The following is a 112,901-nucleotide window of genomic DNA, read 5'->3' as shown; positions in this document are numbered from 1 at the left end:
CGCGGTCTGCACGTCCAGCACGAACGCTGGTCCAACTGAGGCGCCAGGTGGAAATGGCATGGCAAGCCATTCCACAGGACTAAATCCAGCATCTCTACGATCGTCTCCATGGGAGAATAACAGACTGCATTGCTGCGAAAGGTGGATATACACTGTACTAGTGCCGACATTGTGCATGCTCTGTTGCCTGTGTCTATGTGCCTGTGGTTCTGTCAGTGTGATCATGTGATGTATCTGACCCCAGTAATGTGTCAATAAAGTTTCCCCTTCCTGGGACAATGAATTCACGGTGTTCTTATTTCAATTTCCAGGAGTGTATGAGAAACCTGTTTCATTGTAAATGTAAATGTTGCTCATGTGGTGTAAACTGACGACATCCATACAATATTTATTGTTTCACGGATGAATAAATAAATGAAGGCACAGACGATGCAGACTTACTTGCAAGTGCGAATTCAGACGTAAGCGATGTTGGAGAAATGCCACATGAGGAAGCAAGATCTCTACATTATTTAGCAGGCAGAACAATAAAGCAAGTGAAGCAAAAGTATTTACTTTGTGAAGCATGCCGAGAATCACTTTCAGCAAAGGAGAAGTCTGAATGTGAAGCAGTACGAAGACTCACTGAACTAAAAATTTACACAACTCAAGACAGCTTGGAAAACATTTCCCAAGAAATATTTCGCATTACTGAGATGACAGAAAAACTGTTCCTGGAATCTAAGTTGTCCCCCCAAGCACTGGAGGCAGTTGCACACAAATCAGTCGAGGAACTCATTCAGAATATTCCTTCTACGTCTGAATTCGCACTTGCAGGTAAGTCTGCATCGTCTGTGCCTTCATTTATTTATTCATCCGTGGAACAATAAATATTGTATGGATGTCGTCAGTTTACACCACATGAGCAACATTTACATTTACAATGAAACAGGTTTCTCATACACTCCTGGAAATTGAAATAAGAACACCATGAATTCATTGTCCCAGGAAGGGGAAACTTTATTGACACATTCCTGGGGTCAGATACATCACATGATCACACTGACAGAACCACAGGCACATAGATACAGGCAACAGAGCATGCACAATGTCGGCGCTAGTACAGTGTATATCCACCTTTCCCAGCAATGCAGGCTGCTATTCTCCCATGAAGACGATCGTAGAGATGCTGGATGTAGTCCTGTGGAACGGCTTGCCATGCCATTTCCACCTGGCGCCTCAGTTGGACCAGCGTTCGTGCTGGACGTGCAGACTGCGTGAGACAACGCTTCATCCAGTCCCAAACATGCTCAATGGGGGACAGATCCGGAGATCTTGCTGGCCAGGGTAGTTGACTTACACCTTCTGGAGCACGTTGGGTGGCACGGGATACATACGGATGTGCATTGTCCTGTTGGAACAGCAAGTTCCCTTGCCGGTCTAGGAATGGTAGAACGATGGGTTCGATGATGGTTTGGATGTACCGTGCACTATTCAGTGTCCCATCGACGATCACCAGAGGTGTACGGCCAGTGTAGGAGATCGCTCCCCACACCATGATGCCGGGTGTTGGCCCTGTGTGCCTCGGTCGTATGCAGTCCTGATTGTGGCGCTCACCTGCACGGCGCCAAACACGCATACGACCATTATTGGCACCAAGGCAGAAGCGACTCTCATCGCTGAAGACGACACGTCTCCATTCGTCCCTCCATTCACGCCTGTCGCGACACCACTGGAGACAGACTGCACGATGTTGGGGCGTGAGCGGAAGACGGCCTAACGGTGTGCGGGACCGTAGCCCAGCTGCATGGAGACAGTTGCGAATGGTCCTCGCCGATACCCCAGGAGCAACAGTGTCCCTAATTTGCTGGGAAGTGGCGGTGCGGTCCCCTACGGCACTGCGTACGATCCTACGGTCTTGGCGTGCATCCGTGCGTCGCTGCGGTCCGGTCCCAGGCCGACGGGCACGTGCACCTTCCGCCGACCACTGGCGACAACATCGATGTACTGTGGAGACCTCACGCCCCACGTGTTGAGCAATTCGGCGGTACGTCCACCCGGCCTCCTGCATGCCCACTATACGCCCTCGCTCAAAGTCCGTCAACTGCACATACGGTTCACGTCCACGCTGTCGCGGCATGCTACCTGTGTTAAAGACTGCGATGGAGCTCCGTATGCCACGGCAAACTGGCTGACACTGACGGTGGCGGTGCACAAATGCTGCGCAGCTAGCGCCATTCGACGGCCAACACCGCGGTTCCTGGTGTGTCCGCTGTGCAGTGCGTGTGATCATTGCTTGTACAGCCCTCTCGCAGTGTCCAGAGCAAGTATGGTGGGTCTGACACACCGGTGTCAATGTGTTCCTTTTTCCATTTCCAGGAGTGTATGTAACCAAAAAAGTGAGTCGTATAAACTTCGTAATTTTAAAGACCAAGTGTTTTGTAACTTATCAATTACCGGTATATGCAGGAGAGAGCTCTCAAGTGTGACGGGGCAGCTGTTCAACTAAAAACTAGTTATTCAAAATGCCTGTATCAACGAATACACTAAGATTCTAAAATCCTGGAAGCTGTTCAACTAAAAACTAGTTATTCAAAATGCCTGTATCAACGAATACACTAAGATTCTAAAATCCTGGAAGAGTGGCATGTCTGCACATGACATTTATATGTCAGATGTTAGTTTTCCACCACAGTCTAATATGTACAATCTTGACGCACTACTGTGCGAAAGTTATTACTGCTTTAGAGCGACACTAGGGCTTCAAGCGATGAGAAAGCAGACAGTTGCAAGCATCGTTAGGATAATATTTGTTTTTAGTTATTTTCTTCTTAATTAACGAAACAGTTATTTTTTGCGTTCCATGCGTTTGTTATGTTACAAAGAGACGTGAAAAAAGCTTAACCACACTGATTCAATGACATAAGCTGCAACTTATTCATGAAGAAATTCTTTCATGTATGTGTATTTGCAGCTTAGTCTGCTGAAAGCAGATTTCAAGCATGAGAAGCACATGTTTATGTTCTTATTATCACAAACTCTTTCCTTGACACTTAAATTTTTTTATGGATTGTAATGATTTATCCATTCTTATAATTTACTCTACTTTCTAATCACATTTGCCTCAAAAGCTAATATGTTGAAAATTTTTCCATTCGTGGCTCACATTTAGTAACAATTGTTGAATTGGTTTTTTCTCTGTTGGGAAACAGTTTTACTGTCTGACAATTATCACGTCTGTGTGGTTTCCGCCTAAGCTACAGGTCTAGTGGCTTATGTGATACGTTAAATAACATGGGTAGGCCTATCACATTTCCTACTTTCCAAATTCAAGGATTTGGCTGCAAGTGTATCATACAAAACTCCACTTTGCTGAATAGATTTACTGTGTCTTTCTGCAGAAGGCCAGATCTTCTGTAGTTTGCTAGATATTTCGTGCTATTAAACGAAAACGACATTACTCAGTAAATATCTGTATATTACAAGAGAATAGTAACTAAACTGCATTGTAATGTTCCGTTTCATACCTCCTAGGGTAGTTGGGGGAACTAAAGAAGACAAATATAGCGTCAGTTTCTAGTTATTGGAGATTTTTATATCACTCCCTATTGTAAAAATTATGTTACAAATAAATATGAACTTTAGTATTCGCACTCATCCGACATCGTATTCAGAAGTGTCGCTTGCTGGCAACTTCAATCGCCTCTATCGCTATGGGTGACAAATACGAGAATGAGTGTCGCGGCTGTTTTGTTAGACTGTGGTGCCATTGGAAATATCGTTTTCGTCCCTCAGTGTTATTTCTTTTATAAATGTGTTTGTGGTCCCTGATTTAACCCTGTGCGAAATCTATTTTGGGATCTAACATTTAACTGAGCACCATATTACTAATAAATGTACCTTGCCATCCACAATAAGTTATAGTTTAGTAACATACTACTGTAGGGAAAGTAAAGACAAAGGTGGAGTAGCAATTTATATTAAGAATAGTGTAGCATACAGAGCTATAGATATTATTAAATATTGAGTGGAACAACAATTTGAGGCATGTGCAACTGAAATAATGACTAATTTGTACACAATAATAGTGCTGGCTCTCTACAGGCAGCGTTCAGGTGACATAAAAACTTTTCTGCATAGAATGGAACCCCTGCTGTCATAGTTACATGCAAAAGCAAAGAATATTATAGTTTTGGTGATTTCAATATAAACTTTGACAGAAAATAAGATTAAAACTGACTTTGTGATGACTTTATATAATCTGAAATCGGTAATAAACTTTCCAAAAAGAAATAGATCCGAGTCGCAAACTATGATACATAGTATTTCTTTTTTTTAATGTAAGTAGACATCAGAATTATACGGACATGCAGGTTATAAGTGGGCTTTCAGCTCATGACAGACAAATTCTCACTCTTTATGATGTTACCCTGTTGCAGCAGACTCCTTATGGTACCTGGGCCCTGGGTACTGTGGCACTGGTTAACCCCTCCCCCTTTGGCCACCCAACACTGGCCCTACTTTACATACAAACAGAACCTCTTTAGAGTTTCTGCTAGATTTTGAGACAGGGTTACATACTGAAAACCATGATAAATTTTGAGCTTTGTAAAACACCTCTAATATTAAGGATTTTGCATTCTTTTATGTGCACTGTTTTCATTGTTTCTGAAGCAGTGTTCTGACCTGTTTTGTGTACCACGTGGATCAGTTCCACTTCTTATTTGTTGCTGTTATTGTCTTCATTCTGAAGACTGGTTTGATGGAGCTCTCTATGCTGCTTGTTGTTAAAGTGTTTTTCTCATTATCTATCTACATCTACAGCTACATCTGTACTGTGCAAACCACCGTGAACTGCACAGAAGAGGGTCCTATGTGAACCTCTTCACCTCCAAATAACTACTGCAACCTGCATTCATCTGAATCCGCTTACTGTATTCATCTCTTGATCTTCCATTATGACTTTTATGCCCAACACTTCCCTCCAATATTAACTGGTGATCCCTTGATGTCTGAGAATATGTCCTATCAACCGATCCCTTCCTTTGGTCAAGTTGTGCTACAAATTTCTTGTCTCCCCAATTTTATTGAGTACCTCATCATTAGTCACATGATCTATCCATCTAATCTTCAGCCCTTGCTCAGCATTCCTCTTCTCCAGTTCTGAATTGCCCATTTGAGTTTTTTCAGAGTCTCACAGTACCTGTCAGGATTAATTGTGGTCCCAGCGATTCAGCTCTGACGACGAGGTGAAAGAAGAGGTTCGTAACTTTCTGAACAGCATGATGGCGAGCTGGTTTGACATACGCATACAAAATCTGCCACAGCATCTACAAAAATGCATCGACAGAAATGGTGATTATGTCGAAATATAGCTAAATGTTTAAGCTGTTAACTGATGCAAACCATTGTAGAAATAAACATGTCTATACACTTATAAAAATAGGAAACCTTACTTTTGGGATTACCTCATATATATGCCTCAACTGCAACCTTACTTTCATACTACAGACCATTGTGCATTAAATCAAGTTACGAGATATTGGGAGAAAGATTACACCACAGCAAAGGTGAGCTGAGATCCATTGCTATGAAGCTGTAGTCAATTTTAGGTTCCCTTTGCCCATTAAACTTCACCTAGCTAATAACATTGAAGATAAAAGATAAAGAAATTATCATGTACCATATTAGACAGAAAAATAAGAAATGATAAGATTTGTCATAGTGGCAAAGAGCAGAACCACATGGTCGGAATATAGTAATACAGCACATAATTGAACACAGTAAAATTAATTAAATGAACAATGTCAGATGTAAAGCATGTATTTTTAAGAATATATCAGCAACGATGCCACCACTGCATGACAGTCTTGGGATGCCACAAATGCAAATTGTCTTGGCTTCCTGAGCGCTACATTTTTTGATTGTCATTTTGAATTATAATTCGTATATGCTCATATCTCTTACTGCACCAAATAAACACGTCCTTAAGATTGACTTGTGCACTATATTGTGCTCTTTGTGTACATTCCTGTTCTATAAATGTCAGCATTACCAGCCTTGGCAGTAGCTGTTGACTATTTCTTAATACCTTGTGTCCCTAGCTCTCAATCTGTAGAAGCTAGAAGACTTCAGCCACTAGTGTTTTACCTCTAGCTGATTACAATCTGTGATCAAACAAAACTGTAATGCCACAACAGTCATTGGCATATCATGTGTTTCATGATTGTTGACTGTATTCAAATTCTATCCCTATAATTAGCAAATTCAATATAGATGACCTATTGTATACATGAGCAGTGTGTTGGTTGCATTACAGAGCTTGCTCACTTTATATTACTTCACTCACTGTAGCAGTCTACTAGCAGGGCAGTAATAGTTTCCATCTCTATTAACCCCTCCTGTGAACATGAATGCGTTATGCAGGTCTTGGAGTTATTCGCGTCCATCTATAAAGTATTTACTGAAGTTAACGAAGGCTATGTTAGCCTAATGTACTCGATGAGGCCCCTTTAGCTACACTGTCTAAAGGATTGTCCTAAGAAATACCAAATTAAGATCAGCCTGAAGATGCCTAAATAAGGTGAAATGCGTAGTTGATAAATAAAAAAAAAGTAAAATTGCAACCAAGATTGTTTTCAACTAATACTAGGCTGGTGGAGTATTTACATGCATTGAATGCTGAGATGAGAATGATGATGTATTGCTGTAAAGAGTATGCATCTGAACAGATATGTTTGCCTTGGATGCCAAGGCGGTTTGGGAGGGAAGTTTGACATGGAAAGGATGGCAACTGCTGTTGTTTGTTGGTAGATTTAATGTGGATGGAATGTGTGTAGCGGGCCTTCGGAGAGGATGATATCACCATAAAGAAAAGTGGCATGGGATTCGGAATAGAACCATGTGAAATTTAATTGTGAGAAGGTATTCAGAGATTTCAGGAATTTTAACAGGTCAGTTTCACCATGATTCCATATGGTAAAAATGTCCGTACGGTAAAAATTTTCTCAGGGCTCCGCAAGTGAGCACTAGTACACCCACATGGCCTTAATTTACATTAATTTCTTCCATCTCAGCATTTCTTCACAGTAACTACTCTTTTCTTCACTCTGTTTTAGTTTTCTACATCTTTCATTGTCTTACCTGTCTATTTTTCACCACACCCCTCCCACCTCTGTTACGTATAATGCACTTAGCTTTTCATTTTTACTAACTCATACGTGATGTTTAAACAGTAATCTCTGTCCTGCATGTTACCCAGTCTTCCACCTTTAAGCTTGCAGTTTTTGAAATCTCATCTGATACAGTCCCCAACAATCAGTCTTTTCCTCTTGTGGCGCCGATGAAATTGATACCAACATCGATATGCATTCATCTTTGGACTCTAAGCATTATATTTGGCTGTTCCGCCATGTTCATGTCAGTTCTTTGTGATCCTTGTGTGTTAAGGTTAATAAATGAACTATTGCTAAATGGGTGTGTTATTGGTGCAACCAACCCGGTAATCCTCCTCACTGGTGACCCCGAGTTGTAACGCAAAGAATCAAAATCATCAGATGCAAGTTTTAAAATCTAAATGAAAGGCAAGAGCACTGGAGGCCCTCACTTAGCCTGCAGGATTGCTTCATTTTTGCATAGTTTGTATGTGGTCATTCATGTGGACAGACAGCTTGTTGGTTGTCATAGCCACGTGGAATGCAGCACAGAAACTTGTAGATCACATAACTCATGAAACAACTGTTGCCGAGCATGCTACCCAACACAATGTTCGTGATTTCAATGACTGCTTCACAACCCGTGCCATCTTGATTCTTCCCACCAACACCTGCTTTTCTGAATTGTGCAGTTGGAAACTATCCCTGCAGTAAATCCTACGTTCCCATTGCCCTGCTGACTTCAACCTTCCTTAGTCATTGTCCTTACCCATCTGGCCCTTTCCCTGTTCCCATTCCAGCACTACACAGCACTCTATTCCACCAATGCACCCAGTCTTTTTTACTTCTCTCCTTTTCCACTACCCCCCCCCCCCCACCCTCCCCCTCTCTGTTCCACCCTCTGTCTAATCTCCTGACTGCACCTAGCTGCTCTACCCTCTCTCTACCTCATCCCTGCACACTTCCACTAGTAACACTTTATGGTCCCCCACCCCTACCCTACCATCCTTCCCCCTCCCCACCCCAGCCGCCACCTAGTTGCCTCTCCCATAATGCGCTGCTTCTCGTAGTCTGGTGGCAGTGACCAAGGACAGTACTCAGGTTTGTGTATGTGTGTGTGTGTGTGTGTGTGTGTGTGCGTGTGCGCGTGTGTGTGTGTGTGTGTGTGTGTGTGTTGTCTATTTTCAACAAAGGCCTTGTTAGCCGAAAGCTCATTCTGTGACAAGTCTTTTTGTTGTGCCTCTCTGTGACCCAGCATCTCCTCTATATAGTGAGTATCAATTATTATTTTGATAATATGAACTTCCAATGCTCATTGGTAGCTGTAGAGCCAGTTCTCTAGTTGTGATGTGCTAGTCTGCATCAGTAATCAAATCCCATGTGATTCACCATGTTGCAAGCAGTACCTGTGAAAGGACGTCTCACAGATGGCCAGTCATGGAACACATTTCTACACTCTCTGTTCCTTCAACTCTCTTTACCCATCAACTAGCAGTAGTAACCCTATCATCTGCATCCTTACTGCACATAGCACAAAACATTTATGGATGTTCACGATGGTTTCTTTTTCCAGAACCAAGAATTCACCTGCAGCATGTTTCTGGTAACGTGTTTTGCATAGAAGTTACTTTGATGGTTCACTATAGTTCTGCCATCTATTGGAATTGTTCAAAGCTTCAGACATATACAGAATCAACAGCTGTGAAGAAAAACTGAGGCTATAGTTATTGAACAACCTAGTTCCAGTACTTTGTTATAGTACCCAAATGAATTGACATATATATATATATATATATATATATATATATATATATATATGAGTCAGTGCAACAATCCATTAAGTTTTTCACACATGAGTGCTAAGGTCAAGATCAGATATTAGGAAGCTAAATTTTACATGTATTATTTGTATTTCAGGCTGGAAGACCAAGTCCTTCAGAAATTAAAATTCAGGTTGAACATTTGCAAGAAACAATTGGTGAATCAGACATAATTTCCTGCAATGCTGAGGGCTCTACAAAAATTAACTTCAGTGTGGAGCTTAAGGTTTTTCCAACAAAACCAGCAGGAGTTGATGAGATAGTGTCAAATCCTGTACTACGTAAGTTTGGCATATATATATATATAGGATACTGTGAACATTGACTTATTTCAGGTTTGCAACTAAAATTTTGTTCAACATTTCAGTTACTGTTCTGGATTCTTCACAAAAACAAGTGGGCAAGGAATCACCGAAGAAGGGTGTGAAAGAAGTAAAAGTCTCGGTCTATGGTAGATCTAATTTAGATCTACTGCCTATTTTTTTAGGTACGTTCATGCACTTATCAGATGCACCTACTTCATTTTTATTTCATTTACATTTGTATCATGTTATACTTGAAAAGAATCTCACTTTTCTTCCTTCCCTTCAACTGGCCTTCACATTATGGAATAATTGCCAGCAAAAGGCAAGTGTTATGGTACAGTGACTTTCTGCAGTAATTTGGCAGTGGAAATCATAACATTATTTGGATGGAACGTTACAGAATGACAATAGCACAAAAAAAATTTTTGACACTAAGCTTTCCTTCTTCAGGAAAAAGGAAGGTGATGCAATGTTTTCTTATATAGGCATGGTTGGAGACTGTAGCTGTTATAAAAAATAAGTTGATGGTGCACAACAACCAGCCACAAACTGATTTTAATTTACTTTATTTCAAAAGTACTGATAAGGTTTCAATTTTTTTACAATTCATCATTAGACGTTTTTTTCATGCTTTCAACAATACAGATTACACATTGATTTCCTGTGATTTGCCCTAAAGACAAACATTAATTTACAAATTACAAACTGTAACCCGCCATGAACAATGGACCTTGCCGTTGGTGGGGAGGCTTGCGTGCCTCAACGATACAGATAGCCGTACCGTAGGTGCAACCACAACAGAGGGGTATCTGTTGAGAGGCCAGACAAACGTGTGGTTCCTGAAGAGGGGCAGCAGCCTTTTCAGTAGTTGCAGGGGCAACAGTCTGGATGATTGACTGATCTGGCCCTGTAACACTAACCAAAACGGCTTTGCTGTTGTGATACTGTGAACGGCTGAAAGCAAAGGGAAACTACGGCCGTAATTTTTCCTGAAGGCATGCAGCTTTACTGAATGATTAAATGATGATGGCATCCTCTTGGGTAAAATATTCCGGAGGTGAAATAGTCCCCCATTCAGATCTCTGGGCGGGGACTACTCAGGAGGACATCGTTATCAGGAGAAAGAAAAGAGGTGTTCTACAAATCGGAGCGTGGAATGTCAGATCCCTTAATCGGGCAGGTAGGTTAGAAAATTTAAAAATGGTAATGGATAGGTTAAAGTTAGATATAGTGGGAATTAGTGAAGGTCGGTGGCAGGAGGAACAATACTTCTGGTCAGGTGAATACAGGGTTATAAATACAAAATCAAATAGGGTTCTGGCGTTTGATGGATCGGAGCGTGGAATGTCAGATCCCTTAATCGGGCACGTAGGTTAGAAAATTTAAAAAGGGAAATGGATAGGTTAAAGTTAGATATAGTGGGAATTAGTGAAGTTTGGTTGCAGGAGGAACAATAATTTTGGTCAGGTGAATACAGGGTTATAAATACAAAATCAAATAGAGGGTAATGCAGGAGTAGGTTTAATAATGAATAAATAGGAGTGTGGGTAAACTACTACAAACAGCATAGTGAACACATTATTATGGCCAAGCTAGACACGAAGCCCACACCTACTACAGTAGTACAAGTTTATATGCCAACTAGCTCTGCAGATGATGAAGAAATTGATGAAATGTATGATGAGATAAAAGAAATTATTCAGGTACTGAAGGGAGACGAAAATTTAATAGTCATGGGTGACTAGAATTCAACAGTAGGAAAAGGAAGAGAAGGAAATGTAGTAGGTGAATATGGATTGGGGCTAAGAAATAAAATCGGAAGCCGCCTGGTAGGATTTTGCACAGAGCATAACTTAATCATAGCTAACACTTTGTTCAAGAATCATGAAAGAAGGCTGTATACATGGAAGAACCCTGGAGATACTAGAAGATTTCAGATAGATTATATAATGGTAAGACAGAGATTTAGGAACCATATTTTAAATTGTAAGACATATCCAGGGCCAAATGTGGACTCTGACCACAATCTATTGGTTATGAACTATAGATTAAAACTGAAGAAACTGCAAAAAGGTGGGAATTTAAGGAGATGCGACCTGGATAAACAGAAAGAACCAGAGGTTGTACAGAGTTTCAGGGAGAGCATAAGGGAACAATTGACAGGAATGGGGGAAAGAGATACAGCAGAAGAAGAATGGGTAGCTTTGAGGAATGAAATAATGAATGCAGCAGAGGATCAAGTAGGTAAAAAGAGGAGGGCTAGTAGATATGCTTGGGCAATGGAAGAGATACTGAATTTAATTGATGAAACGAGAAAATACAAAAATGCAGTAAGTGAAGCAGGCAAAAAGGAATACAAATGTCTCAAAAATGAGATCGACAGAAAGTGCAAAATGGCTAAGCAGGGATGGCTAGAGGACAAATGTTAGGTTGTAGAGAGTTATTTCACTAGGGGTAAGATAGATACAGCCTACAGAAAAATTAAAGAGACCTTTGGAGAAAAGAGAACCACTTGGATGAATATCAAGAGGTCAGATGGAAACCCAGTTCTAAGCAAAGAAGGGAAAGCAGAAAGATGGAAGGAGTATATAGAGGTTCTATATAGGGGTGATGTTATTGAGGACAATATTATGGAAATGGAAGAGGAGGTAGATGAAGATGAAATGGGAGATACAATACTGCGTGAAGAGTTTGACAGTGCACTGAAAGACCTAAGTTGAAACAAGGCCCCAGGAGTAGACAACATTCCATTAGAACTACTGATGGCCTTGGGAGAGCCAGTCCTGACAAAACTCTACCATCTGGCGAGCAAGATGCATGAGACAGGCAAAATTCCCTCAGACTTCAAGAAGAATATAATAATTCCAATCCCAAAGAAAGCAGGTGTTGGCAGATGTGAAAATTACCGAACTATCAGTTTAATAAGTCACAGCTGCAAAATACTAACACGAATTCTTTACAGATGAATGGAAAAACTGGTAGAAGCCAACCTCGGGGAAGATCAGTTGGGATTCTGTAGAAATATTGGAACACCTGAGGCAATACTGACCCTATGACTTACCGTAGGCAAACCTACGTTTCTAGCATTTGTAGACAGAGAAAGCTTTTGACAATGTTGACTCGAATACTCTCTTTCAAATTCTAAAGGTGCCAGGGGTAAAATACAGGGAGCAAATGGCTATTTACAATTTGTACAGAAACCAGATGGCAGTTATTAGAGTTGAGGGGCATGAAAGGGAGGCAGTGGTTGGGAAGGGAAGGAGACAGGGTTGTAGCCTCTCCCCAATGCTATTCAATCTGTATATTGGGCAAGCAGTAAAGGAAACAAAGGAAACGTTTGGAGTAGGTATTAAAATCCAGTGAGAAGAAATAAAAACTTTGAGGTTCGCCGATGACATTGTAATTCTGTCAGAGACAGCAAAGGACTTGGAAGAGCAGTTGAACGGAATAGACAGTGTCTTGAAAGGAGGGTATAAGATGAACATCAACAAAAGCAAAACGAGAATAATGGAATGTAGTCGAATTAAGTCAGGTGATGCTGAGGGAATTAGAGTAGGAAATAAGACACTTAAAGTAGTAAAGGAGTTTTGCTATTTGGGGAGCAAAATAACTGATGATGGTCAAAGTAGAGGGGATATAAAATGTAGACTGGCAATGGCAAGGAAAGCGTTTCTGAGGAAGAGAAATTTGTCAACATCGAGTATAGATTTAAGTGTCAGGATGTCGTTTCTGAAAGTATTTGTATGGAGTGTAGCCATGTATGGAAGTGAAACATGGCCAATAAATAGTTTAGACAAGAAGATAATAGAAGCTTTCAAAATGTGGTGCTCCAGAAGAATGCTGAAGATTAGATGGGTAGATCACATAACTAATTAGGAGGTACTGAACAGAATTGGGGAGAAGAGGAGTTTGTGGCACAACTTGACTAGAAGAAGGGATTGGTTGGTATGACATGTTCTGAGGCATCAAAGGATCACCAATTTAATACTGGAGGGCAGCGTGGAGGGTAAAAATCATAGAGGGAGACCAAGAGGTGAATACACTAAGCAGATTCAGAAGGATGTGGGCTGCAGTAGGTACTGGGAGATTAAGAAGCTTGCACAGGCTAGAGTAGCATGGAGAGCTGCATCAAACCAGTCTCAGGACTGAAGACCACAGCAACAACAACAACAACAACAACAACAACATTAGACTTTTTTTCATACTTTCAACAATACAGATTAGACATTGATTTCCTGTGATTTGCCGTAAGACAAACTTTAATTTACAAATTGCAAACTGTAACCAAATTGGTTGACCCACATATTTGTGTTGGAATGCAACTTACATTAAATATGCGTCTGGCACATTTGTATTAGCAGTTTTCTTGCAGTGCAATATATTCTCAAGGATGTTTCTATTTTCACAGTGACAAACGTTTCACTGTTTTGTGACTGAATAAAAGTGGTTTACAGTGCAGTGCAATGTTTGTGACTGAAAATACAAAAATCCTTGATAATGTACTTCATTGCAATAAAACTGCTAATACAAATGTGGCAGATGGACATTTCATGCAAGTTGCATTTATACACAAATATGTAATATTACCATTTTGGTTACACGTGTTTAATTTGTAAATTGTTGTTTATGCTAGGGCAACTCACAGCAAACCAATGTATAATCTGTACTGATGAAAAAAAATCTGATGATTAATTGTAAAAAATTCGAAACCTGTAACAATACGTTTTAAATAAAATAACCTAAAATCAGTTTGTGGCTGGTTGCTATACACCATTAACAATTTAAAGGAACTGTAGTAGTGGACTGACATTCAATGTTCAAATTTCAGGCTGTTGATAATGTCTGTTGGTAAATAATAAGCCAAATTTTACATCTAAACTTCCTAAAAATCACAAGGATCAAATGGAATCAAAAGATATCTTGAAACAAGGAAAAAAATACACAAACTTAAAAATGAAAAATAAAGTTCCACTATTACTCTGATGACTCCAACATTGATTATAAGCATAGATGTATTATTGTAGACAGATTCAAATATGTCATTGTTAAATAAAATGTATGAAAATTTGACAGTGACAGTTTAAATAAATGTTTAATTTCCTTACTGACAAATTTTTATAAAGTATTTAAGAAAGTAATAGAGTCAAGAGTAGCGTTGCATTGCACTTCAGAAACAACAGCAGTGTCAGTAACAGCAGAAGTAACTCCTCCAGCATTAGAACCAGCTCCTACAGCAGCAACACCATCTCCTTCACCAGCAGTAGCAGAACAAATTCCTTCGCCAGCAATAGCAGAAGAAACACCATCAGCAGCAGCAGAAGCAACTCCTCCAGCAGTAGAACCAGTTCCTAAAGCATCAGCACCATCTCCCACACCAGCAGTAGCAGAACCAACTCCTTTACCAGTAATAGCAGAAACTACTTCTCCACCAGCAGCAACTAAACCAACGTCTCCACCAGCAGAAACAGAACCAGCTCCTCCTCCATTATCTTCAGGGGTAGAAGAAAAGAACAGATCAGTCACAGTGAACAAAGTATCATCTTTGTCTCATGATGAAGTGGTACCAAATGATTTGGGAAAACATGTTATAAAACTTGTTGACAGTGAAGTGAAACAAACTTACAGCCATGTTTCAAGCAGACCCAACAAATTACCAAAGAGAAATGAATATTTTTTTGGATTATTCCAAGGAAGTCCAACCGCTACCTAACATAGATTCCAGGGCTGGAAAAACAATTAAATATTCTTCATTGCCCCATAAAACTGTACTCCTCCCTTCCTGTGACAAAAAGTCTATCTTATTTCTGCACATAAATATCAGGTCTCTAGAAAATAAAATTGATGAGCTTGGTATACTATAAAAAAGTGACAAAATGTATAAATGAACATTGGTTAAAGGAAGAAGATGTAAAAATGTATGTACCATCAGGTTTCAAATTAGCTACATACTACTGCAGACCCTGTGAATTATATGGGGGTTCATCCATATATGCTAGCAATGATCTAGACTTAATGTTTTCTCTTCTTGAAGTTAGTGACTTATGTATTAAAGGTGTTTTTGAAGCAGCTTCTTTGATTATACCTAGTATACAGCTCATAACTGTGTCTTTATGTCACACTCCTGAAAGTAATGTAGAACAATTTATAGAATGTTTAGAAAAACTTGCAATCAGTATACAAAAGTATACGAAATACAAAATATAAATTTTTAGGGATCTAAACATAGACATTAGGAAAATGGCAGCCAGAAATGTTAATTTAGTAAATATGTTAAGATCCTATAATCTCTTTTGTGCTAATGAAAGTCCTACAAGGCATTTCTCCTGTCTTGGCAATCTAATAACAAATTTATACAAATGTGGTTTTGAGCTTGGCTTATTTAATGTCGATTACCTGTCAGACCATAGAGGTATATGGTTGAAACTAATTACTAAAAAACCAAAGGAAGGCCAGGAACAACCTCAGTGTGTGAGACTGTTTACAGGTAGAAATATTAGCAAGTATAGAGAAGAATTTAAGTCTATAAATTGGAATACTATTATACATTCCTCCAGAAATGTTGATGAAGCCTTCAGCACAGTCCTCAAAATCATTTCTGAAATCTTCCATACATGCTATCCACTGGTTAAAAAACAAAAAAACAAAAAGTCAGGAAATCTAGCCACTCAACTTTACAGAAGTGGTTTTCACCTCAATTACAAAAACTGAGACTATTGGTAATTACTTGTCACAATAAGGTCGAAAAGGAATCAGTAGATAAAGAAACTTACGAAAGCATGAAAATAAAATACAGACCTGAAATTAAAATAGCCAAGTGTAAAGCACATGATGATTTCATTAAAAAATCACACAATAAATGCAAGGATGCATGGAAAGTAACAAACGCAGAGCTAGGTATTGATATAAACTATAAAGACAACACAAATGCTGGTAACATCACTGCTGATGATTTCAATCACTTTTTTATCAACTTCGCCAAACTTAGCCTCTCAAATCAGGGCAACCAGAATTCCAATTCTACACATACACCTATTTCTCATGCCACATCTGGCAGAAATTTTCAACATAACATTACAAACATACTGTCAGCTTGTAAATGACATAATTAAAGCAACCTCTAAATTAGCATCTCCAGATCTGAAGATGTTTATGGCCTGTCAAACTTTGTAATTAAAAAAATTGTAAAACGAAACTTCCTGGCAGATTAAAACTGTGTGCCTACCTTCTGGCAGAAGTAAAGCTGTGAGTACTGGGCGTGAGTCGTGCTTCGGTAGCTCAGTTGGTAGAGCACTTGCCCGCGAAAGGCAAAGGTCCCGAGTTCGAGTCTCGGTCGGGCACACAGTTTTAATCTGCCAGGAAGTTTCATATCTGCGCACACTCCGCTGCAGAGTGAAAATCTCATTCTGGAAAAAAATTGTAGAGCTCATATCATATCCTCTTTGCATACTGATAAACTGGATGCTCTCTAGTGGACGCTTTCCAGAATGTCTCAAAAAGACAGTTGTCATACCATTTTACAAAAAGGGTGACAAGTCCTGTATCAATAATTATAGACCAATTTCACTTGTGCCTATTCTCTCAAAAATAATAGAGTATTGCATGCACCTATCAGACAATAATATATTAAATGATTCTCAGTATGAATTCAGGTCAAACTTATCAACAGTCAAAGCAGTTGGAAACCTTATCTCTTTTGTACTAAGCTCATTTGAGTCTTAATTATCTGCTGAAGACATTTTAACTGACTTGTGTAAGGCTAATGTTTCAGTTAACCACAAATTATTATTAGATAAACTATGTTGCTATGGAATCAAACACCTGGAACTCTCACTAATTGAATCATACCTCAGCAATAGAAAACAAATTGTAAACCACAATGGCCAAAAGTCACTCTATGTATAAAACGAGGTGTTCCTCAGGGCTCAGTGCTTGGCCCTTTACTATTTATATTATTTGTGAATGACTTTCCAAGTAACTTACCCTGTACGAGGTGCATTCAAGTTCTAAGCCCTCCGATTTTTTTTCTAATTAACTACTCACCCGAAATCGATGAAACTGGCGTTACTTCTCAACGTAATCGCCCTGTAGACGTGCACATTTTTCACAACGCTGATGCCATGATTCCATGGCAGCAGCGAAGGCTTCTTTAGGACTCTGTTTTGACCACTGGAAAATCGCTGAGGCAATAGCAGCACGGCTGGTCAATGTGCGGCCAAGGAGAGTGTCTTTCATTGCTGGAAAAAGCCAAAAGTCACTAGGAGCCAGGTCAGGTGAGTAGGGAGCATGAGGAATCACTTCAAAGTTGTTATCATGAAGAAACTGTTAGCTCACTGTGCGGGTGCGTTGTCTTGGTGAAACAGCACACGCTGAGCACTTCCCGGATGTTTTTGTTGCAGTGCAGGAAGGAATTTGTTCTTCAAACCATTTTCATAGGATGCACCTGTTACCGTAGTGCCCTTTGGAACGCAATGGGTAAGGATTACGCCCTCGCTGTCCCAGAACATGGACACCATCATTTTTTCAGCTCTGGCGGTTACCCGAAATTTTTTTGGTGGCGGTGAATCTGTGTGCTTCTTTTGAGCTGACTGGCGCTTTGTTTCTGGGTTGAAAAATGGCATCCACGTCTCATCCATTGTCACAACCGACGAAAAGAAAGTCCCATTCATGCTGTCATTGCGCGTCAACATTGCTTGGCAACATGCCACACGGGCAGCCATGTGGTCGTCTGTCAGCATTCGTGGCACCCACCTGGATTACAATTTTCGCATTTTCAGGTCGTCATGCAGGATTATGTGCACAGAACCCACAGAAATGCCAACTCTGGAGGCGATCTGTTCAACAGTCATTCGGCGATCCCCCAAAACAATTCTCTCCACTTTCTTGATCATGTCGTCAGACCGGCTTGTGCGAGCCCGAGGTTCTTTCGGTTTGTTGTCACATGATGTTCTGCCTTCATTAAACTGTCGCACCCACGAACGCACTTTCGACACATCCATAACTCCAACACCACATGTCTCCTTCAACTGTCGATGAATTTCAATTGTTTTCACACAACGCAAATTCAGAGAACGGATGATTGCACACTGTTCAATTAAGGAAAACATCGCCATTATAAGTATTTAAAACAGTTCTCATTCTCGCTGCTGGCAATAAAATTCCATCTGCCGTATGGTGCTGCCATCTCTGGGACATATTGACAATGAACGCAGCCTCATTTTAAAACAATGCGCATGTTTCTATCTCCTTCCAGTCCGGAGAAATAAAATCGGAGGCCTTAGAACTTGAATACACCTCGTAAATTTATCCTCTATGCTGATGACACCACATTAGCTAATTCCAGATAGGATATAAACAAATTGAAGAAGGAAAGTGAAGAATGTCTCAAAATATCTAATATCTGGTTTAATGCTAATGAGTTAAGTAGGAACCATAAAAAGATTGTCAAGATAATCTTCAGTCTATGAAACAATAACACTGAGTTATCATCTGTTAAACTACTAGGAATACATGTTGACTCGAAATTTATGTGGGACACACACACACACAGATTATGTATGTCGAAAGTGTTCATGAGCTATCTACCTACTAGCCAAACTACACACAAGTGTTAAACAAGATTTATTACTTCATTCATACTATGCCTACTTTCACTGCCATCTACAATACAGCATTCTTTTATGGGGTAACTCCAAAAAACTTTTCACTTCACAGAAAAAAGCAATTAGAGGTATTTATGGAATCAGTGACAACAAGACCTCATGTGGACCTTATTTTAAAGACTTAAAAATTCTCACAGTCCAATCTCTTTACATATATTGTTGCCTATTAAACATAAAAGAAAACTTAAACCACTACACTATAAGGAAATCTGTTCATCAACACAATACTCAATAAACAAATATGATTGATATACCCACAACCAGGCTTAAGAAAACCCAATCTAGCTATGAATAGATAGGCATAAAATTAGTCAACACTTTACCTCTACAGGCTCAATTGGTTTCACTGGATATTTTCAAATCTAAAACTAGAGTGTGGATGAAGGGATATACCTTTTATAGTATAGAAGACTTTCAGAATAGTTGTAAAGGTGACCTAATTTATTGATAAACTAAGGCTTACAGTCATGTATAGATATGGGTTTAAGGGCAGCTATAAGCTAATAGGGTACAACACTGCTATATTTTTTACCATGTAATATTTTCTTATGTAAAACATAATGTTCAAACAGCTGTAATTCTTCTGACAACATCAATTGCATGTTAATGCTGAAAGATGGATTAAAAAAAAAATAGTTTACATAGTTGTCACAGTTTGGGTTCCACAAGTGCAACTCAACTGAGAATATCATATACACATTTACTCACCAAGTATTACAAGCTTTAAATAAGAAAATACATTTACTTGTACATGTTGTAACAATCTGTTAGTAAAGCTCAAGGTTTATCAAATTAATAACACCATAAACAACTTGCTTGAAGCATATTTAACAAAAAGGATGGAAAGAAATGATGAAATTTCAGTCACCAGTGAATCAGTAAGATACCTGTACATCACTACTCTGTATTGTCAGTCCCAGTAGTTGAAAAGATCACGGCATGTGTAGCAGCTGTGTATAACCTTCCATTCTGACAAGCCTATCCATTACATCACATGTCTCCTTGGATGTCACTTGCCCATACTTCCATCAGCAGCTCTCCTGACACCTTCAAGCAAACCCTTATCACTCAGCAAATGACAGAAAGTTTCTATATCATCTTCAGGGACAGTCAGAATGTAACCAATTTAGTGGCTACATTTAAATTAAGTTACTGCCTGTCAAAGATATAATTTAGATGTGTAACTCAGGTTTAATGCAGTTCCTCCACTTCAATTTTACATAGTGTAAGACTGTTTGTGACAAGTTCACACAAAAATAACATAGTCCAAACACACAATATACTTTTAAAAGATGTTAATAGAATTACAATGCATTTAAAACTGCTCAAAAACTGATGTAGGACTGACATTAAGACTGAGTAACCTGATTTAGCTTCTGCTGTTGCTTCTTAGATATGTTCCAACAATTACAAAGTCCCATGATGTATTGTTTAAATTGAACATAATTGAATTTACAATTAACATTTTTATGCTTTCATACTTCAGCTAACTGACAAAAGAAGGAAGTACAAAAATTTTCAGGAAAAAATAGGAAGTGCAGGGAAGCTAAGAGGAAATTCCTCTTGAAGTATGTGAAGAAATCAAAAAAGAAATGATTGTCAGAAGGACTGACTCAGCATATAGGAAAGTCATAACAGCCTTCAGTGAAATCAAAAGCAAGTGTGTTAACATTAAGAATACTATGGGAATTCGACTGTTAAAGACAGGGGAGAGAGAGGATGGATGGAAAGAGTACACTGAATGTCTCTATGAGAGGTGGAGTTGTCTGATGACATGGTAGAAGGAGAAACAATAGTCATTAGGGAAGAGATATGGGATCCAGAATTAGAGTCAGAATTTAAAAGAGCTTTGGAGGATTTAATATCAAATAAGGCAGAAGGGATAAAGAACATTCCCGCAGCATTTCTAAAATCATTTGGGGAAGTGGCAACAAAATGACTATTCACATTGCTGTGTAGAATGTATAAGACTGGCGATATACCATCAGACTTTTGGAAAAACATCATCCACACCATTCTGAAGGTTGCAAGAGCCAACTAGTTCAAGAACTGTGACATAAACTGCTTAACGCTCATGCATTTAACTTTCCGGCAAGAATATTATAAAGAAGAATGGAAAAGAATGGGAATCTTTTAGATAACTATCAGTTTAGCCTTAGGAAAGGTAAAGACACCATAGAGGCAGTTCTGATGTTGTAGCTGATAATGAAAGTAAGCCTTAAGAAAAATCAAGACAAATTTGTGGGATTTGTTGACTGGAGAATCGGTCAGCAATGTCAAATGGTGAAAAATGTTCAAACTTCTGAGAAAAATATGAATAAATTTTAGGGGAAGATAGATAATATACAATACATATAAGAAGTAACAGGGAGCAGTAAGAGTGGTAGACCAAGAATGACATGCTCAGATTAAAAAGGGGCTGTAGTCTATTGTACCAACTGTTGAATCTACACTTTGAAGAAACAATGGAAGTAAAAGAAAGATTGAAGTGCAGGTTAACATTCAGGGTGAAAGGATATCAGTGATAAACATTACTATCCCCAGTAGAAGTGAAGAAGAATTACAGGATCTGTTCAATGGAATGAATAGTCTAATGGTTACAGAATGTGAACTGAGAGTAAATCAAAGAAAGATGAAAGTAATGAGAAGTAGCAGAAATGAGAACAGTAAGAAACTTAACATCAGAATTTGTGATCACGAAGTAGATGAAGTCAGTGAATTGTGCTATATCAGCAGCAAAACAACCGATTATGAATGGAGGAAGGTGTGCATAAAATACAGACTAGCATGGGCAAAAAGGGTGTGGCGACTATCGACTCTACGAGTGATATATCTCTCTGACCCATGAGGACTTATTGTGCGCCGCCATATTGCTTTCCATTCTGTTGTGTGCTGCCGACTGTAAAAGACATTGTAAATATTCTCACATAATAAAGTTGTATTAATGCATGTTGGTGTGTTATTTAATGATTGCCACTGCACCGCATATCAGGAATAACCACAAGGGCATTCCAAGCAAAGAGAAGTCTACTAGTGCTAAACATAGGTCTTATAGGTCTTAATTTGAGGAAGAAATTTCTGAGAATGTATGTTTGGAGCACAGAATTCTATGGTAGTGAAACGTGGACTGTGGTAAACCTGGAGCAGAAGAGAATCAAGGAATTTGATATGTGGTGCTTATGATGAATCACATTATTATTTCTTTCTTCATTTTTTTCTTTTTATATTTGTAAACTATATATACACAAAGCCACAGATAAATTTATGAGTTGTTTCCTGACAGAGATAATGTTCTGATACGAAAAAGAGAAGAGATATGCTCCTCAGTCTATCAATTTCTGTATATTCACCTGTTTGGTTCTATAAGCGATAGTGATAGAACACATAATTAATTCTGAGATACCAGAATTTTTAAAAAATGTGTATTTCAAGCATGCATTAAAAGTATAAGAAAAAAGGTGTTAGGAAAGTAATGTTTTATTCATATATTCATATCAACCTCACCTGTCTGTTCATCATTTCACCCACACCGAGAATCCTGCATCGGGAGGTTCGGAGCAGTCACGAGGAATTTGCTCAAGCAGCAGAGGAGCAATCCTGCACTGGCATTGTTATAATCAGGACTATGCCCAGTGGAATTAATATGAAGCAGTATATAACTCAAAGTATGAATATTGAACTTAAATGTGTTGACATTGAAGGTCTTCTGCTATTAGTACCAGTTAGAGTTCACCCAGAATATGTGCAGAGATTTATAAATTACCTTCCAGTTTCTTTCAACTGTTCTTTCCATTCAATTTTTTTCAATTATTCAAGCACAAATTATTAATCAGTTTCCATTATTTGCCCACCCACTTATGCTACAGAAGAATGTTGGAAATAAGATGGACTTATACAGTAAAGAATGATCAGGTTCTCTGCAAAATCAGCAAGAAAAGGAATATGTGGAAAACACTGACAGGAAGAAAGGACAGGATAGTAGGACAGCAGTTATGACACCGGGGAATAACTTCCATGATACTAGAGGGAGCTGTACAGGGCAAAACTGTAGGGGAAGAGAGATATTGGAATACATCCAGCAAATAATTGAGCACATAGACTGTAAGTGTTACTTTTAGATGAAAAGGTTGGCAAAGGAGAGGAATTAGCTCAAAGCTGCATCAAACCAATCAGAAGACTGATGACTCAAAAAAAAGCAAAGCTTTCATAGAACTGGTTATGGAATTGAGCCTACAATATTCCTAAAACAACTAGTATGCCAAAATATCATTGTATTCATATTAAAATTTCATGAAATATGCATCAATAAAAATGTTATATCTGGTAATTACTTTATATCTGCATTGTTCCTAACATAAAGCTTATGTCTTTGCAGTGGACTCTATCATAATTGCTAGTACTCTTCTATGTATTAACTGTGGATGGGATAAGTTGTCCTTATGATGACAAATTGTTTGATGTATTTTTGATTTATAGTGCAGTATCTCCATAAAATTATCTGAGTTGAGTTGGTTTGATTTCATTGTAAGTCATCTAGTTTCCATTTATACAGTAGATAAGCAATGTTACTGTTTAAACTTGTGTATGCATATAGCTTTGTGTAAACAATGCATGATAGTATCATCTCTGGTATGTGTGTAACAATTTGCTTTATTTAATACTGTCCTATTGTGCTTCATCATACAGTGAACAATTCTTCTCTTATTCCATTGGATTTATTTTTTAATGTCCACTAATATTGGCCTTATGAATCTCTGAGTTCAGTACTTGGCTTTATTTTAGTATTTATCAAAGTATTGGTGGAGATTTCGAGTTAGATGTCAAAATGTTCAGGATTCATCAGTTCCTTTCACAATCTCTCTTGTATACCCTCCTACCATTATTTTCTGGGGAAAGCTATCTCAAAATCCTCATACTAGTTACATAGATGTGCTGCTTTGGCAGCCTACTTTGTGGCACCAACTTGCATAAATCCACCAATAAACATAATCCTTTGTTTGTTGTTATAATTATACAGTAGCACACCCTGAGTGACTTAAGAAAAAGAATCAGATGCTGATCTTTCCTCCATGCTACAAAAGTTTTGAATTGTCAGTGTGTGAATATACTGTCCTCTAACAAGAATAGGTCACTACATGTGGAACTGACTTTTTGAAACCATCTATGCGGTGATGTAGGATGGAGGGTGGGTTCCAGGCACCGCACCCTGTAGCCATTCACACTGGTGGGCCTTTGTTTATAATAGAAAAAAAGGAAGATAGAGAGGAAAAAATTAAAACATTTAAAACATAAATTCTTGTTGCACTATTGCCAAGTGATACACATGAAGACATAAACAAAAGAAGGTATTATAAATAAAATGAAATTCAAGCAACATGAGGAACAGAAATTAATGAATGTAATAATATGGATGAAAATATAATTCAGTCTTTCTAAGAGGACCAAATTCCAAAAAGAAGGGATTTCTTGTATCAAAAAATAAATTTTTGACAGCACTACATCACAAACACAAATAGATTATTTCATCTACTTTGTTTTTTAACCATTAGGTCAACTTTTCAAATGTTTTATATATTATGATAGATAAACAAAAATAATTAAAATCACATGCACAAAGATTCCAATAATTCGTTTTTTGAGACAGAATAAGAGCAAATGAAACAGTTAATGCCATCATTACAGTGATGTAGCAAAGAAAAAGAAATTTTAAAAAATACATTTAAACCAATTAACTGAATGAATGCAATGATGAACATTATTTCAATGAAGATCAATAATAAAAAATTCTATCATACCTGGTGAGATTTGAATCCTCAACCTTATGCACATGAAGAACATGCCTCAGCTGCCTTGCCACTATGTGTACTGCTATCTTATTTATGGCTCTATAGCATCATATGATATTCAGAATGTTTTCATTGATTATTTGTAAGTGAGGGTGCACTCAGGTGAATGGCTACTGGGTGTGATATGTGGGACCTTTACCTACATCACCATCAAAACTTTGAACACCACCCTTGGGGATCTCTCCTTTTAAGAAGTAAACTGAGAAACTGGGTTCTGTTGTAGGTCTGGTCAGTGCAGCAGACAGTGGAACCTCATCTCTGTTTCTGCAAACCAGCGTAATCTGTGACTGCTCTCAGCTGGGGTGAAGCTGTCTTCAGTGCCATAGAAAAAGTGCTCTCCAGAATATTTCACAAGCATCCCCTGCCATTCATGTGGACTTCCAACTGTTCTGACTCATTTTGAATGGTTTGCACAACACACTGAATATTCCCAGCTGTATTGTGCAGAGTACTCACTTTTGAGTTTACGTCTAAAGTAACACTATTAAATCTAATGCCTGCAGATTGTGCTACTTCCTGTACTTGCTCCTGAAGTGTGTTAATTTTGCTCACAGATTTAGTTTTAAAATCTTTCAACCTTTCTTGCCATTAATTCATCTAAATGCCTATCCCTTTTCTTTTTCTTCTTTTAAATAGTGTTTGAAAGCCTGTTTTATTGCCTTGTCCTATTCCTCATTTTGTGTTTCCTTTCAAGGTATAAGCTCTTCATCAAACATATGACTTAACTGCTGATCTTTAGCAGTGCTCCACTGTTCAAACTTGTCATTGATGTAAGTAGAGAAGTTGTGTGCTTTAGCTCCTATTTCTTTCAGAATCTCTTGAATATTTACTGATCCTGTGATGATGTTGCACTAATTTTATTGACTTCCTCAGAAATAGCATGGGAATTGCAGACTTTTCATGCATAACTGATTTGTCATCATGAGTAAAGCCACTTTTTGGGCAGATCTTTTAGCCATTTTCTTTAAATAATTCTACTGATCTCCAATGTAATTGCTAAACTTGTGGCTCATAAATATTTCACTCAAAACACTGCAAATCAAAATTAACATTCTGTTGAGTTGTTTAAAGCTTTGCTTGTGTAAGTGATGATGCTCTATTCTAGGCTGTAATATGGCTGATGGTCATTAGGAAAAAGCTTCTACTCAAAACTGACATTATCTAAAATGTCCAATATTAAATCTTCAGTATCTTACTGCTTGCATTAACCACTGCAACTTAAAAGTTTCAACTTGCCTGCCTTTCTCCAAAACTGTTTGGTTGCATAAAATTCAATTTTCCTCTTGAATTTGATCTGGTAATTTTAATATTTATATGAATCTCCACAGATTCTTCATGTTGTCATTTTCTACATTTGGTATTTTGATTGCATGAAAAAGAAAGTTTCATGGTATTAGAACAGTAATAAAATATTTTAATGATTGCAGTTGTTGCTTTCCCTTCTATTTTTTTCCCAACTTCAAGTCCACTAATTACTGCTAATTGGGCCCTGTAACAGTTACCTGCCAATCAGAAAAGAAAGGATGATTAGTGTTTAATGTCCTGTCAACATCAATGTCATTAGAGATAGAGCACAAGCTCGGACTGTGACAAGGAAGGGCAAGGAAACTGGCTGTTCCCTTTCAGGGGAATCACCCTGACATTTGCTTGCAACAGTTTAGGGAAGTTACTGAAAAACGAAATCTGGATGGCCGGAAGCAGATTTGAACTGTTGTCCTAGATTTGAACTGTCATCCTCCTGAAAGTGAGTCCAGTGTGCTAACCACTGAGCCACCTCACTCAGTACCTCCCAAGCAATCTGTTAATATTAAGTCGATAAAAAATTTTACATATTCAATTAGCTTTTTATGACTTCTTCCACAGTCGGAAAATGATGCTGCTGATCTCTGGAAATAGAAGCTGAAAATTCTTACAAATTTTAATCTTGACGTTTTAGCTTAATTAAATCACAATACCAATGACAGTTATGAGTCTGACTTACATTTTAATTTTTCATAGGGCAAAATGAGAGATTTACATGCCACAAGATGTAAAATTTCTAATTTTTCAAATTTGTGATCCCCTTTTTTTCAGTTTTGTATGGCAGACGAATTTAGGTGTCTTGCAGAGATACAAGTTTCCAACACAACTTATCTAATCCCTGTTGATGCCAGCATGTGTAGTCAAAACAGTACAGGCAAATACACCATCATAAATGAAAATCATATTTAAAATGACCCAAGGATGGTACAAGCTGCTATATATATCTTAAGATACTTCCTGCTGGTGGTCTGTAAACTATCATGGCCTCACTGTGCTGGTACCGCATAAGGCTGAAAGCGAGGTGGAATTGTACTCATTACTTTTCCTGTGGGCATGTAGCACTACTGTATGGTTAAATAATGGTGACATCCTCTTGGGTCAAATATTCTGTAGATAAAATAATCCTAATTTATTGCTCTGGGTGTGGACTACTCAGAAGGATGTCATCATCTGAAAAAAAACTACATTCTTTGGGTAGGAATGTGGATTGTTAGATCCCATAGTCTGTTAGATAGGTTAGAAAATTTAAAAAGGAAAACATACAGATTGAACTTAGATATAATGGGAATTGGTGAAGTTCAGTAACAGGATGAACAGGGCTTCTGGTCAAGTGAGTGCAAGACTGTAACTACAAATTCAAATAGGGGTAATGCATGAGTGAGTGTAGTAATGAATAACAAAAGAGGAATTCACACAAGCTACTGTGAACAGCACAGTGAATGCATTGCCATAGCCAAGATAGACATGAAACCAACACCCCCACAGTAGTAGAAGTTTATGTGTTCACTAGCTCCACAGATGATGGAGGAATTAAAAATGTGTATGATGATATGAAATAAATAATTCCGATGGTTAAGAGAGAGGAAATTTTAATTGTGAGCGGGAGAGGTGGGGGTTGAAATTAAACAGTAGGAAATGGAAAAGAAAGAGAAATGGTAGGAGAATATGTACTGGGGGAAGGAAATGAAAGTGGAAGTCTCCTGGCAACATTTTGCACAGAGTATAATTTAATCATCACTAACCATGAAAGAAGAGTGTATACATTGAAGAAACACAGGAAGGTTTCAGATTGATTATACAATGGGAAGACAGAGATTTCAGAACCATATTTTAAACTGCAAGAGTTTTCCAGAGGGAATGTGGACTCTGACCATAATTTATTGCATATGAATAGAAGAAATTGCAAAAAGGTAGGAAATTAAGGTGAAGGGACTTGGATAAGTTGAAAGAAACATAAATGTTGAGAGTATCAAAGGTAGCATTTGGCAATGATTGACTCAAACCTTGGAAACCAGTACAGTAGAAAACAAATGGGTAGCTTTGAGAGACTGTGACGTTGGTGTGCCTTCTTTTATTCCTTTGTTTGTTGTGTTTGGTGTCGACGTACCTCTTTGTGGTACTGGCTGAAAAAATGGGGTGGAAGTGCAGTACTGTCTACTGTAGATGATGTAGCTGACAGTTGAAAATTTGCGTTTCGCAGTGCTTTACTTTCATTGTTCACAAACCCCCAATAATACACAGTTATATGTGACCAGCACACTATTGTTTTAACTTTCCATAAGTGTCATTAATAGTTTGCTAGCAAACCTCCACATACTTCTACAGTAGTTTACTATAGAACACTTATGGGCAGTAAAAACCTAACCACACAGTTCACAGTTCTTGAAGAATAAAAAGGTACATATGGAGCAGACACTGTCATTGTTTTAACACATGGGCTAATTGTGTTACACTTGTGGCATCTCAGGCATGGAGCACCCTCTCTTTGACTCTGACCTCTTTGAACTGCTTTTGTTCTATGTCTCTCTCGGCATGCAACTTGTGTACTGCCATGTTTTGTTCCTCTTGCTTCATGTATAATAAATGCATTTATGATATTTAAAATGTGTTATTACCACTCAGTATTACATGATAACCACAGTGATGACCTCGACATTGTCATCATATGATTGCAAGTTATTTTGTACTTCTTTTCATCATTAACTGATTTTGTGTGCCAGACCACATTTTCTTCAGAACAATGCATCTACCAGTGTCTTTCGGTGTCAGTGCCAAGCATCCTATTAACTGTGCTTGTGAACATGAGTGGTTGAGTGTACCTAATGCGCATTTGGTTAAAACTGAACTAATATCTACCCACTGTGCTGGTACCTCACTACTTACGGGGATGCCACAATAAATTGTTGCACAACTTTACACAAGCTCTCCTTTGAACCTTGCAGAACTAGCTCTCCTGAAAGAAAGGATATTGTGGAGACATGGCTTAGCCACAGCCAAGGGGATGTTTCCAGAATGAGATTTTCACTCTGCAGCAGAGTGTGCGCTGATATGAAACTTCCTGGCAGATTAAAACTGTGTGCCGGACCGAAACTCAAACTCGGGACTGTTGCCTTTTGCGGCCAGTGCTCTATCATCTGAGATACCCAAGCATGATTCACACCCCGTCCTCACAGCTTTACTTCTGCCAGTATCTCGTCTTCTACCTTCCAAACTTTATAGAAGCTCTCCTGCGAAACTTGCAGAACTAGCACTCCTGAAAGAAAGGATATTGCAGAGATGTGGCTTATCCACAGCCTGGGGAATGTTTCCAGAATGAGTTTTTCTCTCTGCAGCAGAGTGTGTGCTAATATGAAACTTCCTGGAAGATGAAAACTGTGTGCTGGACCGAGACTCGAACTCGGGACCTTTCCCTTTCGCGGGCAATTGCTCTACCATGTCTCCGCATCATCCTTTCTTTCAGGAGTACTAGTTCTGAAAGGTTCGCAAGAGAGCTTCTGTAAAGTTTGAAAGGTAGGAGATGAGGTACTGGCAGAAGTAAAGCTGTGAGGACGGGGCGTGAGTCATGCTTGGTAGAGCACTTACTCATGAAAGGCAAAGGTCCTGAGTTTGAGTCTTGGTCCAGCACACAGTTTTAATCTGCCAAGGAAGTTTCATCTTGCACCTACCCAAACGATTCTGGTGGGCACGTTTAGGGACTAAACCCCCCCCTCCCCCCACCACGTTCCTTTACAGCGCCTACGTCCGGTGCCGCACTACTCGCTTTAGTGGCACGACGCCTCTGCACCACTGACTTGTCATCGGGCACTCGCTTTCTTGTCAACACCAGTGCCGCTGTCACCATTATCCCAAACAAGGACACAGGCAACATACTTTCACCTCTTAACCTCCCTTTGATTGCGGCAAATTATTCTTCTATTGCGGTCCTTGGCCCCATCATGATGTCGCTTTGCCTATTGCCAGGCACACCTTCTCTTGAGCTTTCCACTTCGCCGACATGGATGAACCTGTGATTGGGTTGGACTATCTGCACCATTACAAACTTTCACCAGACCTGCAGGCCATTGTGCTACACCATGCATCTGGTTCTAGTGTTCTGTACTCAAACGAGTTCAGCCCAACTTCGCTCTCTGCCTCCTTGGCTACACTCTCAACATATGTATCTCTGCTCAAGCACATTACTACACAACTCTCTGATTTGTAGGACATGTGCACACAAATTGACAAACTCCACAACCACATTGCTTCTGCTTCTGCTGAATTGTCACACGCATGGCGTACAATATGTCACCAATCTGTAGAACTGCAACAAGATGACCCAGCACATGCCTCTACTGTGTCTTCTCACCAATCTTCTCCTGTGTTGATTGTTCCTCTGCCTGCTGTCATTTCTTCACCACTGTGGACGAATATACAAGATGCAACCCCATGCTCCACTCCTGTACTGCATCTTCCATCGCCGACTTCACCTGACACACTGCCTACGCCACCCTGGTTCAGCAAGGTCAGTGAACCGACATTGCCTGTGGACCCCTTCCTTCCCCCTCTTGCCAACCTCCCTTCGTGAGTATCAGCCATCAGCAGAGGCATTTGTCACAGGATTTGCACCACAGATAGTGTACCTGTATGTTATAAGGCCAGGCGCCTTAACACTACCAAACTTCTATGCACAAAGGAAATCGTTCAGGATTTGTTGGCTTCGGTAGTGCTCCACCCCTCCAATAGCAACTGGTCTTCACCTATCCACCTTGTCCCTAAAAAGGATGGGTCCTTACACATGTGTGGGGACTACAGGTCTCTTAATGCTCACACAATTATCGATAACTACCACAGTCCTCATATCTAGGATTTCACGCAATTACCACATGGTTCTAAGTTTTTCTCTGTTTTAGATTGTTCGAAGGCATATCATCAAATTCTTATGCATCCTCTGGATATTCCAAAGATGGCCATCATCACACCCTTTGGCCTATTTGAATACTGTCACATGCCTTATGGATTGAAAAATGCTGTGCAGACGCAGCAGTTCCTTGATTCCATTTTGCTACCTTTGCCATTTGCCTATACTTATTTAGATAATATACTGATAGCTTACTCCTCTGCTGAGGAACATCAGGTTCACCTAGATGCAGTCAATTCAGCCTTTGCTGCCAATGGCATGGTGATCAACCAAGATAAATCTCAACTCTGTTCCACATCTATTACATTCCTAGGCCATACTGTCTCTGCTGAAGGCCTCTGACCGACGAGTTCTCTTGTTGAAACCATACTTGATCTCCCTCTTCCTGAAAATTATGCTCAGCTCCATCGTTTTCTGGGTAAGGCAAACTTTTAGTGCCGCCGTATTCCTCAGGCTGCCTTCGTCCAAGTGGCCCTCACCAATGACCTCTCTGGCAGAAATACCACAGGGAAGCATAAGTTGGACTGGACCAAACCCGTGCTCGATGCATTTGGTAACCTTAAAACTGCTCTCGCCAAAGCTGTTACACTCGCCCAACCTGACCCTGAGTCCTGTGTTTCAATCATGACTGATGCCAGTGACTCAGCTGTAGGCGCTGTTTTACAACAAGAAACTGACTGAGAGCCAGTGTAAGTGGTCAGCTTTCGATCATGAGCACGAGGCAATTAAACACTTCGGTAGTGACCTCGAGGGGTGACCTTTCATGATCTACTCAGATCATAAGCATCTCATGCACGCTATTCGTAATCCGGCTAAGGGCATTCCACCATGGTGTTTCTATCATATGGACTATATCTGTCAGCACTTTCCTGATGCATGCTATATCCACAGCATGGAGAACGTGGAAGACTACCCATGGCGCATCTGTGTGCTAACTGCAGCACTGAACTTAGAAGAGGTTGCCCCACTTTTGGCTGAACACGATGATATACAGCAATTAATTTTGGACAATGAGTCTTTGCTCTCTGTCCAACCCCACATCCTACACGAGTCAGTAACCCTGGTTCTTTGCGACATCTATACAGGCACTCCCCACCCCCTGGTGCTTAACGCTCTTAGATACAGGGTCTTTACTGCTTTGCACAGCTTGGACCACCTAGTAATGCAGCCCATGACAAGGATTGTTACTGAGCACTTCATCTCGTCCAGCGTGAAGCACAACTGTCACACTTGGACCCGCGCGCGTATACCTTGCCAGCGTAGCAAAGTCGGCAGGCTTGCTCATCCAGCGTAGCAAGGTCGGCAGGCTTGCTCAACCTCCATTAGGCAAGTCTGACGTTCTAAGAGGATGCCACATTGACATTGTTGGCCCCCTACCCCCTTCGAAGGGGTACAGATACATCTTATCAATTGTCGACTGCGTAACCCTCTGGGTCGAGGCAGCCCCCCTCATTGACATCTCAACCGAGACCATCACTCATTCTTTTGGATCCATGTGGGTCATGTGGTTCAGTTGTCATCTTTCCCTCACAACTGACCATGGAGGACAGTTCGAGTCCATCCTCTTTGCATGGTTGTGTGAACTCTGCAGTGTTGCTAAATTCCATACCACAGCCTACCATCTGCAGGCGAACAGCTTGGTCAATCGGTGGCACCACACCCTCAAGGCCATGCTTATGTGCCATGGTGGCTTATGGTCTGAGGCCCTCCAATGAGTCCTGCTGGGCATCCACTTGGCACATAAAGGAGACTTTAATGCATCGCTCACTGAGTTTTAATGTGGCGCTCCCCTCCTCCTTCCAACAGAGTTCATGGAGGACTCACCGTCGGCCAATACTATGGACCTTCCGGTCCTGGTGGAATGGGTTCGTGCCCACGTCGCATGCCTCCACACATAAAGGAGACTTGCATCCTGTGAATTTGTGATGCTGCACGACAACTCCATGCGAGCGGCCCTGCGACCACCTTATTCAGAGCCTCACCAAGTGTTACGTCGAGGTGTGAACACGTTTGTAATTCATCTACATGGATGACCATGCAGTGCAGTTTCCGACGCGCCTACTTCTCATGCTGGCCACCACCTACACCTGCCAGGCTGGCATGAGGAATACGATTTCAAGTGATGAAGCTTCCCTCCGCCATGCTCCGCACTGCTGGGTGAGCTGGGGTCTTTGAAGTCTCTGGTACAGAGTGCCCTATCTTTGACTCTGACCTCTTTGAACTGCTTTTGTTCCATGTCTCTCTTGGTGCGCAACTTGTGTACTGCCATGTTTTGTTCCTCTTGTTTCGTATCCAATAAATGCATTTACAATATTTAAAGTGTGTTATTACCACTCAGCATTATGTGATAACCACACACTTATTTCCCGGATGAACTGTTGTTGATCTAATCAATACAGGTTACTCATCTGAAGCTAAGCTGTGGACTGACTGTGTTGGGACCAAATACTGGACCCTTATACATCCTCACAATAATAGGTACCGAAACTACAGATTGTTCGAAGTTAAATTTACAGAAATTACAATTAAAACTTAACTCATTAAATTAACTGTATACATTGAAAAATTGGTTATTTTGAACAGTTTCTTCTACTGCAAGAGTTAGGCTGAATTATTTGTTTAAATCATGAAATTAACAAGTATTGTTATGCAAATAATACTTTTGACAAAACTGTTAATTACCTTGGAACTAATTAAGGGCTGTCTTTGCCAACACGTTATCGAATAGAGCTGAATACATGCTTAAATAATGTTAATGTTTCATCTTCCAAACATTTATAATTATTATAGAATTTATATTTGTTTTTAAGTCAACAGTAGAATATAAGTTATGAAACAATTACTGATTTCACCCTCTAATGAAAGATGCTAACTAGGAATAGTCAAAATAAATTAGAAAATCAATTACATCCATAAAACTAAGCACAAAATTAGATCTGGTGTTATGTCCTTTAAAACTGAGGGCCAACCTTTCTCTTTTATAAAAATGCAGATTATACTCATGTATGTTAACGGTAATTAGCTAAAAGTGAAAAAATGAATTTTAAGGAGCCAGATGGCAAGACAAGAGGGAAAGTAAAAATATCCCAGCTTGCTTTGTCACAAGCCGAAACTGTAAAGGCTACAGAGGATCAAATAGGTAGAAAGGCAAGACTCGGATATCACAGGAGATACTGACTTTAATTGATGAATGGAGAAAATATAAAAATGCAGTAGGTGAAAGAGATTACAGACTGACAGAAAGAGCAAAAAAGAGCAAAATAGAGAAATGACTAGAGGACAGATGCAAGTATATAGAAACATATATAACTGTGGCAAAGATAGGCGCCACCTATATGCTGCTTCTGGAGGAAAGAGAAACAACTGTGCGAATATCAGGAGCTCAGAATGAGATACCAGTACTAAGCAAAGAAGGGAAAGCTGAAAGGTGTAAGGACTATATAGAGGATCTATACAATGAAAATGAATTTGGAGACAGTATTACAGAAAGGGAAAACTAATGAGCTTAATATGAGATGGGAGATATCATAGTGTGGGAAGAATTTGACAGAGCGCAGAAAGACCTAAGCCGCAACAAGCCCCCTCGATAGATAGCATTCCCTCAGAACTACTGATATCCTTGGATGAGCCAGCCATGAATAAAATTTTCCACCTGTTGTACATGATTTGTGAGACAGGGTAAAGTCCTCACACTTCTAGAAGAAGATAATTTCAATTATAAAGCAAGCAGGTGGTGACAGCAGTGAATATTTCAGCCTATCAGTTTAATAAGTCAATTTTGCCAAATGCTAACATGAATTATTTGCAAAAGAATGAAAAAACTGGTGGAAGCCGACCTCAGGGAAGACTTTTGGTTTCTGGAAATATATAGTAACACATGAGGCTATACTAACCCTGACTTACCTTAGAAGATAGCTGAAAGAAAGGTACACGTATGTTTGTAGCATTTGTCGAGTGAGAGAAAGCTTATTAAAGAATTGAATGGAATACCCTCCTTAAAATTCTGAGGATTGTAGGGGTAAAACACAGGAAGTGACTGGTTACATACATGTTCTACGGAAACCAGATGGCAGTTATACGAGTTGATGGACAGGGAAGCAGTGGTTGGCAAGAGAGCTAAACAGGGTTGTAGCCTATCCCCGGTGCTTTTCAATCTGTAGATTGAGCAAGCTATAAAAGCAACCAAAGGAAAATTTGAAAAAAGAATTAAAGTTAAGCAAGAAGAAATAAAAACTCTGAATTTTTGCCTTTAACTCTGTAATTCTTTCAGAGACAGAAAAGGAAGTGGAAGAGCAGTTGCACATGATGGACATTGTGTTGAAAGGAAGACAAAAGATGTACACCAACAAAAGCAAAAAAGGGTAATGGAATGTAGTTGAATTAAATGGGGTGATGCTGGGGGAATTAGATTAAGAAGTGAGACACTAAAAGTAGTAGATGAGCTCTGCTATTTTGGCAGTAAAATCCAAGTAACCGATGGTAGCTGCAATAGAGAGGATATAAAATAAAGTGCGGCAATGGCAAGAAAAACGTTTCGGGAGAACAGAAATTTTATAATGAGGAATATGAATTTAAGTGTTAGGAAGTCTTTTCTGGAGGTATTTATCTGGTGTGTAGTCTTGCACAGAAATGAAACTTATATGATAAGCTGTTCTAACAAGATCAGAATAGAAGCTCTTGAAATGTGGTGCTACAGATGAATGCTTAATATTAGATTTGTAGATATCATAACTAATGAGGAACTATTGAATACCGCTGGGGAGAAAAGAAATTTGTAGCATAATTTGATAAAAGAAGAAATCAGATAACACATTCTGAGACATTAAGGAATCATCAGTTTAACACTGGGTGAAGTTCTGGGGTAAAAATTGTAGAGGGAGACCAAAACATGAACACAAAAAGCAGGTTCTGATGAATGTAAGTTGCAGTGGTTCTTTGGAGATGAAGAGGTCTGGCAGGTTATAATATCACAGAGAGTCTTTGAACTGGATAGTCTGTTCAATGAAGAAAAATTAGAGGTAAAATTTGTATAGTCTCAAATTTTTGCACAGTGCCAGGAGGGAGTGTCATGAACAACATACTAAAAATCCTGACCTGTGGGATATGAGATTTGGGTTGGGGGACTGTTTAAATGTAACTCTTTTTTACATTTGTCTCGAATAACTCAAAAACTGCTGCTCCTAGTGAAAATGTTTCCCAGAGTAAAATTAAAATAGATAAAATTTCCTACAAAAAAGGTTCTATTCATGTTTTCTCTAGGACTAACAGTTCTGATATTGCAGAGGATGGGAAAATCATAGATTATTAATAATTTGTTTTGACAGTATTAAATTTATCTTTATCTTTAAATGAGTGTGTTAGAGGCAAATATTAAATTTTTGTATCACATCTGAAAACAGTCTAGCTGTACTAAGGGATAAACTGTGCTATGGGTGTGTAACAGGGTGTAGGATTGGATGTATGGGTAGAAGCATGAGCAGGGTAGCTTGCCAGATTGTTTTCATGCACTGTCCTCCACTGGTCTCCAAACTGAAGAGCGAGGAGCTGCTTCACTCTGCCTACCAGGCTAAGCACAAGAAGCAACTATAGGTGTTTCACAAAGCTATACCAACCCTCCACAGTGCATCTTATGAGGCACTGGTGACTCAGTTACATGGAATGTAGATGTTTTAGTTGTTGTTGGGGTCTCCAGTCCAGAGACTGTTTTGATGTAGCTCTCCATGCTACTCTGTCCTGTGCAAGTTTCTTCATCTTCCAGTACCTACAGCAACTTACATCCTTCTGAATCTGCTTAGTTTATTCATCTCCACACTGCCCTCCAATACTAAATTGGTGATCCCTTGATGCCTCAGAACATGTCCTACCAACTGATCCCTTCTTCTAGTCAAGTTGTGCCACAAATTTCTCTTCTCTCCAGTTCTGTTCAGTACCTCCTCATTAGTTATGTGCTCTACCCATATAATCTTCAGCATTCTTCTTTATCACCACATTTTGAAAGCTTCTATTCTCTTCTTGTCCAAACTATTGATCGTTGTCAATAAAATTCTTCTGGGTTAGAGACCGCATTGTCATTTATAAAATTCCAACGTTTCGGCGTCTGTTGCAAGACGTCTTCCTCAGGGTGTGTTGCTAACTATTGATCGTTCATGTTTCACTTCCATACATGGCTACACTCCATACAAATACTTTCAGAAACAGCTTCCTAACACTCAAATCTATCCTCAATGTTAACTAATTTCTCTTCTTCAGGAACGCTTTCCTTGCCATCATCAGTCTACATTTTATATCCTCTCTACTCCCACCATCATCAGTTATTTTGCTCCCCAAATAGCTACTTTAAGTGTCTCACTACCTAATCTAATTCCCTTAACATCACCTGATGTAATTTGACTGTGTTCCATTATCCTCATTTTGCTCTTGTTGATGTTCATCTTATATCCTCCTTTCCAGACACTGTCCATCCTGGTCAACTGCTCTTCCAGGTCCTTTGCTGTCTCTGACAGAATTACAATGCCATCGGCAAACCTCAGAGTTTTTATTTCTTCTTTGTGGATTTTAATCCCCACTCTGAATTTCTCTTTTTTTCCCTTTACTTTTTTTTTCCCCCGCCTTTACTGCTTGCTCAATGTACAGATTGAATAATCTACAACTCTGTCTCAATCCCTTCCCAACCACTGCTTCTCTTTCATGTCCCTCAACTCTTATAACTGCCATCTGGTTTCTGTGCAAATTGTAAATAGCCTTTCGCTCCCTGCATTTTACCCCTGCCATCTTCAGAATCTTAAAGAGAGTATTGTAGTCAACGTTGTCAAATCTTTCTCTGAGTCTACAAATGCTAGAATTGTAGGTTTGCCTTTCCTTAATGTATCTTCTAAGATAAGTTTTAAGGTCAATATTGTCTCATGTGTGCCAACATTTCTACAGAATCCAAACTGGTCTTGTATTTTGCTGCTGTGACTTATTAAATTGATAGTTAAGTAATTTTCAACTCCTGCTTTCTTTGGGGTTGGAATTATTATATTCTTCTTGAAGGCTGAGGGTATTTGACCTGTCTCACACACATCTTGCTCGCTGCATGGTAGAGTTTTGTTAGGGCTGGCTCTCTCAAGGCTGTCAGTAGTCCTAATTGAATGTTGTCTACTCCCGGTGCCTTGTTTTGACTTAGGTCTTTCAGTGCTTTCTCAAACTCTTCACAGAGTATCATATCTCCCATTTCATCTTCATCTACATCACCTTCCACTTCTATAATATTGTTATCAAGTACATTTCCCTTGTATAGACCCTCTATATACTCCTTCCACCTTTCTGCTTTCCCTTCTTTGCTTAGAACTGGGTTTCCATCCGAGCTTTGATATTCATACAAGTGGTTCTCTTTTCTCAAAAGGTTTCTTTAATTTTCCTGTAGCCAGTATCTATCTTACCCCTAGTGAGATAAGCCTCTACACCCTTACATGTGTCCTGTAGCCACCCCTGCTTAGCCATTTTGCACTTCTGTCAATCTCATTTTTGAGACGTTTGAATTCCTTTTTGTCTGCTTCATTTACTGCGTTTTTATATTTTCATCTTTCATCAATTAAATTCAATATATCCTCTGTTACCCAAGGATTTCTACTAGCCTTCGTCTTCTTACCTACTTGATCTTTTGCTGCCTTCACTATTTCTTCACTCAAAGCTATCCATTCTTCTTCTACTGTATTTCTTTCCCCCATTCCTGCCAATCATCCCCTAATGCTCTCCCTGAAAGTCTCTACAACCTTTGGTTTTTTAAGTCTATCCACGTCCCACCTCCTTAAATTCCCACCTTTTTGCCGTTTTTTCAGTTTTAATCCACAGTTCATAACCAATAGATTGTGGTCAGAGTCTACATCCACCCCTGGAAGTGTCTTACAATTTAATACCTGGTTCCTAAATCTCTGTCTTACCATTATATAATATATCTGAAACCTCCCAGTATCTCCAGGCCTTTTCCATTTATACAAACCTTCTTTCATGATTCTTGAAACAAGTGTTAACTATGATTAAGTTATGCTCTGCAAACAATTCTACCAGGCAGCTTCCTCTTTCATTTCTTACCTCCATTTCATATTCACCTACTACATTTCCTTCTCTTCCTTTTCCTTCTACCAAATTCCAGTCACCCATGACTATTAAATTTTCATCTCCCTTCACTATCTGAATAATTTCTTTTATCTAATCATACATTTCATCAATCTCTTCGTCATCTGTGGAGCTAGTTGGCATACAAACTTGTACTACTGTGGTAGACATAGGCGTCGTGTCTGTCTTGGCCACAATAGTCCATTCACTATGCTGTTTGTAGTAGCTTACCTGCATTCCTATTTTTTTTATTCATTATTAAACGTACTCCTGCATTATCTCTATTTGATTTTGTATTTATAACCCTGTATTCACCTGACCAGAAGTCTTGTTCTTCCTCCCACCGAACTTCACTAATTCTCACTATATCTAACTCTAACTTATCCATTTCCCTTTTTAAATTTTCTAACCTACCTGCCCAATTAAGGGATCTGACATTCCATGCTCCAATCTATAGAACACCAGTTTCCTTTCTCCTGATAACGACGTCCCCCTGAGTAGTCCCCACCCAGAGATCCTAATGGGGGACTATTTTACCTCCGGAATATTTTACCCAAGAGGACGCCATGAGCATTTAATCATACAGTAAAGCTGCATGCCCTTGGGAAATATTATGGCTGTAGTTTTCCCTTGCTTTCAGCCGTTCACAGTACCAGCACAGCAAAGTTGTTTTGGTTAGTGTTACAAGGCCAGATCAGTCAACCATTCAGTCTGTTGCCCCTGCCCCTCTTCAGGAACCACACATTTGCCTGACCTTTCAACATATACCCCTTCGTTGTGGTTGCCCCTACAGTACAGCTATCTGTGTCGCTGAGGCATGCAAGCCTCCCCACCAAGAGCAAGGTCAATGGTTCAGGAGGGGGGGGATGTAGATACGAGTTACTAATAACACCAATGCATGTAACACACATAATCTACATAAATCTCTGCCCAATGTTCTACACTGCTAGAGAGTAAATTAATTCTTATTCATCCTTTATGACAGCTGAAGTGTTCTTCAGGGTAAGGCAACTTCCACCATCATGGGTGCTGCTCACTCTTCAGTTTACAGATAGACTATACGTCTGCAGTATTTCCTGATCAGTCCTCTAATGCAAGTAGACTAAGTAACTTGATTGAGTTCATGATTATATAGTGTATTTATTTTCAGCTCATTAAATGAGCACTTACTTGCACTTGCTGAAGTATTATGTAAAATAAGTTCCTGAAAACAATGGGTTTGAGTTTAATTTGTAAGAGTGATGTTGTCAGTGACGTGTGTAGTGTTGATGGGAAAGAAAATGGATTGGCAAATGTGACACATTGTTGTTGTTTATTGTTGACAATATATTGTAAGGCTGTACAATTGTGTTTTAGTCACTTGGTGGTGAATTAATAAATGACCAAAATGTTAGTGCATGTCTATCACTATTAATTGTGTTACTGGTAGGCTACATAAATCTTTTTCATTCAAGAATTGGGTACACTGAAAGGAACCACATACCACACATCCACAGTATATCTTCCAAGATGGGTACAAATAAATCTGATGGAATGGGACTGATCACGTTCAAGTCTACAATTGTAATCTGCTGTAATGCATTGCTTGATTTATGTTGAAAAATCTGAAGTTCCATAACACCTAAGTGGCCTGCTTCAGTTGCAGAGGGAGATAATTTAAGCCTCTGGACCTATTCATATGTTGGGAGATCTGAGGCTGGGGTGACGCATTTGATACCCTCAAACTGGAGAAAGTATTCTGACTCTTGATAGTACCAACAATGAAATCAACATTGTTGAGTTCATATTGACAGCATGATACATTTCACCAGGCTCTTCACTGTGTTAGACAGCTGACAGCACCAGCTATTGAGCTTTTTTTTTATGTAATAGGTTATTTAACAACTGAAAATAAATACTCACTTTCTTCACGTGACAGAACTGTAAAGAAAATTCTGGGAAGGTATAGTCTGCCTGTAAACGTGAAAGTAAGCAGCACTTGTGGTATGGAAGTTGCCTTTCCTGAAAGATCACTACAGGTGCCATTCAGGATGACTGAGAGTCACTATCCTCTCTAGCAGTGTACAGCATTGTGTAGAGAGTTCCATAGATTCTATCCATATTCATTACTTGCATTAGTGTTATTAGTAACTCATATCTGTATTCCATGTTGTGTTAGTACACTTTGTAGAAAATAAGCACCCCTCTCCCACAGGGCATTCTGTGCACTATCACGAGTGCTTCATAAGGCTTGTAAAACATCTTGTAGTTGCTTCTTGAGCTTAGTGTGGCAGATAGAGTGGAGAATTATCTCCTCACTCTTCAGGTTGCATACCTGTGAAGGTGTAAACTGCATGAATACAACCTGGCAATCTACTTTTACCCCACACATCCCCCCTGCACTGTGTTTGTAGTGGTTGGGGAGAGAGATAATGTAGATTGTGCACATCTGCAGTAATTATCATTTACCCCCACCAAAAACTATCTGCCCAGAAATGCATACGGGCGTAGGTGCGTGCATGTTAAGAACATTGTGGTAGTTTGAGAACACTGAATAAATGTAAATTCTTTTTAGTTTTGGTTTGTGGCTTCGTAATTTACCTTTTCTGTGCAACGATGTACAACAATGTGAGCATAGATGTGGTGGCTATTCTCTGTTTGTGTTGACTTCGACTCTGATAAGCTCTATTTACAAATGCAAGTCCTTGTCACATCGGGAGAAAGAAAGTAGGACAGAACTTGGAAGTAGAGTGAAAACTTGCAACTTTTGCATATTAAAAACTTTACTTAACACAATATTGAGACAATGCAATTACATGCATCTTTCTCATACCATCTCAAAAGACCGACAGACTCTGAGAGATATGTAAGAAAAATGATAGTTTTGTTCTTCAGATTTCTGTTAACTTACTGAAATAATTGTACTAACTGCCCCCCCCCCCCCCCCCTCGCACTGTATACGGGCATGATCCATATCACTGATCACTGGACATCAGTATACACTGGTGGTACGTTACATTGTTTGCACCTCCTCTGTACTTTCAACTCTTGGACCGTCAGGGTTTTGACACTTTTAGTCATGGCCAAAATTACCTCGTTTACTCACAGAATGCTTCATTACATTATATATTTAATTTTATTTACAAATTATTATTAACAATATTTATAAAAAAAGATTTAAAGGTTGTGTCAACAGGCGCATTTGAATTCAGAGTACGTAGTTTGATTATTGGAATGTAATCTGCTATTGCAACTTTCTCCAGTGTGTAAACCTCATGAGAGGCATTCTGCATGTGCACTTGAGTTTTTTAATGCTGCAGATAAGTTGAGCTGACCATGAGTGAGCTACAATTTCACTTGTTTACCCGAAGTCAATAACAGTGTTCATCTAATTGTTGTAATGTGGCGTGCAGAGGCATGTGCACAATGGAACCATTGATGCTGTGGCAAGGAGGTTCGCCATTTACAGCCCAGACATTTGTTCTTGTCTTAATTCTCATGTTTCAGTGGTTGAACCAGGCACATGCTATCAGCATCCCAAAGATACTTGAATGGGCTCAAAATAAGTCTCCAATGCTTTTATTCATTTCCATACCCTTTCTATGATAGAATGTTTCATCAATACCCTAGTCACTGAGGATATAAATGTTCGTTCCTGCCCTGCACTGGCCCACATTTTTCACAGGAACACACACAGAGTTACAGGTTTCAAAAAAATTTTTGTAGCACATTTAAACATATTATTAGTTCATGTATGCAGTTCTGGAAAATATATTCAGCTTTACATTGCATCATAGTTTTTACATTTTAGCTTTGTTACAATAACCTAAATATTTAGATTTTAAGATATATTGACATGCCTGGTTTACAAATTTCTTACTCTGTACATACACATTTAAATATGGCATTTCCACAAAAATTTATATAAACACCAGACAGAAATTTTGCATACAAGACAGTTAATATTATGTACCTCTCTTGTGATTTTATGACACATAACACCTTTAAGTTTTTTCATTATCATTTTTATCACATTTTGGTCTTGGGCATTACACTTTTGAATGTTCATTTGTGAGCAGCCTGTATTCATAGTCTCATCTTACTTTAACATTACACAGGTTGTAATTTTTTCAATCTCATTTTCAAGCATTGCAAAAATATTTGCATAGATCATTATCACATTACTTGCATAAATTTTGTGTTCATACACTGCACCTTTTGCAAGTGTCCACCATTACAGGTATGGAGGAAGGAAAGCTTCATAAAATGAAATCATGATAAGCCTACACAACTACACTTAGCTACGCCTCTGACAAGTTTACTAGAATGAGTCTTCTGGTCTACAGGAAATATTATGGACAGGAAGAAGCATCATTTTTACTCTACTACTGCAACCTTCGTTCATCAAGAGAGAACTATAGCACATCGTTTTATAACTTTCTACTTGTGTTAATTCACTTACTTCATACAGGGTGTTTCAAAAATGACCAGTATATTTGAAACGGCAATAAAAACTAAACGAGCAGCGATAGAAATACACCGTTTGTTGCAATATGCTTGGGACAACAGTACATTTTCAGGCGGACAAACTTTCGAAATCACAGTAGTTACAATTTTCAACAACAGATGGCGCTGCAAGTGATGTGAAAGATATAGAAGACAACGCAGTCTGTGGGTGCGCCATTCTGTACGTCGTCTTTCTGCTGTAAGCGTGTGCTGTTCACAACGTGCAAGTGTGCTGTGGACAACATGGTTTATTCCTTAGAACAGAGGATTTTTCTGGTGTTGGAATTCCACCGCCTAGAATTCACTTACTTCATACAGGCTGTTTCAAAAATGACCAGTATATTTGAAACGGCAATAAAAACTAAACAAGCAGCGATAGAATACACAGTTTGTTGCAATATGCTTGGGACAACAGTACATTTTCAGGCGGACAAACTTTCGAAATCACAGTAGTTACAATTTTCAACAACAGATGGCGCTGCAAGTGATGTGAAAGATATAGAAGACAACACAGTCTGTGGGTGCGCCATTCTGTATGTCGTCTTTCTGCTGTAAGCGTGTGCTGTTCACAACATGCGAGTGTGCTGTGGACAACGTGGTTTATTCCTTAGAACAGAGGATTTTTCTGGTGTTGGAATTCCACCGCCTAGAACACAGTACTGTTGCAACAAGACGAAGTTTTCAATGGAGGTTTAATGTAATCAAAGGACCGAAAAGCAATACAATAAAGGATCTGTTTGAAAAATTTCAATGGACTGGGAACGTGACGGAAGAACGTGCTGGAAAGGTAGGGCGACTGCGTACGGCAACCACAGAGTGCAACGCGCAGCTAGTGCAGCAGGTGATCCAACAGCGGCCTCGGGTTTCCATTCGCCTTGTTGCAGCTGCGGTCCAAATGACGCCAACGTCCACGAATTGTCTCATGCGCCAGAGTTTACACCTCTATCCATACAAAATTCAAACGCGGCAACCCCTCAGCGCCGCTACCATTGCTGCATGAGAGACATTCGCTAATGATATAGTGCAAAGGATTGATGACGGCGATATGCATGTGGGCAGCATTTGGTTTACTGACGAAGCTTATTTTTACCTGTATGGCTTCGTCAATAAACAGAACTGGCGCATATGGTGAACCGAAAAGCCCCATGTTGCAGTCCCATCGTCCCTGCATCCTCAAAAAGTACTGGTCTGGGCCGCCATTTCTTCCAAAGGAATCATTGGCCCATTTTTCAGATCCGAAACAATTACTGCATCACGCTATCTGGACATTCTTCGTGAATTTGTGGCGGTACAAACTGCCTTAGACGACACTGCGAACACCTCGTAGTTTATGCAAGATGGTGCCCAGCCACATCGCATGGCCGACGTCTTTAATTTCCTGAATGAATATTTCGATGATCGTGTGATTGCTTTGGGCTATCCGAAACATACAGGAGGCAGCGTGGATTGGCCTCCCTATTCGCCAGACATGAACCCCTGTGACTTCTTTCTGTGGGGACACTTGAAAGACCAGGTGTACCGCCAGAATCCAGAAACAATTGAACAGCTGAACCAGTACATCTCATCTGTATGAGAAGCCATTCCACCAAACACGTTGTCAAAGGTTTTGGGTAATTTCATTCGGAGACTACACCTTATTATTGCTACGCATGGTGGGTGGATATGTGGAAAATATCGTACTATAGAGTTTCCCAGACCGCAGCGCCATCTGTTGTTGACAATTGTAACTACTTTAATTTCGAAAGTTTGTCTGCCTGAAAATGTACTGTTGTCCCAAGCATATTGCAACAAACGGTGTATTTCTATCGCTGCTCGTTTAGTTTGTATTGCTGTTTCAAATATACCGGTCATTTTTGAAACACCCTGTATTTACTATATACAGATACATTCTGACAGTACAGCATTGTGTTATACAAGTGTAATCATCAGCTGTAAACAGTGAGCTTCAGTATCAGTCACTTACAGACTCACACTTTCTTTTGCTACATGATATCACCCTTGTGTATTCTGTTGTCCAGGAATATGTGTCTGCAAGAATTGTGGCAGTGAAAAAGTGTAAAACAATGTTGAGACAACTTCCATATGTGGGTAAATGTGCTGTAATAATTCTTGCTTGGCACTCTTCTCACTCCCTTTGACTTGTTATGCAGAATCTGGGCCTTTTCTATTTGGTAGCACAAGATCTAAGTTCATCCTTTTTATACATCTGGCGTACTGTAGCTTTTTCATACACACATTCACACTATCACACTCACACATATTTTTATACCTGTAATTATTTATTTTCAGTGCAGCCCTTATGCTTTGGTACTATCTAACTATAGTGTTCTTTATTTTATTCAGGATGTGACTCTTCATTGCTCGCTGCAAGGACACTTAAATACTAACTTAAAAAGCCAAGTGTATAATTGCTCATTGGCTACTAATTCATCACACTTTCAATGTTCATGTGTTCTATGTCTACATGGTTATTCTGCAATTCACACTTAAGTGCCTGGCAGAGAGTTCATTGAACCATTTTCGTACTACTTTTCTACCATTCCACTCTCTAATGGCACTTGGGGAAAAAGGAACACCTACATCTTTCCATTCGAGATGTGATTTCTCTTATTTTATTATGATGATCATTTGTCCCTATGTAGCTGTATGTCAACAAAATATTTTTGCATTCAGAAGAGAAAGTTGGTGATTGAAATTTCGTAAATAGATCTTGCCGCAAAGAAAACTGCCTTTGGTTCAGTGACTGCCACCCCAACTCGCTTATCATATCAGTGACACTCTCACCCCTAACATGAAACAAGCTGCCCTTCTTTGCACTTTTTCGATGTCCTCCGTCAACCCTACCTGTCAAGGATCCCACACCATGCAGCAATATTCCAGCAGAGGATGGACAAGTGTAATGTAGGCTGTCTCTTTAGTGGGTTTGTCGCATCTTCTAAGTGTTCTGCCAACGAAGTAGTCTTTGTTTCGCCTTCCTCACAATATTATCTATGTGGTCTTTCCAATTTAAGTTGCTCATAATTGTAATTCCTAGGTATTTAGTCGAATTGACAGTCCTTAGATTTGTGCGATTTATTGTATACCCAAAATTTATTGGATTTCTTTTTGTACCCATGTGGATGACCGTGCACTTTTCTTTGTTTAGTCCTAATTGCCACTACTCACACCATGCAGATATTCTCTCTAGATCATTTTGTAATTAAAATTCATTGTCTGATGATTTTACTAGATGGTAAATTACAGCGTCATCTGCAAACAATCTAAGGGGGCTGCTCAGATTATCATCTAGATCATCTATGTAAATCAGGAACAGCAGAGGGCCTATGACATTACCTTTCAGAATGCCAGGTATCACTTCTGTTCTTCTTGATGATTTACTATCACTACAAACTGTGACCTTCTGAGAGGAAATCACAAATCCAGTCACACAATGAGACGAGATTCCATATGCATCCAATTTGATTAATAGTAGCTTGTGAGGAACGGTATCAAAAGTCTTCTGGAAATCTAGGAATATAGAACTGATTTGAGATCCCTTGTCAATGGCACTCATTACTTCATGGGAAGTACAAGAATGATATTTTCTGATTCCATGTTGGTTATGTATCAATAAGTCATTTTCTTCAAGGTGATTCATAATGTTCAAGTACAGTATATTCTCCAAAATCCCACTGCAAATTGAGGTCAGTGATATGGGTCTGTAATTCAACGGGTTACTCCTATTTCCTTTCTTGAATATTAGTGGGCCTGTGCTACTTTCCAGTTTTTAGGAACCGACCTTTTGTCAAGTGAGCAGTTGTGCATGATTGCTAAAAAAAGGCACTATTATGTCTGCATACTCTGAAAGGAACCTAATTGGTATACCATCTGCACCAGTAGACTTGCCTTTCTTAAGTGATTTGAGTTGTTTCGCAACAACTAAGATATCTAGTTTTATGTCACTCATGCTAACAGCTGTTCTGGTTTCGAATTCTGGAATATTTACTTTGTCTTCTTTTGTGAAGGAATTACAGAAAACTGTATTTAGTAACTCCACTTTAGTGGCATCATCTTCAGTAACATTTCCATCACTATTGTGCAGTGATGGTATTGACTGTTTTTTGTCACTGGTGTACCTTACATACAATCAGAATTTCTTTTGGTTTTCTACCATATTTTGAGACAATGTTTCATTGTGGAACCTATTAAAAGCATCTCGCACTTACGTTCGCACTAAATTTTGAGCTTCCATGAAACTTAGCCAGTCTTGGGGATTTTGCATTCTTCTGAATTTGGTATGCTTTTTCGTGGCTTCTGCAACAGTGTTCTGACATGTTTTGTGTAGTCTCTTATTAACTTAGGTGGTATGAGTCTATCTATTGCTGTTGATACTGTATCTTTGAATTTGAGCCATATCTGGTCTACACTTACATAATTAGCTTGGAAGGAAAGGAGACTCTCTCTTAGGAAGGCATCAAGTGAATTTGTATCTCCTGTTTTCAGTAGATATGTTTTGTGTCTATTTTTAGTGGTTTATAGTGTTTTTGGTTGATATGGTTTTGAGTCTCACTACAATAACCTTGTGTTCACTAATCCCCATATCCATCATGATGCTCGCTATTAGATCAGGATTATTTGTGGCCAAGAGGTCAAGTGCATTTTCGCAACCATTTACAATTCATGTGAGATCATGAACTAATTGTTCAAAGTAATTCTCAGAAAGCATTTAGTACAATTTCAGAAGATGTTTTCTGTCTACCACTGGCTTTGAATATGTATTTTCGCCAACAAATTGGGGGTAGATTGAAGTCTCCACCAATTATAACTGTATGAATGGGATACTTATTTGTAATCAGATTCAAGTTTTCTTTGAACCGTTCAGCTATTAAATCATCTGAGTCAGGGAGTTGGTAGAAGGAGCCAGTTATTATTTTGGTACAGCTGTTGAGTATAACCTCTACTCACAGTATTTCGCAGGAATTATCTGTTTCAACTTCACTACAAGATAAACTGCTACCAACAGACACAAATACACCACCACCTACTTTATTTAATCCATCCTTTCTGAACACAGTTTGTGCTTGTGTCTGTGTATGTGCGGATGGATATGTGTGTGTGTGTGTGTGTGTGTGTGTGTGTGTGTGTGTGTGTGTGTGTGTGTGTGTGTGCGAGTGTACACCTGTCCTTTTTTTCCCCTAAGGGAAGTCTTTCCGCTCCCGGGATTGGAATGACTCCTTACCCTCTCCCTTAAAACCCACATCCTTTCGTCTTTCCCTCTCCTTCCTGAAGAAGCAACCATCGGTTGCGAAAGCTAGTAATTCTGTGTGTGTGTTTGTGTGTTTTGTTCATGTGCCTGTCTGCCGGCGCTTTCCCGCTTGGTAAGTCTTGGAATCTTTGTTTTTAATACATTTTTCCCATGTGGAAGTTTCTTTCTATTTTATTTAGAAAATTTACAAAATTATATAATTATTTTAAATTGTCACAAACATCCTCTTTCTCTTTCCTGACAGCAACTCCTGCTGCAGGTTGCCAGATATGGTGGTTGGTGAGAGAGATAATGTGGATTTTCCACATCTGCAGTAATTATCGTTCAGATATGCCAAAAATTGCCTGCCCAGAAATGCGTTCAGGCCTAGATATGTGCGTGTTAAGAATGTTCTGGCAGTTCTTGAATACTGAATAAATGTTAATTACCTTTAGTTTTGGCGTGTGGCTTGGTAATTTACATTTTTTCTCCCCTATGATGTGCAACAGTGCTAGTGTGGATATGGCAAATGAGGCATATAATAAAAATGATAGTTTTGTTCTTCAAATTTCTGTTAACTTACTGAGATAATCATACTTCCATACAATATCTTTGCCATACAGGGACAGCACAAGTATTTATTTATATGTGTAGATCATTTAAGGAACATACACGTTACATCTCCAGATCACAATTTAACCCTGAATTGACTTGACTGCACTTAGGTCTGGTACAAACATTTAAGATATTTTTAACCCACTTTGTTTAATGATAAATATCAATTTTATACCATTAAAACAATTTTTTAGTGTGGACCTTTGGTGCAGAGCCGGGTGGAGGGTCTGAACCCCAGAGGCTCAAACGGTTTTGCGACCGTGTTGGCTGCAGATTCCTTGACTTGCGCCATAGGGTGGTGGAGTTGTGGGTTCCGCTGAATAGGTCAGGAGTTCACTACACTCATCTGGCGGCTACACAGGTAGCGGAGGCTGTGTGGCCTGGACTGGACGTTTTTTTAGGTTAGAAGGCCTCGGGAAAGTATGGGGTGGACTGCAATCTCAAAGGGTGCATGGCAAATACAGGATGTGCTTGAATCAAGGAACAGTCGGAATTGTAGTTGTAAATTGTTGTAGTTGTGCTGGGAAAGTCCCTGAGCTTCAAGCGCTAATAGAAAGCACAGAAGCTGAAATCATTATAGGTACAGAAAGCTGGTTAAAGCCTGAAATAAGTTATGCATAAATTTTTATGAAGTCTCATACGGTGTTCAGGAAAGATAGTTTAGGCAGAATTGGTGGTGGAGTGTTTGTGTCTGTCAGTAGTGGTTTATCTTGTAGTGAAGTCGAATTAGACACTCCGTGCAAATTGGTATGGATGGAGGTTATACTTAACAGCCAAACTAAGTTAATAATTGGCTCCTTCTACCGACCCCAAGACTCCGATGATATAGTTGCTGAACAGTTCTGAGAAAATTTGAATCTCGTAACAAATAAATACCCCACTCATTTGGTTATAGTTGGTGGGGACTTCAACCTTCCCTCAATATGTTGGCAAAAATACTTCTTTAAAACCAGTTGTAGGCAGAAAACATCTTCCGAGATTGTCCTAAATGCTTTCTCAGAAAATTATTTCGAGCAGTTAGTCCACGAACCCATGTGAATTGTAAATGGTTACAAAAACACACTTGATCTCTTAGCCGCAAACAATCCAGAGCTAATAGAGAGCATCATGACTGATACAGGGATTAGTGATCACAAGGTCATTGTAGCTAGGCTCAATACTGTTTCTTCAAAATCCACCAGAAACAAACTCAAAATAATTTTATTTAAAAAAGCGGCCTTCCTAACAGACAGTTTCTATTCCTTCTGAACTGACTATGAAAATTTAGACGAGATGTGGTTCAAATTCGGAGATATAGTAGCAACAGCAATTGAGAGATTCATACCTCATAAATTGGTAAGAAATGGAACTAGTCCCCCATAGTACACAAAACAGGTCCGAACACTGTTGCAGAGGCAACAGAAAAAGCATGCGAAGTTCAGAAGAATGCGAAATCCTGAAGATTGGCTAAAATTTACAGACGCATGAAATTTGGCACGGACTTCAATGTGAGATGCCTTTAATAGGTTCCACAACAAAACATTGTCTCGAAATTTGATAGAAAATCTGAAGAAATTCTGCTTGTATGTAAAGTACCGACGACTGTGCCGCTAAAGCGGAGTTATTGAACGCAGCTTTCCAAAATTCCTTCACTAGAGAAGACGAATGGAATATTCCAGAATTTGAAACACGAGCAGCTGCTAGCATGAGTTTCTTAGAAGTAGATACCTTAGGGGTTGTGAAGCAACTCAAATTGCTTGATACGGGCAAGTCTTCAGGTCCAGATTGTATATCAATTAGGTTCCTTTCAGATTACATTGATACAATAGCTCCCTACTTAGCAATCATATACAACCACTCGCTCACCGATAGGTCTGTACCTACAGATTGGAAAATTGTGAAGGTTGCACCAGTGTTTAAGAAGGGTAGTAGGAGTAATCCATTGAACTACAGACCTATATCATTGACATGGTTTGCAGTAGGGTTTTGGAGCATATACTGTATTCAAACATTATGAATCACCTTGAAGGGAACAATCTATTGATATGAAATCATCATGGTTTCAGAAAACATCGTTCTTGTGCAACTCAGCTAGCTCTTTATTCGCACAAAGTAATGGCTGCTATCAACAGGGGACCTCAAGTTGATTCCATATTTCTAGATTTCCGAAAAGCATCTGACACCGTTCCTCACAAGCAACTTCCTACCAAGCTGCAGGCCTATGGGGTATCATCTCAGTTGTGCAACTGTATTCATGATTTCCTGTCAGGAAGGATACATTTCATAGTAATAGATGGCAAATCATCGAGTAAAACTGAAGTGATATCAGGTGTTCCCCAGGGAAGCGTCCTGGGACCTCTGCTGTTTCTGATCTATATAAATCACCTAGGTGACAATCTGAGCAGTTCTCTTAGGTTGCTCGCAGATGATGCTGTAATTTACCGTCTAGTAAGGTCATCTGAAGACCAGTATCAGTTGCAAAGTGATTTAGAAAAGATTGCTGTATGGTGTGGCAGGTGGCAGTTGACGCTAAATAATGAAAAGTGTGAGGTGAACCACATGAGTTTGAAAAGAAATCTGTTGGAATTTGATTACTCGATAAGTAGAACAATTCTCAAGGTTGTCAATTCAACTAAGTGCCTAGGTGTTAAAATTATGAACAATTTCAGTTGGAAAGACCACATAGATAATATTGTGGGGAAGGCGAGCCAAAGGTTGCGTTTCATTGGCAGGACACTTAGAAGATGCAACAAGTCTACTAAAGAGACAGCTTACACTACACTCGTTCGTCCTCTGTTAGAATACTGTTGTGCGGTGTAGGATCCTTACCAGGTGGGATTGACAGAGGACATCGAAAGGGTGCAAAAAAAGGGCAGCTAATTTTGTATTATCATGTAATAGGGGAGAGAATGTGGCAGATATGATACACGAGTTGGGATGGAAGTCATTACAGCAAAGACGTTTTTCGTTGCGGCGAGACCTTTTTACGAAATTTCAGTCACCAAGTTTCTCTTCCAAATGCGAAAATATTTTGTTGAGCCCAGCCTACATAGGTAGGAATGATCATCAAAATAAAATAAGAGAAATCAGAGCTCGAACAGAAAGGTTTAGGTGTTCGTTTTTCCCGCGCGCTGTTCGGGAGTGGAATAGTAGAGAAATAGTATGATTGTGGTTCGATGAACCCTCTGCCAAGCACTTAAATGTGAATTGCGGAGTAATCATGTAGATGTAGATGCTGAGGGAATTAGATTAGGAAATGAGACATTTAAAGTAGTAAAGGAGTTCTGCTATTTGGGGAGAAAAATAACTCATGATGGTCAAAGTAGAGGGGATACAAAATGTAGACTGGCAATGGGAAGGAAAACATTTCTGTAGAAGAGAAATTTGTTAACATTGAGTATAGATTTAAGTGTCAGGAAGTCGTTTCTGAAAGTATTTGTGTGGAGTGTAGCCATGTATGGAAGTGAAACATGGACAATAAATAGTTTGGACAAGAATGGAATAGAAGCTTTCAAAATGTGGTGCTAAAGAAGAATGCTGAAGATTAGATGGGTAGATCACATAACTAATGAGGAGGTATTGAATAGAATTGGGGAGAAGAGGAGTTTATGGCACAACTTGACTAGAAGAAGGGACCGGTTGGTAGGACATGTTCTGAGGCATCAAGGAATCACCAATTTAGTATTGGAGGGCAGTGTGGAGAGTAAAAATCGTAGGGGGAGACCAAGAGATGAATATACTATGCTGATTCAGAAGGATGTAGGCTGCAGTACACACTGAGAGATGAATCAGCTTGCACAGGATAGAGTAGCATGGAGAGATGCATCAAACCAGTCTCAGGGCTGAAGACCACAACAATAACGTATATTCTTAAAAATGAATCTCATGGGTTTGGAGAAATTATTGATGCACTGCTTCCTAATCCATTTTGTTTAGGTCACATAATGGACTCATTAGGTTCCTTCAACAAAAAATAAACAAATAAAAAAGATCCTCAGCTTTGTGAAATAAGGCAGAGAAGAAGTGACAGCCCAATTCTGTTTGTTTTGTTAATTCACCATAATCCATCTATATATACAAATTGGCTGTAAATAATTTGCTAACTCAGTACTAAGAAAAATTGATAGTCTGTCAGACTATGAATCCTACAGTATCATCTGATATGTATTCAGTATCTCCTTATTGCTGTAGAAATTGTATGTGTCTACAAACATTAAATTTTGCTATTGAGAGAGCCAGTGATGCTGATTACTTGTTATACCAATGAACCTCCTCCCATGACAATCTTTTTTGCACTGTAGAATATAAGCTTTTCTGAACAATATGTACCTTCATAAATACCCAAGCAAATAGTGATCATAGAAACAATCAGAAATGCTGTCACCTTATCTCCATGTAGACAAGTCAAGTACATTGTAGAAGTGCTGAAACAGTGGGTGGTCATGGGTCCATTATTTTAAAAAATGCATTTTAAATCATGACTGTTTTTAGAAACACATGGGTTAACAAGGAGAACTATGATAACTAAGTGGTCATGGGTCCATTATTTAAAGAATTTATTTTAAATCATGACTGTTTTTATAAACATGACAACTAATTCCTTATGTAAATCACTGAAAACCTATAAACTACATCAAAATATGTTGTTGTGTTATGTTCTCTCATCTGTACATGTTTTAAGTGCACTGTAGAGATACTGATGTTCATCTTTTTTACATATTATAAGCTTAAGTTATGCATAATTTTTCATATAAATAAAATAATGATTCTTTGATATTTCTTCAACAAACAATATTTTTCTTTCTGCATGTTCAGTATCTTCCATGCCTTCTGTCTCTACTTCAACTTCCTCTCACTTGGCTTCCCCCTCCCCCGCCCCCCCCCCCCCTCTCTTCCTCTGTCTGAGTGTGTTTGTGTGCATGAGTGTGTGTCTGTGGGAGGGGGGGGGGGAAGAGGGGAGGAATCCATTTATTTTAATATGGCAGTGACGCAATCTATGGACAAGTAATTTTATGTATTGAATGCAGGAGGCTTCAACTTTTTTAACTTACTGCTGTTTTTTATCATTAACACTGGAAGTGCAGTTGTAGCACTGGATTTATTTCATTTTACAATTGTCATTGGGAACATAAGTAATATGGTTAATTAATATAAACTTTTATTTAATTTTTGTTTTTTAGGCGAGAGAAAATTTTTTGAGTGTTTGTTGCTGGAGCAAGATAAGAAAGTTGTTGGTCAGGAGGTAATTACTTGGCCCAACTTGCCACGTATGTTGGTCTCTGCAGAAGTATGTGAGCTCATGTTGCCATCTATGCAAAGGAAATTTCAAAATATTCTACATGTAACAGTCGAGTCTCTCCATAATCTGTTACCAGAAATGACAGAAAATATTACTTACAGGGCAGCTATAGCTTTCCCAACGTACTCAGAGGTGAGTTCTAAAAAATTCAGATGTTTGATAGTGTATCAGTTTCATTGAGTAAGTGAAATCTGGTTTTGTTGTCTCTTCTACGCTGCCTTGTTGGTAACACATAAATTTGCAGTCATGAAGCTGAAAATCTTAATGAATACTAGTCTGTTGCTCTATAATGTAAACAAGTCCACAGTTTTAGTTCAATTTTTCTGTGCATTTATTTTCCTCAGTGTCCAGTTAATGAATCAATGAGCAGTCTCTCAAACTTCATAAAATTAATATTTCTCAAAACAGGTCAGCACACCCAAACAAAAAGGAGTCTACTGTCTAATTGTACCCTGTCCTACATGTAATTGAGATATTGTAAAATAATTGATGAAATAAAATTTAAAAACAGTTCTGTCAGTAGTTTCCAGACATAGAAGTGATTAAGATTAATTGCAGGGCATAGTTCCAATAACTAATTTCAATAACATTGGTCATTGTAGAAAGTCAATAGTTCAAACAATACTCATCTTTCTGATTAAAGCTGTAGTAGTTGTTGTTGTTACAGTTCTTCATTGTACTGAAAATAAATGGGATATGACGTCACTGAGATGTTTCCTGGGTCTTGAAAGTGTTCAAAAACAATATGTTAGTTTTGTTCTTGCAGTTAGTATTGTAGCATAATTCTTTCATTCAGTCATGAAACCTCCTTTAAGGTAGATGGAAGGGCACATCAACTACAGCAGCAGTACTTGACTTAGTTACAAATGCAAGTCAGAATTTTGAATATGAAGGGTTCTAAAGTATAACTGTTTCTTTCTCCCTCACGTATTTTGTCAGTTTGTATCTGTTCTTTTACTAAGAAGTGATGACTGGCATGAAAAGAGGGCCATGTTTTTACCAGACAGTCCCCTGAAAGGTTTAGTGTCTGGATATTGGATTTCAAAATTAGAAACTATAATAGAAATTAGCTCAAATGGGAGGATCAGTTGTAAAGAAGCATCTTACTTATGCATTAGCATATGTGTGTTGGACTGGATGGAAGACCTGTAATCTTATCATGAAAATATTAAAAGTTGGTGCCATTGCCTGTTTAACAGAGGGAAATTGTGGTCATGGAAATTGTGATCATGTTATTTCAAGCTGAAATAATGACAAAATAACTTCATGACATCAGACTTTGAAATCCCCAAACTAAACATTTGAAAAGATGAGGTTCCTATAAACACTCTTGGAAATGGAAAAAAGAACACATTGACACCGGTGTGTCAGACCCACCATACTTGCTCCAGACACTGCGAGAGGGCTGTACAAGCAATGATCACACGCACGGCACAGCGGACACACCAGGAACCACGGTGTTGGCCGTCGAATGGCGCTAGCTGCGCAGCATTTGTGCACAGCCACCGTTAGTGTCAGCCAGTTTGCCGTGGCATACGGAGCTCCATAGCAGTCTTTAACACTGGTAGCATGCTGCGACAGCGTGGACGTGAACCGTATGTGCAGTTTACGGACTTTGAGCGAGGACGTATAGTGGGCATGCGGGAGGCCGGGTGGACGTACCGCTGAATTGCTCAACACGTGGGGCGTGAGGTCTCCACAGTACATCGATGTCGTCGCCAGTGGTCGGCAGAAGGTGCACGTGCCCGTCGATCTGGGACCGGACCGCAGCGACGCACGGATGCACGCCAAGACCGTAGGATCGTACGCAGTGCCGTAGGGGACCGCACCACCACTTCCCAGCAAATTAGGGACACTGTTGTTTGTGGGGTATCGGCGAGGACCATTCGCAACCGTCTCCATGAAGCTGGGCTACGGTCCCGCACACCGTTAGGCCGTCTTCCGCTCACGCCCCAACATCGTGCAGCCCGCCTCCAGTGGTGTTGCGACAGGCGTGAATGGAGGACGAATGGAGATGTGTCGTCTTCAGCGATGAGAGTCGCTTCTGCCTTGGTGCCAATGATGGTCGTATGCGTGTTTGGCGCCGTGCGGGTGAGCGCCACAATTAGGACTGCATACGACCGAGGAACACAGGGCCAACACCCGGCATCATGGTGTGGGGAGCGATCTCCTACACTGGCCGTACACCTCTGGTGATCGTCGAGGGGACACTGAATAGTGCACGGTACATCCAAACCGTCATCGAACCCATCGTTCTACCATTCCTAGATCGGCAAGGGGACTTGCTGTTCCAACAGGACAATGCACATCCACATGTATCCCGTGCCACCCAACGTGCTCTAGAAGGTGTAAGTAAACTACCCTGGCCAGCAAGATCTCCGGATCTGTCCCCCATTGAGAATGTTTGGGACTGGATGAAGCGTCGTCTCACACGGTCTGCACGTCCAGCACGAACACTGGTCCAACTGAGGCGCCTGGTGGAAATGGCATGGCAAGCCGTTCCATAGGACTACATCCAGCATCTCTACGATCGTCTCCATGGGAGAATAGCAGCCTGCATTGCTGCGAAAGGTGGATATACACTGTACTAGTGCCAACATTGTGCATGCTCTGTTGCTTGTGTCTATGTGCCTGTGGTTCTGTCAGTGTGATCATGTGATGTATCTGACCCCAGGAATGTGTCAATAAAGTTTCCCCTTCTTGGGACAATGAATTCATGGTGTTCTTATTTCAATTTCCAGGAGTGTATATTGACCATGTGATTTGCACTAACAGCTTAGACAATTTCAGCTGGTCAAAAGCATCTCTTTGTTATCAGCAATCGGCATCTGGCGAGTGTCCCATGGAAAATCTAAAGGTGTAATAAGAAACATGGATAATTATTTAATATATTGGTAGTTAGTGTTAATTAAATTATTTGAATATCTGACTGAACTGAATGTTTTACGGTATTTATGTAAATATTACTCATTACAGAATGGTTGGTGCACCTGTAATGGAAAAGGAACATGAATAATTATTTAATATAGTGGTAGTTAGTGTTAATTAAATTATTTGAATAACTGACTGAACTGAATATTTTATGATGTTTATGTAAATGTTACTCATTACAGAATGGTTGCCGCACCTGTAATGGAAAAGGCATCTAGTCGTAACTAGAGGTAAAACAGGAGTGTTTCTCCTTCATGGAGATGTAAAACAATCATTCATTTATTTAAACAAAATATATCACAGAGAGTATTGAAGGTTCTTAAATGCAGCTCATGGCTGGTCTATCGATATAGTAGTCTTACAATAGCACTGGTACTCTGTGACTTTAGTAAGGCATTTGATTGTATTCCACATAAGGTCCATCTCAGCAAACTAAAATCATATTGTATTTGGCGGAGCTGTTCTACAAACTCTAAAATCTTACCTAAAAACAGACAACAGATTGAATCAGTGCAAGAAGCAAAATCAGGTGAAATGAAGTTAAAACACAGTGTGCCACAGGGACCTGTAATAGGGACCCAGTTGATCTTAATTTTCATCAATGACATAGGCTCCAATGGCCACACCTAGCAGCTTGCAGATGACACAACTTTGTTCTCAAAAGGGGAGGATGTATTTCGAGCTGGTCAACAAGCAAAAGTCTGTTTCATCATGAATAAGATGAAGGTTAATGAAGGCAAAACACAGAGGGTGATATGCAGCCTAAGTGATACTGGAGCACTGGGTGACACAGCGGCAATTAAGCTTCTGGGCTTTTTCATTGATACCAAGTTAGCTTGGCAAACACTGAACATACATGTTCCAAACTCTCACTGGTTCTGTATGTCTTTAGGAAACTAAAAAGTGTTGTATCACAACAGTACCTACTATGCAATGTACATATTATGCAATGTTGCACATGAAAATCAGCTATAAACTCTTACTGTGGGGCTATTCTGCTGGCCACAAGAATGTGCTTTTATTGAAAAGAAAACAGAAAGTATCATTACCACAAGCAAAAAAACTGACTATTACAAACCAATTTTTTCCAGATTAGGAGCTCAAACTGTTTTAAGCCAATATATTTTCAGCTGCTGTGTTCACACAAAGAGAAATCATTAGACCTACAGAAAAAGAAAAGAAGTTCATCAATACACCACTCACTACAAAGACAGTATAGACAGCCCAAGATATCAGTTAACTAAAATGCAGACCAGCTTCCCTGGAATTATTTAATATTTCATCAGTCTTGGATGTGTGAGAAATGGTAATTCTGAATTTAGACAGTCACTCAGTGGTGTGACAAAGTACTGCCCCTCACTAATTTTATTTGTGGGTCACATAGGCTGCATCTGAATACTTCTGGCACGAGGTTACTTGAGTAATTGCCAGAACCATATAGTCTGTGCAAAACAGTGATTTCAACATTATCAGTAGGTCTTTAATGTTACAAATTCTTCCAGAAAAGGAAAGTACAGAGTAAATACAGTCACATCTGAAACATTTACTAGCAAAGGTAAACACTGCATATGATGTAAGAGGTGTGGGACAGAGAGGGGTAATGATAATAAGGTAGAGTTGGGGGAAGATTCTTTAGTACTGCCTGTGGGAGGGAGTAGGGCTGTGGCAGGGACCAATTGGCAGTCTTTCTCTGCATCCTAGACAGGACTAGTCCAGCAACACTAAAAAATAGTACAAAGTTCAATTACACTCAGAATATTTCTAAGTCCAACAACCTAGCAAACTAACAGAATTTCTCTAACTCCAACAACTGTCAAAATTATTTCAAGGTTCAACACCAGCTAAAATATTTCTATGCCTAACACAGCTTCTCCAAGTCCACACAGCACCCGCTTTACCACTCGTATCCCGACACTTGCTATCATGACTCCTTGCAACTCCAACCAACAAAACATTGCCTGCACAAGTGCCCCTCTGTCTTTATTAGAGAAGGAAAGTTGCTACTCACCATATAGCGGAGAGGCTGAGTCGCAGATAGGCATAGTAAATGTATCCATTTTTCAGTGCCATTGCATTTACATGTAGCTTTACCATTTGAATGCCTTTAAGTTTACACAGACGCAGCACATATCAAAGGTTGCTTCTTTCCATGGTGCATATTGTGATATACTTATAAATTTTCTGTGACTGTTATTTCTCTCACAGTTTGAATAGCATTGAAATCATGCTCTGTGGTATAAAAGTGTAAACAAAGAGTGATCAAATACAAATAGCCTTAAGTTATTAAATTATAATGTGCTATTATGATGTGGATGAGGTTGAAGATGGGCACTGTTGTGTGTGATCACATGTGTTTGATATGGCTTAATGACAATTTTCTCGTCTCACAAGTGTCAAGAATTTTAATTCACCATTGATCACTTTGCAATGAAATAGGCTTCATTATTGTAATATAATACAGGACATAGTAATAGATGTAGGCCCATGATAATAAAATAATGTCAGTTAACTATAGTATACATATTAAGCACAGCAATAATAAAATACACTACAGGAAAATTTCGAAGAGTGAGTGTCAATAAGGTATGCTATAGCATACTATGGTACAAACTCTCTGCAATAATATTCTTATAGGGTATAGAGGACAAAATTATACAAGACATAGAAAAAATTATGCAAAACATAAACACAGCATATACCAATAAAACAAACAGAAGGAAAATTTGTGAAATGCTAATGTCGTCCTCAGGCATCTCAAGAAAATTTTTAATATGGTAAAATGGGTGATCTATAGGTATACCACTAAATTTTAAAAATTTTTATATCCATAGACTGAACATAAATTAGTAATTTGTTGAAAATTTTGAGTTGGATCACTTAATGAGAATTTCCTGTTCTTGCAACCTGTGCCTTGGTATATTTAATTTAGCCCTGGCTCTGGTGTCATGTTCATGAATATTGCCTCTAGCAGCAAATACTGAAATGTTACTTGTAATATGGAGGACAAACACTATGTATAAGTTTATAATTATTTGCGTAATGAGGAAAAAGCTCTAACAATACAAAGTATACATTAATTCTCAACTTCTTTACTAGACCAAAATTCTAAATTGAATTGTGCTTCTTTTTGCCCTTTTATCAGCTGTGTACAGTCAGTACAACAAAAGTTATTAATTTCCATAGTTCATGATAATTTGTATATCTTTGTGACTCTGTACCTCATAAACTAATTGTGCTACAATATTAATTAGATTTTTTTACTTTTACACAGCTATGGTGCTTCATGCACTTTGTATTGGGACTAGGGTTTTAAAATGTGCATTAGGTGTCTGCATGTTTTTGCAGTGGACACAAATTACTTTGTACCACATGTTTCTGGTCAAACCTGACTACCTCCTGCCCTTCCACTTTGACAAACCCATCTGTGGGCAAACTGCTTTGGACAGATAAGTGATGAATACTGTTGTCTACAGGCCACACATAGAGCTGCCTCTACTGCCACACTTTGTACTGGTATCAATCTGTGCCTTGATTAGATTAGATTAGATTAGATTGATTAGATTCAGTTTTCATTTCATAGACCAAAAAATGAGATGATTCTCGTGGGTGTGGAACATGTCAGAAAGTTTAACATAAAAAAATAAAACAATTGAATATAATACTTACCACCCTGATCATTTGACAGGAGATATTCAAAATACACACCTGGAAATGGAAAAAAGAACACATTGACACCGGTGTGTCAGACCCACCATACTTGCTCCGGACACTGCGAGAGGGCTGTACAAGCAATAATAACACGCAAGATACAGCAGACACACCAGGAACCGCGGTGTTGGCCGTCGAATGGCGCTAGCTGCGCAGCATTTGTGCACTGGCGCCGTCAGTGTCAGCCAGTTTGCCGTGGCATATGGAGCTCCATCGCAGTCTTTAACACTGGTAGCATGCTGCGACAGCATGGACGTGAACCGTATGTGCAGTTGACGGACTTTGAGCGAGGGCGTATAGTGGGCATGTGGGAGGTCGGGTGGACGTACCGCCGAATTGCTCAACACTTGGGGCGTGAGGTCTCCACAGTACAGCGATGTCGCCAGTGGTCGGCGGAAGGTGCACGTGCCCGTCGACCTGGGACCGGACCACAGCGACGCACGGATGCACGCCAAGACCGTAAGATCCTACGCAGTGCCGTAGGGGACCACACCACCACTTCCCAGCAATTTAGGGACACTGTTGCTCCTGGGGTATCGGCGAGGACCATTCGCAACCGTCTCCATGAAGCTGGGCTACGGTCCCGCACACCGTTAGACCGTCTTCCGCTCACGCCCCAACATCGTGCAGCCCGCCTCCAGTGGTGTCGCGACAGGCGTGAATGGAGGGACGAATGGAGACGTGTCGTCTTCAGCGATGAGAGTCGCTTCTGCCTTGGTGCCAATGATGGTCGTATGCGTGTTTGGCACCGTGCAGGTGAGTGCCACAATCAGGACTGCATACGACTGAGGCACACAGGGTCATCACCCGGCATCATGGTGTGGGGAGCGATCTTGTACACTGGCCGTACACCTCTGGTGATCGTCGAGGGGACACTGAATAGTGCACGGTACATCCAAACCGTCATCGAACCCATCGTTCTACCATTCCTAGACCGGCAAGGGAACTTGCTGTTCCAACAGGACAATGCACGTCTGCATGTATCCCCTGCCACCCAACGTGCTCTAGAAGGTGTAAGTCAACTACCCTGGCCAGCAAGATCTCTGGATCTTTCCCCCATTGAGCATGTTTGGGACTGGATGAAGCGTCGTCTCACGCGGTCTGCATGTCCAGCACGAATGCTGGTCCAACTGAGGTGCCAGGTGGAAATGGCATTGCAAGCCATTCCACAGGACTACATCCAGCATCTCTACGATCGTCTCCATGGGAGAATAGCAGCCTGCATTGCTGCGAAAGGTGGATATACACTGTACTAGTGCCGACATTGTGCATGCTCTGTTGCTTGTGTCTATGTACCTGTGGTTCTGTCAGTGTGATCATGTGATGTATCTGACCCCAGTAATGTGTCAATAAAGTTTCCCCTTCCTGGGACAATGAATTCACGGTGTTCTTATTTCAATTTCCAGGAGTGTAGGTTAATATGATGCAGTAAACTGGAACAGTTAATATTTACAGAATTAACACACTGTCAGAATGAAACACTCTTATGCACTCTTAATAAATTTATCATACACAAAATACCTAATCTTGACTTTTGTGATGAATTGTTGTCAAAACTGAAATCTAACAGATATTTTTACTTAAGCTGGCCTACCAGTCTCTGTTAAGGTATTCATGTTGGAGTCTATGGGCTTATTTTCTCACAAAAATATATACTCTTTCATTAAACATGTATGTACAATTTTCTTTGTGACAGTGTGACAATACGGAATACTACATGGAAGATTCTTGGCTACCTTACACACATCATCTTCCTGTACTTGAAGTGATAACTTTGGATTAAAATTTGTTTTTCATTGAGTCCGAAGACTTTTTCTAATATTTTAATAATGTTTATGATACACATTCTAGGCTCTCTCATCAGTTACATAATTTTGAGTTGGGTTACGGTACAAACTGTTTTCTCAGTGAGACATTTACTTGTTCGAATTGTTTTACAGTTTCTCAGCTGGATAATTCACTGCTCTTTGTCATCTGAAATCTTGCCTATGCCAACTGTATCTAAATTTGCACTTACATGTATGACTGCATCATTGTAGTTTTGTGGCCCTTCACAGGCACACTTGTGTTTTAGGGAGCCAATGAGGATTTCATTTTGCGTCTGTTAGTTGCATTGGTGCCTGAGGTGAAAACACTATGATTTGATGATAAGCTGCAGAACTGTCTTAAAACTGAAGAAATCTGGAATTTAAAAAAAAAAACTTTCAAACAGTGCTACAACACTCAATGCGGAGCGTCAGCACGTTTCCCTTCAACAGCTTTACAATTGCAGTTTTTCTGTTCCTTTTGGTGATAAATTTAAACCATCAGAAAATTATGTCTAAAACGTGCTTTTGAGGCAGCAGAACCTTAAAGTATCTGTTATTTGACTGCATATTTTACTGCTGCTGAAACACTACGATTTAAAAATTCTTAAGGAAGATCAACTTTCATTTTGCTATAACGACCTCATCTTATTACATTTTCTTTTAGGTTCCAAGAAATGTTCAATTTTTTCTCTTTGCAAAAATTGTAATTACAGCTTTACAACAAGCTCAATGGAGACATTTGGAAGTGAGAAATATCTGTCTTCAGTGGCTTTTTTGGGAAGAATGAGAGTTAGGAATTATTAAAAGGTTTCTCAGAGTATTCAGAATATGTGCTACACCAGGCATGAAATACAGTTTTTAACACCATTCTTGTGATTCATCTCACATTAATCAGATTTGAAATGAAGCAAATCAATGAAAACAAGTATTAAAATATGATACAGAATTTAAAGCTCTTACATAAATGTATTACGAATAAAGTAAACTTAAGAAAACAATAGTTTGAAGAGAAGAGAACAAGAAGGAAAAAGAATTTTTTCTGACAGAGGAATGAACTTGCAAACATTGCATCTGTAGTCAAGCATGCTACCCTCATGCTACCAGTGATACCATTGTACATGTGTTAAATAATGTAACATATAAATTGTTGTTAAGTAATCTGCAATGAGAGAAATGTTTATTTATTTCACATAATCTAGCAAACTTGTATGAAATATATCTTTCGTTCCAATTTATATCCAAAAACAAAGATGATGCAACTCACCAAACAAAAGCACCAGTATGCTGACAGACACAAACAAACACAAACACTCACACAAAATTCAAGCTTTCACAACCCACGGTTGCTTCATCAGGAAAGAGGAAAGGACAGGGAAAGACGAAAGGATGTGGGTTTTAAGGGAGAGGGTAAGGAGTCATTCCAATCCTGGGAGCAGAAAGACTTACCTTAGGGGGAAAAGGACAGGTATACACTCGCACACATACATACATACATCTGCACATATACAAACACAAGCAGACATTTGTAAAGGCAAAGAGTTTGGGCAGAGATGTCAGTCGAGTTGGAACTACAGAGGCAAAGATGTTGTTGAATGACAGGTGAGGTATGAGTGGCGGCAACTTGAAATTAGCAGATGTTCAGGCCTGGTGGGTAATGGGAAGAGAGGATATACTGAAGGGCAAGTTCCCATCTCCGGAGTTCTGATAGGTTGGTGTTAGTGGGAAGTATCCAGATAACCCGGATGCTGTAACACTGTGCCAAGATGTGCTGGCCGTGCACCAAGGCACGTTTAGCCACAGGGTGATCCTCATTACACAAACACTGTCTGCCTGTGTCCATTCATGCAAATGGACAGTTTGTTGCTGGTCATTCCCACATAGAAAGCTTCACAGTGTAGGCAAGTCAGTTGGTAAATTACGTGGATGCTTTCACACTTGACTCTGCCTTTGATCGTGTACGCTATCTGGGTTACAGGACTGGAGTAGGTGGTGGTGGGGGGTGCACGGGACAGGTTTTACACTGGGGGCAGTTACAAGTGTAGGAGCCAGAGGGTAGGGAATGTGGTTTGGGGATTTCATAGGGATGAACCAAGAGGTTACAAAGTTTGGTGGATGGTGGAAAGACACTCTTGGTGGAGTGGGGAGGATTTCATGAAGGATGGATCTCATTTCAGGGCAGGATTTGAGGAAGTCGTATCCCTGCTGGAGAGCCACATTCAGAGTCTGATCCTGTCCCGGAAAGTATCCTGTCACAAGTGGGGCACTTTTGGGGTTCTTCTGTGGGAGGTTCTGGGTTTGAGGGGATGAGGAAGTGGCTCTGGTTATTTGCTTCTGTACCAGGTTGGGAGGGTAGTTGCGGGATGCAAAAGCTGTTTTTAGGTTGTTGGTGTAATGGTTCAGGGATTCTGGACTTGAGTAGATTCATTCGCCACAAAGACCTAGGCTCTAGGGAAGGGACCGTTTGATATGCAATGGATAGCAGCTGTCATAATGGAGGTACTGTTGCTTGTTGGTGGGTTTGATATGGACAGATGTGTGAAGCTGGCCATTGGACAGATGGAGGTCAACGTCAAGGGAAGTGGCATGGTATTTGGAGTAGGATCAGGTCAATCTGATGGGATGAAAGGAGTTGAGGTTGGAGAGGAAATTCTGGAGTTTTTCTTCACTGTGAGTCCAGATCATGAAGATGTCATCAATAAATCTCTACCAAACTTTGGGTCCTCTAAGCGACCCATAAATAGGTTGGCACATAAACGGGGCATCCTGGTACCCATGGCTGTTCCCTTTAATTGTTGGTATGTCTGACCTTCAAAAGTGAAGAAGTTGTGAGTCAGGATGAAGCTGGCTAAAGTAATGAGGAAAGAGGTTTCAGGTAGGGTGGCAGGTGATCGGCGTGAAAGGAAGTGCTCCATTGCAGCAACACCCTGGACGTGCGGAATTTTTGTGTATAAGGAAGTGGCATCAATCGTTACAAGGATGGTTTCCGGGGGTAACAGATTGTGTAAGGATTCCAGGTGTTTGAGAAAGTGGTTGTTGTCTTTGATGAAGGATGGGAGACTGCATGTGATGGGTTGAAGGTGTTGATCTACGTATGCAGAGATACGTTCTGTGGGGGATTGGTAACCAGCTACAATGGGGTGGCCGGGATGATTGGGTTTGTGAATTTTAGGAAGTATGTAGAAGGTAGGGATGAGGTGTGTCAGTGTGGTCAGAAGGTTGATGGAGTCAGGTGGAAGGTTTTGTAGGGGGCCTAAGGTTTTGAGGACGCCTTGAAGCTCGGCCTGGACATCAGGAATGGGACTACCTTGGCAAACTTTGTATGTTGTGTTGTCTAAAAGCTGACGCAGTCCCTCAGCCACAAATAATCCTAATCCTACTCCTAATGATCCAACTGCCCAAGACACTATCCAAATTGAATCCTGCCTGTCACAGTTCCATCTTCTGTCACAGCGGGAGCCACTTCCTCTTCCTTAAAATCACCCTCTCCAAACCTTCCAGGAATTTCTCACTTCCAGCCTTGCCTCTCAATCCTTCTTGAAAATCCTTAATCCTACTCCCAATATCACCACTGATGAAGCCCAGGCTATCCGTGATCTGAAGGCTGACCGATCCATTGTCATTCTTCCAGAGGACATGGGTTCCACGACCGTGGTACTCAATCGTCGGGAGTATGTGGCTGAGGGACTGCGCCAGCTTTCAGACAACACTACATACAAAGTTTGCCAAGGTAGTCCCATTCCTGATGTCCAGATTGAGCTTCAAGGAATCCTCAGAACCTTAGGCCCCCTACAAAACCTTTCACCTGACTCCATCAACCTCCTGACCGCACCAACACCCCACACCCCTACCTTCTACATACTTCCTAAAATTTACAAACCCAATCATTCCGGCAGCCCCATTGTAGCTGGTTACCAGCTGTCAGCATACCAGTGCTTTTGTTTGGTGGGTTGCATCATCTTTGTTTTTGGATATATTTTTCCCACGTGGAATTTGTAAAAGACATCCACTATGCTCCAGTATGCTTGCATCTGCTCACTATGTTTCTTCTTTCTGTCTTAAGACAATTTTGAACCAAACTTTTTAGCTACCCTGGCTTGGAATCCTTCCATTTTCAATACCCTTTCCTGAAAGGCTTCTCTGTTGTTTACATCTTCTGTTGTTATATTGTTCTAAATCCTCTTTTATTTCATTGAGTCAGCTTGCTGTGGACTTCCTACCTCACAGATAATTGAAAATCTTACTAGTTAATCTACTGTCTTGCATTTGAAATAAATGTCCAAAAAACATGAGTTTTCTTTTTGTCATTACATCTGAAATATTTTTTATATTTTGGTATATTTCAACATTACTTCATAATTTCTAGCCATCTGCTGTGTTTTTGGTCCTAATGCCAATTTGTGGAGTGGATGTATCAAGGCAACTTTCCAATCCTGTGGGATTTTTTCTGTTTTGCAGATTTCTTCAAAGAGTAAATTTAGCTTCTATGCTATATTTGCAAGGACCACTTCAAAAATTCAGCTGTAATGGAATCTATAATTCATCTTTCTAGTACTTCTGATTTATCTAAATTGTTGTTTAGTGTCAGGTATTCACTTGCATATAGGCATTCTGACTTCACTACTGTGTTGTAATGCCTTATTTTTGCATTTTGGATAGACACTTTTTACTGTAGAGGTCCTTGGCTCTTCCCATTTTACACTTCCTTTCCTCTATTGCAGATTTTTCCAAAGCATTTTCTGGATTATCTCTCCTAGAGATTAAATTTTTTGCCCTCTCTATTTGACCAATATCTGTTTTCGAAAATTTTGGAGCATCCTTAATATTTGTTATAAATTTTGTTTTTTCTCCAGAAATTCTTAAGCTAGTTCTGCTGGCTATTTCTTTCTGGAGATTTATTTGTATTGGCAGATGCCACATTTTCGAAAAGTATAGCAAAATGATCTGCAATTGAAAGACAGTTGATTTCAATCTTTTTGCTCCCTGTTCCTAACTCTATAAGTTTTTTGTTCCAAATTCTCACTGTTTTCTTTAACGCACTATTATAAAGAATTGGGGATAGGCCATCATCTTGTCATACACTTGTTTTTATTTTGAAAGTCTATGAAATTTCTCCCATAAATTTGACTTTTCAGACTGCATCTGTAATTGTTTCACAGATTAGGTTTGCTAGCTAAGACTTCACAACAAATTCTCAAATTATTTTATCTGTGGTTTCTCTGTCAACAGAATCAAAAGTTGTTTTGAAATCCACAAACATAACTACAATATCCTAGGAATTAAGTAATCTTTGGTGAATTACTTTCTTGATATTAAATGTTTGTTCTGAACATGACCATCCTTTCCTAAAACCTCTTTGATAATCTCCTAAATGACTGTCTAGCATTGTTTCTATTCTGCTTAATAAAATCTTAGAAAATACTTTATATGCTATTGGCAGTATAGAGATTCCTCTCTAATTGTTTACATCCTATTTATTACCTTGTTTTGTGGAGTGGATGTATCAAGGCAACTTTCCAGTCCTATGAGATTTTTTCTGTTTTGCAGATTTTTCAAAGAGTAAATTTAGCTTCTATGCTATATTTGGCAAGGACCACTTCAAAAATTCAGCTGTAATAGAATCTTCTCCACTGACTTTGTTGTTTTTGAGGGTTTAATTACTTCTCCAATTTCTTGCTTGGTGGTACATTCACAGTTACCAGTCTGAAGTCTGCAGTCCCAACTAGCAAATGACAGGGAAGGGGGAGAGAAAGGAGTAACAACCGCATTAAAAAAAACTTGAGTCCATCTGGATCTGGATGGTAGTACCATGTGAGAGCCACTGCCTAGGGTTACAGATGAAACCCAGCCAATGGTCTCAAAGGTGGAAGAGGAAGTGTGATTTAATTCCCAACAGTGGACAGAATGGAAGAGCCTAGTGGAGTGAACCACGAACAAAAATCAAATTTCAGACTAACAATCCAATTTTGGAATTCAATTCCTTACTTTGTATGTAATACTCAGGACTTTATTATTGTTGATTTTCAAAATTTTGTAATTAATTATGTTGTGCTTTAAAGCTACCCTTATAGGTCTATAGGTAATGTAATTCATTATAGGATGTTTTTCAATGTTTTTGTTGTTGTTGTTGTTGTGGTCTTCAGTCGTGAGACTGGTTTGATGCAGCTCTCCATGCTACTCTACCCTATGCAACCTTCTTCATATCTGAGTAACTACTGCAACCTACGGCCTTCTGAATCTGCTTAGTGTATTCATCTCTTGGTCTCCCTCCACGCAGCCCTCCAATACTAAATTGGTGATCCCTTGATGCCTCAGAACATGTTTTACCAAACAATCCCTTCTTCTTGTCAAGTTGTGCCACAAACTCCTCTTCTCCTCAATACTATTCAATAACTCCTCATTAGTTATGTTATCTACCAATCTAATCTTCAGCATTCTTCCTTAGCACCACATTTCGAAAGCTTCTATGCCATTCTTGTCCAAACTATTTATCGTCCATGTTTCACTTCCATACATGGCAACACTCCATACAAATACTTTCAGAAACGACTTCCTGACACTTAAATCAATACTCGATGTTAACAAATTTCTCTTCTTCAGAAACGCTTTCCTTGCCATTGCTGGTCTACATTTTATATCCTCTCTACTTCGACCATCATCAGTTATTTTGCTCCCCAAATAGCAAAACTCCTTTACTGCTTCAAGTGTCCCTTTTCCTAATCTAATTCCCTCAGCATCACCCGACTTAATTTGACTACATTTAATTATCCTCATTTTGCTTTTGTTGATGTTCATCTTGTATCCTCCTTTCAAGACACTGTCCATTCCATTCAACTTCTCTTCCAAGTCCTTTGCTGTCTCTGACAGAATTACAATGGCATTGGTGAACCTCAAACTTCTTATTTCTTCTCCATGGAATTTAATACCTACTCCGAATTTTTCTTTAGTTTCCTTTACTGCTTGCTCAATATACAGATTGAATAACATCGTGGATAGGCTACAACCCTGTCTCCCTCCCTTCCCAATCACTGCTTCCCTTTCATGCCCCTCTGCTCTTATAACTGCCATCTGGTTTCTGTACAAATTGTAAATAGCCTTTTGCTGCCTATATTTTACCCCTGCCACGTTTAGAATTTGAAAGAGAATATTCCAGTCAACATTGTCAAAAGCTTTCTCAAAGTCTAAAAATGCTAGGAATGTAGGTTTGCCTTTCCTTAATCTTTATTCTAAGTTAAGTCGTAGGGTCAGTATTGTCTCACGTGTTCCAACATTTCTACGGAATCCAAACTGATCTTCCCTGAGGTCAGTTTCTACTAGTTTTTCCATTCGTCTGTAAAGAATTCACATTACTATTTTGCAGCTGTGACTTATTAAACTGATAGTTTGGTAATTTCCAAATCTGTCAACACCTGCTTTCTTTGGAATTGGAATTATTATATTTTTCTTGAAATCTGAGGGTATTTCGCCTGTCTCATACATCTTGCTCACCAGATGGTAGAGTTTTGTCAGGACTGGCTCTCCCAAGGCTGTCAGTAGTTCTAATGGAATGTTGTCTACTCCCAGAGCCTTGTTTCGACTCAGATCTTTCAGTGCTCTGTCAAACTCTTCATGCAGTATCATATCTCCCATTTCATCTTCATCTACATCCTCTTCCATTTCCATTATACTGTCCTCAAGTACATCACCCTTGTATAGATCCTCTATATACTCCTTCCAACTTTCTGCTTTCCCCTCTTTGCTTAGAACTGGGTGTCCATCTGAGTTCTTGATATTCATACAAGTGGTTCTCTTTTCTCCAAAGGTCTCTTTAATTTTCCTGTAATCAGTCTCTATCTTACCCCTAGTGAGATAAGCCTCAACATGCTTACATTTGTCTTTTAGCCATCCCCGCTTAGCCATTTTACTCTTCCTGTTTATCTCATTTTTGAGACGTTTGTATTCCTTTTTGTCTGCTTCATTTACTGCATTTTTATAATTTCTCCTTTCATCAATTAAATTAAATATATCTTCTGTTACCTAAGTATTTCTACTAGCCCTCAATTTTTTACCTACTTGATCCTCTGCTGCCTTCACTATTTCATCCCTCAAAGCTACCCATTCTTCTTCTACTGTATTTCTTTCCCCCATTCCTGTCAATTGTTCCCTTATGCTCTCCCTGAAACTCGGAGGTCGCATCTCCTTAAATTCCCACCTTTTTGCAGTTTCTTCAGTTTTAATCTACAGTTGATAACCAATAGATTGTGGTCAGAGTCCACATCTGCCCCTGGAAATGTCTTACAATTTAAAATCTCGTTCCTAAACCTCTGTCTTACCATTATATAATATATCTGGAACCTCCCAGTATCTCCAGGATTGTTCCATGTATACAACCTTCTTTTATGATTCTTGAACGAAGTGGGAGCTATGATTAAAATATGCTCTGTGCAAAATTCTACCAGGCAGCTTCCTCTTTCATTTCTTAGCTCTGTCCCTATTCACCTACTATGTTCCCTTCTCTTTCTTTTCCTACTGTTGAATTCCAGTCACCCATGACTATTAGATTTTCGTCTCCCTTCACTACCTGAATAATTTCTTTTATCTCATCATACATTTCATCAATTTCTTCATCATCTGCAGAGCTAGTTGGCACATAAACTTGTACTACTGTAGTAGGTGTGAGCTTCGTATCTATCTTGGCCACAATAATGCGTTCACTATGCTGTTTGTAGTAGCTTACCCGCATTACTATTTTCCTATTCATTATTAAAGTTACTCCTGCATTACCCCTATTTGATTTTGTGTTTATAACCCTGTATTCACCTGACCAAAAGTCTTGTTCCTCCTGCCACCGAACGTCACTAATTCCCACTATATCTAACTTTAACCTATCCATTTCCCTTTTTAAATTTTCTAACCTACCTGCCCGATTAAGGGAACTGACATTCCACACTCCGATCTGTAGAATGCCAGTTTTCTTTCTCCTGATAACAATGTGCTCCTGAATAGTCCCTGCCTGAAGATCTGAATGGGGGACTATTTTATCTCGGGAATATTTTACCCAAGAGGATGCCATCATCATTTAATCATACAGTAAAGCTGCATGCCCTCGGAAAAAATTACGGCTGTAGTTTCCCCTTGCTTTCAACTGTTCACAGTACCAGCACAGCAAGACTGTTTTGGTTAGTGTTACATGCCAGATCAGTCACTCATCCAGACTGTTGCCCCTGCGACTACTGACTAAGGTCCATGGGTCCTTGGGGGCGGGGGGGGGGGGGGGGGGGGCATTTTTAAATGGTGAAACAATATTTTTTGGAACATAATTTGATAAACAGCAATATATTAAGGGGTTAAATACCAAACTGCACATAGCTGACCTACTTTCTCTCCACTTTGACCGTGCGCACTCCTCAGCAGCACTGCACTGCACTGTATGCCACCCCTCCCCTTCCCCACCCCAGCCTTCTCCTTACCCTCACCATGTCACCGCTCCCATCATGCATCATACACTGGTCCCATCATGCATCATACACTGGTGCTGCTGCTGAGCAGTGTGTCTACAGTTGCCTGAGACTGCAATCGTGTGTGTGTGTGTGTGTGTGTGTGTGTGTGTGTGTGTGTGTGTGTGTGTGTGTCATCTATTTTTGATTAAGCTCTTATGGCCGAAAGCTGTTTTAAAGGTTAACAATAGATTTTGTTCTTGCCCAATGTTTGGCATTGAGTGACAAATTTAGATTCAGCCTAAAATGTTTTGAGTGATATTTTTACTATGATTCCCATGAACCTCACCTTGAGACATTGTATCAGATTGATAAATTTTAAATTTTATAATTTTAATTTTACAAATATATAGTCAAATTTATTGCACTTAGGATTATATATGTAATCTTAATTGCAATACATTGGAATATATGGGCCTATTCATTCACATGTATAGCTCTTCTGACTGAAATCAATTCAGGTACAAAATATAATTGATTAATTGTATAAAATTTACCAACAGATCAGGCCACTCACATGATAAGTTACATTGCTCAACATATGTGCACTATCTGTTGAAAAGTGAAGCACTCCGAAGGGGAGGAGGAAACCCATGAACCTTCATTCGTTGAGAATATGTGTAATACTGCTTCAGTGATTACAAAATTAATTCATCTTTACAAAGAACTTGACAGTACGAGTCTGTTTACCTGTATGATGTTACACCCCATCTGGCCTGGTTGCATGCACTGATTCGGCTGAGGAGCAGGCTGTCATAAATTTGTTGTATACTTCATTTACTTGGTACTGGCTCTGTGAGACAGCTAACGTACAAGCTTGTCCTACACATGTTGTATTGGACAGAGACCTGGGGATATTGCTGGCTACTGGAGTGCCAGCAGCCCATCGAGGCACATGCTTGGTACTGGCTCTGTGAGACAGCTAACGTACAAGCTTGTCCTACACATGTTGTATTGGACAGAGACCTGGGGATATTGCTGGCTACTGGAGTGCCAGCAGCCCATCAAGGCACATGCTGAGTGTTGACAATCCTTGCTCTGATGGAAAATGGCACCAAGATATTTCACATGTGGGGTAACACATGAGGCCACAGGACATCCGTGACACATCATTGTGCCATCAGAATTCTCTCAGTCATTACCAACCATTACCTAAAGTCCTAATGGATGGGTCCCTGGAGCCTGATTCCAGTAGTAATACCACTGCGCTTCTTCGAAACATTGGAAGAATGGAACTTCTTCCTAGGTCACCGCGATAGTCGTCTAGAGTACTACTCTACACGATGCTATCATCAGCAGTCCAAACTTCTGTCAACTGCAAATGCAGCCATTTGTGTTGTGGAATAAATGAAGCTTACACATGGGATGGTAATTTCCTAGTCTAGCTACTGGCAGTCTCCGACCAATGGTGTGGGATGATGCAGAATATTTCAGGGAGTCCATTACATGTTCTCAGAGGTCAGACGCAGATTTAAAAGGGTTATGATGTGCTTCATGCATAATATAGCAATCCTTGCTTGTGGTAGCCAATGTGATAGATCAGAAACTTGATGTTTAGTGTGCCTGCCCACAACATAAAGCAATCCAGCATTGGGCCACTGTCACATCTGTATGCCCCACAAATCTGGATATTACACAGTTTGACCAGTCAGTTGGGCGGTGACACAACTGAGACTCTCTTTAAGCACTCAGATACTGTTAACAATATCTCACATAGGTACACAGCATCTCCATGTCCTTCAGAGTGATCACTCAACATCTGACATTGTTCATGACCCTCACATACCCTATGATCACAGCACTAAATATGGACAACCCTAATGCACTCCGGTCATTGTTCTACCTATCACAAAAAATTGCCTTTATATCATTTACATACCTGCCAATGCTGTGTACCTGTATGAAGTTACTCTGACTTCCAACTGAGTCTTCTGGGAGCTTCACATTTTTTATTAATCTGCTGCACAACTTTTCTCCTGTACTGTGAATGGTTACATCATAGATTATTTCATTTTGTTGTTATAAACATTACAGAGTCTTCAGCCAATATATTTTGATAATGGCGCTTACAATCACTCATATGAGCCAGAGTATTTCAAAAAATGGACTGATTTTTCGTTTCTTGAAGGAAGGGCGAATCTCTCAAAATACAGGTACAAATGAGTTGCCTATTATTTTGTTGTCAAAACGCAGTTACACATAAAATTTCTTACTTATATTGCTTGAGTATCTTTTTTTCCAGTTTATCTCAAAACTTAGAAGAAGTGAAGACAGCTCTACCACTTGACCTCTCTGAAATTTCAAAAAATGATGCTCCTTGTGTAGAATGGTATGCACTGAAAAGATGCTGGCTAAAGAAACCTGGAGTTACCACAATTTTTAATACTTTAACAAGGTTTGCTTGGTTTCATTAATTTGTATCAAAAGGAGAACTCACTTTAGAAAATTGTAAGATTACAAAAAGACAGAATGGGGAACCCTTACATATCTTCAGGATATGAAACTCCAGTACTGCTTCTCCATCTTGGTGAATGATGAAGGAAAACAAAGATGAAATCGAAGCCATTAAAGAGCATAGGAGGTGAAAAATAGTACACTGATAAGCAGAGTGCCAGATGAAGAGTAGTGTAAGGAAGGAAAGATCAAGATAAAAAAGTTGAACAGTGAAACACTACCAATGAGAAGACATTGATAGCGGAAAAATATATTACCAATTCTGACCTCCCCCCCCTGCCCCCCCCCCCCTTTTCCACTCTCTTTATAACCATTAAAACTACCAATGCCTAATTGCAATGTTGTTAATTATTCCAATTTATGTAATAACTGGACTTGTATTGGAGATTACAAATCTTAAGCTATTTAAAGCTTGAAGTAGAGGGTGAAAGATTGAGCAAAAAAAATGTCTTGCACTTAACTTGATTCTCATTGTTTATTGTCAGTTCTTCTCTTTCTTGGCACAGTAGTTGCAGTTTGATGATTCCTTCACACAAAAGCTGCCAAGAGGTGTATGATTTTGGTTTATTAATACATTAAATGATTAATCCCGTGTAGCAGAAACTTAACTTCACTTCAAAATTAATTTATTTCATATTTTGCTGTTTCCAAAAGTTAACACACTTCTTAACAAGAACTGATAACTTCTAGCTGTCTCATGCCAAAATGCAACACACACTCTCTCGACATGGACAAGAACAGTGATATTAATAACTGCAGTAAAGGTATGTTTACATGCTGGATATAATCACTGTCCTTCACCAAAGAATTAAAACTGATTTACGTTTCATGAAATCAAAATGACATACAGGCTGATTTTTTTTAAAACAATTATCAAAAACATTAAATATAATAACAATACTAGACCTAAATATTTTCAACTACTCAAGTTAATAGAACTGTGAAGTACATTAGAAATACAAAAATAATTATTTTTCTCATAAAATAGTTATTCACATCAATTTTGTGCATGAAAATTATAGAAAACACACAGTTTAAAATTTTAATCTCTTTTGCTCATGTACTGAATTATAGTATGTCGGTTTCTCTGATACTTGATGAAAAGTAGAGGTGCATTGACCACTTCCATTTCAGTAGTGCACCAACAATTTTGTAAGTAGACAGATGTGAACAAAATTCTGACACAAAAATAATGGAACTGCCGGAAGCTATTTTGGAAAGTAAAAAATAAGGGAGAGAATTGATTTTCTACAAGTGAAATGTATTTGATATGTTTCGATTCCAGGGTGATTAAAGATATGTTTCGATTCCAGGGTGATTAAATATTGTTGTAAACACAAGTACATAAAAGAAACTGACATTTGTAAATAACGTGAGAGAATGATTAGCTAACTAACTAAGCAATACCAAATACAGACACATATGGTGTAGAAGTTTTTCAAAAAATTATTCATAAATTTGCTGCATTTGGTGTACAGTGTCGCAGTGTTCATTTACCAGTGTTGCTTACAGCATCTGAGGTCATAAAAGATTACATAGTATTTCACAATAGCATAAAGCACTATTTCATAAATGGTCTTTTGAATTTTAGAAAGAAAGTAATTATCACTTCATTTTATATTTCTGTTCTTGCAAAACATAGAAGTTTTTACAAAAATTGGTTCAGACATCATTGCATGCAAACCTGACTTCACATTCATTTGGCATTTCCATGGCCTTGATAGTACATCAGACCATTATCCACAGTTTGTCCATCCTTTTCACACCTTGGCTCCGTAGAATGTCTTGTTCATGAGTGTAATATCAGCTACGAAAAACATCACTAATTAGTTTAAGGGTACAATACCATACATACATGAGTTAATGGATATCATGTTTAAATACTGGGGTTGGTCTTTCATGGGGAAATAGACTAACTTGAAATTTTTTGAATGAGTCTTTTTTGCCGAAACAATAGGTCAAAGTCAAAATTGCAATTAAGACAATCATTGATACAAAGCCTTAATACATCAACAGATAATTCAAAAGTTTATTTAAACATATATAAAGACATATTATTAAAATTGGGAATTGAAAATTTGTGGTGTTGTCATCATTTTAAACAAAAGCCTCCTCTGGGTTAACATTTTGTGAAGTATTACTTTTTCAAAATGTCATCTAACTCTCTTTCAATTATGGTTAGGTGTGTTTCAACTTTTTGATGTTGTCAAATAGCAACATCCTGCCATTACAACTATTTTTTTCAGTTCTTCTACTACATCCATCATTTCTGTTGTTCCAAGTTAACACTTATTACACTAATTACTTTGTTATTTTCATGTTTTTCTTTCATCTAACGAAACCACAGTAATCATTAAATGAGTATTAGCATATACTCATTGCCATTGTCAAAAATGACACAATAAGAAAGAATAAGGTTACTTCAATCTCTTCAACAATACTGTAAACATAAAAATCATCAACATCAACAGCATAATTTAAAACATAGTTAATGATGAATATAATAGAGGGAAACATCCACATGGGAAAAATATATCTAAAAACAAAGTTGATGTGACTTACCAAACAAAAGCACTGGCAGGTCGATAGATACACAAACAAACACAAACAAATATCTGCTAGTGTCTGTGTATGTGCAGATGGATATGTGTGTGTGTGTGTGTGTGTGCGAGTGTATACCTGTCCTTTTTTCCCCTTAAGGTAAGTCTTTCCACTCTCGGGATTGGAATGACTCCTTACCCTCTCCCTTAAAACCCACATCCTTTCGTCTTTCCCTCTCCTTCCCTCTTTCCTGAAGAAGCAACCGCCGGTTGTGAAAGCTCGAATTTTGTGTGTATGTTTGTGTTTGTTTGTGTATCTATTGACCTGCCAGCACTTTTGATTGGTGAGTCACATCAACTTTGTTTTTAAAACATAGTTATTTTGATATCTCATTTCCTATCAATATTTCCACAACATCTCACAAAGACCCTACTTCAACATAATATCACAACAAATTCTACAAAATGTATCATCACTATCGTATTGTAAATTATTTTGCACATTGTGCATTTGCAGTCAAACTTCAATTAATTCCTGTACATTTCTATCAGTTAACTATTCCATCACAAAATATTATTATCATTACCAACAGTTTTATCAAATATGTGGTCTGATAAACATTTTCCTTGTTTACATGGTATTCATTACATAATAGCATTAAGAAAATACTTCAGATTGGTTAACATATATGAAATTTCATCTAAGAACTTTTACTGTAGGATCCTCAATGTTAGCCATTCTTTCAGACATGTCTGAAAGAAGAGTTATCACATATACAAATATATGTGCCTTGATGGTAAGTAATGATACCTTCACTTCGGATGCATTTTTCCGTCGACATATGTGGGAATCAGGTGAGGCTGGGAGGGATAAGGATAATGAACAGAGGCACTGTGTATGTTATGTAAGACATATGGGAATTTGGGTTATATGGGAGGTGTGCTTGGATAGCTGAAATGTTTAAGGTGATCGCTCACGATAAGAGGAAATCCTAGCTTCGAGTCCCATTTGACACAAATTTTCATTTGCCTTCATTGGATTTGTATCGATGCCCACTTTCAGCTGGTGCCAGAATTTCTCTTACTGTGGGATCTTGAATGGTGTCTGTTCTTTCAGACATGATTGAGAGAACAGACACCATACACAGGGTGCTTGGAAATTCCCTTTATAAACTTTTAGGACTTGTAGAAGGGAGGAAATACATAATATTTGTAATAGGAACCTATGTTCAGAAATATAACATTTCATTTCTATGATGGTTTCAATCCAGATGTTGAACTCATTTGCTTATGCTTGAAGAATTAAATTAGGTGTGTTGCAGACCAATTATTAGTTAACAATTGGAAGAGAAGCGTAATAAAACATCCATTTATTACTTAAGCACATATGTTACTATTAACACTCAAACATTAAATGTTAACATTATTCAAAAAATAAAAAAAAATAAAAACAACCGTCATACAGAGCAGTACTGATGCATTACAACAGCAGCTGATGCACACTCTCCATCCATCACGGTGTCTCTTCAGTTTATAGTGCAGCAGCCAGAACTCATGTCAGCTGACCTTCCTCTGTCTCTGCAGAAGTGTCACAAATCCAACTTTTCATATGACCCCACAAGAAGCAGCCCATGGGAGTTAAATCCAGTGAGCACTGCAGCCATGCAGTCACATCACCTAGGCCTAGCCATCTTTCACCATATCGTCTGTCGACACGTCTCTGATATGCACTTCAGAAGTGAGGTGGTGCACCATCAGGCTGAAATCACATTTCCTGTTGGACATTCAGTGGCACAGCTTCCAAGAATGGTTCCAATATGTTTTGTAGGAACTTTGAAACTTTTCTCTTTCCCTCAGCAGATGTCAACACATTACACATATGGATTGGAACTATCATAAAACATAAATAGTATGTTTCTTGATGTGGGATCCTGTTCAAAAAATTATGTACTCACTCTCCTCTACAAGTCCTAGAAGTTTGTAATGTGAATTTCCAAACACCCTGTACTTAAGTATTTGCACCTTGACAGCAAATAATGATATCTGCACTGTGGGTGCTCTCTGTCTTTGACCTCTTGTGGGAATCAAGTGAGGCTGTGATTAATGAGGATAATGGAGAGGGGGCACTATGTATGTAGTTTGAAACATTTTGGAATTTTGTTGGATGGGAAGCATACTTGGGCAGCCAAAGTGCTTAAGGTAATCACTCGTGATTAGGGGGAATATGGGTTCAAGTCTCGATTGGGCATTAACTTTCACTTGTCACCCATGGATTGATAATTGCAACATCCAAGAAGAAATCTTGTGACGTCTTTGGAAACAGGTTGGAGACTATGGGTCAAGCTGCTGGAAAACCATTCTGGAGTGTAATTAGCAGTCTTCGAAAGGGAGGTAAGAAGGAAATGACAAGTATTTTGGACAGTTCAGGAAAACTGCTGGTGAATCCTGTGGATGCCTTGGGCAGATGGAGGGAATATTTTGAAGAGTTGCTCAATGTAGGTGAAAATACGATCAGTAATGTTTCAGATTTCAAGGTAGAATGGGATAGGACTGATGATGGAAATAGGATCACACTTGGGAAGTGGAGAAAATGGTCAATAGATTGCAGTGCAATAAAGCAGCTAGGGTGGATGAAATTAAGTCAGAACTCATCAAATACAGCGGAATGTCAGGTCTTAAATGGCTACACAGGATAATTGAATTGGCCTGGGAGTCGGGACAGGTTCCATCAGACTGGACACAAGCAGTAATCACACCAGTCTTTAAACATGGAAACAGAAAAGATTGTAACAACTACAGAGGTATCTCTTTAATCAGCATTGTGGGTAAAATCTTCTCGTGTATTGTTGAAATTGGATGAAAATCAGTGTGAGTTTAGGCCTCTTAGAGGTTGTCAGGACCAGATCTTTAGCTTATGGCAAATAATGGAGAAGTGTTATGAGTGGAACAAGGAATTGTATCTATGCTTTATAGAGCTAGAAAAGGCATATGACTAGGAGGAAGTTATTGTCTGTTCTACAAGATTATGGAATAGGAGGCAAACTTTTGCAACCAATTAAAGGTCTTTACATGGATAGTCAGGCAACAGTTAGAGTTGACGGTAAATTGAGTTCATGGTTCAGAGTAGTTTCAGGAGTAAGACAAGGCTGCAACCTGTCTCCACTCTTGTTCATATTATTTACGGATCATATGTTGAAAACTATAGAGTGGCTGGGTGAGATTAAGATATGTGAACACAAAATAAGCAGTGTCACTTATGCAGATGACTTAGTTGTGACGGCAGATTTGATTGAAAGTTTGCAAAGTAATATTTCAGAGCTAGATCAGAAGTGTAAGGACTATGGTATGAAGATTAGCATCTCCAAAACGAAAGTAATGTCAGAGGGAAAGAAATATAAACGGATTGAGTGCCAAATAGGAGGAACAAAGTTAGAACAGGTGGACGGTTTCAAGTACTTAGGATTCATATTCTCACAGGATGGCAACATAATGAAAGAACTGGAAGCGAGGTGTAGCAAAGCTAATGCAGTGAGCGCTCAGCTACAATCTACTCTCTTCTGCAAGGAGGAAGTCAGTACCAAGACTAAGTTATCTGTGCACCGTTGAATCTTTCGACCAACTTTGTTGTATGGGAGCGAAAGCTGGGTGGATTCAGGTTACCTTATCACCAAGGTTGAGGTTATGGATATGAAAGTAGCTAGGATGATTGCAGTTACTAGGAGATGGGAACAATGAGAGGAGGGTGTCCATAATGAGGAAATCAAAGAAAAACTGGGTATGAACTCTATAGATGTAGCAGTCAGGGTGAAGAGGTCTAGATGGTGGGGTGATGTTACACGCATGGCAGAAGCAAGGTTACCCAAGAGACTCATGGGTTCAGCAGTAGAGGGTAGGAGGAGTCGGGGCAGACCAAGGAGAAGGTACCTGGATTCAGTTAAGAATGACTTTGAAGTAATATCCAGACTCAATGCTGAAAGGCATAATCATCTTAAAAGATGATGATGATGATGACCAATGGATTTATTTCAGTGCATGATTGCAGCTGATGTTATAATTTCTCTTTCATCATTACACAGACTCACAGTTGTCAGCTCTTGAATGGTGTATTTTTGAGACATGTCTCAAAAGAACAGATATGACATACATAAAGCATACAGTGAAACTACTCTTAAAATTTTTCAATGTCTGTGCACTTACTCTCTAATGATACATTTCTGACTTAATGAAGAGATGATAGTATGACAGTAGAAGATCATTTGAAAGATTTAAAGAAAAGTTTGAGAAGTAATACATTAGATAAGAAACAGTGTTACATAGGTCAGTGTTCTGTGTATGCTAGGCACATATGGTGAAAAGAGCTCATGACTTTCTGAGGACACAAATGTTAATATTCATTTATACCCTAGGTGACTTCTGCATCTGTTTCCACTACTGTCATCTTTCCATTTGCAGATTTTATCTATGTCACATCTTTGCATAAACTTTGATAAAACATTTTGCTGACACAGATTTTACTTTCTTTTCAACAAAGTTCTTTGGCAACTTACATACAAACACATAACCCACACCTTTGACTTCGCAAACACTTTCTCACAGTGAGACTTTCAACATCACCAAACATTTACCTAAACAATAGATTTTTACAACCAGTGTTAGCTAACATTGTATAATTGTCCCTGTTTTCTTTGTAAAATGTCTGAATATATAAATTTGTTAAGTCTACACAGTTGTCAAAGTACACCTCATGTGGACTATTTTCTTTAACTTTTGGAAACTTTCTCCTTCTGAGCTACAGATAAGTCCACCTTTGGTGTAATAATGTTAAGATTAGTATTTTTTGTTTTGAGTCAGCCATCATTCTTCAAAACATTGTCTTTTACATAAAAAAACACTCTATTTAAATAATTTTCCTCTACCATATCATCTTCAACTTCGTTGTTGTTTGCCATGAAAGTATTTCTGTGTGTATCAAGAGTCTCTTTTAGTCCATCCATTTTAGTTTACTATCTCCATAAAACCAGTCTCAACACAAGATTTATAGTCTATTCAGTGAAGGAAAGTTACCAGAAAAAATTTGTATAATCATAAATTTTTTGTAGAGTGGTATTGACGGGGAAGTGCCATGAATAACACAATACAAATCCTAACAATTGGGGGTGAGCATTAAAACTGTGGAAGGTATGTTTTAAGTTAATTTTTTTGTGTTGTTGTGGTTTAACTTGAAAACCATGGATTCTACTGAAAATACTTCACAGTACAAAATTAAACTATGTTAAATTTCCTATACCTATTGAAAACCATGGATTCTATTGAAAATACTTCACAGTACAAAATTAAACTATGTTAAATTTCCTATAATAAGATACCTATTCATTCTTTAGAATAAATAATTTCTATGTTGCAGAGGATGGAAAAATCACAGATTATTAAAAAGTGTTTTAATGGTATAAAATTATTGTTTAATACTAAAAGAATTGGGTTAAGAACAAACACAGTGTGTCCCAAATGCTACTTTGCAACTTCAGTGTCATACAACTCAACGTGTAATTAACTTGAAGGAAAAAGTAAAGTTTCTATGGTCCACCAACTCAAAAAGTTTTTTATGTAAGATAATGAATAAATGTTTGCCTTTCCAGGTGACATGAGCAAAATAACTGAAAAAGAACATTATTCTTTGCTGTTGCAGGATGTTAGAGGCACGTTAATGAATTGAAGAACATGTTCTGCACAGGAAAATGCAGAGTCTGTGGCTTGGTTTATTGAAATACAGTCAGACACCCAATTTCAGAGAAATTTTAGAGTGTGATATGGGAAACCACCATCCTCTCAGCCATCCATAAGAAAATGCCACAGGATCTTGATGGAAACTGGGAGTGTGGACATGAAGCGCCTTGAAGGCAGGCCAGTGAAAAGTGATGAAGATATGGAGAGAATTCAACAGGTCTTCCAGCATTCACTACAGAAGTCTGTTTGTAAGGTATCAAAAGAACTGCAAATCCCTCATCCAACAGTGCCCCAAGTACTCCAAAAGCATCTTAATCTGTAACTTTGAACTTGAATGTCTGACTTAATTTCAATCAACCAAGCCACACACTGCACCTTTTCCATTTTTCAGTTCATTTATGTTGCTCTGGTCACTGTACAGCAACAAAGAAAAAAATATTTTTTTCAGTTATGTTGTTCTAGTCACCTGGAAAGACAAAACATCTGTTCATTATCTTACATAAAAAACTTTTATGAATTTAAGCATCAGATAAGCTTCACTTTTTTTTCTAAGTAATTACAAGAAAAGTTATATGACCCTGAAGCTGTAAAGAATTTTTGGGACACCCCATATTAAATGATTTTGTTCCATCTAAGTGCAGTAGAACCATTTCGGCATAAATTGTGTTCTGGGGGGTGTAACAAGGTGGAGGGTTGGAGTGTGAGGAAAGGTAGGTCACCAGAACGAGTGTTTCTTTTCCACAAAGTGCATTGCCACCGTATGGTAATATTGTTAAAAGGATAGATTGCTAATCACCATATAGTGGAGATGTTGAGTCTCAGATAAGCATAGCAAAAATATTGTCAAACAAGAAATCTTTCGGCCAAACAGGTCTTCTGAATTAGACATCATACACACACACATTCACTCAAATGCGACTCACACACACGTGAACTCTGACTCTGGCTGCTAAGGCAGTCACATTGCACATCATTTTGGCACTGACATGTAAATGAAAATGAAAACTGAATACAGATGAGACTCAGCACAGGAATAAAAACACCAGAGCTGCTGCAGTAAATTCCCTTGTTATGAGCAGTCAACTAAAGAGGCATTAGATTTTACATTGATTGCAACACAGAATTAACTTCTTTCCTAGCTTGCATTTATCAAGAATATTTTGCACAGTAATAGTTCCATGTGACTGGGAAGAGAGTACGTCACATAAAATGTAAAACATCAGATTCACCAAATTACAGACCAACGTTCCTGACTTATTTCTTTTGCAGACCTCAAATATTATGTTCCTGGAGCAAAACAAGCTTCTCTCAAAGAATCAGCATAGATTAAGGAAAAAACATTTATATGAAAACAGTTCGCTTTATTTGAATGCAACTTACAAACAGTAGATGCATGTGAACGGACAGATTAAATCTTACTAGATTTCTGAGAGGTGTTCAACACTGAATCACAATGCTGACTAATCACCAAGATACAATCATACAAAGTATTTTTGCAGGTATATAGTAGCCTTTATGAATAGATACACAGGCCTTTAATGTTCTTAAAATGCATAAATGATTTATCAGATAGTATCAGCAGCACAGCATTGACGTGCAAAAGATTAGATTAGATTCAGTTTTCATTCCACAGACCCCAAAAATGAGATCATTCTCATGGGTGTGGAACATGTCAGAAAGTATAACATAAAAAACACAAAACCTTTGAATATAACACTCACTACCGTGATCATTTGTCAGGTTATTGTCAAAATATGTGAATATATTACATTAAACTGGAACTGCTAATATTTACAAAACAAATACATTGTCAGAGGGAAACATTTTATACACTATTAATAAATTTATCATGCACATAAGCTGGCCTAACAGTCTGTGTTAAGACATTCATCTATAGAGTAGAAGGCGTTACTTATCAAGAAGTCTTTCAACCTCTGTTTGAACCGTGCTTTACCTGAAACCAAGTTTTTAATGGTTGCTGGCTTTATTGAAAATGTGTGTTCCTGAGTGCTGGACCCCTTTTTGGACCAAGGAAAGTGATTTTACGCCTTTATGTAGATTGTTCTGTTTCCTAGTACTGATACTGTGTACTAATCTATTGGTTGGAAATAGAGATATATTACTTGCAACAAGTTGCATTAAGGAATAAATATATGGAGAAGCAGTGGTTATTATACAAGGTTCCTTGAACAGGTTCCTACATGATTTTATTGAATTTACAACACAAGTTATTCTTATTACATGATTTTCACGCTAAAAACTTTTGCTCAGTTTGATGTGTTACCTCAGAATATGATCTTGTATGACATAATAGAATGAAAGTAAGCAAAGTATGCAAGTTTTTAATATTTATATCTCCTACATCTGACATCATTCTCACTGCAAATACAGATTTGCCAGCTGCTTAAGCAATTCTGTGGTATGCCCTTCCCAACTGAATTTATTATCGAGTTGTAATTCCAGAAATTTAACACTGTCAGCCTCTTCAGTCTGCATGTCTTCATATTTGTACACATGCTGTAAGGAAATCGCTTACAGGTTCTGAACTGCATATAGTGAGTCTTTTCAAAGTTTAATGACAGTGATTCGGTAATAAAAAGAATACGTGTCTAAATTGTAAGGATGAGATCTCAAAGCTAAATGAAAGAATATCCAGTTTACAAATGATAATCGGTGCTTCAAAGCTCGACATACAGAAACTTCATGCAGAAAAACGTGAGTCGCTGAAGAAGCAAGAAGACTCAAACTCTGCACACAAGTGGCAAACAATAACGGGAGAAAACTGCACTTGGACAGCACAATCCCAAAATAGCAGTGAAACTTCAGTATGTATAATCAGTGAAACTTTATGCAATAAAAACTGCACTCAGAAAGTACAATCTCAAAGCAGCAGTGAAACTTCAATGGGTATAAATGCATAAATGCATGGTTTAATGGATAAAAACTGTCAAACTAGAACATATAATGACCTTGTGGGAGTATTCACTACTGAAGATTCAATTAACACGGCAGCCAAATTCAAAAAGTTACGAAATGAACCACAAAAAGTAAACAAACCGTTACACAGTGAACTTCCGACTGCTAACATTGTAAAATTTGGAAAAATATGTGTGTTAGGCAATAGCCACGGCTGTATAGTTGCTGCAGTGCTAACGGAAAAATACAATTACAGGGCAAATGGTTTCATGAATCCTGGGGCTCTATTAGGTGAACTGAAAAACCTTACAAAATTATGTGAAGTAACTCGTTTGTGTAAGAATAACTTTGTTGTATTGCTGGGAGGATCAAATGACGTATATAGAAATGAGTCTCTCAAGGCTAGCACAGAATTGAGAAAATGCCTCAATAATTTATCTCACGAATGTGCTCATTCTAAATGTCCTGCATCGTCACGATTTACCGAGGTGGTTGTGTGTAAACAGTGAAATTCATGCTGAGTTTCAGTGAAATATGTACTCACTTCGTAAATACAGATGTTATTGACATAAACAGTTTGGAACGAAGGCTCCATACAGTTCACAGTCTTCTTTTGAACGTATTAGGAAAGGAGGCTCTTACAGAAAAATATTTTACTCGTATTTTGCAGTGCAATGAAGTAGCCAGACCAAGTGGAAATCGATCGCAAGTAACAAAGCGTTCTTTTCATGCAGCGAACAATGTAGCCAACAATCAGTGTCAAATCACAAAATGGTTTAAAACCAATAGGCCAGAAAGTAACATTCAAGCTGGGAAACAAACTCAAATTACGAAATGGTTCACGCCAAAAAGAAGTGAAGCACAAATTTTGGAAGCTCCAAAAATACTGGAAGACAAACAAGCTGCTGTATGTGTGTCTTCCAGAACAAGGAAAGCTCCAGTGAGGAACAGTGATTTTTTATGGCAGGCACCAGGGAAATCACTTCAGCACCATCCAGATCCAGTGCCATGTAACTAAGGTTGTAGGTACACAATATCAAAGTGACAAAGAAATGTACAAGCCAAGTGAGCAAGCTGATGGACTGCTACAGAAGAATCCAGATGTACCCTTTTGTGAGGATGGCTCATTATTAAATATTAGATCTTTAAAAAATAAAATTGATGATCTTAGTAGTAACTATATAGTGCATTGTAATATAAATGGTTTAAGTGCTGAATACTCATGTGACAGAAGCTCTAAGTTAGATGAACTACAAGTTTTTTTAAAACTGAATTTCTAAATGTTAAAGTAATTTGTTTAAATGAACACTGGCTTAGTAGTGATACCATAAAAATCTTAAATAAAATTGAAAACTTCAAGGTAGCTACCAGCTTTTGTAGGATAAATAAGTCACAAGGAGGTTCACGCATACTCATTCATTCTGATTTAGATTACCATGTAAGATGTGTCTTCAATTGTTTTAATGAAGAGTGTATTTTTGAGGGTTGCTGTGTTGAGTTAAAGGACTTAAATGTTGTTATAACATCACTTTACAGAGTCCCAGGGAAGGTGACAACTGAGCATTTCCTATGTAAATTTCAGAGTTTGTTAGAATACCTCAGTAAAGAAAACAGGAAAAAATTGTGGTTGCTGTTGATTTCAACATCAACGTGTTGAATGAAACATGTGAGGTATCAAAATTTACAGACTTAATAAAAATATTGGCTTCAAATTAAATTTTTCTGAATCTACAAGAGAAAATGCTCAGCCAGCTACATGCATTGATAATAATTTAACAAATTACGTATTTGAAGATGGATCTGGATCTAGGAATTTCTGATCATTCAGCATTATTCATTGAGCTACCCAGAGCAGGTAGAGAAGTCCCATGTAAAAAAACCTTATGTAAAAAGGATCTTCAACCAAGAAACTTTGACTCTATTCCATGATAAGCTCCAGGAGACAGAATCGCACTTTGATAAAAATATTTCATGCACGTCAAATTTTGAAGCATTTCTAAGGGATTTTCTAAGTGTTTTCAATGAAATGTTTCCATAAAAAAATTATTTTAATAAAATGACAAAATGAAAATGGAGCACTAAAGGTTGTGATGTCCGGAATTAAAAAAAAAAAAAAAGGAGGGTGGTAATTTTTTTTGTTTTTGTTTTGTTGAAAGGAAAGAAAGAAAAAAGGGTGAATAAAGGTGAAGGGAAGTGGTTCTATTTTTACTGGAATGAACTTATTGATGGACATCACAAAAATTTATTTTACCTATATTTTTTTTTTTTTTTACTCATCGAAGAAGACAACACAAAACATATAAAAGAAATCATCACACTAATATTATCCACAGAATGATCGTTTCACAAGACACTTTCTAGCTCGACTGATTCTTAAGACTGAACAAGACTCGACTGACTCTACTCTCTCTCTGGACCACAGCCTCTTCACGTCCCCCTGGACCAGAGATTTCAACTGTGATTAGCACGCCGATTATTTAATTAATCGTACAGCCGCTGGGCGCGCGCTTGGCGCGTCATTTAAATGGGGTTAAACGCACACCGCGAGAGGCGTGGGCTAGCGGTGTCTTACAGGTATCGCCACAAGGTATAAAAATCTCCAGTGCTAAGAAAAGGGAGCTACAAAAGGAACTAAGACATAATAATAAAATTGAATTTATTGAATATGTTAAACGATACAAAGGTACATTTAAGAAAGTTGTCAAAGCAGCAAAGTAAATGACAAATAATAAATCAAAGGCAGTGCGGTCAGTTGTAAAACATGAATTAGATATCAAAGCCCCTATGCATGGAATTAGTACAATTAAGCTTGAAAATGAGACCATTGTAAATCCTGCTCAAGTTTCAGAATGCTTCAATGAGCTCTTCATTAATGTAGTGAAACCAGAGGTTAATGTTGCAGATCAATGTATGTCCCTTTGGACTAAATCATTATTCTGAATGTCTCACAAAATTCAAAACAATTTCAACAATAGATGTAGAAAAAATTATATTAAAACTAAAAAACAAAAATTCTGCAGGTGGGATGGAATACCAGAAAAGTCCTTAAATTTGTGTGTAAAATAATAGGATACCCACTATCTAAAATAATAAATAAATCCTTTGAACAAGGAAGCTTCCCAGAGGTGCTGTAGTATGCAGAAGTAAAACCGTTGCTCAAAAAGGGTCAAGAGAGGATATGGGGAATTATCGTCCCTCTTTCCAGTCCAATCCAAAATCTTTGAAAATGCTGCTGCTATGCAGACTCGAAATTTTATGGAGAAATATGATATTATTACGGAAAACCGATTTGGTTTCCAGTTTGGCAAAATTACTACTTATGCAATTAACAAGTTTATCAACAAGATCAGCACCTCATTATACAACCATAATAAAGTTGCAGTAATCTTTTGTGATCTCACAAAAGCCTTTGACTCTGTAAATCATGCACTGCTCATCTATAAGCTTGACAAGTATGGGATCAAGGGTAATGTTCTAAATTGGCTTACTTCATACTTATCAAATAGGAAACAAAGAGTGATTGTCTCATCAAATGCAGCAAATTACTATTCAAAATGGAAAACAATAGCCGAAGGTCTCCTTCAAGGCTCGATTCTAGCACCTATTTTGTTTTTGTTCTATGTTAATGATTTACCAAACAATATAAATGTTCCATCGATTTTATTTGCAGATGACACATCTGTATTAATTGAAAACCAGAACCCAGAAAACATTCCCCTCTACATAATAAACACAATGAACAAACTAGAAACATGGTTCCAACTGAATGGATTAAGATTGAACATCCCCAAAACCCACATGGTCCAGTTCAGAACAAAACAGTCAAAGCACCAAGAAATTAAAATAACTCATAAAAATCAGTATATAGAAGAAGTAGATTCTGTGAAGTTTTTAGTGTTAAACCTAGATAAAAATTTAAATTGGAATAAACATGTTGACTACCTGTTAAACAAATTATGTAGCTTTGCATTTGCTATGCAAATATTAGCTGATGCAACAGACATGAATACAAGGAAAATTGCATACCACAGCTACTTTCAATCAAATGTAAGGTTTGGTATTAGTGGGGAAATTCAAGCAATATATTGTGCATACTAAAGTTACAAAAAAGAATAATAAGGAACATGTCTACTGACCATCCAAGGACACCATGTCGCCCACTATTTGAAAAACAACAGTTATTAACACTTCCCTCCTTATACATCTTTGATATTATCATCTTTCTACATAGCAATTTAGAGTTATTCAAGAACAAACTGTTTCAATCACTCATATAACATGAGAAACAAAGACAATTTTATGCTTCCTACTCATTGCTTAAACCTATATGCACAATCTCCTCAGTATATGGCAATGACAATTCATAACAAGCTAAAAGGACAGAATGTTCTGCATATGAACCTAGAGACACTGGAAACAAAGTTATATGATATACTTGTCAAACACTGCTACTACACTGTTGAGGAGTTCATGAAGGATGAACTGAACATTTGAGCAGGATAAATTTACGTATAGTCTTGTGTGTAAATGTAGCTGTCCTCCACAAAAGGGAGGAAAGAAAAATAAAAGTATATTAATATTAAAATTTTTTGTACCAGTTAGGCCTAAGTTGTGTTATCCATTTTTTTGACGTGTCTCCCGTACACTAATCATATGAATAGAAATTGTATGTTATGAGATGAATGAAACACTATTCACACTATTCACTATTAGCTTTAAACCATTTTTTAATGTCAGTGAAAATTTGACCAACAGCTATTTCTAAATCTCTACTTGACTTGCTACTTATTGCAGTGTTTCTATCATCTGCAAACAAAACAAACTTAGCATCTGGCAATGTAACAGACGAGAACTCATTAATGTACACAAGAAAAAGCAATGGACCCCAGATGGAACCTTGAGGAACACCACATGTAATTAATTCCCAATCAGATGAAGACTACATTTTCACTGTAAGTGTAAATAGCTTTCTCTATATCAGAATCCTTGAGGAATCCAAACTGTGAATCAGAAAATATATTATTTGCAGTCAAATGCTTAAGGAAATACTTGAACTCAACCTTTTCAAATATTTTTGAGACAGCCACCAAAAGTGAAATTGGTCAATAGTTTGATGGTATCTCTTTATCACCCTTTTTGTAAAGAGGCTTAACTTCAGCATATTTTAGCCAGTCTGGAAATGTTTTACTGATAAGAGATTGATTACACAAATTACTTAAAACAGAACCCAACTCATATGAGCACTCTTTAATTAACTTCATTGATATGCTATTATACCAACTAGAATACTTAGATTTCAAGAATTTTATGATGGATGCTTCTTCTTTGGGAGATGTGAGTGTCGTTTCCATTTTACTGAAGTTATTTTTAAAGACTAGTCTCAGATACTCCATCACACTTTTCACCAAACCTGGTAACTCCCAGCTGTCAGTAATAGAAATGAATTACTAGTTTAAGAGGTTTGGAACACTACATGCACTGGTTACCAAAGTCTCATTTAGTTTTAAAGCTGTCTCTGTCTTCACTATATCCCATACAGTCTTTATTTTGCTCTCATAATAAAGCTGCTTCGATTTCTGGATTACTTCCTTCAATATTTTGCAGTATTCTTTGTAATGCATTATAATGCTAACATCAGAGCTGTTCCTAAATAGTATAAACAGTCTCTTTTTTGTCCCACATGATATTTTTATTCCTTGTGTAACCCAAGGTTTATTTTGTTACTTCTGTGTGATTTGAATTATCTTTATGGGAAAACAATTTTCAGAAGTGGAGGTAACTTTATTAATGGATGCTATGTATTTTCCATTTGAATCAGAAGTATTGCCATGGGATACCTCCTAATATCGTATAAATCATCCTTTTGCCCAGTGCAGAGGAGTAACTCAATGTGGAATGGACTAAACAAGTTGTTGGAAGTCCCCTGAAGAAATATTGAGCCATGCTGCCTCTATAGCCATTCATAGCTGCAAAAGTGTTGCCAGTGCATGATTTTGTGCACAAACTGACCTTTTGATTATGTCCCATAAATGTGTGATGGGATTCATGTCAGGCAATCTGGGTGGCCAAATCATTTTCTTGAATTGTCCAGAAAGTTTTAGATTAGATTAGATTTACTTTCATTCCAATCGATCCATAGTGAGGAGGTCGTCCAGGATGTAGAACATGTCAGAAAAACAACAATACTTGGCAAATATTTACAAGTAAAACAAATAAGCTAATGTACCATTCCACAGGTCCCAATGGAATGATTATCATTTTTTAATGAACACTATATGAAAGAGTCATTTTACAAATACTAATGCACTGAACTTGAAATAAAAAAGTTTTATTTATTTATTTATAAGGTAAGAAACATGTAATACAACTACTATAATATTTATTTACAATGAACACATTACTGCACTGAAATAGTGCGTAAGTTATATTGTACACACACACACAAATCAGTTAGTTTTACTGAGAAATTCATCAGTGGAGTAGAAGGAGTTGGCCACCAATAAATCCTTTAGGCTTGTCTTAAACTGGATTGTTCTTCAAAACAATCTGAGCAATTGTGGCCCAGTGATAAGGCACATTGTCATCCATAAAAATTCCAGCAAGAAGACCATAAATTGCTGTATATGGTCTCCAAGTATCTAGATATAACCATTCCCACTCAATAATCACTTCAGACTGACCAGAGGACTCAGTCCATTCCATGTAAATGCAGCCCACACCATTATGGAACCACTGCCAGCTTGCACAGTGCCTTGTTGACAACTTGGGTCCATGAATTCATGTGATCTCTAGGATGCTCAAACCCTACCATAAGCTCTTACCAACTGAAATCAGGACTTATCTGACCGGACCAGATTTTTACAGGCATCTATGGTCCAACCAATTGTCTTGAGCCCAGGAGAAGTGCTGCAGGAGATGTTGTGCTGTTAGCAAAGGCACTTTTGTCAATCGTCTGCTACCATGGCTCACTAACATTAAATTTTACTGAATGTCCTAACGTATAAATCTGTTGTGTGTCCCACATTGATTTCTTTGGTTATTTCATTCTGTGTTGCTTTGCTGTTAACACTGACAACTCTATGGAAACACTGCTGCTCTCAGTCTTTACGTGATGGCTCTTGGCACTGCACTGTCCATGGTGAGAGTTAATGCCTGAAATTTGGCGTTCTTGGCACACTCTCCATGCTGTGGATCTCAGATTATTGAACTGCCAAATGATTTCTGAAATGAAACGTCCTGTGTTTCTAGCTCCAAATACCATTCTTCATTTAAAGTCTATTAATTCCTGTCATTTTATTACAAATAACAGCTCTGCCAATGCACTGCCCTTCTATATCTTGTGTATGCAATACTACCACTATCTATATATGTGCATGTCACTGTCCAACGACTCTTCCCACCTCAGAGTCTATTATTGTTCATTGACAGTGGTGTGGAGTACATGATAGTGCTACCACTGGGTGATCTTAAGAAAATGCAGAAAGACTTGGACAAAATTTCAATTTTGTGAAATGAATAGCCACTCTCTTAAATAAGGATAAATGTAAGATAATGCCTATAATACGAGAAAGAGCTCCATAGTCTCCAATGATGAGATTAGTACTGAACATTTAGATCTTTTTTAATCATAAGTATAATACTAAGAGCAATATGAAATTGGATGATCACTTAGAAACAGCATTAGGGAAGTCAGATGGAAGACTTAAGATGTGTTAAAAGGGTGTGGCAAAATGCAATGAAGCTATAAAGAACATTCTAGAATATTGTTCCAGTGTTTGAAGTTCCTATCAACTAAGTATCAAGCAGACATCAGACTAATTCAGACACACAGTGTTAGGATTCTAATACATCAATATAGTGATATGGTGAAGGACATTTAATCTTTAGTTCAGGAGCTCTGTTGTCTCTATGGCATATTTTATGGACCTTTCTCTGAGTCTCTGTTTTTAGCTGTCTTTCCTCCCATCAATCTGGCTTGACATGTAGCCGTTTGTAACTCCTTTTTTCATCTTTGTGTTCTACAGTTGTGACATAGGTGCATATGACCCTAGTTGTTTTCACACCCTAAAACAAAACAAACAAACATCGATATAGCCCTTGTGATACTGTAACAGGAATGATAAGCAAACTTAAATGAAAATCCTTTAAAGAAAAATGACAATTCTTCCAAACCCTTGTTGGCTGCAACTAGAGAAATTGTATTGTGTGGTGGTTGTGTTACCACTATGCTGCCACCATCATATACACTGCATAGGAACCACAAGGAAAATAAAAGATATGTTAAGGCTGTTACAGAGGCATTAAAATGGTCGTTTTTCCCTCACTCAGTAGGAATAGGAAATAAAATTAGGCTTTCAAAGTATGTGTGTAGATGTAGCATTTTGTTATATGCTGAAAAAAAAGTGAACCTGAAGGCAACAATAGATGCAATTCTCTTCCATAGTTCACCGTTCACTTTTGTGTGACTGCCAAGCAATATCTGTCACACTGCTACTTTAATTCGTGAACATCTACATGCATCAAATCTCTAGATGAGACAATATTTTTTCTAGAATTAAGGATGTTGTAAAGTTTGAACAGAACTTATAACAAAGCATATTGAGCTGCTCGGTTAAAATCATAAATGAAAATGATATATCACAGACCCATAACCAATGAAAAAGGCATTGTGATTAAACAAAACTATGGGTAGAACCCTCATAATAGTATGCATAAGGAATAACTGTGTTGAAAAGAAATGTAACTCTTTTTGAAATGTATCCTTTCTGTCTTGTCCTACGGAAATGACTGTAAAGTCTAACAGAAACAGAAATGAGTAATTGATAACACCAGGCATTAAATATCTTGTCCAGGGAAGAAAATCATCAGTAATTACAAACCCAATTCACTCCTTTCATTTGAATGTGGCATACAATGGGGCAAGCAAAAATTGGAAACTAATTAATAACCGAATTGCTTCTTGAATAACTAAAGAAAAATTAATTTGAAAGAATAATTCAAATAAATTGGAAGGTTCACATATCCTGACTGAACTTTAACTGGTACAATATTGACAGACCTTCAGTGTCAACACATTTAAGATCACTATCCTTCATTTAAAATTATGTACTACATCTCATTAGTTCCATTGTGCTTACAGCTGATCCAGGATCACCCCTCTGATGCTTATGCAAATTCCTCTTGTCTGCTTCGAACCTCCTGGTTCAGGAACCCTGGCATGGGTCAAATGATGAATATATACATATGCTTGTGTCTGTTATGTGCGGATGGATATGTGTGTGTGTGCAAGTGTATACCTGTCCCTTTTCCCCCCAAGGTAAGTCTTTCTGCTCCCGGGATTGGAATGACTCCATACCCTCTCCCTTAAAACCCACATCCTTTTGTCTTTCCCTCTCCTTCCCTCTTTCCTGATGAAGCAACCTTGGGTTGCAAAAGCTTGATATTTGTGTGTGTGTTTGTGTTTGTTATTGTTTCTTTCGATGTACCAATGCTTTCGTTCGGTAAGTTACAGAATCTTCGTTTTTATATATGTATGTGACTCAAGTGGAATGTTTCCCTCTATTATCATTCCAATCCTGGGAGCGGTAAGACTTACCTTAGGGGGGAAAAGGGACAGGTATACAATCACACACACACACATATCCATCCGCACATGTACAGACACAAGCAGACATATGTAAAGGCAAAGACGCTGGGCAGAGATGTCAGTCGAGGTGCAAGTACAGAGGCAAAGATGTTGTTGAGTGACAAGTGATGTACGAGGGGTGGCAACTTGAAATTAGCGGAGGTTGAGGCCAGGTGGGTAACGGGAAGAGAGGATATATTGAAGGGCAAGTTCCCATCTCCGGAGTTCTGATAGGTTGGTGTTAGTTGGAAGTATCCAGATAACCCGGACAGTGTAACACTGTGCCAAGATGTGCTGGCCGTGCACCAAGGCACGTTTAGCCACAGGGTGATCCTCATTACCAACAAACACTGTCTGCCTGTGTCCATTCATGCAAATGGACAGTTTGTTGCTGATCATTGCCACATAGAAGGCTTCACAGTGTAGGCAGGTCAGTTGGTAAATCACGTGGGTGATTACACACGTGGCTCTGCCTTTGATCGTGTACACCTTCCGGGTTACAGGACTGGAGTACATGGTGGTGGTCATATGTCTGCTTGTGTCTGTGTATGTGCAGATGGATATGTGTGTGTGTGCAAGTGTATACCTGTCCCTTTTCCCCCTAAGGTAAGTCTTTCAACTCCTGGGATTGGAATGACTCCTTACCCTCTCCCTTAAAACCTAAATCCTTTTGTCTTTCCCTCTCCTTCCCTCTTTCCTGATGAAGCAACCATGAGTTGCAAAAGCTTGATATTTGTCTGTGTGTTTGTGTGTTTTTCATTGTGTCTATCTACCAGCGCTTTCCCGTTTGGTAAGTCACAGCATCTTTTTAAAAAATATATATAACAAAGATTTATTTATTTATTTAGCATCCAATAGATCACACATGCAATATAGGATTTGTCATTTGATTACACGTAACACATAACAACACATGCACATAACAAATTAACAAAATATACAAACAGCAAACAAATTACATACACATAGTACATAAGTAGTGTACAAGAACTTATTACCCCAAAACAATGTACGTGCTCGTGATAATCAATTATAGATCATTCACTACGTCTCATACTCAAAACATATTACGGATATTTAACAGATTTTTCCTAAGTACCATAATTAGGAAATTGAAAACATAATTTTATTAGTTTGAATTTTTTTTAAAAGTAAGTACAGGTTTCAATCCACACTCTGAGACAGGTATTCATTTACACTGTAGTAGCGTTTTTCCATCAAGTAATTTTTTACTTCACGCTTGAAATTATTTTTGCCTTTCAGTTTTTTAATTTGAAATGGAAGTGCATTTAAAAGCTTTATTCCTAAATGGCTAACATGTTTCTGACTTCTAGTTTTTGCTACATAGGGAATGTGGAAGCCTTTACAATGCCTTGTATTGTGATCATGGTAGCTTAAGTTGGTTTGGAGATCGCAGTTACTTTTACTGATCATTTCCAGGCATTTAAAAATATATATTGATGGTATTGTAAGTATCTTTAGTTGTTTGAAAAAGGGTCTACAGTGAGTTTGTGGTGGGCTGTGTGTCATGATACGAATAGCTCTTTTTTGCATAATAAAAATGTCATTTAGCCTTGACCTTGTTCTTCCCCAAAAATTTATGCCATAGCTTGCAACTGATTGGAAATAACTAAAGTACACCACTCTAATACATTCTTTGCTACATACCTCGGATATTATTCTTAACGCAAAACATGCTGATCTAAGTTTCTGAGTAAGATATACACTGTGTTCATTCCATTTTAAATCTTGGTCAATTCGGAAACTTTGTGGTGCACACTTTTTCTATTTGTTTGCTATCCAGCATAAGGCACATATTTTTCCCTTGACACTTGCTTCCATACTGTATATAGTTTGTTTTGTTTGTATTTAATGTCAGCTTATTTGAATAAAACCATGACTGTATGTATGAGAGCATTTTTTCTGCTGTAGTACACAATGATTCTTTTATATCCCTAATTGTGATACTCGTGTCATCTGCAAATAGTAGAATTTTGGCTGAGCTGCCTGGAGCCTGTATATCATTAATATAAATTAAAAATAACAATGGGCCCAGAATGCTGCACTGTGGAACACCTATTTCAATTTGTTTCGGTTCAGATATGAGTTTAAAGTTGTGAAGATTGTTGGATGACCTCAGCTCAACAACTTGTGACCTGTTTTTTAGATAAGATTCAAACCATTTTTTAACAGTGACCCTGATGCCTATTGCTTCAAGTTTCTCTAGTAATATTACATGGTTCACAGTATCGAAGGCTTTGGGTAAATCAAGATTAATTACAACAACCTGTTTATTTGACTCCAAATTTCTTACTATTTCTGTTGTGTAGTCCAATATGGCTGTTTCTGTAGTGTGCCCTGCTCGAAAGCCATGTTGACTGTTATTTATTAGTTTATGTTTTTCTAGATATTTTGTAACCCTGATTTTCATTAATTCCTCAAGTATTTTGGAGAAGGCTGGGAGGAGAGATATAGGTTGGTAATTTTCTATTTTATGTCTGTCACCATTTTTGTATAGAGGTATCACTTTAGAGATTTTAAGGTTATCTGGAAACACCCCTTCACTAAGGGACAAGTTTGCTATGTGCACTATAGGTTTGACAACACATGGAGCAATTTTCTTGATTATTGATACAGGTACATCATCCAACCCAGAGGACATTTTGGATTTCAAGCAGTTAATGACTTTTAGAACTTCATGCTCATCTGTCGGGATTGCCATCTTGCTGGTATTTACCATTGGAGTCGTCACTGGTGGTTGTAAGGGGAATATTTACAAAATAATTGTTTACATAGTTTGCCATGGCATCTTTTTCTATGGGAATATTTTCATTTTTTTAAGATTGATTTCCTGTTCTTTAGTTTGACCTCCAGTTTCTTTTTTTACCATTTTCCACATCATTCTGGACTTGTTACTAGCCTGCCTTATTAATCTATCATTAGTTAATAATTTTGCTTTTGCTATTACTTTGCGGTAAGTCTTTTTGTATGTCCTCACATACTCAACAAACTGCTGATCATGACAATTTTTTAACTTTAAACTTAGTAATTTCATGGTTTCACTTGACTTTTTAATTCCGGATGTAATCCAGGTCCCTTTGGATCCAGATGGTCTATAACTCAAAAGCTCTTTTGGGAAGCACATTTCAAAGTATGTCATAAAAGTGGAATCAAATATATTACAAGTATCATTTGTGTTTGTTTGTGCCAAGACCTCTGACCAAACTGCATTTTTAAATTATTTTTGAGCTGATTACAATTTTCAGTAGAGAAAAATTGTTTGTACTCCTTCTTATTTTCCTCCACCTTGGGAGTTGCAGTGAGATTAAAGGTTAGTGCATTATGATCTGATAATCCTATATTCACATTTGTAACTGCAACTTCATGTGTGACTACATTTGAGAAGATGTTATCTATTGGGCTTTCACTGGAATCTGTTGTTCTAGTGGGAGCTGATATGTGGAGGAACATGTTGAAGCTTTTTAGTATGTCAAAAAACTTGTTTTTTACTGGAACCTGGACCAATAGATTAATATTAAAGTCACCACAAAGAATTATGGTAAAGTTCTCATTTGAGAAAATGTTGAGCATTTCTTCCAAATTCTTAAGAAAGACTTCAGTATCTCCTGATGGTGACCTGTAAATTGCTGCAACAATTATTTTCCTCTTTAAACTATATAACTGAATGGCTACTGCCTCAAAATCCTTTTCTATGATTAATGGTTTAGCCTCGTATCTTAACTTAAATTTAAGCTTGGGATTTAGATAAATGCATACACCACCTCCTTTGGCATTTTGCCTACAGTACTGACTGGCAAGTTTATATTGGCTTAAGTTTATGCTGTTTAGTTCACTATCCCTGCACCAATGTTCCATAACACATAAACAATCAATATGGTCACTATTTGCTGCCACCTCAAGTTCAAGGTATTTGATTTTAAGACACTGAATGTTCAGACTCATAATTCTTAACTGATTTGAACAATCCGACTGACCTGTGACTTTACACTCTGTTGATGCATTTTCTCTTACACTGTTACAAGATTTCATAACTTGTTGTAGATTCCTCTGCTTGCAAGCAATTATCTCTTTCCCTGTTATGTGCTGTTGTTCACTGTTCTCCCCAGCAAAAATCCTGGCTTCTCAAGGGTGGCTACCTTCTCCTGGTGTGATGACTGCTCCTATTACCACTGCTGCTGCTGTGTGCTGTTGCAGTGATTGCCAGTGATTCTGGTTCCTTGGTTATTGATGTTGGAACTACTGCTTTTGATGTTACTGTGACTGCTAATGATTCTGTTTGGTTGGTTTTTGATGCTGTAACTATTGCTTCTGTTGTTAGTTCTGCTGCTGCTAATGTTGTTCAGTAGCAGGTTCCTCTGTTGCTACTGTTTTTTGGATGGTCCATTTGCGTGCTGCTCCTGTTTGTGCAGGTGAAGATACTGAAATTAATCAACTGAAGAGCATATCTCTTCTCTTTTTTCTATAAAAAAACACTATCTCTGGCACAAAGCAATTCATTAATTCACATTTGTCTGTATATGTACAAAAAAGTAAAGAATGAAGAAAAAAGGGAAAAACAATATGATACATTACAAAACCATCCACTGTGCACTGATGTCATGCAGAGGTGCACAGTGTCTGAGCTTATTCCCATTTTTGAGAGTTAATAACCCTGGCTGGTACGGGATAGCCTTTATTTTCAGCCATCGGAGTTATCCTGTTTGGTTATCAATTCATATGGGCATGTCAGCTCCTTTTAACACATACATACATAAATTTTCTCTCCTGACAAAGTGCTTGGTGTAACTGCATAGTTGCATTGTTGTCAGTCAGTATCTGCACAGTGTTTAGCTTGCAAGCCTGCGCACACACCTTTATGTCTATTACCATCCCAATTCATGCCCACATGTTTAATACGAGGCCCAGAGTGTCTGTGTCGTGCATTTACAGTAGCTTTCATTGTATAAATTCATGAAGCTTGATTCTTTGTGAAATCTTTGATGCAGTGACAACTGGTTTCCAAATCAGTGGCCCAAGGAATTTATTTTCATCTCCACATCCGACATCCTTTGACAAGGTAAGTTTCTTGCGGCTGTTACAATTCAATTCAGTTTATTAGCATCCTTGTAGTACAATATCAAAATGACATAGGACACGTCAATAAACATTACAATTTAAAATACGTGTACATGAAAATTTACAATTGAATTTACTTGTCACTTAGACACTACAATTTTAATAGAACTATAAGAACATTAACATAAAAATATACAAGTAGGATAACAATGTAAAAAAAAAAAAGCTAGTGATTCTCACATCAAAGATTATTTCCATTCTTACATTAACACTGTTTCACACTTTCATAGAAACAGCAAGTATTTAAATGTGAGCAATTACACATATTTATTATGTCAGGGAAATATTAACTGCACTTTTATTGTCAATGATTCATAAACTCTTCAATATTGAAAAAACTATTGCTCAATAACATGTTTTTTAATTCTCTTTTAAATGTGTGCAGTTTTGGTATTATTTTTAGTTCTTTGGGGAGAGCACTGTAGAGGATTTTGTGTTGGTATAGTACTCTTTTATGATACATAGCTGTTTTATGAATTTCTCTGTGGAAATCATACCTATTCCTTGTTTCGTACTTGTGAAATTCTCTGTTTAATGTAGAAAATTCCTCATGTTCTTTTAAGAAACATATGCTATCATATATGTATAAGGATGGTAGTCTCATGATTTTTAATTCTTTGAAAGCATGCCTACAAGAGTCTCTATATCCTATACCTTTTATTATTCTGACTGCCTTCTTTTGTTGTCTAAATGTATGTTATGTTAGACTGTTGTTCCCCCAAAACTGTACATCATACCTTAATAAACTGTGCATGGATGAGAAATAAACACATAACACTGTTTTTATATTACATGAGCTTTTAAGCATTCTAAGTATATAACATGTTTGACTTAATTTTTTGTTCAATGACATTACATGCTTTTCCCACCTGAAGTGTTCATCAAACCATACCCCCAAGAATTTGGTGTATGATGCTTGTTCAATCTTACACTTACCCAGTTCTACCGTAAGGTTAGTTTTTATTTTATTTGTAATATGTCTGAAGTTGATCCACGTTGTTTTTTTTTTTGGCATTCACAATGAGTCTGTTTTCATTAAACCATCTGTCTGCTTCGTCTGTTGCTAATGTGACTTTTTCCTGTAAGTCAGCTTCATTGTTTGCTTTAACAATCAAACTTGTATTCATCAGATACAGATAGTTGACTTGGTAGGTCACTGATAAATATTAAACACAGTAATGGCCCTAATACAGATCCCTGGGGAACTTCGTACAAAACTCTCTTGAATCTTGATGAATATGTTCTATCTGCATGGCTTATCTCCACCTTCAGATACCTGTCTGACAGATAAAGGAACATTGTCATATCATTCATGGGGATTTTTACCTTGGTCTTGGAATTGCATTTAGTTTCAATTAAATTTATGGTTATATTTGTGAAATGTTTGTTAAATATGTTGGCAATCTGAAGTGGGTCCTTAACAGTTTTACCCCCACTTTTAATGACAAAGCTGTTATCTTTTCTTTTGTGTCTACCTATATTTTTATTTATTACCTCCCAAGTTGACTTCATTTTGTTGTTACCTTTCTCAATGTATGAATCATTTTCAAGCTTCTTAGCTGCAATTATTACTTTCTTGTACAGGCTTCTATAACATTTCACATGTGCTTTCAGTGCTTCATTCTTCCTGGCTGAATTATTTAACTTTCTGAGAGTGTCTGATGACTTTCTAATCCTCTGTGTAACCCACATTTTGGTTTTATGTTTAGTTTTGACTCTTTTTATAGGAAAGGCAACACTGAAGCAGTGTTGTCAAGCAAAGAAAATTCATGTTGTCATGACGTTGTCAAGCACAGAAAATTCTTGTTACATGAAGTATTGTCACATTTAGTTTATCACGCGCACACACATGTATATCACACACACACTTAACAGTTTGCAGCCAGGTTTCATATGTTTTTGCACTTTGCTTTTGAGTGTCTTTCATATAGTTGTATTACATAAAGTTTCTGTAGTGTCGTTTCCACATACTATACACATAACATAAAAATACAATTACAAAATATGCTTATCCTATTCATTTGCTGACATGCCACTATCGTTGTTGTACACATTATAGTCTGTGAAATATCCTCTTCCCTTTAAATTGCTCATCGTTTTACTTTAGTATGTTTAGTTAAATTGCAATTTTGTTACATTATTTGATTCCAATTATAGGAGTGCACATATTACTCTCATCTGGTTATACATTGTTTCTGTTACATTCATAAAATAATAGATTCTGTATTCTTTTATAGCATAAATTGATATACATTTCACTTCAGGTTACAGTGACGTATTGTTGGAGCATATTCACCAATTCCTAATAATTAGAGAAGTAAATAATAGTCACTACAATAGATACTAAATGTTGCTAAAATAACTATGTACGGCCTCGTTCTTCTATCTTTCTCCAGGAAGGATCTATGTGCTACAGGGTTTAGGAAATTCCACAGAAAGGCATTTATGTGCTCAGTTACATCTTGTTAATAGACTTAACTGTGATCTCAAGAACAAAATAGTTTGTTGTTTATAAACACAACTCAAATCTAACGATACCAGTTGAATCAAATACGTATTCGAAGTTTAAAAGGGCAGCTCAGTGTTTACTTGTTATGTTCATTGTATAAAGGACAACCATTTCATGTGCTGAGCTATACAGAGTTATCTCATCAATACGATATGTGTTTACATAAGTAACAAATGTGCATAAAAATTTCAATGTAAATCAGGTGTTTGACGCTTTCAGGGGTAGTCGATGCTCACAGTAGTTAGGTTTCGACTCCTTGATTATTTGGCAGTACTCAACCTTAGTTCAGCATTGTGATATGTAATGTAGCGTACTGCAACTGTTTTCTTCTTCACGTACTTTCACAGTATCACAGTCATACGCATTATCAACTTATAACCATATTTATCTTGTGGTTTGGTCCTTTCTTCTTTTTATATATTACCTAACACTCTACAAGCATTTAGCTTCCTTCACTTTATTATGTTTTGATGCATCGTTCCCTTGAAGAAAAACTTAATGCTAACTTAAAACAAAATATTCATAGATAAGTGTATAGTGGCTTGATGGCTACTAAAACCTTTTTCATATATTCAATGTGTATTCATTCACTTCAGTGTGCAGTCATGCTATCACAAAACTTATTTAATGTTATGTGTGCGTCTCTACTTATGTTATAAAACTGAAAGACAAAGTGTGTTATAGGCATGGTGTGACCTCTTATTCCATTTGCCCTTGATACTGTACTCACTTGTTTACCTGCAGCAAGCCTTTTCTGGTCCATTAAATATAATTAGCATGTGTATTTTCAATACTTAAATTTGTAAACATTGTACATATTTAGATATCATGTATATAATAGTGTAACGTAAGCAAATATCTCATAGTTTAGGGTCCCTTTCCATGTATGTAATCCCCTTAACTTATTTTGGTATGTGTATTGTGTAGATAGTTGGTAGATGTAGTATAGACTCTGCCCTAATTTTCCATGTACAAATTTATGCAGTAAGCTTTACTAATGCTATAATCCGTTCATCATAACACTACGTATTCTTCCACGATTTCTGTTTCACGTGGGACTGCAGCCATGGTGCCTCTAGTACTGTCAAGTATGACAATAAGAGTATGTTTTGTGCTGTGTGTTACAGGGCAACAACTTTACTGGTGCATTTATCTTGGATAGCACTGGCCAGTCAGCTGGTACAGCTTGCCTGCAGTGATCACTTATATTTCACACATAAAAAGAGATGAGCAGGGGAGCAACACAGCTTTGAAAGTAATTTAAATTTTAAGCAGAATGAAATCATACACTGCAAATCTCCCACAATATGCTCCCTACATGAATAGACGAAAACTGTAACATGTTATGGTTTTTATCTAACATACTATTGTAATTAAAAACAAGAATGATGAAAATTCCCAACTTAACCACAGGGTAATTTTTCTGTACAAGCTGTGTCTAATGTAAGAGAGTATTGAAGGATTTCAATTTATAATTAAATATTTAAGCCACTGAAGATATTACGCACCAGGAAAGTACTTGGGCTCGAACAAATAGATCTGTATGAACATTTGGTTACGGGACCATTATGTACCTCTGAAAGTGCTGGTGGGTGTCGTTTTTCTGCCAACCTCTGCAGTCATAGACATCACTGTAGATGTAGTTGTAGATGCCATACGCAATGCAGCAATCTTAACTATAAATGTAAATGTGGAATGTCAATAAAATGCACCAAGCAGTATGAATGACTGCAGAACACACAATGAAGAAATGCAAGTTGATCGCATGGCGTATTTGCACATTCTATAATATCAGTGTGGAACGCCATGTCAGTGACACTTTTGAAGTTTTTCACTGGTTCACCAATATCATAGCCAGTGTTCTTCCATGTGTAACGAAGCATTGGTCTGTATACTCCTGCAGATAACTGATAGTAAATGACAGAATGCATATTCACGATAAAGAATCTGTTGTGAAATTTCCGCTGCATATTACTGGAACGTAGTTTAATGAAGTCTGTTATTTTCTTGGCATATATTTTATATTGCCTGAAGAAATACACATCTAGAGGTTGTGCATATTTTGTAGTTTTAGGCGGAATGATTTTTAAATTCACATGTTTTCTGTCAGATGCTTCCAGTAGTACTCATTCATCCTTATGTCCAGACCAGGAGTCACAAAGTACTAGTGACTTTCTAAACAAATGTGGATTCAAAACTGACAGAAAAAACGTCTTCAGATGTTGTTTCGTCATCTTCCCACTCACACTTGCATTGACGACGATATTTGGAGGGCACCGCATTTCTATTTCCATTGACACGCGGGGTCCAAACTTTCCACTGGATTCTTGGAAGCAAATATAGAGTTTGTCTGCCAATCGTCTATCCATTGATATAGCAACATCGATAATGTAGCTATGTGCTACACAGTTAACTGATTGCCACATCATGACAGTGTTTCTCTAACCTTTCATGGATAGTGTTTGTCACAAGAAAGTTCATAGTTGAACTGACTCTGATCACAGTTCCATACAGAACTAATATTGATGCTTCCTCTCGTGATATGCTCATTGACATCAGCAACAAACGTTTGAGCTCTTTCAATCAGCTCTTCTTTGTCATCCTTATCTTTTCGTGCTTGGAGCATAGTGATACGGCATGATGTTATCCTAAACTCCTTTTTCAAATTAGTAATAAATCCTAGTGAAGCTATAAAGTTTGTACACCCGAGATTTCTGGCTATGTCCAAGGCCCAATGTTGTAAATGCCAATAATGAGTGACGGAACCACATTCTTGTGCTTCATTGAATTTCACTATTACACGCTCCTTGATAGTCTTGAAGAGCAGTGTACAATTTTCTTTGAAAACTGTATTTCTTTCTCTTTTCTTTGCCACATAATCGCTTAGTTCTTTCCTTATCCAAATCTGAGAAATACTTTTCAGTCCTGGAAGTATCACCTGCTACATTGATAATGAGCCTATCGACAACAGAATCTACAAAGTCAACCACGCACAGCATTTTCTCTTCTTTTATGACGAGCCATTCTATATCCCGCCAGCGTTCAGCAGTGATGTGTGAAAAAGCTGCGTGCATTAGTTCCAGTACATCTGGCAGCTTAACAGTCTTGTTACTTCTTGGGCCAAATCCTGCAGCTTGGCTCCACATCAGTTCTGTTGGGTTCATATTGTAATGGTACAGTAGCAAATGTAAAAATGCAGCATTTGTATGATGTGCTTGATGCTGTGAAACTGATTGTTTTCATGTTTCTATGATACTTATCCACCTCTGTGGTATAAAACGATGGACATAGTCCAAATATAGAGGATTAGGTTTTTCATTTTTGCCTTAAAAATTAAATTGTTATGATTTCTTAATTTAGACAACTTTTATGAGCAGTCTTTCATAATACATACATAATTAAGAATTCGCATTTGAAATGGAAACAAGAATTTCCGGCCCATTATGTAATTAGAAACAAGAAGATGTGCATTATTCGTAAAAAATGGTGATGAGTTTTATCGTTATGAAATGTAGATATTTGAAATTGAATGAGAAAGAGAAATGTGGTGGGAGAGATTTGAACTAATGCACGAATAACCGCATGTGGTTCACAATCCTTTACGCTACCAACTGCACTATTCATTCAATAAAAATTCATGTATTAACTGCAATATACTATATATAATGCTGGGAGAACATCAAAGCCGATTATCTCTGTAAATTTATGAAAAACAGTAAAAACAGCCTGTTTCTTGGCAGTTTCTAACCGTATTCCACATGCGTGTTTCACTACGGAACAGAAAGCAGCCTCAGACATTTTCATTAACAGTGCAACAATCACAGCACAATGCTGCAGAGGCTATGACTGTACATAAATTTTGAAATAAAAACTATGTAGCTAAAGCGTGATTAAGAAAAACGTTGATGGCTGTTAATACATTTGAATATCTTAAAGTTTCATTTAACATAACTTAGTAATAAGATATCTAATACATAAGTAGAACCTACTTCCAAGAGTGTAACAATACCAGTGTACGTGTGTTATGGCTTTCTGTTTGTTTACACCAGATTTATTCTTATGATGAATGGGTCATGCATCTGTGGTATAAAATGATGGACATAGTCCAAATAAAGAGGATTTTGTTTTTCATTTTTGCCTTAAAAATTAAATTGTTATGTTTTCCTAATTTAAACGACTTTTATGAACAGTCTTTCATAAAACATCGATAACTAAGAATTTGTATTTGAAATTGAAACAGGAATTTCACATCTAATATGTAATTAGAAACAAGAAGACATTCATTATTCATAAAAATGATGATGAATTTTATAATTATGAGATACAGGTATTTCAGATTGATTGGGGGGAAAAAAATGATTCTGAGAAGATTGGAACCAACATTCGAACAATTGCATTTCTCTCTTTCACTTTCTATTACTCTACTGACTGCACTACTTGCTCAATGTGTGTTTATTTATTGACTGCAGTATAAACAAAGCTGGGAAAACTTCAAAGTCAATCATCTCTATAAATTTATGAAAAACATTAAGAACAGCCTATTTCTCGGCACTTTTTAACCATGTTCCACGCGCGTGTTTCTCTATGGAATAGAAAGCAGCACGACAATCAGAGCACAACACTGCAAGTCTGTGACTGAACATGATTTTTGAAATAAAACCTATGTAGCTAAAGCATGATTAAGAAAAATGTTGATGGCTGTTAATACAATTGAATGTCTTAACGTTTCATTTAAGGTAACTTAGTAATAAGATATCTAATACGTAAGTAGGACCTACTTCCAAAAGCATAACAACACCAGCGTATGTGTGCTACGGCTTCTGACCAATCACTGTGTTTGTGTTTGTTTACATCTGGTTTATTCTTATGATGAAAAAGTTATAGTACAGGATGTAGCTCATAGGGTTGGATTGTTTTTGGTGCTCCAACACTCCCAGCTATGTCTGTCTTGCCTGCACATGCCTGCAGTGTGTTTCACCAATTCATTTATTTGTTTGCAGCTGGGTCTCGTGCAAGGCAAATTGTTGTTTTTTATAATATCGTCATCTCTAGATCCATATAAGTAAAATTCTTCTTTATTACACCCACACATCGTTTACAAATTTGACATATAAGAAAGAATGCAAACAAAAATTTTCCTTATCAACTAACAACATAAATTCTGGATGTGATTTTCCAACATCCTAAATCTAATATTATTATACATACATACAACTTACCTACCTACCTACCTTGATTGTACCTTATAAAGCAAATGTTAATCAAGCTCTTGCCCCAACTCTCCTCCAAGGTCAATGAACGGGGGCCTACCATGACCGGTCCAAATTTTCCGGGGTCGTGGTGGCATCGGTCTCTGGGTTAGGCGTAACTTCCACAATATGGACTATTGGTGTTTGATCACACCAATTAGTATCCTTTGAGGATCTTGATTGAAATTCTCTTTGCTTTTGTGCATTATTCGGCATGTGTGCATTACTTTGCTGGCCAAATCCCGCTGTCTCTGGGTTATTCGGCTTTCTGGTATTGTTTTGTGTTTGCCAAGCAATCAGCTGATTATTGCCAGTAGTTTGTGTTTGTACATATTACACAGGCTGGCCATATGCTACTTGTCCATTGTAGTTGTTATTGTTAAATTTTTGGGCTTTTTTTATATATCCGCCCTTGAATTTAAAGCTTTGTCCATTGCCATTGTGATTACCGTTACTGTTACCATGGATCTGTGTGGGTTAAGGTTGCCATCCACATTGCACCACGAATCTGTTGTTCAACTTTTGGTGCGTTAATCTCTGTTGCACTATCTGCGTATTAACAGGCTTGGGTTGTACTGGACCGCTCTTCGTATATCAAACATATTGATTCCAGTACAGATGAAAGTATTTGGTGCTGTGTTCCGGAATGGTAATGAGTTTTTCCCTAATGTGGGCAGGAAGAAGGCTCTTTATAATTTTCAGCATGTCTACTTGAGATACCGGGTTCATCCATTGTCTGGCTTTATCCAAATATTTCTCAAAATAGCTCCTTAAGTTTCCATGTTTGTTATTGAATGGAGTTGTATTGAATACTTCACATATGAGTTTCTCTTGTACTGTCTCAGACCAATATTTATCCAGAAAGTCTCTCTAAAACTCTTCATAGTAATGGCAACATTCTGCAGTTTGCATAGCCCATAGCAGAATGTGTGCTGAGGCTGGGGAACCACCACGTAACATCCAGCAGCAGCTCCTGCTGGTGCTGCAGGCTTGTAAGTTTCTTGCAGCTCCAACCTCACCCACTCACCATGAAGCTGCTCATCTGCCTCTGGACCATCTTTTTTCCCACCAACTCCGAGCCACGATGCCACTCGGGATCCGCATGAAACATGTGGTGGAGTCCCTCGGTGTGAAGCCCGTACAGCCGCAAATCCAGGGTTTTAACTGTCTGCCACCCTGGTGATTTTAGATTTGGTATGGTACATGAGAGACTGCATTCCTGCCACCATTTTTAATGCAACATTTTCTGCCATTTTATCTGAGTACCACAGACTATGTAGCTGTTTTTACGGATGGGTTGAAACAGGGGGATTCTGTTGGTTGCTCTGTTGTTTTTCCAGATTGTGTCCTCAAGGTCCAACTGCCTCAAGCATTTACTGTCTTTGATGCAGAATTGTCTGTGATCTTGTGGGCACTGGAGCAGATGAGATGTTCTTCCCGTCCTAAATTTGTTGTTTGTTTTGACACTCTAAGTGTCTTTCACTCTTTGCAACATTTGTGTCTCACAGATAAAATAATCCAGACCATCCAGGATGCCTTCCTCCAACTACAATGACTGGGGAAGGAGGTGGCTTTCTGCTGGGATCCAGGGCACATCGACTCTGCTGGGAACAAAAGGGCAGATCTCGCAGCCAAGGAGGCATGTCTTGATCCGCAAGTCTTTCAATGTGCCATCCCCCTGCATGCACTCACCTCACTGTTGAGTTCATGAGTCATGTGATGGTGAGAGAATGAGTGGCTGAAAGTAACTGACAATAAGCTTCATTTAGTCAAGCTCACAATGTGTGTACTTCCTTCCAGCCCTGTGGACGGGACAAGGTTCTCCGCACTTGGCTTCAGATAGGCCACAGATCTATGATGCATGGCTTCCTGCTTCGGTGAGAGGACCCTCGAATGTGTGGTGCTTGTGGCGTCCAGATCACTGTGCACCATGTTTTATTGGACTGTGTTTTATTTTCTGACCAGGAGGCTGTGGCTGACTTGCCAGTGGATATGCCATCTGTTTTAGGAAATACCCAAATGAATGTGGTTAAAGTTTTAAAAGTTCTGTGACAATGTTTTTACCAAGATTTTAGGGAGAGGGTCTTAATACATTCACGGGGTGACTGGCTCGCCCACATTTTATGTAAGTTGCCAGCCAGTGACAATTCCCTGTGGCATCCTTTGTGCTCCTTTCTCGTTTTCCTTATGTTTTATTTTCTTACACAGCATTTTTCTTCTTTTCCCGCTTTCTTTGCATGTATGCTTCCATTTTACTTAGTTTGTCCGCATTCATTTCCTTTAGTGTGTGTCAGGGCTGTGATGACTTCGACGTTGAATGCCTGTAAGCTCCAACACACACACACACACACACACACACACACACACACACACACACACACACACACACATACAGCAAAACGTCATCCTGTTTGTATCCAACAATAAATCTAATTTTCTGCATTTCAGTTCAGGTACGAGGTAAAACATTTTGAAATGCTCTGGTAAAGACCATGGGGTTTGGTCTTGTCCCTATAGAGAGAGTTAAATGCCAGAAATTGATGATGCCTAAGTAATCCCTCATCTGCAAGTAATATTGACGAAAATGCTATGTTGTCAGTGACAGGCATGTTTGTGTTGCCTTGTGGCATAGCACATGATAATTGCATTTGCTCAACAGGTACAGCCACCAGCAAGTGTTACTGCATTCTGCAACCTTCGCGATTCTCCTTTGACAGGCTAGCCCTGTATTGTGGGTAATCAGTGAAAGTATCTAACTTCTCTTTGTTGTCTTTCAAATGTTGTTTTGAAATGTCAGTAGTTTTAGCAATACTGTCTCGTAACCTTTCCTCTGCTTCCTTTAAACCTGAATCTATTTTATCTAGAAATTTACATTCTTTTCTTTTAGAGCTTCTTCTACAGTATCTACATAAATTTGGCACGCTGACTCTACCTTTTCAGCAAGTGTGCTGCCATTATCCAGCTTCCCGGCTTCAGCTTATTCAGTTATTTCCTTTACATCTACACATAATATATTTCTTGATTTTTTGGCAAAGTCTGATTCTAAACTTAACTAGTCTACTCTTAGACTTAACATTTGTACTTCTGTAGGTAAGTTTTTGCATACGTCTTGCAGCTCGCTGACTGTGTCCGTCATTTTTTATGAATGCAAGCACTTGGGATTGCATCCCCGGAATTTGAGAATACGCATAATTGAGGTTTTGTAAGTCACCAGCAGGTTGTTCTTGTTTATTGTGTATGGATAAGACTTTTTCCATTAACATATTTATATTTCAGAACATTTTGATAATTATTTCTTGTTTTAGTTGTTTAACTAGCTCTATCAACTTCCTGGATAGTTCGTCAGATAATTCAGTGTACATAGTTTTGCTCACCTCACTGAATGTTTGACTAATACTGATTTTGAAATCATTAGATGCCTGATCTTGCTGTGTAAGCTGTTGTCCTATATTTTCCTGTTTTGTGAACTGCTATGTCATACCTTTAAGTTGTTTTGTTACATTTTGCTGAAATTCCTGTTGTTTTGTAAACTGTTGTGTTATTAGTTGCATGAGTTGTGTCAAATTGTGTCTCACTAGTATTTACATAGCTTTTATGAACTGTTTCTTGTTCTTGCATTCGCGATGTCGTGAACAAGTAATCAAAGGAATTTTCGCCATCACGCCCTTCAGTTTCACTATTTGAAAAAATATCAGGTAAGAGATATTGTCTCATTGAGGGTCATAAATGTGACACTGTGATTAGTTATATCACTGGTGTCTTCACTTATTGATGGTGGGTCACCAACCTCATTGTTTTGATAGCCATCGGCCAGTTCACAAGTTTGGCGCATTACCTTCAACTGTTGCCAAGCTCGGATTTCCGACGTCTTGACATACTGCATTTGGTAATGAATCTTCAACAGTGGTCTTTCCTTTGACTCCATTGTGAATAGTGTTTGACAAAATTATGAAAAAAATTTCAAAAATGAAATTTTGTCTCTATCGACACTTTTCAATTAAAGTAGATTTAGCTGCATATTCACTAATAAATCTGATTATTATCTGACGCAGTCCTTTAGTATTTAATGACTTATCTTGCATCTACTCGCCAAGCAGTGCAGGAGGAAACACACGTAAAAGTTATGGAAATGTGCAAGTTTTTTGAGCCAGTAGCTCCTTCTGGCAG

General features: G+C 38.4%; 1 protein-coding gene across 1 annotated transcript; it reads left to right on the top strand.

Annotated features, from left to right (window-relative positions):
* Window positions 1-6,944: 6,944 nt before the first annotated feature.
* On the top strand, window positions 6,945-75,027 carry LOC126278868 (uncharacterized). Its single transcript, XM_049979142.1, has 6 exons — window positions 6,945-6,974; window positions 9,051-9,234; window positions 9,321-9,440; window positions 54,543-54,793; window positions 74,616-74,734; window positions 74,824-75,027. Exons 1-6 carry the CDS (start codon window positions 6,945-6,947, stop codon window positions 74,993-74,995), a joined length of 876 nt encoding a protein of 291 aa, XP_049835099.1. The 3' UTR covers window positions 74,996-75,027.
* The last annotated feature ends 37,874 nt before the right edge of the window (window positions 75,028-112,901 follow it).

The sequence above is a fragment of the Schistocerca gregaria genome, chromosome 6, assembly GCF_023897955.1.
Source record: "Schistocerca gregaria isolate iqSchGreg1 chromosome 6, iqSchGreg1.2, whole genome shotgun sequence".
NCBI classification, from domain to species: domain Eukaryota; kingdom Metazoa; phylum Arthropoda; class Insecta; order Orthoptera; family Acrididae; genus Schistocerca; species Schistocerca gregaria.
This window is presented reverse-complemented; position numbering and strand designations above follow the sequence as displayed.

What these genes read in the sequence shown, in the direction of transcription:
- LOC126278868 (XM_049979142.1), top strand. Translation starts at nt 6,945, where the DNA reads ATGATTCCATATGGTAAAAATGTCCGTACG. An exon ending in AGTGTCAAATCCTGTACTAC is followed by an intron (nt 9,235 to 9,320) that starts GTAAGTTTGGCA and finishes TCAACATTTCAG; the next exon opens with TTACTGTTCTGGATTCTTCA. An exon ending in CTTTCCCAACGTACTCAGAG is followed by an intron (nt 54,794 to 74,615) that starts GTGAGTTCTAAA and finishes TAAACATTACAG; the next exon opens with AGTCTTCAGCCAATATATTT.